This window comes from Leptodactylus fuscus, chromosome 3 (genome assembly GCF_031893055.1).
Source record: "Leptodactylus fuscus isolate aLepFus1 chromosome 3, aLepFus1.hap2, whole genome shotgun sequence".
Taxonomy (NCBI): Eukaryota; Metazoa; Chordata; class Amphibia; order Anura; family Leptodactylidae; genus Leptodactylus; species Leptodactylus fuscus.
The window spans coordinates 163,615,575-163,736,449 of NC_134267.1; the positions used below are offsets into that span (position 1 = coordinate 163,615,575).

Sequence of the window (120,875 nt, forward strand, 5' to 3'; positions counted from 1 at the left end):
ATTTTGGCTGCACAGTGAACACCGTAAAAACAAAGCCTGTAAAAATGTCGCAGAAATGCATTTTTTCTTCAAATCCACCCCATTCTGATTTTTTTTCCAGCTTCCCAGTACATTCTACAGAATAATTAATGGAGGTATCATGAAGAAAAAATTGTCCCACAAAGATTAAGACCTCATATGGCTCTGGGAGCGGAGAAATAAAAAAGTTATTGGGTTTAAAGGAGGGGAGTCAAAAACGAAAATCGAAATATGCCATCGGTGGGAAGGGGTTAAAGACCAGTTAATTAGAAAGCCAGTTGACTTACAAGGCTGTATCCTAGCTGCAAGAAACGTGGGAAAACCTATAGCTTTATACACATGATTTGGCTCTGTGATAACCCATGAACCCACACATCCCCAAGAAAAGCAAAATTAGCAACGTGGAAGAGCGACTTGTATGTTGTTTTCACACTGTGCAGTCTGCAGTGTAAATGTGAACACTTATTGAATGTAGGAGATACATATGATCAGTATAACTGTAGAGTGCCATGGGAATGTGTCAAACAGCAGCACAATGGATGGGGTATTCCTGCCCCTGTGTGTAGTTTAGGATTTTTAATTAGTCAATCAATCCTCCCCTATAAGAGGTCCAGAAAATATCCCCCCACCACGTGTTTTTTTTTCTGTCCTGTATGTGGGACAATTGGAGGAGGCTTTGTAGCCTCCTGTATGGTTTGTAGGAAGGTGTCTTAGGGTGCATTCACACGGAGTAAAATGGAGTGTAATTTGGAGTGTAATTTTTACACTTGTAAAAAATGTACACGTGTATTTTGGAGCGTTTTTTTTTACATGTGGCGTTTACGGAACGTTTTTTGGAGCGTTTACGCGTGTAGAAAAACGCGCTCCGTAAACGCTCCAAAAAAACGCTCCGTAAACGCCACGTGTAAAAAACCACTCCAAAATACGCGCGTAAATTTTTTACACGTGTAAAAATTACACTCCAAATTACACTCCATTTTACTCCGTGTGAATGCACCCTTAGAGCTTTCTTATTCTCCTTTTATTTTTCTTTCTGAGAGAAAGATCTGGGTTTATATTCCAGTCTTTTGTTTTTCCTGTTACTGACATTTTCTCAACTGTGTTGCAGCTTGTTCATTGCCAGCAGTAAATTAAGCTGAGTCCTCTCCAACTTTTCCTGTGTCCAGTGCAGAAACTAAAGCACTATTTCTATTTCTATGTGCACTCTGTCTACTGCCTGTTGTTTGTCAGCGCCCGTGCACACTCACCTGTGCTGCTCAGTTGTGGAAGTCATTTCACCACCATTATGGTAAGATCCAACCAAACTTTTTATGTCTTGCAGTTTTTTAAGGTGCATTTAGTTCCTAAGTGGAGACCATATGCTGTGGACCTAAGTATAGTGGTTCCCATATACCTGTGTATTATCATTGCTTGATAAGTGCATATTTGTTCACTGCTCAATTGATGGTGTATTCTCTAAGTTATATTTAATGGTGCCTATCTTCCAGCCTGCTGTTGCATCCTCTGTTGCTCTCACTCGGCTGACGGGCTGGGCTTCTCCGCTGCCTTAAATCGCAGCTAATGTGAACAACAACCTATTAATGCAGTGAATGTAAGGCTCACTGGATTCTCCGCGGCTGGCATATATCCAGGTGAGGTAAGCTGACTGTGCGCCAAGTCTATTCTTGATAGTGAGCAAGTTTCATTAAAAAGGCAAGTTGGTTTTTTTTGTGGTTCAGTCTGTGGGAGGCAGATTTTTATTTCTAAATGCTCCAGGTCAAGAGTTCAAGTCTGTTTGCACTCTACCAGTGTTGGCTGCCACGTATGCTGTCTACCTGACTTTGGCTACCTGCCACTTGGGGTGGCTACCTGCCTGTTACTTGATTGTCAGCTACTGCCTGCTGCCACCTATGGTAGCAGTATATTATCTTGCCTTTTACCGGAGATGTCTGATTGTGCTTCTATTTGGGGGAAAATCCCAGTAGGAAGTCCATCTCTGACATGGACTCTTGGCGTGTAGGGCCGCTGAGGAAACATGAGTCCAAGATGTTGTCCTGGGTAAAGGACTATGTGGAGGAGTCAATGCGAGTAATTAAAGAATCTGTTTCTCAACTCTCCAAAAGACCGCGGTTAGAACTGTTTTCCCGCCCTTTGCCTCTGGAGGAGGAGTTCAGGTGCCGGATGAGAATTCTTCGGATGAAGAATCTAGGACATAGGGGGACCTAATTTCTCCCAGGATAAGATGTTCAAACTCCTCAAGCTAGTCCGTGCTTTGGACCGCGATCATGAACCGGGAGGTTCTGTACCTCTTCAAAGAGGCCCAGGTTTTTCCATGTAGACCCTGCCTTAGCAAGATCTATGAAGGCTGAGTGGAGTCGCCCTGAGAAGTCCTTTATCAGATCAAAGAGTCAGGACCTATTTCCTGTAATGAGCTTCAACTTGGTTTGAGGACACCCGCCAGAGTGGATATGGCCTTCGTCAAGTTATCAAAGCGCACTGTGGTACCCTCGGAGGATGGGTAAAATTTTCAAAACACCATGGACAGGCGTACAGAGGGCACATTACATCATCTGTATATGCCATGGCCAGTGGCGTAACTAGGAATGGCAGGGCCCTGTGGCGAACTTTTGACATACCCTCCACCCCTCCCCCTGGACCGAAGACCTTGACCGACCCCCCCCCCCCTCCTACGCATTTCTGTGTGCTCTATTATGCCCCATAGTGGCCCCTGCACACAGTATTATGCCCCATAGTGGCCCCTGCACGCAGTATTATGTCCTTTAGTGGCCCCTGCACGCAGTATTATGTCCTCTAGTGGCCCCTGCACACAGTATTATGTCCCTCAGTGGCCCCTCCACACAGTATTATGTCCCACTGTGGACACCCATAAACAATTATTATACTCTGGGGTCTTTTCAAGGAGGTTACTGTTTTTACTTGAAGAGACACCGTAATGTATTGAGACTTATTTTTCAGACTATAATCAACGGACAGAAAAGTATACAAAGTAAGCCATGCCAGAGCCCTCCATCTGCCTGGATATGGAGAGGCACATTTTTGTATACAGGAAACTGAAAATTAAAAAAAAAAAAAAAAAAAAAGTATACACTTTGTGACTTAAACAATCTGAAAGTTCGTTCCGCTGCAGGCATTTACCTGTAGGGAGCTACATGTGAGTCGCTGCTGATTTTCATCTGACTTGGTTATAGAGTTACATACTTTATAAGGTAGCAAAGACATGCAGGTCTCTCCAAGTTCAATCTATAACCCTACAGTGTTAACGCCAAATACACCATATTAGGGGAAAAAAAGTCCTTGGCAACTCCAAATTGGCAATTATAATCCTTGGATGAATCTCTCCATCTCCCAAAATCTAGTTCTTATAATTTATAGTTATGTTAATTTCATCCCTGTATTGTTTTTATTAGGTAACCAGCTAACCCTTTAAATGCCGTTGCTACCTTTTGAGATAGGGTATTCCATAGTTTCATTACTTTAACTGTAAAGAACACCTTCTTCTTATACGGACAAGAATGTCCGTGCTCCATTTTACACTATTGGGACAGAATACAATATGTGCCATTTCTTTGTACTGACCTTCTATATACTTATACATGTAAATCTCATCACCTCTAAAGTGCTTTTTCTCCCAAACTGAACAACCCAATTTATGCAGTAATTCTTGTGCTCCCCTGCAACCTTTCTTCTACCAATGTCAGACAGTCTGTGTGTACATAAGTCTGCTTCCTGTCTGAGGAATGTCTTGGTTTCTGTCTGTATTCTTCTGAGTTGCTCTCCTGCTGTCTGTATGCCAGAGCAATGCTCTAGTCTCTGCCTGGATTTCTGTTTGTCCTGATCTCCCACTTAGACATGTATCTTTCTGTCTGTATATTGCTTTAGTTTCCGGTTTCTGTGTTGTATACCCGAAGTTCCACTGTTCCTGCTTTTTTATTTTTTTTTGGTATCGTACCCTGAGTATTGTTCTGGCTTCTGGGCTGTACCTGAATCAAGACTTCTGTTACCAGTTACCATACGTTCTATGTCTGTATGTGTTTGGCTATGATTTTAGCCTTTATTCACATTGTAAGTTTATGCTGCAACAAAGTCTGTGACTTGCCTGGACCACTTCAGAAGATTGTGGCCCAGTGATTTCCCTGCAGCAAGGTCCAGAAACTCTTATGGGGATGAAAGGTGATTACCAAAGAGCCTGCTTAGACAATGCTCTTAGATTTGATGAAGCAGTCCATTATGCTATATCCCATAGATGTCAAACTTAAAGGGATTCTACCATTAAAAATCTTTTTTCTGTGGCTAACACGTCGGAATAGCCTTTAGAAAGGCTATTCGTCTCTTACCTTTAGATGGGATCTCCGCTGCACCGTTCCTTAGGAATACCGGTTTTTACCGGTATGTAAATTAGTTCTCTCACAGCGATGGGGGCGGGCGCCACACTGAAAATGCGATGATGGTGTCCCCACCACTGCCCGAGAACAGGATCCTGCGCCGCCTCTATCTTCTGCTGGATCTTCCCCTTCTTTCTTCGGCGGCTTCACCTCTGTCGGCTCTGACACTAGTAGAGCCAACTGCGCATGCGCGGCCATAGTTCCGAGGCCGCAATTGCGCGCATGTGCAGTCAGCTCTACTAGTGTCTCAGTGGCAGAGTCAACTGCGCAGGTGTCAGAAGAAAGACGAAGAAAGAAGGCGGAGGATCCAGCAGAAGATAGAGGTGGCGCAGGATCCTGTTCTCGGGCAGTGGTGGGGACACCCTCATCGCATTTTCAGCACTGGGGCCCGCCCCCATCGCTGCCAGAGAACTAATTTACATACCTGTAAAAACCGGTATTCCTAAGGAACGGTGCGGCGGAGATCCCATCTAAAGGTAAGAGACGAATAGCCTTTTTAAAGGCTATTCTGACGTGTTAGCCACAGAAAAAAGATTTTTAATGGTAGAATCCCTTTAATAGATAACAGATGCAGGGTATCACTTTTTTAAACATTGACATACTCTTATCTTTTTTCCCTATCAGTATATCTTTGGAGTACTTAGAAGAAACCCTCACAAACATGGGGAGAACATACAAACTCCTTGCAGATGTTGCCCTTGAACTCAGGACTCCAGCGCTGCAGGGATATTCACTGAGCCACCGTGCTGCCATAACATTCTCTTATCTTGTGGCAATACACTTGTTAAAGTAGAATCTAAAAAGATGAGATATAACAGCCTTTCAATAACCAAGCTCAGTTCTCGAAATACTCATAGATGAATGCCTTTATTAATATTTAATGAGCTCCAATGCAACTGTAGTTCTTGTGTTAAGTTAATAATATGGGGTGTAGTAAAATAAAAATAAAAAAGTATAACATCTCAGCCTTCCTTCTGCCCTCTACAGCTATAGTCATAGTCATCTTTTAAATGGCTGCTATCAACAATTATCAATGCTATCAATTACTGAATCTAACTTTGTATCTTTTTCACTGTTATATTAGGTCTGGGTCACATTATCCTGGCGCCGCCTTGTGTGTGGCTACCTGATATAGTGCTCCAAGCTGGGAGCAACCTTTATCTTTCCTTTTTCACTCTTTTTCTCTGTATCTTCAAGAATCCTGTAACCAAGCAAACTAGCACTATGAATTAGCAACTATAAATCGAATGGAAGATCCTGTGGAGTATTTTATTCCTTTTGTTTCAATTGTTAAGCATGGACAATGACTCAAGACCTGGAGTTTTTCCTGTGCACATGTGCCTGTTACTATCCCCCCAGGAGCTAAGGACAGCATGGACACCATGTGGCATGGAGGAGAAACCTACATGGAAGTGTGGACTTCTTCTTTCAAGGAGATGATTTTTGGAGTCTATTGCTGATGTGTGAAGATGCCTACAGCTGGCTGGTATTTCTTTCTTTTACTGTGGACACGTGAGACTCTGTTACAACCTGGGAACCTACCATCACCCACCTACCCATGTGTTTATGGAAGTTTGGCAAGAGAGCAGCACCCTGTCTACCTGGATGGCTTCAGACCTCTCTGGGCAGTAGAACACAGTGGTAAGAAGAAAGGAAGAGGAGGGCTTGTGATGAAGGATATTTGGGGCATTTTTTTGTGGTTAATGGACAATAGCGCTGATGCAAGATACCGAACTATCAGCTGTGAGCATGAGATCTCACCACCTACCAAAGGAACTGCCACATGTTATCATGATAGCTGTATATGTCCCCCACCTCTGCAAAAAAAAACAAACCAAAAAACGTTTTTTGCCTGTTATATCTACATGCTGTGACCCCCCTCCTCATGCCCTCCAACCACGGTCGGGCTGTATTATTAACATCACTTCACACAGAGAACTAAATGATCCTGCAGTGTGTCTGTTTCTTTCCTTTTTAGTTGCTATGATTCCTAGGATTTCTCTATCTGCCATGAGCTTGTATGTGTTTTTCTCTCTTGTTATATACTACTGTACCATCTATGAAACTGTATCACTGAAATTTCCCCATTGTGGAACTATTAAAGGATTATCTTATCTTATCTGCGTTCGATATTCCATTCAGGGAGTCCGCATGGGGACCCCCTGAACAGAATACCAAACGCTTTGAGAAGCAATGAGCTTGTGAAAGCACACGGACCACAAACTATAATGGGGTCGGTGTGGTTTCCGCACGAGTTATGCAGAGGAAAGTAGTTCATGAAGAACTTTTCTCCCTGCATGTTCCGTGCGGACACTGTGCGTAAAACACACAGATCTCATTATAATCTATGTGGTCTGTGTGCATTCATAAGCACACCACTTGTCAATGCGTTTGGTATTCCGTTCGAGGAGTCCCCATGCGGACTCCCCAAATAGAATACTGAACGCAGGTGTGAACCAGGCCTTAGCTCTTTGTAAGTCTAGAATGCTTTATCTGAACCCTCAGCCTCCAATGTGTAAATGCTTATTGTTTTCTCACATGATTTTCAGGGTTTCCTTCTATTCCTGTACATTTTGTTACTAGAGGGCATAAATGTACTCCATGATTCATAGAATATATCTTATTCCCCCCAATTTACAAGAGTGAGTTCTTCCCTAAGGCTGAATTCACATGAGGGTAATTGGTCTGGATTTTGACGTGAAATCCGCGTCAAAATCCGGCTCAAAAAACCACCTCCCATTGAATTCAATGGGTTCCTTTTTCCGTGAGTGGTTTGTTCCCGCTAGCAGAAAAAAAGAAGTGACATGTCCTTTTTTCAGGCGGATTCCATGGCTGATTCAGCCGTGGATGTCCACGGCGCGACACTCCCTCCCGTATAGGCCCATTCATTTGAAGGTGAATTTTAGTGAAGGGTTTTTTTTTTTTTTCCCCTCTTCCAGTATGAATGTGCCCGGAGTACAAAGCAAGGTCCATAAAAATATAGCCTGACAAAGTTGATTGAATATGGAAAGATGTAGAAGAGAAACTTCATAGACTATAATAGAAGCCACAAGTGGAATTTCCCCATTGGCTAGACTCATATAATAAAGTAATAGCTAAATAGAAAGTAATGAAAATTCATATACAATTACAAGCCGGGAACTTCTGCTTCAATGTTTTAGTTTTTAATTGGAAAACACCATTAATTTTCATTTGGCTCCTACAAGACATTTGGAGCTAAAGTCATACTTACCTTGTAGAGAAGTGCTATACATGTTTCTACTGAATTTACAAATCTTCTTACAATTATTTGCTCAGCTTTCTCCTATCTGCGTAGGCAGGTGCCATGATTCTCAGACATAGAAGTATTTCAACCATATTGTCAGTTCCTCTGATGCCATGTTATTATGTAGAACATTCCCTCGAGCATTCAATAAATTTAGCAGCATTCACATGCATTAACAGAAATGCATGAAACCTCATTATTGTCAGACTGTTCACTATCAATATCTATTGAAAGGCATTTTTGTCATCATTACATGTAAATAACAAGCTTCTGTACAATAAGCCCCATTTGTCTTGAATCAACCTTTCCAAGCGTTATGTTGTTACCCATCCATTGTCACAGTCATACCAATTACCAAAGAAAACCTACTGCTGCTATGTTCTCTCTCTACTAATGGGCACCACCGTGTGTAGTGACAAGGACATGTCTGAGCTCAGACAACAAGGGTCAGGATGCCATGAAAATGTCATATTTTATCCCCCATTTGTCTTCACTGTTCTCAGACTCAGGACTGACATTGACCTGCTTTATTGTTTTGTTTTCTCTCTCATCAAGTAACGACATGGAACCCAAGGAAAAATTGAAGGGGTGTAGGCTGTATCCGTTCTATTGATATGATATAGGATCTAATCTTTTATACCGCTGGCAAGCAATAGCGTACAAAGTCAGCTCCAAAATATATTGGTCTATTACATATATGGATTCTCTCTACCCTGTTACCATGTCTACCCATGTACCAATGGTAGGTGTATCAGAGATTATTGGTAAATCCATTCAATATATATTGAAGAAACAAGTCTAAGGCCTCGTTCACATGTGCGTTTGGATTCCGTCCGGTTGTAGCCCGCATGAGGACACCCCCCTCCCGGTCAAAAATCCAAACGCAACTGCAAGCGGTGTGCCAGTAAAAGCAAACAGACCCCATAGACTATAATGGGGTCCGTGTGCTTGCCGCCAGATCTCCGCAGGGATCATGCGGACAGGAAAATAGTTCACAATCTACTTCCCTGTCCACATGATTCATGCGGGCAGCCTGCGGCAAGCACACAGACCCCATTATAGTCTATGGGATCTGTGTGCTTTTACTGCACAGCACTTGCAGTTGCGTTCGGTATTCCGTTCGGGGGGTGGGGGGGGTGGGGGTGTTCCACATGCGGACTCCCTGAACGCAGATGTGAACAAATGGTAACTCTGGCATGATTAAGCTATATTCACATCCTTATCAGAGGCCCCATTACATATTCCATTTATACAAAAAAAAAAAAATTATATATATAATTTATTGCACTATTTTCCCAGTACACTGCCAGACACCATTGCAAAAACAGACAAATTATTATAGTCAACTAGCATTTTCCCGCGACTTCGTCTGTGGGTCTTTGTTGGGGACTATGCGGCTGCGCCCACAGACCCCCTCTCCCACACTGACCCTTCCCGTGTGGCACAGCATGAACTCCTCCTCTACGGCACCATAGAACACTCCCCGGGCCACCCAAAGCCATCCCGCGCGCCCCTCTCCTCCTGTGTAGGCCTCCCCAAATCCCTCCCCCACTTCCCCAGGCACCTCCCTGGCCCCCCAAATCCCTCTCACCAAAGCCATCTCGCGTACCCCTCTCCTGAACCTTAAGAGAAGATTTCATTTATTTTGTACTCTGTTGTGTGTCTGATTGTATGTAAAGAATTAGCACGTATTGTTGCGAACGTGCAGCGGAGCTGTGTTAAGTATCAGTGCATGGTAATGCATTACTAATACTACTAATAATAGAGAAGCTGCAAGAAACTTAACATAACTGAAAGGTAATACTTTTGTGTGCTAATAGCACTATTTAATAATGTATAGGTGTTCTAAGTCAAATCTATATCTTTAGTAGCCTCCTATACAGTGTATTCCCTGAGGACATAAAAATGTATTTACATCACAGTAATATATGTAATGTTAAGAGGAACATTAGAAAGCCAGTACTTGCAGACTTGCTGGTTGTTACAAATGGGTCGTAATGACCTAGAAGGACCAAATGTGTACGGAGCCCTTTCTAAAATCAATGTCTATGAATATTCACCTTCTGTGGTCAAAGCTTCGCTCCTTTATCAGCTGGTAGTGCAGGGACATTTCTTCTAGGCTTCTATTCCCATCCACAGCAACACCTGCATTACATTTGATCTCACTACGCTCATATAGGAGTCTCAGGGGACTGTGCTTTCCTCACAAAGGAGAAGTGAGAACTTGTAGACTGTCCACAGCATGTTTATTTGAAGTATGTATACTGACAAACACATGGAGACCGGAGATGTCAGTAAACCAAAGCTTCATTACAAAATCATGTGCTGCAAAAGACAAACAATACATTTTTGTACTGAACCGACTTTGGATGTTTCTTTCACAGCTATTTTTATATATCGTGATCTTCATTCTGAACACACGAGCAGAAGAACAAACCAATTAGTAGAAATTAAAGTTAACCATCCTCATTATCATAAGAAGCCACCAAGTGCAAGTGATGCTTGTTAAAAGTCTGTAATGTGACAAGATTGTGAGCCCAAGTTTATGGATTCCATGCCAAAATAGTGGAGGGAATTTACTACGGGACTCAGAAAACTGCACAGAACTGGGGCATCTTTAGCACGAGTCCAAGTTGCACCACTTTGCTCCTTTTCTACCTCAACCCATTAAATTTAGTAATGTATAACACATACCAGAAAACTGGTGAGAGCTATAACTGAAATCTAGCCGTCACAGATTGAAGTCTGACACAGGTACACCGGAATTATCAAGAGACTATAGATAATGCTCCAGCGGGGGAATCGGTTCAGACTGGTGTCAGCAATGTCAGACTTAATAAATTCCCCTGGATTTCAGAGGGGGGGGGGGGGGGGAAATCCATAAAAGAGAAAAAAAATGTTTCTTTTTTTAAATCTTGGATTTTGTGCAGTTTTTACAGGTACTTTTATTGCTGTAGGAAAGCTTCTGGGAAAAAAAACCATACCCATGCGTCCCAAAGCAGGCCACATTTTGAAAAGTAACAGTAAATTAAAAAAAAAAAAGTTACTTAAAAGGGATTCTATCACTGGGAAAACTCATTTTTAACTAAGCATATATTTGCATAGCCTTTAGATAGGCTGTTCCAGACATACCTTTTATTTGTCATTCCTCTCAGCAATTTTCGAATTAGCCCACTTTATATGATATGCTAATTAGCCATTCCGGAGCACTGGAAGTTCAGTGAGCACTTTGTGTTGTATGTACACAGGGGAGGTGAGAGCAGGGAGGCTGATGAGTCATCAGCAGCAGCAGCCACCTCCCTGCTCTCACCTCCCCCTGTGTACACATAGCAGACAAAAATGGCTGAGAGGATTAACAAATAAAAGGTAGACCAGATCCGCGCCTCTATTATCTTGCGGAAGTCCTCCTCTGCCTTCTAGACTGGCGCTACAGATGTGGCGATAAGCAATGGGTCTATCTAGAGGCGAAACTCACCTCCTCCCTCCCCTGGATCCCCTCCCATTTTCGCCCCATCTCCATTCGCTCTTCCCAGTTAGCTTCCAACTTCCGATCAGTGTGGGATAATCTTTGCAGGTTGGCCGCTCTGGCCAGGGTCCCTTGATCCCACTGTTCAACAACTCCATGTTCCCACCGGGTGTCTCCGCCCCCACTTTCTGGGATGGGTCATGACTGATGATATCCGACTGGGTTCCATCTCTGGCTCCTCCCCCTTGCCCAATTGCAGTTAGCGAGCCCGGATTCTACCCTCTCTTGGCTTGAATATCACCAGCTTTCTGATTTCTGGTGCAGTTGCTCAGTGCAATTTCTCCTTTCCTCTCCACCTATGACCCCCCCCCTCTTGTATGACATCTTGCTGAATGCCTCTGTTCCAGGCCCGCCCCCCTACATTAGGTCTTGGGAGTCCAATTTGGGAGTTGGCCTGTCTGCCACTGATTGGGACCGCTGCTTCCTCCTCTCGCACAAGCTGCCTTTACCCTGTAGCACCCAGCAGAAGAATTTCAAATTACTGACCAGATGGTATCGTTGCCCTACCCTCCTCCCTAAATTTCACCCCACGGTTTCTGACCGTTGTTGGTGTTCTGGTACTGCAGAGGGCTCCCTTCTGCACATTTGGTGGGATTGTGGGGAGATCCAGCCCTTCTGGACTTCTGTGTTCTCACTGTATGAGAAAGTGTCTGGCCATCCCCTGACCCCTACCCCGCAGATTGCTCTTCTCTCCCTCATCCCTGGTAAACTCTCAGGCGTTAAGGGCAATCTCGTGTGCCACTTCCTCACAGCCGCCAGAACGGTTATCCCTCTCCACTGGCGCAGCTCCACCCCTCCTTCCCTGGTGGAATGGCTGCAAGAGTTCCTGCTTATATGTAGGATGGAGTATCTTGTGGCAATGAACCTGCCTGATTCATCTAAGTTCGAAACCCTCTGGCAACCGTGGGTGGTGTTTCAAGAGTCATCGGAATTCTCAGCCCTGTTTTCCCGATTCCTTTGGTGTGCCTTCTTCTAGCTCCCCAGTGTCTGTCACTTTGTTGCTGTGCCTCGCAGAAGTTTCTCCCCCCTACCCCTCATACCAGTCTGTTGCCTTGTTCCCCCCCCCCCCCTTACTGTTCCTTGTTTGTGGTTCTTGTCTTGGCTACCCCCCTCCTGTTCTCTCTTTTCAAGTTTTTGTGGTCTCTATAGAGACTTTGATTCACCTGATGGGGTCTCCCCCCCTTAGCATTTGCTTTGTGCTGTGGCCACCTTGTTTTCACTTGGGATATGTTGTGCCTCCTTCATCTGTTTGATTTTTCTTTGTGTTTGTTACTTTTGTGTTTGCAAAATTCTTAATAAAAATGTATTACACCTAATTGGTGCAGGTCCTAACTGTGGGGGTTATCTGTGAAGTACCACAATAGCTTCAGCAGGTGTAAGGTCTTTCTGCTGTACTTTTTCATGACGTTAGGCTTAGTACACACAGCAGGAAAAACTCCCAGTCTATACCTTAATACTGTTATAGGGTTCCATCCACCAGACTGAGACCAAGTGCGAATCCCATCCCCACAGTGCAGTGGAAACGCTGCGATTTCCAAAACCGTTGCAATACAGGTCTTACCAGCAGATTTCAATCACTGCAATGCAAAATCGAAAGCTGCAGGGGGAAGGGGGGATGGAACGGATTCCTGCAGGTTTGCAACAGCAAAAAACATGACTTTCCCTGATGTACTACTTAAATTCTACCAATAATTGTTTCCTTATAACCTTATCAGACCAAAAGTCTTTAATTATAAAGCATTTAATTACTCAGGGACAGAAAGGACATCTATGACGTGAATAAAAAGTAAGGGTGCATTCACACTGAGTAAACGCTAGCTTATTCTGAACGCAAAACACGTTCAGAATAAGCGGCGTCTAAAGCAGCTCCATTCATTTCTATGGGAGCGGGGATACGAGCGCTCCCCATAGAAATGAATGGGCTGCTTCTTTCACTCCGTGCACTCCCATTGAAGTGAATGGGGAGTGCCGGCGTATACGGCAAGCTCTGCTCATGCCGAAGCGTACACGCCGGCACTCCCCATTCACTTCAATGGGACTGCACGGAGTGAAAGAAGCAGCCCATTCATTTCTATGGGGAGCGCTCGTATCCCCGCTCCCATAGAAATGAATGGAGCTGCTTTAGACGCCGCTTATTCTGAACGTGTTTTACGTTCAGAATAAGCTAGCGTTTACTCAGTGTGAATGCACCCTAAAACTTCTTTTCGGTATGTATTAAGAGACAATTTGCAGCATTCGGCAGTGAAGGACACATCATTCAGCTTTTCATAAAATGTTATCCCTTTTGTGCACAGTTGTGATAAATATGTAACCCCAGACCTCATATAAACATTTTATTAAAAGAAAGCCAAACTTCAATTGCATTTGATGTCATTTGCTGAGTTTCATTACTACATGCAGACAAGGGATACAGGGTACAGCTTTTGTGAGACAGTATAACAATGGACTGCACATAAAGTAAAAACGTCTAAACATGTCACACTATACAAGACCTTTATTTTTATTATTATATTCAGGATTCCAGTCCTCTTAGCTCAAGTGGTTGAAAAAAACACAACTCTTATATACCCTGAAATTCAACATTTAGCTATTACCCACAAGCATAATCAATCTCAGGAAGAAAAATACCTATTGATTTTAGAATTATCCAATATTGAGGTGATAAAAGTGGAGTGACACTTGCCTCTGGCGTATTAGGGTGGCTATTCACATTAGATTTTGGAAGACCATCTGATCAGTGATAGAATTGTTCCACCTGCCTGATCGAGGGGGGAGTTTAGTAAAGAAAAATAATAAAGCGCAGTGAGTTTGCCCAAGTTGGATGCCAAACGCTAGTATTTTCAGCCAACAGCTGTTTACCAACTGTGAATAAGGCCTTATTCGCAAGACACAAGGATTTGAAGCATCTATTCTTCCTTGTTTGAGGCCAATTGTCATCCGTTTAAAAAAAAAAAAAAAATTAATTGCTTTCTTTTTAATCCAACCCATTGATCCGTTTTAACAGATATAACAAAGATGTCAATCCATTTTACATCCATTAATAATGGATCCAGCTATTTCTATTGGGTCCATGTGTCTGTAAAAAGCATAAAAAAATTTAGCATGTCCAGTTTTTAACTGACGGATTTCTCTGTCTGCCAAAAAAAACAGGCATGTGACAATGTGCATTTACTCTCATTGTTTTTAAAATGGCTGTGTGATTTCCGTTAAAAACAAACAAATCAAAGTCGTCACAAGGCTATGAACTGTCAGTTTTTAACATCCATTTTCCACGTATTATTTTGCATTAGTTTTCTGCCTTTCTCTTTTTAACATTTGCTTTGCATCATTTTGTCATGTTTCTAACTGACCAACTTCATTGGACCCAACCCACTTTACTCACCCATCCTTAGTAGGAATATAATAGATGCAAAAACAAACCTATTCACTCGTATTGGACTATTCGATTTTTTTAAAGATGTTTGAAAAAAAACAAAAAAAAAACGACTTCTTACAATATACGTTAAGAAAACATCCACTACACATCAATTTTTCACATTCATGGGCCATTTAACATTTTCAGAATCCATATGGCTATTCCCTGGCCAAAACTGGCCATTTCGGATAACAAAAATCTAATGTGCATGGCCAACTTTAGGCTGTGCTCACATCATCACCTTTTGGAGCTTCTGTCACAGTTTTTTATCAGATTTGATGGAACAGTGGTGCATGACGTGGTCTACATTTACGATCACATCATGTTAACAATTTTTGCTGTGGCCAGCTCCAAATGAAACTGTAGAGGAAACTTGAGGGGGAAAAAGTGGCACTGAGGGAATCCCAAAATATCAATTTCATTACAAAAAAAAACAAAAAGTGTGCAACAGGTTAAAAAAAAAACAAAAAAAAAAAACACAAACTGATGATCCCACATATGTTCTACTAAGTATCATAAAAAACATGAAAAAAGTAATTAGAGATACTTAAAATATAAAAGAATAAAAACTGTAAGAAAAACTGAGGACAAGATGATCAATAACAGGAGTCCATTAACATACAGGCATCTGTTGGTGATATCTGGCATGGGTGGAAAGGCTCATATGTAAGCGGCAATTCAGGAGCGTCAAAGGTCACTCAGGTCTGTTCTGTCAGTAGCATATTCAAGAGGTTGTATACATCACATTATAGCATTCAGATAAAATATATAAAGACCTACCATAAAATCTTGCTCACGTTTACCTACCATACAGTAGCCATTGATCAGAGCTTCTAAAAAAAAAACAGGTTATTCACATGCTGCAAGAGTTACAGATGTGTGAGAATTTATCAGCAGTGTCACTGCATCCTAAGATGGGTGCGGCGCTATATACTAATGGATCAAAAGGAAAATCAACTTATTCAATACATTGTTAGAGGCAGTTAAATGTGCACCCGCTCATTCACAACATGGAGGTGCAGTGTAGTATTGTCTATTAACAAGTTACTTTCTTGGTTGTTAGTCCCAATCTACCAAATGAGAATTATTTTCTTACAAGTCTGTGACCAAGCAAACAAAATGTTAGGAATTTAGAAAGCTTGTCATGTACTAAGTATGTTTATTAATGTAGCATTAATGAAGTCAGCATGCCGCACTTGTCTAGGAACTGTGGCACTATTTAGGGAAACTCATTAGCACTTCTGCTGGAAATCTGACAGATTAAAATGGAGAAAATACCATGTTGGATGGGAATGCTTCCCTTCCCCCAAGTAGTCAGAGACTAGAAATCCAACATGCTGTGCACAGTAATGATGCTGACATTGCTTGCATTCTCCATCACTAATACACAATATAGCCAATGTTTGCAAACCTAGTAATAACCAGACCTCTCAACTAAAACAGAACATCTTTGTACATTCATTGAGAGACAGCTTATATAAGCTTTACATGAAAATTGAAGCACACGTGCAAATGGTGATGGTTCTTCTCCAAAATGGGTCAATGAATGTAATAAGTGCCTACTATCTCTAGGAACACATTGCTATAAAAATGCAGAATACGGGTAATAAGTCCATTCCTCAGAACGAGAAAACATCGCCATTGATATAATAAGATCACTTAAGAAAGGCATGCAGCACGTAGGCCACAAAACATACATCAGTAGTGATTTTGGCACCAATATAGATTTACAATAAACTCACTTTCCTTATAGCGTTCCCTTTATGAACCCCTCACATGAAATAAAAGAAAATTCATTTAGTTGTAAATGGAAAGACAACTGCAAGCCCTGCTTTTCCGGGTCAGCAGTTTATACAGAGTTGTAACATACAAGTATTACATACAATGGCCACACAATACCTGCACAGATAAACATTACTTGTGCCACTCGTGTATATCTACAAATTAAAAAGCCCAAGATATCATACAACAATAAGGACTTATACTTATATTTTCCCAATTTGATGCCTGATATATGTGTACCCCATTTATTAGACTAGGAACAGAAATAGACTTATATCACCGAAGGGCATGTCATTGCTGACCTGAAAGGTTTGGTATCTATCCATATCTGTCAGGGTCCGAGCCTCAATCTCATTTAAGAGAGTTCATTTTCACTCCAGCAAAGACGCTGTAATGCTAGTACATTCAGGTATTGATAAATTTGCCACTTAGAGAAAACCATGTCATGGGCTGAACTATTCAATAGGTCTAAACAAGAACAAAAGTCTATAACAACATGTAAGGGGGAGAAAAAAAAAAATATGGCAAAAATGTACACATTGAGTGTGGGACAGCTGGAACGTTTTAGCTCCGTATGTTAAATGCATGGCTTTATAGTAACAGATATAGAGTCCTTGGTATACAGTAGTGCCTGGCCGTATGTCAGGCTGGGTGCCAGTATAGTAATGGTCTTTGTGCAATAGAACAAGGCCCAAGAACTGCAGGGGCAGCGGCGACATACAGAATTGTAGTGTCCATCATACACATTCTTCTGCAGACATTAAAAGTGGGTTGATGTATTCAAAACCTTCAAACTCTGACTGGTCAATCTTTCTCACCACATCCCTGCAAGAAAAAAAGAGAGAATCTCAGTAATGAGCTGTAAAAGCGGAGTGTAAAATACACTACAGTCACACCAAGCAGGGGGGCTGTTACCGAGATCAAATCGGAAAGAGATGCAAGCTTTCATTAATGGTAGCAATTACTGGTGGAAAGGGTGTTCCCAGGATCGAGACAAATCTGGACACTATGTATAGCTATAAAGAGAGTACACACGGACCGGATCCCATACGGAGAATAAAGTCTTGTCGCCACTAAACAGGAGATATAAAAGGAACCCGCATGTGGATATACAAGATTGTGCAAACTACACACGCTCTACCAGCCTATTTGAAGTTGGCTTTTTCTATAGTGTACTAAAAGGCATGCAGGAGAGTCCAAAAATAAAGTGGAAAAAGTTTTGTTCCCACAATAAAGAATCATTATGTGTATGAATGCGTCACCGTAACATTCCCTGAAAAGCGTGTCAGGGTAAAAGGTTAAAGAGCCATTGTAAAATATAGGGAACGCAGATGAAAACGTGTTGAGGTCTGCAAGAGAACTGCAATCTGGGAGAAACGGCATTTTCCTGTAGTCAGTCTCCAAAAATGTTAAGGTCAGAGTAGCCGAGTCCTCAGTCTAAGACTTTATTCACAAGACGTGGCGTGTAAGTCCGTTGAAGGGACTTAACTCACATGACAGTAAATGATGGCTTTTTTTTTTTTTTTTGAACGACTGTCACCCAGCTGTTTCAAAATCCATGAATGTCTATGGGTGGCTTCATGTCCATCAAAACAGACCAAGGACAGCAAGTCAGTTTGACAGCTGTGAAAAACAGTCTGTCAAAAAACATGACATGTGAATAGTCCCATAGACATTCATGGTTTTTGAAATGACTGTCACACAGCCATCTTTCACTGTCGTGTCAATAAGGTAAAACAAAGGACTATCTGATCACTTTATATATAGTGACTACTAGTTTTAATGATTCTCACATTTTTTGATAACTTAAAACATAAAATTGTTATTTTGTAGCCATTTGGGATCTTTCTGGGAAGTGTAGACAAACTAAACTAATACATCTTGGGGCAAAATTAAGATTCTGCACAATTGCAAAGCTGAAGCCAATATATTTAATATATTAAGCTTGTTTATGAGAGTGTATGTGTGTATTTATATGCTGCATGTTATTCTTCTCATAAATATATAAACATCCATATCTATTTTATTAGTAACTCTCCATACGCAACGCCTAATAGGTTCACTTGTCTGATAAGCCAGGTTTTCATATCAGCCGGTTTCTTGTACTCCATTTTTCATTAAACTGCTTCCTCCTGCCTCCCACCACCTTCCCTGAAGGAGAATATTATATTGCTGAACAGCTGAGTTCACAGGTAAAATATTGTTTTCTTGCGCTACCTGTGTATATGGGGAAAAAAGGATTTTGAAGGTTGAATGTGATGCAGAGGTTCAACCAGTAGGGTTCCTTACAAAATCTTTGAAGAAGTAAACCCCCTGTGACTCAGGCCATTGAGATCTTATTCCTAGTATCCCACTGAGCGATTCTGAATAAACCATTGTTGCCTAAAAGGAATATCAGAATCCAATTTTATGACATGTTCCTCATATTGGTTAAGAAGTAATGGTACATTACCATAATAAAGTGCCTATACTAGCATTACTCTAAAACGGTATAAGGCACAGAAGTACTTGGTAGGGTTAAGCAGCATCTGCAGTACTGTTCATGATCCGCCTACTTCGATTATTCACCTATCTGAATAGCTAGCATGCAGTGCAATAATGGTCTAGCCAGGTGGGTTTCCATAATGGCTATTGCCAGAGGTCCACATTACCTTCTTCTTTAACCAACCATAGTATTTTAATTTTATAGGGTTCTCTGACCACAGACATTTAACGCATATTAACTTAACATGCTATAAAAGACTGACCCTACAACTGCATCCATTAACATGACCCTCAAGAAATACCAATTATCAGGCGTCCTATAAAGCTCCTGCCTTTAATCATTGAGAAACTGAAAAAGCCCTGCATGTAAGGAGCCAGAACATTGCTTCATGGGACCCCCCCACCACCACCACTCAGTTTCCCAACTTAGACAGCAGGAGAGCCATTACATTTTCTTGCTACTATATCCAGAAGGGGATAACTCTTCTTTCTTGTTTTGTGCCCTGGCAAAAATTACTTCATTGATCCCAAGAATTATTAAAGTATACATACTCATCATCAGGAGTGAGCTGAACCGGTTCGTTTGTGAACTGGACATCAAAATTATCCAAACCAAATTCTCCACAAATATTAGGCTTAAAGGGAGGTACCACTTGTTTCTGCTCCATCTAAAATAAGAATAAAACAAGTGTTATGCTAAACATGTATGATTATTGTAAGATACTGCATTTATGGCCATACAGGAAGAAAATATAGTTAGAGGAGTTGTACCACGTTATGAGGTTATTCCTTTTTGAAGCGATGAGGAATAACTTCATAATCTGTGGGAATCCGCGCACTGGGAGCCCCACGATCCAGAGAACAGGGCTCTGATCCTTAGGTGGGGTCATACCTTTGAGACCCTTAGTATATCCACCTTCTTCATAGAGCTCTCTCTCACCTGGAGAAACCCGGGAACACTGTGAGAATAATGTTCTTTGATTTCTCCAGTGCGTTCAACACCATTCAGCCAGGGCTACTGAGGGAGAAGCTGAACCTTGGTGGTGCGGACCATCACCTGTCCAACTGGATCCTAGACTACCTGACAAACCGCCCTCAGTATGTGAGAGCCCAGGACTGTGTGTCTGACACTGTGATCTGTAGTACGGGGGCACCACAAGGTACAGTGCTTGCCCCATTCCTCTTCACACTGTACACTGCTGACTTCAGGCACAACTCATCCAGCTGTTACTTACAGAAGTACTCCGATGACTCTGCTATAGTCGGCCTTATCACTGATGGCGATGATAGGGAATACAGAGACTTAAACCGGGATTTTGTTGAATGGTGCCAGCAGAACCAGCTCAGGATTAATGCTGGGAAGACCAAGGAGATGGTGGTGGACTTTAGTAAACGGAGAGGTGCTCCGACCCCGGTGGAGATCCAAGGAACATGTATTGAGATAGTCAGGACCTATAAGTACCTGGGCGTGCTCCTCAATAATAAACTAGACTGGGCTGATCACCTGGAGGCGCTGCACAGAAAGGGCCACAGCAGACTCTACCTGCTCAGGAGGCTGAGGGCCTTCGGAGTCCAGGGGACACTTCTTAGGGCCTTCTTCAACTCTGTGGTTGCCTCAGCCATCTTTTTCGGTGTGGCCTGCTGGGGAAGCAGTATATCAACCAGGGACAGAAATAGACTTGACAGGCTGATCAGGAGGGCCAGCTCTGTCCTGGGGAGCCCCTTGGACCCAGTACAGGTGGTGGGTGACAGAAGGATACTGTCTGTGGTGACCTCCATGCGGGGGAACAAATCCCACCCCATGTATGGTACCCTGATGGGACTTGGCAGCACTGTAAGCGACCGTCTGCTTCACCCCAAGTGTGAGAAGGAGCGCTATCGCAGGTCCTTCCTTCCAACCGCGACCAGGCTGTATAATCTACATCAGACCAAACGAAGAGCTCTCCGCACAGAGAACTAATGATTATGAGGATGATCATGAGGTCTTCCTCTTTCTCTTCTGTTTTTCCTTAGCTGCCATGGACTCCTAGTATATCTTCTCTTCTCAGCTTATCTGTGTCTACGTCTGTAACATATTACTCTGTATTATCCTGTATCTGTATTACTATGCTGCTGTAACACGCTGAAATTTCCCCAAGGTGGGACTATTAAAGGATTATCTTATCTTATCTTATTCAGCATAATCCCTTTCTAAGGGTTGTGCAAGACTAGAAAACATAGTTTCTTCTTCTCCAGAAGTGACCTCATGTCCATTGGTCACATGGCAAACCTAAAATTTAGTGCTGTTGAAATGAATGGAACCGAGCTGCAGCAAGCCAATGGACGTCACAACAATCTCACTTCCTGAGAAAAAGAAAGCAGCCATTTTTGAAGCCCTGCACAACCCCTTAAGACATAATGCTTGCACAGGGGAGGGCCACAGAAGTATAAAATTAGACATTTTAGGCTTTCATATTTGTGACAACTTGTAATTTATGTACGATCAGTATGCCAACCTTTTCAGACACACTACTAACATTACTACAGAAAGGTAAAAAGTACAGGTTTACTACAAAAGAGGAGAGTAATGCAGATAAGGCTGATTTCACACAAACAATATCTTTTGATGGCTATAAAATAAGCATTGTACGTCTTACTATTTTTCTATTTTTGATCCATGTGCCACCAGTTGGCTTCTTTTGCGGGTGCCAAAAAAATAAAAATAAAAAAAAGTATACTGTCTTCTTTACGTTTCAGCAACACATCAGTATGAATCTGCGAAATACGAATAAAGGAAGAACAGCAAACGGATGATGTCCGTGTACAGTCTGATTTTCTTCATGGCCCCAAAGGCTTGGATAGCCAAGATGAGTAAAAAAAAACAAAAAACAAAAAAAAAAAAACAAAGCATGCAACGATTTTTATTCTTTCCATGTGCTGTCCCTGTTTCCCCATCCCCTCAAAGGCACAGCAATTGGACCCAAAAATTGTTCATGTGAAAGGGTCCTATAAAATGACAAAAATATATTTACCAGATCCCAGTCAACATTGCGAAAAAATTGATGTCCCTGGATATCAGCGAATCCTGTCTGTGGATGGCAGCCAAGGCGGTCCTTTGGTTCCTGAAGTGCATAACAAAAAGAATTGCAAATTAGCATGCTTACCAAAACTAGTTTCTGAGCAAGGATAGTATAGGAAAAAAATAAAATAAAATAATAATAATAAGCTTTGAATGGGAAGATCACAACTATGTGCAAAATGTGTACACAAGCTCAAGAAAAATTTCTAATAAATCTGCACTAAGGAAAACGCTAGTTTTCAGTAGAAAAGCCATCAGAATCTTGTACAGACAGTGCCGAAGTGCCCAGTTAGTAGATGACACCAAACAATAGTCGTCTCCAACCTTGTACAACTCTCATCTGCACACTGAAGATATACTAGGATTTGTAGTTACACAATAGCTGGAGCCACTGACCTAGAAGATGGTCGCTGGTCCACACTGTGAACTATGGAGCATTAGGCAAGAATAGTATTTTTATTTTTTTAACCATGTGTTATGGAATAAGTAAAAACATTTTCCAAGCTTTTGATAGAAAAAAATAATACGTTTATGAGCTAATCAGAGTTTTAGAAGACAAATTTACAAGGAAATACCCACAAAGTTACTACAAAGACACAAATGTTCTTAGGAAGGTAGGCTCACCTTATTCAAAAAGCTTTTTAAAACACTTGCTGCCTTCACAGACAAAGATCTGGGAATACGAATCTGTTTTTCAAGAATAACTGGGGAAAAAAATAAAAACGTTAATCATGCCAAGAAGCTAAAAATAAGTAACATTTCCTCCTAATAGAAATAAACATTTCACTAATAAAATACAGAATGTTTGCTGACTAAGGGCTCGTTCACATCTGCGCCCGGTCTCCGTTCTGCAGGTTTCTGTTTTCTGCACAAAACAGAGGCAGGAGGCGGAAACCTGCAGGACTCTTTCATACCCATTCATTTGAATGGGTTTGAAAGATGTTCGGCCGTGAGCGTTTTATGCTCTCCACCGCGAAACCGTTTTTTTAAAACCGGACACAAAGTGCAGTACTCTATGTCCGATTTTAAAAATAAAGGTTTTGCATAAAACGCTCACCACCGCTCACGGCTGGACCGATCTGACAGGTTTCCGTCTTCTGCATGTAGAAGACGGAAACCACAGAACGGATTGCCGAACGCTAGTGTGAACCTAGCATTAGTTACACACAAAAATCATAACTGTGACATAAGTTAAAAATGGTCTTATACCAAGAGAAAATTGTGGCCACTATCAGACCAATATTGAGAGACAAAATGTATTGTTTGTATAATAAAAAGTTGTACAATTTTTCAATCTACTTTCTATATCAATTCCTCAGTTTTCTAGATCTCTCCTTGCTGTCAGACTGTTTACCTCTAGTGGATAAAACTCTGACCATGGTCATGTGATTTACGGTCCATGGTCATGTGATGAGCACACAGGTGCCGCTCGTTATAGTGACAGCACAGTAATCAGACATCTGCCTAGTAACGAGCTGTGCACCTGTGTGCTCATCACATGATCATGGTCTGATTTTTATCCACTAGAAATAACAGAATCAATGACAGCAAACAGAGATCTAGAAAATTGTGAGGTATTGATATACTAAATATACTGGGGAAAAAATTGTACAACTTTTTATTATATAAACAATAACATTTGTCTCTCAATATCAGACTGAAAATGGAGAGTCCCTTTAAGCTATATATTCTCTTCCACTTCCAGCCTCTATAAGGCAATTTAACTGTATTTTCCCATTTTGTCACTAGGACATGCTATCACTTTTTGACTTATAGGATTAGTGGAGGCCCCAGAAGATAGACCCCAAGAACAAAACAGAGCAAGCTCTGGCGTAGCAGCCATTTTGATAGAATCTCCTAAGTTGTATCTGCACGCCAGCGCTCCCGCTAATGCAGGGAACTGAACTCTGCAGCATTTACTTGAATGTGGTCAAGGCACCTTGGTGCAAGAAGAAATAATGAGGGGGTGCAACAATACACCAGTGCTGCATCCCCTTTATTATCATGGTCAGTAAATTTACAGCACACAACACTATATTATTCATTACCCAACATGACAAAGCAGTACAAGGCTTGTACCTTGGAAAAGGAAATCCTCTGTGTTTTGGTCTGGATTGTCTGAACTCCCGACAATATCAAACGGTGACCGACCAGCCATCATTTCAAACATCAAGACTCCTAGTGCCCACCAGTCCACGCTGAAACCTTTAACATACATCAAGTAGAAGGAGGAGGAAAGCGAACAAAACTAATAGTATTAGTTACCAATCTTCTACTAGTAGTAATAAACCACATACTATATTATGCTAATATTGTTGTTTTTGAAAAACTCCTCATGGTCTCGTTTCAGTAATTCTGTATTATCTACCATATTTGACTGATTTATCCATGTGTATGTTCACTAGTTATTTAATAATCCCATGTACAGTGCCCTAGAAGTTTGTGGTCCTATATATATAGAATAGTATGCATTCCAATGATCCTTTGAGTCCCTAAAATATAGGATATGAACCATATGATTCAATAGGTCTTGCCAATTCAACAGTTTGTTATAACAAACTCTGATTTATCTAAATTATAAAAAATTACAACTAGCATGAAGACAATGAATCAAACTACTCGGCTCCATCTGCTCTATACCATCCTGCAGATCACACATCATGTTCCCCTCAATGGAATTTTTTCATCAAAGACCACCTTTTAATATGGAAATCACCAAGGCAAGCAGCTGATCTTATTATACGTCCACATTCTCTCAAATGTTCTAAAAATCATTCATAGAAAGAACTACATTCATGTAACAAAAAAAAAAAAAAAAAAAAAAAAAAAACCTATAACACAGACTTAACCTATGTAAGTCTGGCTTCACAACTAATGTTGACTTTTGTCATAGGTATGTGTCATATATGGACATTTACATCAGTGGAGTACCCCAAGGTATCTATTCAACAGAGGATAGTGACTGATTCCGTACAGAGACATCCATCACGCATAGGATATTATGGCCTCTATTAAACAGACACCTTATCGTACCCAGAAGGATTGCGTAATGTAGTCTACCATACTATACGATCTTTTTTTTTTTTTCGGTGTCTCAAGGTATACCAATCACACAGAAGCCAAATGGACGCTCTTAATTTCTGTTTAACCAATGAAGCTTGTACATCAGAAGCTTTCCCAATGTACATGCTAAACATAAGAAAAATACTGGATGTGAACACAGCCACAGTCACACTGTAGTCATCATCAGCAGAAATACACGTGTATGTATGTATATTTAGATGGTTCTTTACCATAATCCTCTCCACGCAGGATCTCAGGGGCAATGTAATTTGGAGTACCACAGAATGTGCTCGTAGTGTCTCCTGGCCGTAAGCCTTCCTTTAAAACATAATAGACAAAAATCAGCAAACATGCACAATACATCCAGGAACTTAATTTAACATCATAAAACATGTAAAAAAATAAAATTTGCACAGAGAAAGAAAAAAAATGTACATTGTGTCCATAAGGGGTTAAAAATGCTAATTTCAAAGAGGGAATGGCCCTGTACAAGTAAATCATATTTAAAAAAATTCTACCTATCTTTATGTATGTGTGTATGTTCTTTGATGACAGTGGCTGAAATAAGACGGTCTGCTCTGCTATTTCATGTAGCAAAAAAGACGCAATAGAAGCGAAAAAGTGGATTATTCAATGGATGGGTATCTAAGGGTACAGTTCTTTTTTATGGACATCTATGGGGTGAAGAATTTATATTATATCTTCTTTCCTGACAGACACAATGTCAAAGTAGCCTTAGCTAGAACACACACACACACGTGGAAATGAACTGAAGGTGTAATAATGTGGGAAAGGAGCTGAAGACAATTTATCATGTGCCTAAGTAAGTAATTAATAATATACACACACTATGGCACAAGATTTCCCAGTGGTGCCATGCTGTGTAGTTCTATCTACCTGAACCACTCAGTGAAACAGAAGGCAGCGCCGTTCAATCATCAGGCCACATAAAAACAACTAAAAGCAAAGAAATGCAGCCAACAATGGTGGGATTAATGCAGTCTCAGCACTGAGACAATACAACCAGTAGACTAAAGCAGACAGCATCCATGTGGTAAAGCACCTTCAGCAGGGAGAGGGTGAGAACCAGAACAATAGTAGAAAATATCAGGAGAACAATAAGGGAGAGGTCAGGCAAAAATACAGCAACAAAAGTATGTCTTTATATGTAGGTGTGTGTATATAGGGAACATATAGGTGAAATGGCATCATAGCACAGCTTCAGGAGTAAAGTGGTTGGGTTCTCTCAATGATAAAGTTTCAAATTTATTTTTTTTTCAAAGAAAAATAATTGCAGCAGAACCAGCAAATCTGGGGATTATCCCACAAATTGCATGGCAGAAACCCCTCTCCAGGCAAAAGGGCTTGCAATAGAAAAAACTGTCTGGTCTGTCAGCAACTTGTATGAATGGAAAATGTCCTTATATTGGAAAAAGCAGTACACTACTGTACTGCTTTTTCCAATAAAAGGACATTTTCCATCCATATAACTTGCTGACAGACCGGATTGTTTTTTATATATGTACATACATACACCGTATATACTCGAGTATAAGCCGACCCGAATATAGGCCGAGACCCCTAATTTTACTACAAAAAAATGTGAAAACTTATTGACTCGAGTATAAGCCTAGGGGGGAAATTCAGCAGCTACTGGACAATTTCAAAAATTAAAATGGTTGGAGTTTTTGGGTGCAGTAGATGCTGGGTGCTGGAGAAGGGGAGTTTTGGTTGTCTGTCTGCCTTCCTTGAGCTTGAGGACTGAGTTTTTTTTCCCCCACTTGGAAATCAGCCTGGCTGAATATAGGGTATCTACAGTGCTCCTATTAACCCCTGCAGATACCCTATATTCAGTAGACCGGGCACTTTCAGACACAGGGATACCTAATGTGTATGTATTTAAAGCGGGTTTTTTTACGATTTTATAGGAGATTCTATACATTATTATTGCAGCTGGTCATAGGCCCCCCTCCCCCCTCCAAAAAAATATATTTATTTTTTTTGCTTGACTCGAGTATAAGCCGAGGGAGGATTTTTCAGCACAAAACCTGTGCTGAAAAACTCGGCTTATACTCGAGCATATACGTTATATATACACATCTGAGATGAGAACTGAAAGCCTATTACTAGACTATGACAGTTCCTGTTGCACTTCATAACTATTCTGTGCCCACTGTCCATCCTTATATTGAAGAGTGATTTTGTGCTGTCTCCCACAGGACTCTTACATAAAAAAAAAAAAAAAAAAAAAAAAAAAAAAAAAAAGAGATGGGACGTAGAAGAGATGACTTGGCAGCAAGATAGCATATCAATATATGCCTATAGACAGAAACAATAATGTATATATCCAACTCACTCTTATTTGTATTGATCCAGAAAGCGGAATGTAAGAGCAGCACTGGAGTAACACATTGTTACATTAACCAATTATGTTACGCTAGGGAAAAATATTCTTGGTTGATGAAATGCTATCAGTTCTGCTTCTGGATCAATAATCTTTTAACTTACTGAAGTGTGCAAAATAGACAATGGAGCTACACAAACTGTTATAATACAGGGATGTCATCCTACCACTAACAATTATACAGGAAATGTATAAAAAAAAAAAAAAAAGCACTGGCAGAGGCCAAGATGTGGATTATGTAGACAACAAAAACATTGAAATATCTTTAAGACTGCAGTAGCTAAGACACTATGCTACACACTTGGTCAGAATGTCCTCTGATGTTTCCTTGCAGGGTGTCTGTAAACTACAGGCCTATAGGACAAGTGACGTCCACGGAAACTTCTGCCATGACACTCTGGGCACACGGTTTTTGTGTTGATGGTAATGCCAGAAGACGTTTGGAACTGTGTAGTTATTAAAGAGAACCTACCAGGTTCTTTGAGACACTAAACCACCCACAGGTTCTTATAGACCAGGGCTTTATTGTCCTACATTGCCCTAGTTTAAAGCCATCTGTGCCCACATATTTAAAAAAAAAAAACTAAACAAAAAAACACCACCACCAAACCTTTGTACTTACTCAGTGGACTCATCTTCTCTAATGCTCTTGGTGCTTGCACAGTTCTACAGTGAAGGCAGGAAGATACACCCCAACTTCCCTGACATGCGCCTAGGGTCTGGCACACGTATTGAAGTCAAAGTCTATACCTCTGGTTTCAGTGAAGAACAGCGCCAGCGTGGACAGTACAGTGGCAGGGTGAGTAAAAAGCTTTTTATTTTTAGTGTGGGTACATATGGCTTTATAGCAAAGTGATTTGGAGTTCCTTAAGGACCTCTGGGTGGTTTAGTGTCCCAAATTGCATTGACAGGTTCCCTATAGGTTGGCAGAGCTTCAGAATCTGGTACATTAGGAAAAAGACAATTGCAACAGCATGACAAAGGACTGGAACAACCAAAAACAAATAAACAAGTTTCTGCTCACACTGTGGGTGTCCCCACTATCCAGGCAGTTATAGTTGCTGAGAATCAGAAAGCATATCAGCACCTCCATGTCAAGCAGAATTTATCCCGTTCACCCTCATTCCCATCAGCTTGAGCAATTTAAAGCTATTTGTCATGTATATTTATTGTTCAGTGGCGTAATAGTACGGCATTACAGAGTAGCTGTGCCTGCTAAGTCACTGCCGCATGACAGCTGTATTAGAAAAGCGGGACCTGGCCTCATTGTCGGAGTCAGAAAGAACTGAAATTTTGGCAGATTAACTCTTTAGATGCCGTGAAAAATACTGACCAAAGTGGCTAGAGATTGTCTCCATCCCTTACCCTCCTTTTCTTTTCTGTAACATAAGCAGAGGTTTTTCCTTGCGCTTTATGTTGCCCTACAATTTTTATGCTACATAGTATCAGGTCAGCGATACGCATCTGTATTATACACTAGGGCTGGGCAATTATTTGAAAAAATATCTAAAGTCAGTAGTTCTGAACTTGCCGACATTGATTATTTCAGTTATCTTGCATCAATTCTACCCTGCATCCAGTACTATTAACTAAATTCAGTGGCCTAGCGTAGCATATAAATAGAAAAAATGGTATGTAAAAGGAGGAGTGTCCTACAATAATTATTCATTAATTGTAACGGAGATAACATGTTCAATTAATTAATTAATTAAACTGTCTAGCTCTAATTACACACACATACAATAGATTACATATAGTACCATGACAGTAGCATTTAGAAGGAAGATGATATATTACTATGTTGTACACCGAATCATTAGTACCGTGCCGTGTGCGTTTACACTGTAATCCTAATACTACATTACAACAAAAACAGGGGGTCAGAGTACACCTAGTGTATACAATATGCTGCTAGAGGGTTCTTATTCTGTTAATGGATGTAGGACTGATACCGTATACTGTATAGTATGAGAACAGCAGTCTATAGATCGCATACATTACATCAGCCAAATACAGTACAGATACACACAATCTATAAAACATGTGAACATAGAATAAGATGCAGGGTTTGGGATTCTTTTTTTTTTTTGCAACAGCCAGTGCTATCCATGCCAGCACATCTTTACGACACACAAGGCAATCTCTATGTAGCATAAACTGATATTACTTTTCTCAGCATGGGACATGTTCAAATCCTTTTAGGACCATCTGGTAAGAAGACTTGGGTGATCATACAATGTGTGCTGCATCAAAGCAAAAGGGTTTAATTTCTGTTATAACAACCACCTCAAACCAGGCATTCCCCCCATTCTTCCCAAACGACGACAACCCATTCATTACGTAGAACACATGATAGCGGATAAAGTGCTTTGTTTGCTTGGAGTGATTGTAGTCACAGAAAGACTTCGCTTCAGTGGACAAATACCATAAAGCATTTTCCTCACCTTGCACATGCCATAGTCAGTAAGTTTTATGTGCCCTTCAGAATCCAATAAGACGTTGTCCAGCTTTAAATCTCTATAAATAATTCCTCGCTCGTGGAGGTAGTTTAATGCCAGACTGATTTCTGCAGAGTAAAACCTAGAGGGAGGAAAGCACAAGTCTATTACCACCAGAACTGGCTGGAAGGGGATAATATATATTTATTATATATAATATATATAATAGCAATATCTGTAGAACTGGACTAATCCTATATGGATGACATGAATACGTTTGCTATCCAGGACCAGCTAGTAACATAATGGTAACTATGTGCAAAGATCAGTCACTGGACTCCGAGGCCTATAAAGTCTCTCAGTAAAAATTAAACTGTTCATTGGAAAGTGTGTATTCTCTTGTGAAAATATTTTATGTGCTGCAGTAGTGCAGGGACAGTCATTGGGATTCACTGGCTGCTATTTTTCAATATTAAAGTGCATCTACTGTTAAATTTGATAAATTATTTTTCATTACTGCAGCCCCATTCCCGTGAAGCGCCCCCACACAGGAGGCTAGTCCAACTAGTGGGCTGAATTCAGATCCATTGGAAGTGTATGCCACAGTATACAGACAGACCCCTAGTGCTAACAATTGTTAGTTTACAGGTTCATATGTGCAGGAGAATCTGGAACCTATACAAAGAAAAGGAGCAGCCAAGTTTTATCACATTAGGAAAATGTTCCTTTTTTAACGGTTAAAAAAAATAAAGCGATTAAGCAAAGCTCAACAAATGCTATGTATTTTTATTTGCTTTGCCACCATTTCCTTTTTTAACACAAACATGTATAACTGCATAAGCACTTGGCATTCACGTTTTCTACATATACCATACACACACTGCGACAGCCTGGTCAGTAATTGTAACTCAGGAACTACAATGAGAAGAAATGAGACAGACACTGTACACAGCTGTGCCTGTGCTTGCAACAAGAAAATGCTTCAAGGTTGCCATTGTTATCAACATTTCTTATTACAGAGTTTGCTTTATATATTTTTTGTGACTATCCTTGAGAAAGAAAAAAAACTTGGGTTAAGTGATTTTTTTCCATTTTACTGCAGCTGACTTGTAGATTGGGACAGGGTCAGCAGAGGCTGGAGGATTTAATGACAGCTCTATTATACTGCTACAGGCTTAGATAAAACAGAAAAACAACACTACACAACATAGATAAGGCTCTGTATACAGCTCTCCTGCCACTACCAGGTCTCTGGGGGATGGGGCTGTACTCTCATCACTTCCACAGAAACTCTAATAGTCTATGACATTTCCCTTGTCAATTATCTCCTATTCATTGCAGCTGCCATAAAGCATATAGACCCTGCCGTCTTGTCTATATAGACAATACAGGAAGGAAGTCTCTAATATGGCCAAAGTTTTAAATAAAAGAATCGCTATAACAATTTAAATAGCAAATGTTTTTTCTCTTCTAAGGGTTAAGGCCTTATGCACACTATCAAGTGCAATGTCAGTGTGTTAGCCATGCTTTGCAAGGCTAGCACTCTGGTCTATTCATTTCTATGGCCCCACACACATGGCCATGTATTTTCACGGTCCATGAGCCCATGGCAAACATTCAGAACAGGTCCCTATTATTGTACATTTTGCAGGCCATGTTCACTGACTGCAGTGAATCGGGTCGTGGAGCCACAGGTAGCACACAGATGTCATACATGGGCTGTCTGTGCAGTTTAATCATGGCTTGGCTACATGCAAACGGCCATGTGCGTGTAGCCTTAGGCTCAGTTCTCATCTGCTTTGGAGTGTAGGTTTGGAGCCTTCGTTGCAAATTCTGTCAAACAGTCCATCAGGCACCACTGGTATTAGTCATGCCAAGAAACTGGCACTTCAGCTACTTTCAATGATCTACTCTTATGGCTGAGCAGAACATTGGGAATATCCAATGCAAATGTGAACTCAGCCTAACCTTTAAATCCATTAAACTAAAATTAAATGTAAGATTCCCATTTTATTTGTACGACAGCAGACATGGCTACAACTACAATGATTTGGAGTACAGCGATTGTGAACGTGAGTTATAATACTATTGAGTTAACTTCGTAAGTTCTCCTTTTTTCTGTGTTTAGTTTGGTAAAGCAATATAAACAAACCTCGCATGTTCTTCAGGAAGTTTCCTTTGACGCTGCATGTGAAACATCAAATCTCCTCCATTTACATATTCAATAACGAAAAACAGTCTGAAACAAAAAGCAAAACATGCACAATTCATAAATACAGTAAATATAGAAACAAATGTCATCACCAATTATTATTTCACCTAGTTATTATGTACACAGAGGGATTATCAATTGGTCTAAAGAAATTGGTATGGTGTGCACCAGGCAAAGCTGCAGTGACCAGGGAACCCCCTTCTATGGCAGTATGAAATGTGGACAAGTTGGCCACTTTCAGACCGATATTGAAAAACAAATGGTATTGTTCATATAATAAAAAGTTGTAACATTTTTCAATATACTTTCTGAATCAATTCCTCACAGTTTTGTAGATCTCTGCTTGCTGTTATTGTTTACCACTGGTGGATGAAATTCTGACCATGGTCATGTGATGTACAGTCCATGGTCATGTGATGAGCACATGGGTGCACAGCTCGTTATAGTCACAGCACAGTAATCAGACATCTGCCTGGTAATCGTGCTCATCACATGACCATGGACCGTAAATCACATGACCATGGTCAGAGTTTTATCCACTAGAAGTAACAGAATGAATGACAACAGGCAGAGATCTAGAAAACTGTGAGGAATTGATACAGAAAGTGTATTGGAAAATTGTATATCTTTTTACTATACAAACAATAACATTTAACCTATTTAACTCGTTTTACTAGATAAAAATGCCCTGTAGGTATTCAAAATTAATTCCATTAATATGATAATATTATAAGCATCTGTATGATATAAAATCTGCAAAGATTCAGTCCTCTATGTAGGTGATCCAACCGCATACAGCAATTCTATGCACAGGTTTCATGTAGATCTGTTTGAAAAATAGAAATATTTAAAGTTTATCTGTCATTTCATTTGAATTGACAGGATAAGCTGGCGCGTGTGTGTGTGTTCACATGATGAGTAACACCATTTCTGGTCATTATATGACTTGTACTGTATTTGGAAGTTTCCAGCAGCCCCCCCCCTCTTCTGGAGGATGAAGACTAACTGTGATACACTGTACACAGCGAGTAGAGGAGAAACCTGCTCTGTAACAGACTCGCTCACTCAACCCCCAGAACATGACGAACTTGGACTACAAAGTTGAACGGCACAGAGAGCACATACACGATATCCGTGTGCCACCTGTGCCTTCACTGACACATTAATTGACTTCAGTGAGCCCAAACTGATACTGAATGTTTGCTTTATCTTTATTGGATCTGAAAACTGTCTTGGACCACAGATTTCAAGCTGGGCCTTACAAATAGATTGCTATTCTTCCCTTTATCATACTTCTCATAGCACATATCAATTTGTGTATTAATTATATTTTGGGAGAAGTGGCCAAGGTTTTCCTCTACGTGGCAGAGGATTGTAAATTTATTCTGTTGGTTATCACAGTTAAAAGGGTTTTCCAGATTCACAATACTGATGGTTGATCAGCTGACCGAAGCAGATATGGCACTGCACCCTCTTTATTGTTTACAAGGGTCCATTTACCCCAATGTCGTTTCATAGTAGCAGTGGTGCAGAGGATTGTACATTTTTCAGTAAAGAGCAGTCTCCAACGCTCACCAATCTGATGGCTTACTCTAGTGGTACAGTAGACCAACAGTATTCTGCAGCCATGAAAACCCTTTTAACTGTTGCCAAACATGAAGATGTCCTGCTGTCTTAGGGCTAAATTTTTTTTTCTCTTTTTTTTTTTCTAATTATTTCCCTGTAGATAACCTTGCACAAATTGCATACCTCTGAAATAAAATGCATCAATGTCTGCATAAGACAACATATAATAATGACCAATTTTCCCTTCCTCAAAAGGGTAAGCATCTTCTGTAGAGATGGAGGAAGACGGGCAGGATTGTGGAGTTGGTAGGCCAAACCACAGACTCGGACTCCTTTTCTTTTTTTTTTTCCAGAGCCCGACTCCAACCCCTGGCCAGGGTCAGACAGAAGCAACTAAACTCAATTTATAAAATAAATCTACTGATTGAATTGCTAAGACAATAAATATACAACAAACTATACATCTAATTACATAATATTATTGTATAATCTAATTAAAAAATAATTAACCATTTAATTTTGAAGCCAGAGTCAGTAACTTTTTTTTCCCCCCCAACTTGGAATCCGTAGCCTTGGAGATAAGACAAGGAAAATAAAAGTTTTCACATTCTTACATAAGCTTTTTGACCAGAATCTTTAGTTTGCTCATATTAGTAGTGTGTGTGTGTGATGCTATTGTGTTGTGGCTCAAATTAGCTTTTTGGTCTTAAAAACCCATAGTCTACAAAACCAGCATTTTTCGTATTCTAGAACGGGAGGATAACAAATAACATAAATGGCAAAAAACTATTTACAGGGCCCCACATAGCGTAAATGCCACGGAAAAAAGTGCAGTGTTTTCCAGTCCCTGCGAATCCCATCCACATTTTCTGTGAAACGTGTTTGCAGGAAAAGTCGCAATGTATTGCAGCTGCGTTTTTTCCCCCACATATAAACTATAAACTAATCCACTAACAATTCAGCAAATGTTTGTTGCGGAGCTCACAGTCAAAAAATGTGATCCCAGTGCAAGGCCATACATCAACACCACAAAAGAGACAGCCATCTAGATTTATTCAGTACATTATCTGCAGTATGAAATCTGGGGTTAGTGCAGGGTATTACGCATTACCTGCTTTCTGTTTGGAAACAGGAGTGAAGGCCGACAAGGAAAGGGTGGTTTGAGGCTTGTTCAAACACATGCTTCTCTGTTTGAACCCAGTCAATATCCTAGATACGTAAAAACAACAATGAAATAAAAAAATACTTGCACACAGACCAACATCCAAACAAAAATGAAGGGTTAACATCCGGATCCAAAAAGGAGTCAAATGTTTATCCAATTCGGTTCATTGTATTAATGTTTACTGTTCCTCATGGCTGGCTGGTTGGCACAGGTACCAGGAAAAAAGGGGCATGGGGGGGGCACTAAAGAGGTAGTATAGTTTTGACTGCAGAAAAGTGTTTGGAATAACAATAACCTGAAGGCGTCATCACACCATGAGGAAAGTGAACACATCCTCTATACACCACCTTCCATACCCTTAGTGTGCATCAAATGAGAGCGTGTATCACACATCTTCAAAGAGGTTACAGAACTTAACCTTTATTAAGAAAACGACAAGACATTGCCACTCGTTTAATGTATATTGTTGGCTGAAATTGCAAGTTAAATGGTATTGTGTGAACACGCAAATTTAGGCAGAATTCACACTGAAGGCTTATGCCCAGGATTTTAAGGAACGGAGGTGTATTCCATATTCCCAAAGATATGATACTCATTGCTGCTGTGGATTTCACGATCGTTTATGCCAGTAAATGAATGTAACTCTGGCAGTCCGGTAGCCCTGCCCACACTACGCCATCTTTAAGGAAAGTGGCGGGTCCTGTGTAAAAACACAACTTGTCACAATTTCTGTTGCAAGAGGAATTTAAAAAGTTGCAACCTTTTTATGCCACAAGGAGGCAGTATAAACGTAACACTCATGTAACCTAAAAAAAAGGCACATTTATCCTGTACATAGATAAAGCAGTAACATCTTTAGCAATAGCAGTCCAATATAAACAAGTAATAGATGATATGTAAGGCAGCACATAAAATATAGACTACTGAATTATGCTGGGTTCATAAAGTGAGGGATAAATTAAAGATAAAGCTACACCTTTGACACAAGTTGGCAGAACATGTCGGACAGCGGCCGTCAACATGGAGAAGGAAATAAGCTGCTGACAAATTGTTAAGGCAGCAGCTCATCTCCCACCGGAGCAAAGGGTCACGCATTTTGAAATCCAACATGGTTAATCGTTCTTTTGACTTCTGGTCTATTATTCGCAAGAGCTCTGGTCATAAGGAGTCAGCGCACTCACTATATTATGTAGGAACATGAGGAGTGATTAAAGGAGTTGTCCAGGACTCAGACATTTTGAAATGAGTATAGCAATTGATTAGACTTGCCAAGTGAATCTTTTTTTGCAATATGGGGACAGCACCATAATGGTCACATTAGCAGAGTACCCTGAGCACGTGTGCGAGTATGTACTGCACAGTTGACAATAGAGGATGACATAGTGCATTACATACTAGAGTCATCGCACAGTGCACAGCAGAGATGGGTAGGGACTGCAGAGAGAACACAGTCCTCAGTGTAGGAGAAGAAGCAAAGGACAGGCTGATGGAACTCTCTGGTATATGCAACGTCACAGGAAGAACCAAGGAAGATCATGTGACCCTCTGGGAACGACAATAATGGGACCATTATGGGACTGAAATCATACTGCAAAAATTCTTCACTTAGTAAGATATATCAATTGCTGTACTCATCTCAAAAAGTCTAGATCCTGGACAACCCCTTTAAGCAATTATAAATTTCAGTAAACTGGATAACTACTTCATATTCTCCATTGGGGTACCAGGTCTTTGTACACTTTGATGTGCATGAGTTTGAAGGTACCATCACTGCTCAGCTACTCATTGTCTTACAACATGCCCGATCCAGTGTTCTCAAAGGAGATAAGCCACCACTTAACCTGCTGAGGATTTGTGTACACTTGGTATAACAGAGCATCATGTGTATGGGGGAGTTAGGACAAATATGTGCTGGCCCAATGAGCATTTATAAGCACTCTTAATTGTACAACCAAGTTAAATGAAGAAATGCTGGCGATTAGATAAGGAAGAGTCAAACTATTGATCAGACAGTCAAACATATAGAAGGAGGATAAACTTTATATCATATCAATTTATTTAATAAGACATACCTCATCATCATTCACTAGTTCTTTTTTCACGACCTTCATTGCATAGATGCGCTCAGTCTTTTTTAACTGTACCAGCAGGACCTTTGCATAGCTTCCTCTTCCAATAACTCTGAGCAGATCAAAATCTTGCAGTCCTAAGCTGGAGGGGGGCTTGTCACTGTCCCTGCTGTTCCTTGCCTGTTTTAATAAAAAGTGGGGGGAGTTCAAAGGGATCTGATTAAAGCTGCCATTTCTTATCATAGCACCATTTTGTAGCTATTCATTCAGGATTGCTAGGAAAGAAGGGGATAGCCCAGGAATAGCAGCTTTCATGAAAGACTCCTGAGGACAAATGCAGCTAAGCATACAGAATGTATTATTGTAGGGATAGAAAGAGAAGGAAGCCAGAAAGAAGAAATATCACCAAAGTACGCTTGTTCAATCTGCTGCATTCACTTCATTACCATCAAAACCAGGCTTTCTTCACAGCATGAATGCATCCTAGAAAAGTGGGTTACGGCATCATTTCTTATTTCTAAAATGTATCTACAGCCCAACAGGAGTCTTACGAAAGCACCAGCAAAAAGAAGGTACATTTCTAAGACAATCTACTAGACTGCCTTCCTTCATTACAAAAACAGTCTCACCACACCTGAAAATTCAGGCCTGACTCCTTTTTCCATATAATCTATACAAGACAGATTTAGAAGATGAGATCTGACGTTCTTTTCTGAAAGGACCATACATTTTAAAGCTTCTATAGCGGATTCCTATATGCTTGCAATACATGGATAGTAAGGTTGTCATCTGTGAATTTCTTACACAAAGGTGTATTTACACAGCCTTGTACTCTATCTGTATTCGACTCTGTACACATCACAAGTTACGGCTACTTCAAAAGGTATAAATGAGGAGTATTTCCCAAAGCATTTATTATATGCCTCTGTGCAGGCATGTATAGCACTATCTAGCTATTGACTTCCATTGTAAAAAAAAAAAAAAACAACAACAACAAAAAAAAAAAAAAAACATTTTCAATTTTACATATTAACCATCTTCGCCACCAACCCACTGACTATTGCAATAATTATTTTTTTTTTAGATAAGTTATGTTTGATATCTCAGGTGTTTGATAACTTGATCGGATAACCCCTACCATTTTCCAAAAGTGGTATGAGTGGTGTTACAATGAAAAAATTAATTGCTACACTTTTGTAATAGTATGTTGGCAGAGTTGAAAATCCCAATTGAACAACTTTTTTGACACCAGAATTCTGGAGTCCACCATAATTGAATCACTGATCATCTTGGCCTGGACCTAAGCAGCATATACAGCACATTCAGGCCCAGATTACCTTACCAAAAATAAAAACAATGAAAATTGAAAAAGCTTACAGTAAAGATGATATCAAACTGAGCAATTCCGAAGGCATGACCGTACCCAGTTCCAAGAAATATATCCAATTTAAAGTACACTGGGTAATAAAAGCTGCAGATATATGACAGGTCACTGTTGTCCTATACAAGCAATGTATTTTCTTCTGGCAGTACAGCAGTGAACATACAATTACTGGCACAGAGCATGCTATTATGGCCTATTTCACTTGTTTTCATCTAGAGGGATGTCGTACTCCCACACAAATGACCAAGCAATGTCAGGTTACAAGTGTTATAGAATATCAAAACACAATAAGAAGTAGAAAGGCAACAAAAAGAAGGCTGTGCCACATAATAAGTTTTAAAAACAATTTACCTCTTTCTCTTCACCATCTTGGTCTATATTATTCTGACTTCTATGCCTGTAAGTAGATTCTGGGGGGGGGGAAAGTTACTTTTTTAGCGTTCATCATTCCAGTCTTATTCTTGAAAAGTATGGGAACTGTGTGCCAATATTAGAGTACTTAGTGACAGCAATATTTTCCTATGGGGCTTCAGTTAGATGGGCTATGTAAATATACCAAGGGAAATCTGTGACATCACATCTGGCCTGGCAGTCCCCAGTTAGCTAACATCTGTCATGCAGTAATTTCTGCAAATTCTTCATTTTATGCACCGCTCTATAGAGATGCATGTAAGCCATTATTGATGTGTTTTGGAATGAAGCACCTTAGTGTTCAATTTTTTTCAGGTCTGTAATTTTATGAGAACAGAGAAACATACATGCCAAGATATATCCCAGTATTGAAATGGCAGATGTGAGCATAATATATTCACCTACACCCGACTACGGAGCGTGAACTACTCACATTATAGTAACCATTCTACTTGCTGAAAATAACTGAACATTAAAAACATTGCCAAATCCATGGTAAACACAATCTAAAAGTGCCCATAAGCCTTCAACAGCTGTTGGATGAATGCACCTTTGGCCAACAGAATGTCCTCCCCAATACACATGTGTACTCTGTTTAGCAGAGCATACACGAGTTGTCAGTATGGAGATAGGGATAAGTCACATAAGAGAGAAGTCTCTCTGTGGCAACATGCTGGACCATTGTCTCTGCCAACATTGTGCAAGTCCCAGGTAACATGTGTAAGGGTTTTTTTTTTGTTTTTTTTTTACTGTATATAGCATAATGGTTTTATGTGGCTACGCACCTGGTTCAACTTGTGGATTCATGCTTGGTGTTTCCATTGGGATAATAGGTTCCTGAAATGATCATATAAACAATGCTGTATTACATATATGCACATCTATACTTTTTATTAAAAAAGAAAAATTACCAAAAGGTAGAAAGAAATTATAATTATATATTTAGTATTACTTTACAAGAAAACGCAATTACTTACTGCTATTGTGTGTCTTCCACATTCAATGCTGACAAGTTTGTGGCATTTCTTATGAACCAGCAGCTTACAGTTAATACATTTGTAACCTTGCCGTCCTAGCCCCCATATTCGGTCAGTACAGATGGCACAGTGTGCTCGCTGGGAAGAGATACACACAAATAAAACAGAACTCCATGACCCTAAATATACATAACACTTTTTAGTGTACTCATTTCTACACAGTCCACAAAAAAAAAAAAAAAAAAAATCCCCAACCATAAGCAGGCAATGGCGACGCAACACGACCTAACAATATTATCTTGCCTGTATACTGAAGTATAACCTGGGAATAAGGTCACCAACTTGACATCAAACAAACCACATATAGAGCCTCATGTCAAAGTGGTACAACGGCTGACCAATCACATTCAAGGTTTCATTTTCCAAGTTGTACTAAATATAAATGGTTGCTATGGACAACCCTGCCATCTCTGTCTGCATTACCATGAATAAAACTCACTAGAGCAGATTTACCAATACTGTCTGAGGTCACACATTTTGGAAAAGCTATATTTTTGCTGCAGATTTTGCTGTGTATTTTTTTTTTTTTTTTTTTTTTTTTTTTTGAGCGAAAACCAGGACTGTACTGTAAAAGAAATGGGAAATACAATGAAACCAAGTATACATCCACTCCTGGCTTCAGCTAAAAAAAAAAAAAATGCTGAGAAATCTTCAACAAAAACCGCAGTATTACAACTTGTGGCCTCAGCCAAAAAGTTAAAACAACATAAATCGATTATCCTAGTGTCTTGTGCTGGATGATAAATCTGATGCAGTATTAGACTGCCCAGTTTATCTTTACATCTCCTACTAGTTGGCGCAGTTTACACCAACCTGCTAAGCCATGACCCTTTCTTGCACAAAGCATGTTAGGATAGGTTCACATCAGCGTTGAGCATCCATTCTTCTGCTCCATTATAGGAGTAAAGCATTGTAAGCAATAGATCTTTAAAATGAAAGATGCCAATGCTGCCCAAAAGATCCTGTTCTCTATACTAAGGTCTGCTTGGCTTCAGTGTCAGTGATTGTTGTGTTACCAGATAAAAAAGATAAAAAATTCTACATGCAAGACTTTCCTCTGCCGTTTTTAATGGATTTCACAATGCAGGCCCCTAAAAGGCACCAGATTTCTCATAAATTTACTTAGTAAATGTCTCCCACTGCTTTCTAGAAAGAATAGTGTAATATGTCTGCTTATAAAACATATAGTGGAAACACAAAAAAACTATTAGACAAACTAGTATAATTATAACACAATACAGAACAAATCATATTGTAAACACAATAAATAAAATTCAATGTGACAGTCTGATTCATAAAAAAATGTTTCATGTATCGTTCTAACACTTGGAATCCTACATTTTAGTCTTTCTGGCACTCCTCCTCTGATCTCCAGGCTTTTCTTCATATCTGTTAAATGGCCACCGGATTCTCAGTATTTACATCGTGTAGTTGACAACAGGGGGTAGCGTTTGAGACCAAAGCACTGTGTGAATATAGCAGGCTGAGAAGCGGGTGGCCATTATATAGATATGATGACAGTACTGGGAATCAAAGGAACACCACTAAAAAAAAAAAAAAAAAAAAAAAAGATTAGAGCCAATATCAGTAAGCAGGTTAACTATACGTTCTGCATATATTGTGAATACGTTGATGTAAATTTGAGGGTCTCGTTATTACATTAATAACATTTAGAATACTTTAACTAACCCTGTTAAATCTTTTAGCTTGGAATGTATGTCCATTTGCACAATATAGTTTTCGCCACCGTCTTGCTCCACGCCGATAGATGGATTCTAGTAAAAGTGGACACCAAAATGCACATTAATTATACAAACTTAACTTTGCTTTTCACAGATCATGCAGGATGATCTGATATTATATTGTGTGGCTATAATATAACCTGAACACAACATGTGCACTACTGGCACATCTGAACATGCAAAGAATGACATTTCCATATATTTGGCTAAATTTTATCTTGGAAAGCCTCTACCATTTCCAAAAGATTATAAATATTAATAATTATCACTGAGTTCTCCAAGAAATATTACATTTCTGGCTGGGATTATGCAAAACCAAAACTATAGAATGACATCATATCATGAGAAGAGATGATTCACCACCTCACCTCAGTTTCACATGATCATCTCACAAGAACAAGATCAACCATGCCCCAACCCAAGCAGGTGACACTTTGAATACTATTTACATAGCTTCGGCCTCACAGCGCTCGGCTTTTACTGTAAGTCACAAAAAACAAACAGACAGCTGCACACATGCACAGACACCTCTCTATTCATTTGCCAGCTCCTCTACATCGGTATGAGCGGTGAGGAATGCCCCCTAATCCTGATAGTACTCATCCACAGACAAGTACTGGGTGAGGCGTTCCTTACCACTCAGCATCATGGCTAGGTGGTAAGGAACGCCCCCCCTCTCAGTACAGAGCAATAGACCCTACTGTGAGGAGGGGCGTTCCTGACAGACTGTCAGAAACGCCCTTCTGACACTGAAGAGCTACGGTATCAGCACTGATAGCTCTTCAGCGGGGGCACAAAACGGGAAAGCCGATTGCTTTCTTGTGGTGTATTACACCGCATGTGCCCGAAGACGTAAAAGGTCCTCTTTGAATAAAAAGGTTATTCTATAGCCATCTATACTGGGGGGAAAAATGGAGTCACTGCTATTCTTCCTATTTTATGTCAAGAATGCATAGAAAAAAATAAAAGTAAAACACACACAAAATCTACTTACTGTCTTCTCCGGCACAGGGCATTCCAGGCCTCTCAGGCACACAAGGGAAGACTGTAAAGAAACAAATAACTTTAAAAAGGATCCATCACTTCTCCTAACATACAGTACCCGGACAAAGCAAGTCCCCATAAAATAACATATCTGGTTTATGAAATTTATAAACAAACTGACAACTGGGTGTAGTCATTCACACTGTCAAAAGGGTGTGTGCTTATACAGTGCTGATCAGACCATGTCAGATTCTGTAAAAACACACACCAACTGGTAACACCCACCTGTCAATTTATTCATTAATCTTCAGCAGAAATAATTAAAGGGATTCAATCAATGGAAAAATGTTTTTTCACTAACAGCACGTCGGAATAGCCTTTAGAAAAGCTATTCTTCTCTTTTTTTTCTGTTCTGTGCTGCCATTTTTGACTTTTGTCTTCTTTCTTCAAATTAGTCTTCACAAAACACAGGGAACCTCCCCTGTGCTCAAAGCACAGGCTCGTCCGAAGATCCAGCGCCGCCTCTCTCTTCTTGTTGACACCTCTCCACAGCATCAGCGTGTCTTAAGGATCCAAATCCTGCGCATGCTCAGTCGGCGTTACCACTTCGCATTGGACAGAGCCAACTGCACATGTCTAGATCAGCCTTATTCATGTGGTCTCTTACAATGGTGGCACAGAGCAGAAAAATAAAGGTAGAAGACTAAAGAAGTCTAAAGACTACTCCAACGTGCTCTTAGTGGAATAAATTCTTTCCAACGATAGAATCCCTTTAAGGAAAAGCCCAACATATTATTCCATCCGGTTTACAAATTAGAAGCAGTGTTTTTATTTAATCTCTATTAACATTATGTTCACCTCTATGTCGTGTAGTTCATTCTTCTTACAGTGACATGCAAAAGTTTGGACATCCCTGGTCAAAATGACTGTTCTTCTGAGCAGTTAAGCAAGTTGAAGATAAAATGATCTTCAAAAGGCATAACAATAAAGATGACATTTTCACAATGTGTTTTTGGGAAAAAAAAATTCACATTAAATTTTCAAAATGAAAAGGGCCTTATGCAAAAGTTTGGGCACCTTGCATGGTTAGTACCTAGTAGCACCCCATTTGGCAAGTATCACAGCTTATAAACACCTTTTGTAGCCTGTCAAGAGTCTTCAAATTCTTGTTTGAGGGATTTTCATCAATTCTTCCTTGGAAAACTCTTCCAGTTCTGTGAGATTCCTGGGTCGTCTTGCATGCACTACTCGTTTGAGGATTAGCCACAGATTTTCAACAATGTTCAGATCACAGGAGGTAAAACCTTCCAGTTGCTTCTCTTTAGGCAGTCTTTTTTTTTTTTTTTTTTTCTTTTTTACAGATGGTGTTATGTTTCATTGAATCCATTCTGCCCTCTACCCTTGAAATGTTGTCTGTGCGACTGCCTGCAACACAACCCCAAAGCATGAAGATTCACCCCCAAGCTTAATGGTTGGAGAGATGTGCTTTTCCTGAAATTCTGTGCCCTTTTTTCTCCAGACATACCTTCGATCACTGTGGCCAAAGAGCTCTATTTTAACCTAATCGGTCCATAGGACTTGTATTCTGAAATGCAGATATTCTTTTGCAAATTTCTGACGTTGAATTTTTAGGTGAGGACGCAGATGATGTTTTCTTCTGATGATTCTTCCATGAAGGCCACATTTGTGCAGGTATCGCTGAACAGTAAAATATTGTACCACAACTCGAGAGTCTGCTAAATCTTCCTGAAGGTATTTTGCAGTCAAGTGGGGAATCTGATTTGCCACTCTGGCAATCCTATGAGCAGCTGACTCTGAAATTTTTCTTGGTCTTCCAGACCTTATCTTGACCTCCCCTGTTCCTGGTAACTGCCATTTCTTAATTACATTTGGAACTGAGGAAAGGGCAACTTGAAAACATTTTCCTATCTTCTTATAGCCTTCTCCTGCTTTGTGGGCCTCCACCATTTTCATTTTCAGAGCGCAAGACAGCTGCTTAGAAGAACCCATGGCTGCTGGGTTTTTTTGGCACAAGGTTAGGGAGTGTTTATAAAGCTGTAAAATTTGTATCACTTGACCTTTCCTAATGATGATAGTGAACAAGCCATAACCCTAACTAGCTAATTAAGGTTTGAGACCTCAGTCAACATTATCTGAGCACACAAATCTACAAAGGATCCCAAACTTTTGCAAGGTACTCCTTTCCCTTTTTCACTCTAAAATTACACTGAAACATAACTGCACTCAAACTGATATGGCTTAAAATTATAGACAAGTGTGTTTAATCTTTAACTTTATGCCTTGTAAAGATCATTTCATCTTCAATTTGCTTAACAGTTCACAATAACAGTCATTTTGACCAGGTGTGTCCAAACTTTTGCATGCTACTGTATGTGGCTATGACAGAAAAAAAACCCCAGAATCCTAGGGACCCCACGGAGTATAATGCAGTCCGTTGGGTGTCTTTTTTTTTTCCTGAAATCCCTGCATGAAAAAGTCCGGCTTGTAGGGCTTTTTCACTGGGGATTTCTGACAGATCTGTGCTGGATGGACACTCAGTACAGATGGGAGTTCAGCATTAATTTGCCACAATAAAGCGACTCTTTAATTAAACACACAATCCGACCACAAAAGGAGAATTGTTACTGTATTGACTAATGTGACTCCACATATTGGATTATTATTCTCACCGTGAATTAGCAGCTCAGAGTCTTTATTCAGTTCATACAACCGGAAAGCTTCTTCTAGCTCAAGCTGTGATGACACTGTGCATGGATCTCCTGATATTAAAAAAGGTAATAAGACAATAAGAAACAATATAATTGACACTTGATAGAAACTTCTATGAAATAAATACCAATACGTGATTTTTTTTTCCCCAGCCAAATTATGGATAAAAATATCTAGTTCACCAAGACAGGCACTTACTGACCAGAGTAGTTGCCCTGGTAATAGTCAGAAAGGTTTGCATTTCACTGAATAATTCTGGAGCCCATTTTGCTTGAGCATCCCATCATTCACACTTGTGCACATCTATAACAGGGGCAGTCGATAAATTGACAAGTGAGTATTACTATTCTTCTTGACAATAGTATCTGTATATGAGCACATCCTAACAGTTTTGATGGTACCGTATCAGACTGCGTAGAAACATGCCACATGGACAAGAGACACAACAGAGGGCTAGAACAATGTAACCAGTCCTAAGAACAGATGTTCAAACATAGCTATTCAATAAATAATAAAGCTCTGCGCCATTGTGTCAGAGTCCTACATTCAGCACATATACTGGGTAACACATCAATAGGATCCATTTACCTATATAGGGCATAAACAATATGCTTTAGTGCAACGGCAGCAAACCTTTTCACGACTACATAAGAACATGCCGCAGTCTTAAAAAATGTATAATGCAAGACAGATAAAACTATATATCTACAGGAAATAGGAAATCTTCCCAAAATATACCACAAATAAAAATAAAGACTGAAAAGTAGACTGCGCCTAAGCACGACACAAGAGCAAAACTCCATGTGCCGGAAAACACAATATCACCAAACACAAACATTCTGTAATCCACCATCTCCTCCATGGAGTTCTGTTCTTAGAAAGTTTTTATTTCCTGAACAGCCATGGCCTACCCAATTGTAGGTGTAAACAAAAAAATAAAAAAAAATGATACAATATTTTAACACCAATCCTGAATACATATGGAAAAAAAAAGTGAAAATCTGCTTCAGATCCTCAAAAGAGCAAATCTAGGCTTTAGGGTATTGAGTGTCTGGTAAGTGATTGACATGTGATAATATGTGTGCAGTTTTCCACACCATGATAAGAAGTCCTATTAACAAAGTTAGCATGTAATGTTAACCCTGCTAATGTGATGCCGCATCTAATAGCGTTCCAGGCATCACACATGAGTATAACACAACCCCCATGCTTCATCTTCTGCTAGAACGTAAGCAAATGTCATAGGTACAGCTTTATGTAGTGTTAAAAGGTGGTGGAAAATCTGACATCTGCTTGTAAACCCTTGATAGCAGGTACAGAGGCCAGGGGCAAGCGCGTGCGAGGCAGGTGAATGCAGTGCAAATGAACGTGACACTTTGTTTTCTCTCCATCTCAGAAACACAATTAGGAAAGAAGAAAAGATAACAGCCAAGTGACTATTCCAGTTTGGGGTTACAAATGGATGAGAAGGAAGTGAGATACATAAGAGCGCAGCAGAATGACTGCAACTTATAGGGGTTATCCTACTTTGAAAAATTGTCAGCAAATACATCCACAGCAGTGCTAAATCCTCATTACTCCCTTGTGCACCCTTTGTATGGCTTTATTTTACTTGCTGCCCTTGTATCAGACTTATTTACATGCAGTGAATCTGTGGAAAGACTACATTTCCCACGATTCATCTGCCTGCTCTCACTCTTTGTGTACTCCTCTCTTCTCCTGGAATTAAATCACAGGACACACAGTGCAAACTCCATATTTGGGTTATGTGTTGTGTCACAGTGTTTTTTTAGTCTGTGCAGTGTCACATGTCTGACCAGGTAATAATTCACTCCTACAGTAAAAGTGTCTGCAAGCAACAAGTAACTGCTCACAGGGAGGGGCAATGGGAATGTAAACTAAACATCATATCTGTGGTCAATGACCTGAAAATAAAGCAGATAAATTGTGCAGGACAGGATATGTCAGGAAGTGTCTGCTACTGATGCATCCAAGTTATCTGCACCATATTTTAAAAAATAAAAAAATAAATGAATTGCATAACACATTAAGATATATACTATTGCAAACATAAAACTGAAGATGAAAAAAAATATTTCAAAATAATGGTAATTACCATACTTTATTTTATATTAATTGGTTACAGTCAAGTAAATAAAATTGGGAAACTTAAATCTTGACAGTGACATCCACACCCTCAGCAAAGGCATTGTCTATATGGTTTTTCATTTTTTCCAGAATCATGACAGCTTTGACAGACACATCACACAAACGTTACCAATCTCAGTGGATTTATAATGCACCCGTCTGTATTGTCAGGAAAAAGGTGTGCGTGTGTGTGTGTGTATACTGTGCGTGTGGTATAAATACTATCTATCTATATCTCAGAATGGATTTAAAAATAAATAAAAAAAAAGGGCAACACAGTGGCTGGGTGAGTCCTGGGTTCGAATCCTGCCAAGGACAACATCTGCAAGGAGTTTGTATATTTTGTTTACCCATGTTTGTGTGGATTTCCTCCCATACTCCAAAGACATACTGATAGGGAAAAATGTACATTGTGAGCTCTATATGGGGCTCACAATCTACATGAAAATAAATTAAAAAAAAAAAACAAACAGTCCTCACCTCAGTGCTCACTGAGTCCTCACTGGTCTTTACAATGTGGTGGTGTTGTGACACACAGGAAACCAACCACTGGCTGAGGCTGGACACCATTGTGGCCAGTGCTCAGACGAGAAGGCATTTTCTACTGGTCAGATACCAGTAGGGAATAAACAAACCTCAGTCGCGAGAAAGTCCCAATATTGCAATATATATATACGGTATTTTTTTATAGACAATGTAAAAACAAAAAACAAAATCTGTAGGTGTCCCCCAGGACTCCGTCCTAGGACCCCTCCTGTTCTCCATCTACACCCTTGGCCTGGGCCAACTCATAGAATCTCATGGCTTTCAGTACCATTGCTATGCCGATGACACCCAAATCTACATCTCTGGACCAGACATTACCTCCCTGCTGGCCAGAGTTCCAGATTGTTTAGCGGCCGTAGCCTCCTTCCTCTCCTCCCGCTTTCTCAAACTCAACATGGAGAAAACAGAGTTTATCATCTTCAGCCCATCCTGTATGGCCCCTCCACCTGACCCATCTATCAAAGTTAATGGAACCACAATTACCCTTGTCCCACAGGCCCGATGCCTTGGGGTAACCCTGGACTCTGAACTATCCTTCAAGCCACATATTCAAGCCCTCAACACCTCCTGCCGCCTGCAGCTCAAGAACATCCACCGAATTCGCCCCTTCCTCACCCAGGAAACTACCAAGATGCTCGTCCAGGCCCTCATAATCTCCCGCCTAGACTACTGCAACACCCTTCTCCATGGACTCCCAGCTAACACCCTCGCCCCCCCTCCAGTCCACCTTAAACTGCGCTGCTCGCTTAATCCACCTCCCCCCCCCCCCCCGATCTTCATCGGCTGCTCCCCTCTGCCAGTCCCTCCACTGGCTACCTATAGCCCAGCGAATTGAGTTCAAGCTACTAACGTTAACATACAAAGCCATCCATAACCTGTCCCCTCCGTATATCTCTGAACTAATTTCACGCTACCTGCCCACACGTAACCTCAGATCCTCCAATGACCTCCTACTCCGCTCTGCTCTCATCCGCTCCTCACACAACCGTCTCCAAGACTTCTCTCGTGCATCCCCAATGCTCTGGAACTCCTTACCACGACACATAAGACTGACCCCCACAATCACAGGCTTCAAGAAGGCCCTGAAGACTCACCTATTCAGGAAGGCCTACAACCTCCAATAACACTATCACCGCACCGCCATCTGTACAGTCTCCCCCTCTCCTTCTGTCTCTACCCCCCTTCCCTCATAGATTGTAAGCCCTTGCGGGCAGGGCCCTCTACCCCACTATACCAGTCGGTCATTGTTAGTATTATATCTACCTGTATATTCTGTGTATTGTGTGTAACCCCCAAATGTAAAGCACCATGGAATTAATGGTGCTATATAAATAAATAATAATAATTTTAAAAACCAGATATATCACTTCATAAGAAGTCTTGTTCACACCTTTTCCATACCCCACCATTCACACTTGAACACATCTGTCAGCAGCTGTCACAAATTCCATAAAAAATAGTTGAAAAGACAGCTCAAGATGCAGTACTACTATGCCCACTAACATGTCAGGCACCAAGATGGAATCCAGGACAATCTCCAATGTTATCTGATCAGGCGCCGCTATGTAGTTCAACTGACAGATCAGGGACCACCATCATATTTGATGTTCTGCCGTTATAAAAAAAATAAATAAACTGCGCAGATGTGAATACAGACTAGGGGTCCCTTCATTTGGTGTTAATCTTAATTAATAATTCTGAAGTGATGGAAGTCTGCATGCACAGCCTCCCTGGCTCTGCTCTACACCTGTTGTAGGTCCATAGAGTAGAGCAGAGTCAGACATGTTACAGAGTCCAAAAGTCTGCAGGGAATTAAACTTCCAGCCTGCCCAGCTATGCTCAGGAAACATAATCGAGCCTCCATTGGACCAGTAATTAAGATTATCCAGTGAAGGGAACGCACTTGTAAGCTTTACTTCACCCTGCATTTAACCCCTTTAACCCCAGCCAAAGCATCAAACAAGCACAATTTTCAATAGTATTCACAACCGCTTTTCTAAATCATAGAATGAAACCTGAGGCGCGTGATAGCAACATATATTTAACAAACATGATGGAATTGCTCAAAGCTATTGATATATAATCAGTTACAAAGGGAGACAGATGAGAAGATGGAAAAAGCAGCTCCATGGCTAATGTCACGCAGCTAAGACAAACTGCTGTGCGATGCATGTGAAGTTACCAGGGAGCATTGCATTGTAAAGATTCTACACATGTACTCATCTCATGTATATGCACATCATAAATTGTGCACTGCTGGCAGGGCTCAGCACACAGCTGCAGGCAGGGAGTTATGGGGCTTCAAATTAGGATTTATATAAATCAAACCAGGGCCATAGGCAAATTACTAGCCAAAACTGCTACACTGTTACTAGATAAAGCTACATCCATTAGCAGCGTAGAAGAAATGGATGATATGAAAATACTGAAATATTCCCACATTCTCACTATTACTGAATATAACCCAGAGACAGGGAGATGCTCAACAAGAGCAACCAAGTCTGGAAGAACTGAGATGATTTATGAGCGCCCTACACGAATGATAATAATAAACATAAAATATATTAAAAGAAATCAAAAGAGTAGCACAAGGGAACCTTCATCAGGGATATACAATTCCTCTTTGCTTCCAAGTCACTCACATCATCTGTAAAATTATTATAGGCTTCCACATTCAATTGTGTGAAGTATACAGTATATTGTACATTTATTTATAGCGCCTTTAAATCACATCTCACGGCAAATACATATATATATCTAAGCAGGGGCATATGGAAAGGTGAGAGGCAACTGGTCACTTGCCTGGGTTCAGTTATGTAGGAATGAAAAGTGGCACAAGCTGAATGTATCTGGACATCATGCCTTCCCTCTTCTGCCACCGTTATTCTAAGTTACAAAACTAGGAGCTTCTTAATAGATTATGTAAATTAATCCAGGACACTGAAGATGAAGGGAAGTGTGTGCAGTGGGTTTAACTATACACTATGAAGGTGTAATGTCCTGTCTTACAGATAGTAGAAACCACCAAGTCATGTGTATGTAGCCTTAGGATAGGTCGTCATCAATGTCAAATCGGCAGGGGGTATGACACCTGGGACCTCCACCAATTAGCTGTTCTCAGCAGCCACTATACAGAGAACAGAGCCGGAAGCAGATAGCTGTTCTGCATATAGTGGCTTTGCTTAGTTACTGCAGCATGCTTAGTGAAATTATATTGATGAGCTAAGTATGTGTGACCAATATCATTTTCCTGGAAAATCCCTTTATCCAAATTTTAGCTGTGACTGTATGAAAGCATCCTTTAGGGTTGTTTGCAGGTATTACCTTCTTCGTCGATCCACTTCATTGTGAAGAGCTGCTCATTGTCAAAGGCGCACATATCCTTCACTTCACTACAAAGTCCATCAAAGGTGATGCTGGGGTCAAAGTGGGTAATCATGATGTCTCTACAAAAAGAAAACCTAATGTTAGTAAATAGCAAAAAAATCAGAGTGTAAAACTTCAAAATCATAAAAGAAGTGTAATCTTGTAGTATCCTGCTGTATATTTCCACGTAATGGACACCTTCTCCATCACTGACACCAGCGCATTCACTGAGGTTTATTCTTCTAGAGAAAAGCTTCTTCATGTTGCTGCACTCCAGAGGAGAGATGTTAGGGCTAGTTCACACAGAGCAAAATGGCGTGGATTTCGACGCAGAATCCACCTCAAAACAATAGAGTCCTATGTAAACTGCTAGCGGTTTTTATTTACGCTAGCGGGAAAAAAAGCAACATGACCTTTCTTCAGGCAGATTCCGCATGAAAAAAACAACAAGTCAATGGGAGGCGGAAAAAACGTTTTTTTTTTTTGTTTTTTTTTCAAGGTCCATACACTATGCTGGAGGAACCAACCCTAAACTAAAAACGCCTCAAAAAACGCTTCATGTCAAAAAAACGCTTCAAAAACCATTTCCTAATTCCTGAAGTGGATTTTTTTCCTGACCAAATTCCTCGAAACCTAACTACGTGTGAACTAGCCCTTAGAGAGATCATCTGGTAATTTATGTTCTATGGTGGCTGTCAGAGACCCTTGAGGTTGTACTTCACCCTAAGAATAGTGGGACAGAGGATTTCTAGAGGCTACTAACCCCCTAACCCACCACCAATGTCATTCTGGTATACCTTAACCCGCATATGGAGTGGTGGTCCATGACTATATATTAAAATTAAAAAAAACTGACACACAAAACTAGTTTTGCCGAGTGAAAGGTAATTTTTGATCAAGAAGATGTATTTTTTGCCAAGGGACAAAAACTGCACCAAGCCCATTACATCTGAATATACCACAAAACTTTCATAGATTGGAAGGGGATTATGACTACACAGATGGACAAAGGAGTATGCAGAAAATATGGAGCACGCTTTATTCCTGTCCACTTGGCAGCTCAGTCTTGTCTATGGAAAACATGGATTGTAAACTTGTTTTGATTGAAAATAGTTTTATTCACAATCAGTCGTCAACAAAAGTATTTACAGGAGTACTGCGACGCAGCGCACGAGATACACCAGTTACAATACTCACGATAAATAAATTCTCCCATACCTCATGGAGCAGGGCAAGGCAGGGCGCAAGGAAGAAATCTCCCCCAACACCCCACACTAGTATTTCCACACTTCCCAACATATATGCATACTACAATCCTAGCATTCCGACATGTGGGGGGAGGGTAAAGTCACAGGCCCGAAGTTTTATTGAAGTACAACACACACACAGGAGGGAAGCATGCTAATGACATTTCTAAACTAAACATGGTCTCTAGCAAAACACCCGGGCCAGCGTAGGGGAGGGGCTTTTGTAATAGAAATACTAATTCGGCAATAAACCCCGCATCATGTCAGTAGGCTTATTAACGGAGTCATGAATGATGTTAAGGGGGCTGCCCCTAGAGTGCAGCATACATAGGCACTGTTCTCCTAATTACATCCTGGAGAATAGATTTGCATATTTTTTACCCAGAATCCCTAGCAGAGCAGGAATGACTTGTAAGTCTCCGTACGGCTATGTAGGCACACATTCTCCCTAAGGGCTCGTTCACATCTGCGTTCTCCTCTCCGTACTTAGGTTTCCGTTTCCTGCCTAAAACAGAGGCAGGATACGGAAACCTGCAGGAGTCTCTCTCACCCATTCATTTGAATGGGTGAGAGAGATGTCCGGCCGTGCGCGGCGGTGAGCGTTTTAGGTTCTCCGCCGCAAAACCGGGTTTTATAATCCGGACACAGAGTCGGACATGCAGTACTCTGTGTCCGGATAAAAAAATCCGGTTTCGCGGCGGAGAGCCTAAAACGCTCACCGCCGCGCACGGCCGGACCCGGTCTATGGTTTCCGTCTTCTGGCATGCAGAAGACGGAAACCATAGAACGGAGACTGTGAACGCAGGTGTGAACCCAGCGTAAGGTGTATGATTATCCCCTGACCCTGGTCTATAGTCTCTCACTCTGCCAAATCAGTAATCCCTGCGCTATGCTGACGAGGTTCAAAAGACCAAAACAGCGCTGCCCATAGCTGGGAAACTGTTCCTTTTGGAATAGAAATACTAGTTTGGCAATAAACCCTGCATCATGTCAGTAGGCTTATTAACTGAGTCTTACATGATGTTAAGGGGGATGCCCCTAGAGAGCAGCATATAGAGGCACTGTTCTCCTAATAACATCCTGGAGAATAGATTTGCATATTTTTTACCTAGAGTCTTTGAGCTATGTTCACACATAGCGGTACAGCATAAAAGCATTAAATGATGAGATTTATGAAAGAATACACCACATACATAAGGTGCACATCTGTCATATTGCACAGGGAGCTCAAGAAACAAATAAATGGTACGATTAACACAAGCCAAATATCTGCAACTATTGTCCTGCAAGTAAAAACATAAACCCAAGTGAAATGGAACCGGCTAACCAGATTCTTAGAATTTTGATCTCAATAAATACTATTGGATAATTTATATGAGGTTATAAAAAGGCTGCAATGTACACAGAGAACACCAGATGCTTGCCAAGATACTCCACACAATAGAAATGTAATAGATATTCATAGTAAGACCTGTATACATCAGAAACTTACCTGCTACACTGTAGGAGTTCTGCTAATCCCCTGATACACAGCAGTAAATGAAATACCGAGGAGGAGAATCAAGGATTACACTTATCTTAGATTTATTGTGAAGCAGATGAGAAAGTAGCACGACAAGTTTGTAATACAGCCAGCAAAAATACACTGTATGAGGACCCTCATGGTGGCTCTTCTGCCCAGGTTACAAGAGCTGTTTCCCTTTATTAACGTATTGTTTTTTTTTGTTGTTTTTTTTTTTATTAGAACTTCAAAAAGTGCAATGAATGCTGGACACGGTTGAGATTGAGCAGTTTGATGATACTAATACTGTAACTTTTTTCTGTAATTTAAAAGGGAAACGGAAATAGGGAGAAGATTTTAATCACATTAACTTACGCCTGTTTCCAGAAGCAGAAAAATCTTATACTCCCATCTCTAAGACATAGAATAAGGCCAGCTTCACAAGAAACTATACGACTTATCAGACTGGAAGGCAAAACCAGAATACCAGAAGGGCACTCTGTTAACATGGGGAGAACATAGAAATCCTGCCCTGGGCTCAGCTTGTGAGGCACCACTGGCAAACACTGAGCCACCGGGTGACACTTTTATTACATTATTACTTAAAATTATAAGTGTTTGAGTCTCAAAGAAAAATGGAAATAAACAATTCTAGGAACATAGCTTTAACCCTTAAGACAATATGGAAATTAGAGACAGTAATTACTGACCATCTAATTACCCGAGGGAGCTGGGAACGCATATGGTACATCTCCACAACCTCCATACTCCCCCAAGCAGGCCATTACATCCGCACACTACACCATTCATTAACTCCGTCTCCTCCAGCCATCAGATTACCACGGCTTACAAGAGCATGTAATAAATAATAACAAGGAAAGTTCCAACCTGTTCATGTGCTAACTCCAGACATGCCTGCTTTCTAAATACATCTATTCCCCATGGTATAACAACTATGGAGAATATTTATTACAGCAGGGTTATGTCCCTCCTCTGTCCTCCACTGTGGTTTCTACTAGAAATTTAGGAATAAAATGACAGCTGAGTGCTATGAGAATAGTAACACCCAGTCTTCAATTTATTCAGAAAATATTCAGCAGTAATAACAGGGGAACAATACAACACATAGATATGATGCTGAAGAATTGGGGCAGGTCCTCTTTAAAGGGAGTCTATCCTCTCCGTCAGCCACTTTACACCACTGTACTGTGCAGGATTTCTGATCGGCTCTCCATGACATCAGACCAGTTTGAGGATCAGATTCTGCTATCCAGGGGGATGTACTAGAATCCAGGATAGGTGTGTCTATCGATAATGTGCATGACCCCGGCTACTGCAGTCAGCACCGCTCCATGTCCCCTGTAGATCTCATTTGCATAAATTATAAAACTGGTTTTAGACGCATCACTAGGGCTCAGGAACACTACAAAGGTAGGGCAAGAATTGTATTCACAGCCTCTACAGTAATATGGCAGTGGTTTAAAGTGGCTGGGGGAGGAGATGGACTCCCTTTAAAATTGCATTTTGCAAGATGAAGGTGCCCATCTCTTATTAGGGCCACCTACAATAGATCCAAATACATCACAACATTACAGCTCCACTCTGCTTGACATATACGGGAAATCACTGGTAAATACTGTACATTTATCCTTTAACATTATAAAACTAATAATCTGTAAATGAACTAGACAGAGGCACCTGTACGCTCTTGGTTAGTAGTGGTGCTCTATATGGTACACTGGACACAATCAGGAAATTTTAATTCCACTCCATAGATACATTGCTGAACATCAAAATTACATATACACCGCTCCACCCCATGCACTTATTAAGTCATAGATCTAACCGGGACATTGCCTTACATTTTTCTGGACTGCATTTAGTACTACAATTTCTCATTATGGTGGATGGATACATATGTAGTTATGTGAACACACTTTGTAGATGGTCATGTGAGAAGTTTTGTTATGAGGCTGTGGTAAGTGCTGCCTGGATTTCTGGGTATATTTTGGTACCTCCAAACAAAACATACAGGTCCTTACATACAACTTCATCACACTTCATAATTGAGTTGTATATTGTTTCATGGATACAAGACTCCGTACAGATGAAGCATTTCCAAGCACCTAAACCTCTCATTACTAATGGTGAATACCTGTCCATCAGCCAACACATACTTTATTTATTTTTTCCCAAGGAAGAGGATAAGCAGCTGTAGAAATTTCTTGCCTAAATTCCTTAGCCATATAACACAGCTTTTCAATATTATCATGCACATGGAAGCAAAGCTATAAACATCATCAATAAAAATCTTTATGAGGCAATCTGTCAAGTTATGTAAAGCCAAGTCGAAACATAGGAGCAGTGCATAGCCCTCATAAATTGGCACAGCGTGAACGATGGCATCATCAGGATCCACCACAATATCAGTTTTACATCCAGTGGCTGGCAAAGACAGTACAAGTTGAATGGCAAATTACATTGCAGGAGTCTTTAAAGTCTTAATTTTCACCCTTTTTTTCCACTTTGGTGTTAAAGGTCACTGGATAGTAGAACAGGGAGCTCCTCAGTTCCTTATATAAAATGTGGTGACAGATCTCTTCTGTTGAGTTGGTGACAATGCAAATCAGCTGGTTCCTGCAGACTCAACCTCTTTTGCTTTGAGCTTCACCTCTTACATAGATATTCTTTTGTTTCATTACAGCCAGGACAACTTGATGTCTGGGGGAACCATGATGGAAGGGAAGACCGCACATGGAGAATCACCTCCAAAAAAGCCAGCTCTGCACTTTCCAGGACCATTTTCAATAAGGTTAGGTACACACTTGACCCTGGTCTACTTCGGGGTTTTCCATCCTTTTATCCGCTTACAAAATGCGGAGATAAAAGTTCAGCGGGTAATCCTTTTTTGTTTAAGTGGAGTGGGTTTCCGTTCTGTAGGTCTCCAAGCAGAACTGAAGAACGGAAACCTGAACGCAGCTGTGAACCTAGCATAAGAAGTACACCAGTAACATCTAGCATCGTGATGTTGAGCTTCAGTTCTTATTGCGTGGACAACTTTCCATTTCTGCTGTGTTAATGGAGTTTGACATAGACTTGAGCCTTAAATTCCTAAATTTTGCTTACTTTTCCACACCAGGATTCACTCACTGGTGAGCCCCAAAAACAGTAGTTAACCCACAGAGTAAATAAATTGCAGCAAACCAGAGTATCCGGTTTTAATCTCTGCCCCCCATTGTAAAATAGACGACAGATTGAAGGCTAAATTTGGCACCGATATTGAGGTGGAATCCATCTCAAAAACAGACCAAAATTCTGCTGTGTGAGCATTCTCCAAGATGTCATTCACACATCAGTATTTTAGTCAATATTTTGTATCCCTTCTTCCAAGTCTGCATGGGAAGAATATGCAAATCTGTCTTCCATGATGTAATTAGGAAGTCAGCTGCTGCCTCAGTGTTGCAAACCAATAGAGGGCGCTCACTGGAATGTGCCAGCCTGTCTTCCCTGATGTAGTTAGGAAGACAGAATTTCAGTGGCACCCTCTATTGGTTTGCAACACTGAAGCAGCAGCTGACTTCCTAATTACATCATGGAAGACAGATTTGCATATTCTTCCCATGGTCCCTTGTGAAGTGGAGTGCTAAAGGCTTAATAAGTCTCCACACACCTATATGGTGGTCTCCTCCCCAAGGAGTGACAATATCCCCTTATCCAAGTCTGCATTCATATTTGTACCAGTCTCCAGGAATTTTACGATTGCAGCATTCAGTTTTAAAACAAAGGACACCAGACGGACCTCATTAAAGTCAGTAGGGTCTGTATTTAACCGTTATTTTAGCATCCACCTGCCTGTTTTGGTCCACTAATGGACCAGAACCACAGTCAACTCTAGCATGAACCTAAAATAAGCCAAAACATGGAGCAAAACCGATATTACGTAAATATTTGTAACTATTGCCAAATTAATAATTAAATAGTGGTCAGAAAATGTGACCATTTAAATTCTCCAATAGGATGTGGGATATAGATAAGATATTCAGCCCTTTTCAAAAGTGGACTGGTAGATTCTCAATGGAAATCTCACTACAGGCATTGGACAGTACAGATGTAGCTGATAAATAGCTTTGCCAACAGCCAGCTAAGCCAACTCTCCTACTGCACATGCCAGACCCGGAAATAAGAGCCACTGAATTTATCTGACAGATACTTATCTTCTGGGTACACAAAATTGGGTATATAAAAAAAAAAAAAAAACACAAATAATGAACTATGTACCAATTTGCCCTGACAGCACATATCAGAGGACAGTAGGGCCGAGTCCCATACACACTCATATGGTCATTCAATTTATTAAATGTGCACAGCCAGCTTCATTGTGCTGCTTTGTCTATAGCTATTGCTTGGCTTTATTCTTGATTCTATGTGCTTTTATGACAGAATACACTAAGTTTAACCCATAGGTCAGTCAGCTGCAGATACTCAGCAATTCCTTTTACCTTACTGAATGGGTTAATGTATGTCCTGCACATCTTAGGGGTAAGGTGAAGACGATAACACTGCCATATGGCAATGTACATCCAATTACAGCAACTCACCAGGAAAGCAGCCTTGGTGCAGCGCCAGCACAGCATGCTTTGACAAGTCTGTTTATTCTCTCCCTACAGTTTCATTTATGCTGCTCTTTTCCCCCCCTTCCTTACAAACACCCGTCTATCCAAGTAAAAATAATTAGACATAACTTTGCATTTTAAAATAAATTAGAGAAGCCATCGATGATCTTTCTTGGCAGACGGATTTCCCATAACCACCAAGGACTCCTGTACATACATCTGTACCGAGACGGAAAGGTTATTTGTAGAGAAATCTTGTATACAGCACAGACAATACAACTGGAATATAAACTACTAAAGCCAACAACAAAACAATTATTTCATATACATACAAATTTACTTGAGCTCATCACTAATGCTGAATAGAAAAGCTCTGTCATTGGAACTAGAGATGAGCAAATTTTTAAAAAAATTTCATTCGGACGATTCACTGAATTTTCCATAATGATTCAACCCAAACTAATTTGCAGCAAATCACATTACCCTGTTCCCGACATCCACCCTAATAGTATGATGCTGCCAGGAAGGAATTCCGCAAACCATAGCGAAGCATGGTGTGCACACAGAAACTGTAAGTGTACCCTGCTTTGTGGTAGTCAGCCATATGCTGAGCTTCGATAACGGGTGTTAACTCCAGAGATACCATGGTCAAACATGACCGCGGCATCTCAGGGTTTTTTTTATATATATATATATATATATATATATATATATATATATATATATATATATATATATATATTGGGGTCCCGATCGGCCTCCCTGCGACCTTTTCAGTGGGTGCAGCTTCTGCTATTTGACAGCCCAGGGTCTGATCAGTGACCCCGGGTCTGCCCCATCGATGTCCCTCCGCATACCTGGTTGAACCTGCATTGAATGAAAACTGTCAGTCTATGCATCTGCACAAGTAGACAGCCTTCTATACACTGCAATACACGTGTATTGTAGCAGTGATCAAAATATTGCTGCTTTAATTCCCTATGGGGGCAGACCCCAGAGCATAATAATCAGAAGACCAGGGGAAGTGATTAAAAACACTTATACTCACCTCTTCTGGGTAGAATAATAATAATACATTTTATTTATATAGCGCTAACATATTCCACCGCGCTGTACAATTTGTATCTGGCAGTCTGCAGCAACCTCCTCACTCTTTTTTCCTTGCGACTGAGGTCCTGCTCCCCAGACGTCACTGCTGGGGTCTGTGATTGGGCCTCAGCAGTCACATGGGGCATGATGATGTCATTACGTTGGCACACTCCACGAAACCGCTGGGGCCCAATCACAGGTCGGTGGTGAGGCCTGAAGAGCAGGACCTGGCTGGAAGAGCTTCGGAGTGGATGCTGAGCCCAAGGCAGGTGGAGTATCAGTATTTTTTTTTTTTTTACTCACCTCCCCTGGCATCTAATGAAAAGGGGCCCGGTAATTGCCAGGCCCCTTTCCATTAGCAGTAAGTATAGCGGTTGTGGAACCAGGACCCCGGCCATTTCCAGCAGCGCCGCACCTCCCATGAGGCGACCTGAAGCGACCGCTTCAGGCGACGCTATGCCGGGCCCCCGGGGAAGACGGCATTTTTGCTGACCTAAGCCAGTCCAGGAAAAGCTGTCCTGGACTGGCTTAGCGTCACCGTCTCGGCAGCCTGGCACGGGAAGCGAGCGGTGGATTGGGGAGGCCCTGTGGATGCAGCACTGCTCCACCGGCCTCCCCTCACGCTCAGGCAGAGAGCAGGTCCTCTCCCTGCCTGCTCTCTGCCTACTAACGCCGCCCCGCCCCCCCTTCGCTCCACCCCGCCCCCTCCTCCCGGGGAGGGGGCGGCTTTCTGTCGTCCGCCTCAGGCGGCATAAAAGCTAGGTTCACCCCTGATTTCCAGCTTTATGTTAAGCATATTTTTAAAGGTGAGGTTATTAAAATTTATTATATTTTTTAAAAATTGTCAGTTCCAACTCTGGCCACTAAATCTCGGTTCACATCTATGTTTGGGGAGTCAGCTTGGGGGGACCCAAACGGAACGGAAACCTTTACGCATTAAAAAGCGATTACCTTCAGGAAATATGCCAAAAAAAACATGCCAAAATATGAATGTGTGCCAAATTCTGGCACACATGCCTTTTACTATGTGTCATGGTTTCCGTTTATGAAATTGGATTGCAGGAAATAAAGGTAAGAGGAAATAAAATCCTCCAGCATGAGGTCTGTATTACTAACCAGAAAGGCAAACATATCATTATGATTTCACAATACCCTGAGATCATGGACGAGCTCATTACATGAGTCACCTAGACTTGATCTGAACAGGATCACACTTCCAGGTGAAGAACACAATAAGACCAGTTTGGGAAGGGCTCCAACATTTAATACAACTCAACAACAAGATTATCCATTCAGATCATTAGGTAATGACATCTGCCAGATTGTACAAACACAACAATTCAGGAACAGCTAAGACTATATTAATGGGGTTTTCCAGAATCAAAGTACTGATGGCCTGCCTTTACAATAGGCCATCAGTATCAGATCATTAGGGTCCTAGTTTTTGCGGCAAAGTAGAATATAGAAGATTATTATTTTCCTAGTGGCATTTATTTTATTGCTTCCTCTTGTATTTACAGTATGAAAAGGAAAATCGCCGCGTTAGATCAAGAAGGTTCTATCTCCACTTTTTGCCAAAAACAAGTTAATAGCGGCACGCAGTTCTTTGTACATCAATCTTCATGCTGCTTGAGCAGTATAGCATTATCTGTGATATTCACTGAGAAAACGTGAATGCAAAATGGTTCCATCTCCAAATTTCTTATTTGTTCAGAGAAAAAGGTTTTATCTCCTTCCGCCAATAAAGCAGCTGTCTGAATCGGCATGGGCATGCGCCAAATCCACTTTGGCGGAAGGATTCTGTTGAAGAGGTCAATGTGGCGTTTCGCAGGCGTACACGTGATGCTGCGGAAATAATTGAGTATTTCGAAGAATTCTCTGATCTTAGTGGCACATCTGGATCTGAATATTGCCCATTAATAGATGAAGACACTGAGAGCTGTTCTTCATCAGAGGAATTTTCCTCCAATGTTACAGTTGTGATCCAACCACCGGGTAACTCTCATAAGCGATTGTAAGTACAGCAATGTTAGGTCTGGTTTACATCTGCATTTGGTATTCCGTTTGGGGAGTCAGCATGGGAACCCACCAAACAGAATGCCGAACGCATTGACAAGCGGTGAGCTTATGAAAGCACGTGAACCGCATAGATTATAATGAAGTCCGTGTGTTTTCCATGCAGTCTCCGCAGGAGTCATACTGAGAGGACAGTAGCTCATGAAGCACTTTTCTCTCCGCATGACTCCTGCGGACACAGAGTGGAAAACACACGGACCCCATTATAGTCTATGGGGTCTGTGTGCTTTCATTGTTCGCTGCTTGTCATTGCTCACCGCTTGAAACATTTCATGTAATTATATGATATATGCTGTTTTGCAGATTTATAGATTTCCCAAAAGTCATGAACGCAACTGTATTGCCAGATGCAAAAAAAAAAAATGGCATCAAATCGATGTTTAAGTGGATGCCAGCAGATGATGTTTATTACAAAACTGTATTGAAGATAAAATAATTTGTTATAGGATTTCCAGTTTCTTGTGCAATAGTAACCGAGCAGAAACTATGTATTATTACATATTAGATCAAGGTTGTCGAATCTGGAGTTTGACGGCACTAGTCAACCATCTAAGGTGTATGGTGGGATCCACATTCTTCCCTGATAGTAGATGCATCTCAACAAGCCTGATCCTTTTCTCTATTAGCTAATAAGTCGCCGCCAGAAGTGCCTGTGTCTCCGTTACAGAAATACAATTCTAAAAATGCTATGGCAGTCTTTGAAATCATTAAATAGAGGTAAGGAAACAGAAGATACAAATGGTGACAAAATAAAGAGAAAAATCACATTTTCCGAAGTAAATAAGTTTATTATTAGATTATAATTGCAGGATCTGCAAATTTTCAGTGTTATACAAGTTTCATCCCTGACTCATCGATGATCTCAATTTCACAGGCACCTGACTTCTACAGTCCTAGTCCTACTGGTGCGGAATTTAGTAACAGATCAATACAGATAAACACGAAAGCCATAAAATAGGCTCCCTCATTTCTCTCCTTCCAATGTGCTAGGAAGTCACAAATGCTTCTAACACTATAGTGCTAAAAAATGAGCGTGAAAAAAAAAAAAAAAAAAAAAAAGAAAAAAGAAAAAAAGCTTCTTTTTATGAAGTGGGTAAAAGCACCCTCTGAACCAAACTTCAATGTGACCATGTGGGTTTTGCAATGGGCAGTGAAATCTAATAGATGAACAAGAGGTGGCCATTCATACTGGTCATGCTTCTTCATGCTTTATGATACTGCAATTTTCTAAAGACATTTTGTAAAGTTCAGCGATCAATGCTGGAAGAAGCGAGGCCAATGCAAATGTAATGCAGACCATGTAATTCATCCCCAGATCCAGAGTCAGAGCCAGTTGTGGGTGGAGTGAAAATTGGGAAAAGGTTCGGAACTTCTAAATAATTCTACATATTTATTATTTTATTTTGATGTATAGCTAGTCGTATAACTTTCAAAGCAATTCTGTCACCAACTTTTTAATGAATTAGAAGAGTTTTACTTCTTGTCTGACCATGGTTGTCAGTCACGTAGAGACTGTTTTAAATATATCTGAAGAAGAAGCCAGAGGAAGCTTTGAAACGTCATATTCTGTCATCATTATGAGTTAGCCATTAAAAAAGGTATCACCTACTGAAGACTTTTACAAGTCTTTTTGTTTTTTTATGTTAGAGCTGTTGGTTTGGCCTACTGACCCCGCAATCCTGACCAGATCACCCCGTTTGGAATAGCCTTTTCTGAACGTATCTCCATTACAGACATCAGTATGGCATCCTGAGGAGAGGACCCCACTACATGACATCTATAAGCCCTGACAGGGCAAATAGACATGAGTTGTCATTATGAAGCAAAGTCCTTTCATGTACATCAAAAGCATGTTCTATGTGGAGGCCAATGCAATAAAAAGGTAAGGGTCTCCGCACCCTGTGGATGAGGGGTCTTTAAATGTCACCAACTTTGCTGTTGCTGTAAATGCTGCAGATCTTTCATCTGTAGTTTCAGAAAGGAAAAGCCATACCTCAGTCCTGAATGTGTGAATAGAGACTAAACATTATGAGACTTCCTGGGGAAAGACATTTTATTTGTTTTAATACCATACAATTCCACCTTGTAAAGTCATATGCTGAGGAATGTAGAGATTACAGGCGGACAAACACAACACCATCATGTTTCATGACGCAATTCACTCCTCCAGCGTTCTGGACTCCAGAAATATAACAAACAAGACTCCACAGAGTGAATATTTATAAAATGCTAGAAATACTACCAAAATCTGAAAAGGACTCCTCTGATGCATCACATCATTTAAAATGCAAGACTCTTAACTCTCAATGTATCTTTAATGGTTACCTTTCAGTATCCTAATAGGGAAAACCACTGATAGGCAACCTTCGCCACTGCAGCTGCTCTAAAACTACAACTCCCAGCATGCATACTTGCTCTGCTGTTCTTGACACTCCCATGGAAGTGAATGGAGCATTTTTTGAGTTGTAGTTTCACAGCAGTTGCAGTGCCGAGGGTTGTTGACCCCTGGGGGTCAGCTGTATGTTCCTGGGTATGCTATTCACATCACATTTTCCTTGCAATTTTCAAATACATTTCTACTTTTAAACAGATAAAAATGATTTGCTGCGTCTCCAACTCTTTCCACATTCTGCTGCGTTCTGGTGTCCATCGCAAACAGGAGATACTTGAAGATGGACATTGAGCAAATCACTGGCTGACTCTCAGCATTTGGCTACATGGGCACCTCCAGCCACTTCCTGTGTGTCAAGAGACAACAGGAAGTGGAGAGAAACAGGGATCTGGCAGCTTTGGAACCAGAGTACTGGGTTAAGGGAGAGTAAATCTTTTTAATGTTAGAGCCCCTAAAATTAACAATTTCATGTATATTTTCTTTTCCTTGAAAAAGCTATAGGCAGCATGGTGGCTCAGTGGGTAGCACCATGGCCTTGCAGCACTGGAGTCCTAGGTCTGAATCCAACTAAGCACAACATCTCTGCATGGGTTTCTTCCTACACTGCAAAGACAGATAGGGAATTTTGATTGTGAGCCCTATATAGGACAGAAACCAATAACGTCGGTAAGACAAAGTACAGAAACCCGTGGAACCCATAGACTAATATGGGGTCCTACGGGTTTGTGTCCGAAAAATACAAAATGGAGGATGGAATCCCCGAGCACAGATGTGAACCTAACCTAAAATGGCCAGATTACCCCTTAATTTAAGCAGTTGAATTAAGTGAATTTCTCTTTACAAGTATGGTCACTGTATCTTTATGAACAGACTGTTAGGTTTAACAATTCTATTGAGTGCTAACATTCCTTATTAATTAGCTGAATATAAGTCATGGCGGAGTCAGCTGAGCTTTACAGTTGCTTCATCTGCAAACACTCCACACAATAACTGGGGCCTTGAAACATGACACCTCCATTACAGCACAGAGAAGTGAAAAACTAAGCAACTCACCTCCTCCCAAGGGTATGACTATCCCGAAACTCACATTCTAGGGAGTCAGGAGCATGTAGCAAGTCTGTGGGAGACCACCATGTCACGTACCTGAGAGTGGAGTGGAAAGCAGAGCCACAGCTGTAGGCGTTCTACAGCAATGACAGAATACTGCAGACCACACTCCAAGAAATGTATTCTATTAAGGCTCATGTGTCAAGGTGTTACAAAACACTAGTTACTTTTACAGAAAACCATAATTTTCTCCACAATTGAACACCACAGATGAAATAACACAACAACACCTACAATATTTCCCAGCATAAATAACTGGATCTACGACACACCCAAAGCTAAACAACACACCTACGTCAGTACAAAGTATACCGGTCTAGTATGTAGAGAAATAAACTATCATCCTTATTTATGTCACATATCATATCAAGACGAAGAGGTTACACTCCACTGGCTGTTTTTCCTCTCTGCCCTACCACTCTGGAGCAATCACTGCTGTTAGTTGCAGCATCCAATATGCCAATTTGGCTCTATACTGTCAGGAGGGTGGTTTCAGACTTTATTGCAGCCCAGGACTACCTATCTGACAAAAGAAAAAAAAAAAAGAAAAAGAGCCAAATTTTGCATATAAGGTTCTAAAACTAGGCTAGAGAAAAAGATTCTGTGTTGGAATTTATGGAGCAGATCCTATTAAAGAATGCAAACAGATGATCTGGTAGAGGTGGAAAGGGGTTTCTTTTTAAAATAAGTCTATGAAAAAAAACAGTTACCCCAGAAACATGCACACATTTTTTAAACACAAAGTAAAGATAATTATTAAAAGAAAAAAAAAGCAGTACAGGGAACCCTCTGCACACAGACTGCTCAGAAAAGATGGTGCAAAATAACTATTTTATAATAAAAGCACATATGTATTAATGCTAGGTTCACACTGATGTTGGGGTGCCCGTTGTTCTGGTCCATTGGAAAACCAGAACAATGGATAAATGGACTATTAAAATACCAACGAAGCCTGTCGTGTGTCATGCTTGCTGCACTTTTCATCTGGAGATTTTACAGAGACACTCCGACTTAGTCTATGAACAAAGCCTTCACTAACAGAACAGGCTGGACATCTTTATAGGAGTATAACAATCAGAACAATGGTGCCCATCAGCACCAGTTATTTGAGGGCTCACAATTCATGGTCAAGCTCTGCTTTTTTGTTTGGGAAAGTAATGGATCCAACAGGGAAATCTAATGGATTCCTTTATAGTTAATGGGAACTGTTAATAACTGTCATGTAACAGATCAGCGTCCATTCTATTTTTCTGTTCCTATTATACTTATTCAAACATAGTATAAAGTGATTAAACCATACCATTGCATTAGAGTTGGTCCAGAATTGGTTAAAAATAAAAAAACAATAAGTACTTAACTCACTGACCCCTGCCTTTGTATGCTGTACAATTCCTCAATACTCTCCACTTCCTGCTCTCCATCTTGACACACCACATATGGCTGGAAATGACAATCTCTGGCTGAGGTGGGACATGACTGTGAACGCCTCTGGCCATTTCTTGTGTGTCAAGATGGAGACTAAAAAGTGAGGAGCTGTGGAGACGAGGACATGTTGGGGCATTGTGAAACCGCGTTATTCCCCTGAGAACCCCTTTAACATATGCTTTTCACTTCACACTAGTGGGCCTTTAAATAAAAAGTAGAGATTATAAAGCTGCTGGTACAGCCGGTGCGCACCACGGTTCACTGCAGATCAAGCAGTCATGCAAAACATAGGCAGCTTTTATTTACCTTAATGCTCCGTCTGTTTGTCTTCTTCAAAGGTAATGAAACCTACAGACTAAAAGTAACGAGTACACAAGCAACAAAGTGCACGTGAAAGTGAGGAACCCTGCTCAGCCGAGCTAGGAACTCCTAATAACACTAACATGGAAAGCTATAGACAGTGCATACCTGTCCAGGAACCAGAGCAACAACTTGCAGATGTATGCCAGTGTCTGGAATACCAGGGCGCCTAGTGTTTTGGTCTAAGTTGTGGAGCTTTTAGGGCAAACCACCAAACCCGACACCTTAAAATTTGTAAAAAAAAAAAAAAAACACAACAACCACCATGCATCTATCGTATATACTCGAGTATAAGTCGAATTTTTCAGCACAGTATTTGGAGGTCTATGACCAGCAGCAATATCAATGTATAGAATCTCCCATAAAATAGTGGGGAAAAAAAAAGCTTTAAGGAAAAATAAAAAAAATTAAAAGTTGTAAATCACTCCTTTAGCTAGAATAGACACAAAAGTAGAAAATTACTGTGAAACACATACACATTAGGTATCCCTGTGTCTGAAAATGCCCGGTCTACTGAATATAGGGTATCTGCAGTGCTCCTCTTCCGTCGGGAAGGGGTTAATAGGAGCACTGCAGATACCCTATACTTAGCCAGGCTGAATTCCAAGTGGGGAAAAAAAAAAAAACCTCAGTCCTCAAGCTCAGGGAAGGGGCAGACAGACAACCAAAAACACCCAAACACCCACCCCCCACCCACCCTCGACTTATACTCGAGTCAATAAGTTTTCCCAGTTTTTTGTGGTAAAATTAAGGGCCTCGGCTTATATTCCGGTCGGCTTTTACTCGAGTATATACGGTAATTATAGAATATTAATAATTGTATAATCTATTAATTTTTCCAAAACGGGTCCCAACTTCACAGTTCTGGTTAAGGAGGTGGTGTATATGTGAACACATCCTTGGCTGTGTTTTCTCTCTACTTAGGACATTTTAATTTTTGACTTTTCTTTGTTAAAAAATAAAAAAGGACAGTAAAAGGCATTTTAGAACATTAGAAAGAAAGGCATAATAAGCAGCAAATATGGCTATACTGTACTGACACCTGCAGTTCTTGTTTAGGACAGTCATATGATCTTTGATACAAAATTTTGTGACAGACAACATTCCAAAAATTCATAAGACTTACTGAAGAGGAACAAAAATGAAATCAAGCAAATACTAGAAGCTGAAAGTTCACATGACAGTCATCGAGTCATACTGGTGAAAACGGAGGAGCTGTTAGATAGTCCATGCTTTTCCATAGTTTAGAGCATATCAATGTACTGAGCTGCCATGATGATAACGTCTATGCTGTACTACACTACGGTACTCCCTGCATCTACAAATACTCATACAATAACCATAGAAATATGGCAATGTCCTACTAGGGCTGGACGATTAGGACCTAAATCAGAATTGTGATCAATTCAGCATTTTACCTCAATTACAATTAATTGTGCTTATTTAGGTCAAGAACCTTTTAAAGAAGAGTGTGTTGGGAAGATCTCATGAGGTGTATGCAGCATTTTTGTTCGGATCGAACACATGAACCGAAACTGCAGCCAATGATTGAACCTCAGTGATCACAAGGCCTCAGCGGTCCCTGCTGTCCTTCAGGAGACCCAAGAGATCATGTACCTCACCTCCTCTGGGTCTCTGCTAGTAATAGTTTGGGGTCTTAAGAGAGGATAGATGCGAGAATGCAGTGGGTAAAGTCAGGTGCTGCCTGGTATGCTGTGGATTCAGTAGGTGGCGCTGCCCCTGTGCCGGTTAGTATAAGGTATCACCTGTTGTACCCCAGGTCAAACCAAGAAAGTTAGGTTTAGTGTTGCATATAAGAGAGGCGTAGTTATCCTCTACTTGTACAAGGCAATACCCGAAAAAGGTGTGTTAGCAGTGATGGACTGACAGGTGGAGACTGCCAGACCACACAGCTAGCACTCTAAACTGAGGCAGTGCCACCTACCAGAGTAGAATATTAGCAGTTTTGTTTCAGATGTGTTTGGTCCGAACACAACCACATTGATTATCCGGATGGACATTTGGGTATTCTACAATTGTTTAGCCCTAACATCCACTGATTTTTCTCATGAAGTAGTGGAAATAAAGAGGAAGAGAAAATGACAATGACTTCGCTCACAGTACATGTAGCAATTGTTACATTGTAAGGGGACAATTGTTAACACAATCTTTTATCCCCATACAGTCCGCAATTTTTACCGAAACACCCCATGCTTATATAGGCGGATGAGCTGCTGGCAAAGATTTTTTTTTAAAGTCTGCATTTAGTTGTTTATTTGCTAAACACTAGGCAAATTTACATAGGGCAAAGGTTCGGAATCCAATATTTGCACCCATCACTTATTCAGCCAATCATCAGCCACGTATATGTAAAACAATATGACAATTCTGGGCTAGCAATCGCACCGTCACAACAGACAATAGGGCAACTGTCCGCGATGAAATGGGATCATGAGACAACCAAATAAAATCATTAATCACTATTATTAAAGAAGAAAACTTTTTTTTCTTTTGTTCTTATACAGCCATGCATAAAAATACTGCCACTTGATTCATAGAAGCGTTGTGCTCATTGTCATTTGGGTGAGTCGGGGGACCCAAATGACGGAAAGTCGGACCGTCAAAACAGCAGTCACACGGACACTGGCTGAACCCATAGACTATAATGGGTCTGATGGGTGTCCACCATTTTGAAACTAAAAGCAGCAAAGAGAAAAGTCTGAACACAGCCTGAGATGATTTCCTAGCCAGCCTCTTCCTCAGAATACAGTAATGGAGCATGCCAATTATTTTTTATATCGGATATGCTTTTATGTCTCTTTATAACAGTAGAGGTACATAGCCAGTAAACACCTCCTGGACCTCAATGGTGGCCATATTAAAGAAACCTGTCACATTAAAAATGCTATCAACTCTGCAGGCAGCATGTTATGAAGGAAGAGTCAATTAGATTGATGTAAAATTTATGGGGAAAAAATTAGTACAACCTCTCATTTATCCACTGAACTCTCTGCTCTATGTTGAGCTGTCGAGGACGTGGCCCTCCTGCCTTTAAGGTACATGGCTGTGTGGCTGTATGGCTTCCTCCTTGACTTATCAGCTTACACAGAGCAGAGAGTTGAGTGTATAAATGACAGGTTATATGGTATCTTTTTCCACAAAACCATAAATTAAATTTTCTCCAGATCTCACTCAATAACATGCAGTATTCAGACTGGACAGCATTTTTCACGTATCCTTAAACGCTGGATACAAAACAGAGCCGAAAGATGTAATGTGCACTTAAATGTGAACATTATAAATCCAAAAACAAATTTAGGCTTCTAATACTAGTCATACACTAGTCAAACGCCAGCTTACTCGATCCCTCCGCATACATGCAATTTTGGCTTAGGCAAGCGTCTAAGAGCTCTGAATGGGTAGAAAGAAGGAGAGAACAAAAAAAATTGGGCAGTAATAATCCAAAAGTTGGAAGGCCCCATACACATTAGATGTTTGCAGTTTATGGTTGACTGTCTTTTAGTTAATCTGCCCTGTTTAAGGTCAATCTGCCATTGACTCTTTGGGAACACTACACAACCCTAAGCATCATGAAAGGATCTGAGATACAGATAAAATGGAAAGTCTCACTGATAACATTTCTCCTGATGACTTGCAGGAGCTTGAAGAACCAGACCCACCAGTAACAGATACAGCTCTTTACAGTTCAAGGGGATGGCTAGAGGAAAGAAAGTCTGGCTACATTTTGAGAAACAAGTTCCAACACTTCTAAGATTATATGCTTTGGACTAAAATGATTACATTTGTGTCACAAAACCCCTAAAATAATTTTGCATTTGCCTGATCTACATCTAACACTGCCCACTTCTGCAATCCCTGTGCCACCAGCCGCTTTCTCCGGTATAGTACGGAGTATCATCCATAATAACTATGTGAGACAAGAGCAAAGCAGCTCAACTCTGCATAAATTCTATTTATTCATGTCCCGATAATGGAGGACACATCAGTGTGTACAGTCAGAAACTGACAACAAGGAGAGGTCTCTAAGGGTATATTCACACAATTGTGCCTCAAATGCTTCCAAATTACACAAAATGCCAATCATAGAAGCGACTGAGTTTTGCCACTATAGCTATTGAGGCAGGCTTTTTGCATAGATGGCGTTACAGTATGGTTTCTACATGGTATCAGTTCTTGGTTTTTCTCCATATTTTCCATACCTCAGAAAAGAGTACTGGGAAAGATTTATCAACACCAGGCTTTATTGTCCCATCAGTCATCACTGACAATCAACTTCCTCCAGGCAGTGCCCAGGAGGGGAAATGTAAGCCAACTCCCACTTAATTTATGCAAGATTTCTGACATAGATGTTGACAAATCTGGTGAGGCTGTCTGCCCCACAGTATGGGGAGGTGGAGAAGGGGGGGGCACAAAGCTAAAATTCTTTTGCATAAAATGGCAGTTTGTGCAAAAATACTGTGAATTTTTACGTCTCTTATGCCAGACAACTGGTACAAGGGATAATAAATATGCCCCACTGTTTATAATAAAGAATAGTAAAATAATCTGCAATGACATCCATAAGCATGTAAGGGCCCATACTGAAGTATGTTCTATATCCTGGTACAAAGGCCTTCTCTAAGGTAACATATGGTGGCCCACTGGGAACTTATGGAAGGGTCCCCCAACAGGGTGCACTTAGGCCAAGTTGCAAAGTTCAGCAGTGACTTGTACAGGCATGTGCCAAGAAATCTTCAATATCCCTGCAGGAAAAGGGAAGTATTACACAGATCCCATTGGAATGAATAATCTGGAAAATGTTTGGTTGTCCACAGTGACAGGCACAGTCATCCACTTTCTGCTGTAACAGGACACATTCCCCCACTACTATTACCCTAAAGTCAGCCACAGACAAAGCACACGCAGAAGACTGTCCATTGGAGATTTGCTAATTCATGGCAGTCATGTAGATGAGATTTAAAGGGGATTTCCTATGAATATAAACTATTATTACATTTGTAGATAATTAAGAGAAACATTTTTGAAAATTATTAAAAATTTAGCAGTTTTAATTTTTTTTCTCTAATCATCATCAGTCTGTTGTCTGGATAGGTTGCCAATGGACATGACCATATTAGCAAAAATGAGATAACTATATTAAATATGGTTATGTTCATAGGAGAACCCTTTAAAAAATGTCATCCTACAGTGCCGGTTTCCAAGCCACAATATGTCAAAGGCTAGAGCTACACAGTGACTTTGGCTGTGGCTCACAACACAGAAAGTCTCAGTCATGGAACCCTAGGGGGCCCCAATACAAACCCACTCACTTACATTAGTGAAGGAGTTGCAGGGAGATAACCTTTGGGCCAATTTTTGCTGCAAGAGAATACGTGGACAGCCTTTAAGGCCCCACATAGGGAAGCAAATAAAAAATATATTTTAAAAAAGCTACCCCCCCCAAAAAAAAACAAAAAAACAAAAACACAGCAGATAATCAACTTTTTTTTTTTTTTTACGCACTGTTTTTCAGTGCAATTTTGATTCCCCACCTCTCTGCATTTTTCAGGCAGAAACCAGACAGACCCCATTATAGTCAAACCGCTTTTTAAGCGGATTGGGTTTCTGTTTTTCAGGCCCCCAACCTAGCATTAAAGGGGTTTTTACAAAACGTACTTTAAGACACATTAAATTGGATGAAAGGAGGGGGTCTAATAGTTTGAACCCCTACTAAGTCCAACTGCATGGGTGCTAAATTTACATAGAAAAATGGAAGCAAACCAACAAAAGCCCATTGCAGGATAGTAGAACAGAAGTTTGGCTACCAATGTGTTTTACAGATCTTACAAGAGTTTGTGTAATCTGTTACACAAAACTCATTAGGCCTCGTTCGCATCTGCGTCGATAATTCATTCGGGGGAGTCCGCATGGGGACCCCCCGAACGCATTGGCAAGCGGTGTGCAGTGAAAGCACACAGACCCCACAGACTATAATGGGGTCTGTGTGCTTTCCGCGCATGGAACATGCGGACAGAAAATAGTTTGTGATCTACTTTCCTGTCCGCATGACTCGAGTGGAGACCATGCAGAAAGCACATGGACCCCATTATAGTCTATGGGGTCTGTGTGCTTTCACTGCACACCGCTTGACAATGCGTTTAGTAGTCCATTCGGGGAGGTCCCCATCTGGACTCCCCTGAACGGATTACCAACGCAGATGCGAATGAAGCCTTAGCTGTTACCTATTTGTAGACTGCTCTCAGGACACCAGCAGCTGGGAAACCTGAGATGTGGAATGTCGCCTTTTTTGACAATACACTTGCACTACAAGTTCTGACATTGTCAGACCATCCCATTGTTTGAGCCTGGATTTACCAGTGATCTTGTTCTAAACTTCCTTCCAACCTGCCAAATTATTGTATGGGGGAGGGGCATCCATACACTGCACACAGTCTAGTCTGGGCAGAGATTTAGCATCACATTTATGAAGAGAAGGTTTTCTACCCTACAGTCCAAATTTGGGTTAGATATCATTTGTATGCCCTCCTCAGATCAAAGTGTTCTCTGTGCAGACATCTTCCGAGAGCAAGCAAAATAGGGACAACCACTAAAGGGTTGATCTCTGCTATTTACAGCATACTTATTGATCCTACCCCATTGATACGGCATCTATATGTGAGTAAATGGGTTTTACCTGGATACAAAGCTTTCTGATGAGATGTGGAATTTAATATGGCCACAAGCTGCTAATACCTCGCAATGGGTTACGTATAAGGAGAACTAATACAAACTGCTAATGCTACACACCACACCAGCGACATGTACCCTGATTCACGTGAAGTCTGCTGGTGCTGAGGATTCAAAGGGGTCACACTTTACCACATCTTTTGGGACTGCTCCCTTATACAGTCATCTTGAAGACAGGTCCACAACTATATAGAATCAGTTACATGGGTGCAGGCCCCCTGGCCCCACAGTTCTGAATGTTCCCCATGTTAAATTGGGGCATTAGACCTCTAGGTAGATTTTCCATTTTCACACTGCAGAGCAAGGTTTGCCTTCTAGATGCTGGAGACAGCCGCCCCTGGTGTCACTCTCAGGATTTATGCACCAAAATTGAAGAAGTTCACAACATGGAGCATTTTTTGCACTCTTGAATGGTTATCTTGAGGGGTTTAGGGTACGTTGGATGATGTTGTATATTTACTGGATACAACAAGGGAACTATTAGCATCACCTACAGAAGCCCCTGAGTAACATTGGACTGCTGCTCTTTGCTACCTATCCTGCTTTCCCTCTTGTTCCTTGTCTGATTTGGAGAATCTTCCTAAAAATTGTATTGCTCATTTTCATTGTTCATTTTATTAGTTTACATTTTTGTACTTTTCAAAAATGAAAAAATATGAAGTGAATATTCGCTATGTATTTCGCCAGTAGCCAGTCTGTGAACTAGTTTCTTTGAAACCGGATTATTCTGTATGAGACTGTATACATCTTCTCTGACTCTTTCAATAAGAAGTTTCACTGATGCATTACTATTGGGAAATAAATGACTACATAGGTGATGGGAGTAACTGCGGCATCTATAGTAAGCATTTCTATACCCAGTATAGTAGACATAACATAAGGTCCAATGTAGCAGGTACTGGGGGCTTCTTATGCAGTGTATGGGCCTTTCTCTCTGCACTCCTACAGCCATGTCCATGGATAAGAATTCATAAAGTCCTTCTTAATACTTTACCACATATACAAAGTTTACCAGTAAATATGGCTGTAGAAAGTAAAAACCATTGCAGAGCTTTCCAAGTTATTTCATGTCCAGTTACTACAGTATTCCAGTGACTATTTCCATTGATACATCGCACTGCGACAGTCACATATTCACTGCAATTTCTAGAACCTGATAAGTGGAAATGAAGTAACAAACTACATGTCCCAGCCTGCACAAGAGCTGATAGACTGTTAGCAGTCCCCCAGGTCCCTGCCTTACCCCCTGGCACCAGCACAGCCTCCATTACCCCTGGGCATCATTGAATCTAGTTACAGTGGCTAGAAGAGTCCAATGCACCCAGTGCCAGCATACACTACAAAGCTGTGCCAGCAATCCCAACCAGTACCAGCATGTTGAATGCAACAAGTGGCCAAATGACACAATACTACAAGTGTAAATTCATCTCAGTCCTACAAGCTTGTTCAGCCTAGAAGAATAACATTATGATACAAGTGGTAGCACTGCCTACTACAGTAGGAGCCAGCTCTGCTTACTACAGTAGGTGCCAGCTCTGCTTACTACAGAAGGTGCCAGCTCTGCTTACTACAGAAGGTGCCAGCTCTGCCTACTACAGTAGGTGCCAGCACTGCTTACTACAGTAGGTAACAGCACTGCTTACTACAGTAGGTACCAGCTCTGCTTACTACAGTAGGTGCCAGCTCTGCTTACTACAGTAGGTGCCAGCACTGCTTACTACAGTAGGTAACAGCACTGCTTACTATAGTAGGTACCAGCTCTGCTTACTACAGTAGGTAACAGCACTGCCTACTACAGTAGGTGCCAGCTCTGCTTACTACAGTAGGTGCCAGCACTGCCTACTACAGTAGGTACCAGCTCTGCTTACTACAGTAGGTGCCAGCACTGCCTACTACAGTAGGTAACAGCACTGCCTACTACAGTAGGTAACAGCACTGCTTACTACGGTAGGTGCCAGCACTGCTTACTACGGTAGGTGCCAGCTCTGCCTACTACGGTAGGTACCAGCTCTGCTTACTACGGTAGGTACCAGCTCTGCTTACTACGGTAGGTACCAGCTCTGCCTACTACGGTAGGTGCCAGCTCTGCCTACTACGGTAGGTGCCAGCACTGCCTACTACGGTAGGTGCCAGCTCTGCTTACTACAGTAGGTGCCAGCACTGCTTACTACAGTAGGTGCCAGCACTGCTTACTACAGTAGGTGCCAGCTCTGCTTACTACAGTAGGTGCCAGCACTGCCTACTACAGTAGGTGCCAGCTCTGCTTACTACGGTAGGTGCCAGCTCTGCTTACTACAGTAGGTGCCAGCTCTGCTTACTACAGTAGGTGCCAGCTCTGCTTACTACAGTAGGTGCTAGCACTGCTTACTACAGTAGGTACCAGCTCTGCCTACTACAGTAGGTGCCAGCTCTGCTTACTACAGTAGGTGCCAGCTCTGCTTACTACAGTAGGTGCCAGCTCTGCTTACTACAGTAGGTGCCAGCTCTGCTTACTACAGTAGGTGCCAGCTCTGCTTACTACAGTAGGTGCTAGCACTGCTTACTACAGTAGGTGCCAGCTCTGCTTACTACAGTAGGTGCCAGCTCTGCTTACTACAGTAGGTGCCAGCTCTGCTTACTACAGTAGGTGCTAGCACTGCTTACTACAGTAGGTACCAGCTCTGCCTACTACAGTAGGTGCCAGCTCTGCTTACTACAGTAGGTGCCAGCTCTGCTTACTACAGTAGGTGCTAGCACTGCTTACTACAGTAGGTACCAGCTCTGCCTACTACAGTAGGTGCCAGCTCTGCTTACTACAGTAGGTGCCAGCTCTGCTTACTACAGTAGGTGCTAGCACTGCTTACTACAGTAGGTACCAGCTCTGCCTACTACAGTAGGTGCCAGCTCTGCTTACTACAGTAGGTGCCAGCTCTGCTTACTACAGTAGGTGCTAGCACTGCTTACTACAGTAGGTACCAGCTCTGCCTACTACAGTAGGTGCCAGCTCTGCTTACTACAGTAGGTGCCAGCTCTGCTTACTACAGTAGGTGCTAGCACTGCTTACTACAGTAGGTACCAGCTCTGCCTACTACAGTAGGTGCCAGCTCTGCTTACTACAGTAGGTGCCAGCTCTGCTTACTACAGTAGGTGCTAGCACTGCTTACTACAGTAGGTGCCAGCTCGCCCAGTGCGGAGCCATCACGGGGTATGGAGGAATCCCATTGCACCTCATGAGTCTGCCCCACTGCATTACTCACCCTTTGAAATACGCCTTGACCCGGACTTGGTGGGAGTTCTCAGCGGGCTGGGACATGGTGCTGTCCCTCTGTGTCGGCATGTCCTCCAGAAGTGAAACTCGGGTGGGTGCCCGTCACAGACTGCCCGGCACAGCGCAGTCCCTCAGGCCTCCCACCTTGCTTCTTTCCCTGTCCCGAATCCTAGCACAGCCTGGAAGACCGTACCAACTCACACACATCCGGGGGAGGAGACAGCCCTACCCTGTACACAGCCTCACTGCCGGGATAGGTAGAGGGAAGCAATCACACAGCGGCGCAATGCATCGCCCCTTCCTCACAACAACGTGCCCTCAGCCCACGGGGCAGCCCGCATTGCCTTGTGTACATCGATACTGGCGCTCAGGGCTCTCCGTGCGGTGAGCGGATGTTACGTACACCATGACTGCACCTGGGAGGATTTCATGGTTGAGCTACAGGTCACCGCCTGGACGCCGGCTCATGTGTATCCACAGCTCCAGGAGTGCTGACAAAAATCACTTTACAATAGTTACCGATCACGTGACGTTTTTATGCTGAATTTATTTCACTGCGGTTTTTGTGATAGCCATAAACCTGCTGAACCGAATGTTTACCGTTTGCCCTGTTCACACTGCTTCTTCTCTCAAGCTGGAGTTATTTTTTAATATTTTTTATTCAGCATATTTTTAGGCATTTTTGTTAATTTCATTAGAAATAGGAGCGTCGTTTTTTTTTCAGCCTCTAAATTTTTTCTAATTGCCCCCCACCGAAATAAATGGAAGAATTTTCTGGCATTTTTGTAGCTGTTTTTGAGACAGAAAAGCCCCAAATATAGCTACAAATGAAGCAGCATGAGACTGAGGTCACAATCGGTGTACGCGATGCGGGTTAGTGCGCTCCCTTTAGAGGAGGGATCCATTGTTTTGAAATTGAAAGCGGTGGCAAAAAAAGTAGTGTTTGCGGGACTTTATCCACCGCCAGTTTCAGATGCAGATAGCCTTTGCCTGACGGGCACTATCATACTGTCAGTTTTTAATATCTGTCATTGTGTCAATTATTTTTGATCATTCTTCTTGTCCATCTTGCATCAGTAAGGCTAGCGTCACACTCGCACCATTAAATGGCTCTGCCGAGAGACCTGAACGACAGAGAGCCCATATACTAAGGGCTAGTTCACACGGGGGGCGGATTTTGGCACCGTCAAACCGCAGGGAGCCACGTCACTCTCGGATCAAGACCCGCCTGCCACGACTGTTGCTGCTTCCCCCTCTGGAGTCGGCTCAAATGAATGGGCCGTCTCCAGAGGTTGCTTCCGCCAGGCAGACACTGCGGGTCAACGAGCCGCAGAATCCACCTGAAGAAAGGGCAGCTCGCTTCTTTTTTCCGCTAGCGGTCTCCATAGACTACCATTGTGAAGGGGCGGATTATGCTGTGGATTACATGCCATAATGCGCCCCCAGCAGACCCCATAGACCCCGTGCAGGACTTTTCATGATCGTGTGCATAGGGCTTTTGGAAAACACATTGCTACGTAAATTGCCCTAATGGAAATTCAGCTGCACCTCCAAGCTAAGAATACATTCAGACAACCGATGGTGAAAACGGCCATAAAAAATGTCCATTTTTCATGGATGATAGTCACTGTATTTACTGTATGAAGTACAGATTTACATGAAAGGAGAGCAGCAGTCCTATGGTATTTTACATAGGACTTCTGCCTCACCCTCTATGTAAAGCAGCTGACCGCCTACGTGCACTGATGTTACCTATAAAATGGGGCTACTTATAGATTTTCAGCTCCCAATTTGCCCCTGGCTGGAGATATAGTTCAATAGTAGCATTTGTGGAAGAGGCAGTAACTAGATTTTCTTTCAGGTTTTTTGATACTTAAAGGACTAGTAAACACAGAATGCAAACAAATAAAATAGAATAAATAATTCTCTACGTGACGCCTCACAACATCTGATTTTCCTTGCTTTTTTATTTCTCTTGTTATAGAGCAGTGATTTCCAAACTTTGTGAAGGCAAGACCCACTTTTGGATGAAAATTTTGCCGGGGACCCCTCTATCATGCTTAGTTGAATTTGAGAAATAAATATTCCTAACTGCGTTCTGTTTGTGTTGGTAGGTTCCTACTAGCGTTCAGCTTTCGGTTCTTTGGGTCCATTTGGTGGATTTTGGTAGGAAGGCCTGGAGTGAAGCCACACACACCACCCCTTTTTCTAATCTAATAATACTGTTCATTGTATTTTTCCATTCCCTGAGTGGCTGCAGATTTAACCAATGGAGTGCCAAAAGTTTCCTTGCCTTATACAAAATACGAGATGCTCCTATTGCTTCAGGAGATCATATCTACTTCATCCCCCAAAAGACCAAGAAGACGGGTCTTAGAGTTCACCTGTAAGGGGGCGTTCACACTACCGTCGGTGTCCGACAGGTAGTGTCTGCTCCTAATGTCCACTCAAAATCTGGCACGGACATTAGGAGCGGGCACTAGCTATGTCTGTGACACCTGTCATTTATTTAAATGGACATCGGATGCGTTCTTTTGCACTCCGTGCCCTTCCTTCCCTGTCCGCAAGTGAAGATGTCCGACTTTTCAAGCGGACAGAAAAACCCTACATGTCGGACATCTTTACATGCGGACAGTGAAGGAAGGGCACGGAGTGCAAAAGAACGCACCCGATGCCCATTTAAATAAATGACAGGTGTCATGGACACAGCTAGTGTCCGCTCCTAATGTCCATGACAGATTTTGAGTGAACACTAGTAGCGGACACTACCTGTCGGACACCGACGGTAGTGTGAACGCCCCCTAACTGTATGTTATAGGCACGCAGAATAAGTGGCAACAACTTGTTACCAAATGGTCCTATGACAGGACATTCTCATAACATATGTAGCAAATTTGCGCTATTATGCATTTAGAGGAGGCAGAATCAGGGCAGTCCCCTATGTGGTGGAGCAAAGCGGGGGTTCTATAAACTCATTGTAGTAGTTATAACTGTGCAAACCTTTGAGTTTTAAATAGAGAAAGACGAGGGGTCAGCTGTAACACCTCTCTCCATTGCTCCTCAGCTAGTGGCTCTACTTCCTTTGCCCACAGAATAGGATGTATCAGGGACCTTAGCAAGGTAAACCATTAATAATTGTTTATATAACAGAGATCTTAGACTCTTTGTTGTCTCTGTGGTCTCAAGAAAATCGAGAGCAAAGTAAGCATCTATTGACACATCAGAGGCCTCATATGTGCATGATATGCATGTCGTATTTGTAAGTATTGACAGAAAAATCTTTGGAGTTGTTCAAAGCTTTTAAACGTCTCCTCCTGCAGAAGTTGTGACACCAAAAGGACAAAGGTTTGTCATTTTTATTCATTTCTCCTTAGGCCCACTGGTAAATGCTCTGCAGTTCTCTGCTACCAATATGGCTGCTGATCTTTATCAACAGCCATATTGGCATTGTAGCACAGCATAATTACTTCTGATGGTTCATGACCCCTGGCAGCTTTCCCATGAACCCCCAGGGGCAGCCATGTTTTCTCACTCTCTAATGCTACTGCACTTCAATCAGGAAATTTCAGGAGGATGAGAGTGAGGACTGATGCTCAGTTCATATTTGCATCTGGTTGTCCGTTGTTTCTGGTCAGCCAGAGGACTAGTACAATGCACAAGCAGACTGATACAATTGCGGTTTATATCACGAGCAATGGACCATATTGACTGTATTAGTGTCTGTCGGGTGTCTGTCATTTTTAAAACTGAAACTGGTGGATGAAAAAGTCATCCGTGCAGGACGTTTTCATTCACCAATTTCAGACAGACATTGTGATGAAGTCTCCAATAGAGTCTTTGGTGAAAGTGTGAACCAGGGGTGGTTGCATGGAGTGCAAGGTACAGGGCCTGCGTCTGGAGATGGCCAGGGCCCGGTACCACTGTGACAGCAGTCAGGGAAAGCCTGGTTCCCCAACCGCTATACATATTGTAAATGAAAAGGGGCCCTGGCATGTCACCGGGCCCCTTTTCAATAGATACTAGCCTGGGGAGGTGAAATAAAATAATAAACACATATACTCACCTCTCTGGTGTCTTCCGTCATGTGACTGGGGCTTGTGATCAGATCCCGACTGACCTGCAAATTATCCCCTATTCTATGTCTAGGATATTACTTTAACCCTTTCCCAACATCCGCAGTAATAGTACGGTGGATGCCGGGTGTTTAAACATGGCGGCCGCCATAGCCGCCGAGTGTCTACTGTTTTATACAGTAGACACCCAGTGCTAACGCCCACTATCAGTACCTGCACTGATAGTGGGCATTAACCCCTACAGCGCCTCGGTCAAAGCTGACCGAGGCACCATTTTCCCGGGAATTGCCAACACCCAGAGCAAGCTCCGGGAACCGAATCCCGTTGCCATGAGAGCGGGGAGCCTTGTAAAGGCTCCCCAGCCTGTCATTCACTGGCTTCTATTGCAGGTTACTCTATGTAGCCTATAGTAGAAGCGCCGGCATTTTGCAATGCAATAGCATTGTAATGCATTGCATTATTGATCAGCTTGACATGGCTGTTCCTGGCTTGACATGAAAGCTGTGCTGTGATTGGTTGTTCAGCTTGTCTTCAATCAATAAATGATAAACCTCCTAAATAAGGCCTGGTTCACATCTGCGTTCGGTATACCGTTCGGGGAGTCTGCATGTCGAACCCCCGAAAGAATACTAAACACATTGACAAGCGGTGAGCTTATGGAAGCACACGAACATCATATAATGGGGTCCGTGTGTTTTCTGCGCAGTCTCCGCACAAATCATGCGGAGAGAAAAGTACTTCATGAACTACTTTCCTCTCCGCATGACTCGTGCGGACAGAGCGTGAAAAACAAGCTTCCATAAGTTTACCACTTGTCAATATGTTCGGTATTCCGTTTGGGGGTTCCCATGAGGACTTCCGGAACGGAATGCCGAATGCAGATGTGAACCAGGCCTAAGTGGCCAATTTATGTGTAGTAAGATCCGTCCACTTCCACTTTGGCTCCGCCCATTCCCATCAATGTCACTTTGTGCCCCACACAGTGTAATGCCTGTACAGTGGCTCCCTCTAGCTGCTCCCACAGTATATAGCCCCCCTCCAGTTGCCCCCACAGTATACAGTCCTCCTCCAGTTGCCCCCACAGGAGTCGAGATCCAGCTGGGTCGTAAACCACCTCCGGTATAACAGTGATATTTCAACCCTGCCCCAAGTGGTGTGTTCTAAAGAGAGGGGTGACCCTAGCCTCTTTGCTGCCTGAGTCAAACTATAGAAAGTCATCCTCCCCAAAAAATAAATAAATAAAATACCCACCGGCTATTTTTAGTTTTGTGATTGTGCCCTCCTAATTATGATATTGGCAGATCAACAAATGCCCTTATTTGGTCCCCACATAGTATAACACCCCCTTTATTTGGCCCCCACACAATATACAACCCCCTTTTTCTTGGCCCTCCACACAATACTTGGCCTTCTTTTTTTGGCCCACAACGTGACACATGACCCCTTTTTCTGGCCCCTCACTCGGTATATGAACCCCTATATCTGGCTCCCAACCACCAGAGTGTTCAGAGGATTTTATAAAAAGCAGCAGCACACAATAAAGAAAACACAGACACAATGAATAAATTAATCTAAGTTTTATTACTATAATAAATCTAAAATAATTATAAACCATCCAGTATAATTTAAAGGGGCTCTATCACTGGGAAAAGTCATTTTTATCTAAACACATCCTTGCGTAGGCTTTAGAAAGTCTATTCCACACCTACCTATAGTATGTAGATTGCCTCAGTGGTGTCTGAATAAGTCCGTTATTATTCATATGCTAATGAGCCTCCAGCCAGCTCAGGAAGTTCCCAGCAGCCTCCTCTCTCCCATTATCTTCTATGTGTGTGAAGCAAACAGGAAGCGAGTCATCAGCAGCCCCAGCAGCAGAAGCCTCCCATAGAAAACAGCAGAGAGAGGTGTGCACCATCTATCCTGCACTAGTCTAATTAGCATATGAATATAAACAGACTTATTCAGAAACCACTGAGGCAATCTACATACAAAAGGTAGGTGTGAAATAGACTTTCTAAAGGCTATGCAAAGGTGTGATTAGTTAAAAATGACTTTTCCTAGTGATAGAGCCCCTTTAAAGGATTTACTGCATAACATCGTGTGAACCCGAGTAAGGCGAAAAGAACCCCCATATAAGGGGGAAAAAATTCTTTCCTGACCGCAAGTCCTGACGACTGGCTACTCCCTGGTTCACTGCAGTGATGACACTGGATGGGGCCCTCTCACACTTATACACTTATACATTATGTATACGCAATAAGGATATAATATCTGACTTATTCTGTACTATATGTTATGGCTATCATTAAGTGTACCGATACCTATGCAGTATATAGAAGTCTATATTATACTAATCTTACACATTTTTTTGCATTTTTATACTATTTGTCCTTATTATACCTACGCTATTGCTGTGGTATATAATCATATCCTATTCTATATATAATCTTTATCATTCTATTTTTTTTAAAAAATTTATACTATTTTTCATTACTATTCCTATGCTAATCTTATTCATGTTATCTTATATAAAAATATATCTCATACTATTTTTTTCAGAACTACCGTTACACTAAACTATCATTCTATATATCATCTTATCGTACACTTATCCTTTTTTTGCTTTTTTATATTTTTTTATTTTTATACTACCGATATATTGTATTATTACACTTATTCTTATATTATATATCTTATCTAATATATAATGTCAGCGATTCTAATCTATTGTGGGGAATCGCTCAGGTAGATGCTTGTAGTAGTGCAGGAAACAGGGACACAGACCCTGGATTGCACACAAATTCAGGCTTTATTCACAGGTAACGCATACACTGCTTTTGCAAAGCCACAGGATAAACAAAACAAAAATCCTTCTCGGCTGAGAAAACTAACTTAAACGTAAGGAAACTTTCCCTGACTATACAAGAGACTGGCTACCAGTCTCCCACCTTGGCAACAACAATGGGTGGCACAGTACCTGCTTTGGAGGTCCGGTCTGAACAGTTCAACTCTGTCAGTGTGGTGCCACACTGCTAGTCTTCACACTCAGACTGTTATTAGGGACCTCCCTGGTGTGAATCTTTACCAAACACCCTTTAGCTGCCTGGCTGGGACATACCTGTCTTCCCAGACCACACCCTTCACTCTGTCACACTATATATTTTATATTTATTTATTTTCTTGTTCATACCTTTTTTTTTTTACTATTTTCTACTGTTATTAGTCTACCTATAATATAATATTATCTTATTTCTGTCTTAGCCTAAAATTTCTAGCTGATATAATTTTAAATAAAGAAGATAGGTCCAAACAGGTAGTTTGAAGGATCCGCAACTCATCCAAGTCTTTATTTCATAGCTTTTTTAAAATTGAGCCACAACAGGCAAAAAACACATAACAGCTTGACAAGAAGACACAGTGAAAAAGGTAGAAAAACGTGAATTAAAACTGCTTAACTGACACATTTTTGAACTATTTATTGTTCCTTACTCATAGTTCAATCCAGGAGGCTGGGTTGAACTATGAGTAAGGAACAATAAATAGTTCCGAAACACGTCAGTTAAGCAGTTTTAATTCACGTTTTTCTACCTTTTTCACTATGTCTTCTTGTCAAGCTGTTATGTGTTTTTTGCCTGTTGTGGCTCAATTTTAAAAAAGCTATGAAATAAAGACTTGGATTTTACACGTCCATGAGTTGCGGATCCTTCAAACTACCTGTTTGGACCTATCTTCTTTATTTAACTTGGAGCTCTGAGGAGTCAAGGAGGACAGGATCGTGCACCATAGGAGGTGAATCAGCTGTACAAGGGTGAGCTACTTCTTACTGACTTTTATATTGTTGGGACTGATATAATTTTATCACATACTTATCATATTTTACGTCTAGAGCGAGTACTATTCTAAATGGCAGTTTCGAATAGCACGCACCCATAGGAATGAATGGACGCAGCCGGCACGCATGGGGTTAAGCGGCAGGACGCCGGCCCCGTCTGGGTGCTGGCCGGCTCCATTCATTGCTATGGGTGCATGCTATTCGAAACTGCCATTTTGAATAGTACTCGCTCATCTCCAGATGTTACCAGTTCCCTCTCCAGCAGCTGCTGAAGCCACTGATTGATCTCAGCAGTCACGTGGGACGCAGGACTTACAGCATCCAGGTACCAGCACAAGGCTGAACAGACACAGGCAGTAGATAGCAGACCGCTGGGCATAGGGAGAATGGGTATTTTTATGTAACACCTCCTCTGGCCTCCATACAGATTGTCCCAATTTCTGGACAACCCCTTTAACTTGCATTTTGAAATAATATTCTGTATTATAGTTAGGTGTTTTTTTTTCAGATTTTTTTTTTACTACAACTTTATATTCAAAATTATTCTTATCTTGTCTAGTTTATATCATATGTTGTATCTGACTTTTTTACATTTATTAAAATTTTTTATTGTGACTATACTTACCTGTACTCACCTTATCTTACCTAAATTCTACGTATGAAGGAGATGATCCTGGCCCTGACTCTGCGGAGGATCCGTCTTACTGGGATACAGGACCAGGCGCAGCAAGATGTTTTCTGCTCCTCTTCTTCTGAGGCCTCTTCTTCTCTATCTTCAGTTGACTCTGAGGCCTCTTCTTCTGATGTCTCTTCTTCTGGAGCCTCTTCAGATGTTTCCATCGCTGTTCCTATAAATAAGTTGAAGTCACAAATTAATATATTATTTCAGATGAATGTAAGGATAAGATATGGATCTCTATGATATAATATGACTATGTGGAGACATCACTTACATCGTCCTCCTCGGGTATCCTGATGCCGTCGTCCAGATTCACATAGATCCGCTGCAATAGATCAGGTAATGGTTAGTTTTCTGTGTCACGTAATATTATTACCATATGTTATAAAGAGAAACAGGGCACTCACCAACCAAAAATAAAATATTCAAGCTTTAATTCATCATCGTAAAAAAAGGGCACTTTGACAGCTTACACAGTCGGAGATGGATAAATGGAATGCAGAGAGACTGAAGCAACGACCGTTTCGTGCTAGACGCACTTCATCAGGCTTATTACCATATGTAGTAATCTTGTGGATCTATAAGAAATGGTGAGAAGATCCTGCTCTATGGAGGATCTCTGGTGCTGTTGTAATGGAATGACATGTCAAGATCTGTATGTGATCACTCAGTACCATGTGGAATCACAGAATAAGAAGAATCTGCAGATTTATAGACTCTGAGATCTTCTGGGCTCTGGGTCACATGTATGTATTACAGTATATTCTTTACAAGGCTCTTACCCCGTCCTCAGAATCTTCATCGTCATCTTTATCCTTGCAGAAGTAAAAAGATAAAATGTCTTATTAAATATAGAATTCTGGATCCAACCGAGTACAACATGTGCATAGAGTTTGTCTGTTCTCCTGGGCTTTACATGAGTTTCCTCTACACACCATAATATATTGATATTCCAATAAAACTGACCCTATTGTATATGTGTGTGATATAGGAACATTATATAGTGAGCCTCATTGTGGGCAGTGACTGATGTGTGTGATAACAATCTCTATAGAACACTACAATACAGCACAATAAATAACACAATTGTATGATATTGTCTTCTCTTATGTGGGGAGGGGGCAGTGAAGCGGATTTTCTGTAATATCAGATATAGACATGTATGTGACAAATATGAATATTATATCATATTATTATTATCCTATGTTATAATGATTTGCAGTGGCGGATCCAGGGTTTGCGGGGCCCTGGGCAATTGACTTTGGCGGGGCCCTACTTACTGGGGGTCTCGCACTTCTAACCTGTACTTCCCAACTGTTGAAGACTAGAAAGAGGGAATAAAACGTGCGGCGCGCGCAGCGCGCCGCAGCAAATTAGGCCCCGCCCACTTTTATGTTGACTCCACCCATTCTCATTCAATTTTCATGTGATTCCACACAGTATAATCCTCCTACAGTCACCCGTAAATTATATCTCCCCCCCATTTTCATATACACCCTTCATCTACCCCTAGTTTCATGTCCCCCCCCTCTATCTCTGTCCCCAGTTTCATGCCATTCTCCCCCTTTATCTGCCCACAGTTTCATTTCCCCCCCCCGTCTCTGCCCCAGTGTCATGCCGTTCTCCCCCCTTCATCTGCCCTAGTGTCATGCCGTTCTCCCCCTCCATCTGCCCCAGTGTCATGCTGTTCTCCCCCCCCTTCATCTGCCCCAGTGTCATGCTGTTCTCCCCCCCTCCATCTGCCCCAGTGTCATGCTGTTCTCCCCCCCTCCATCTGCCCCAGTGTCATGCCGTTCTCCCCCCTCCATCTGCCCCAGTGTCATGCCGTTCTCCCCCCTCCATCTGCCCAAGTGTCATGCCGTTCTCCCCCCTCCATCTGCCCCAGTGTCATGCTGTTCTCTCCCCCTCTATCTGCCCCAGTGTCATGCCATTCTCCCCCCTCCATCTGCCCCAGTGTCATGCCATTCTCCCCCCTCCATCAGCCCCAGTGTCATGCTGTTCTTCCCCCCTTCATCTGCCCCAGTGCCATGCCATTCTCCCCCCTCCATCTTCCCTAGTGTCATTCTGTTCTTCCCCCCTTCATCTGCCCCAGTGTCATGCCATTCTCCCCCTCCATCTGCCCCAGTGTCATGCTGTTCTCTCCCCCTCTATCTGCCCCAGTGTCATGCCATTCTCCCCCCTCCATCTGCCCCAGTGTCATGCTGTTCTTCCCCCCTTCATCTGCCCCAGTGTCATGCCGTTCTCACTCACACACACTCACACACACACTCACCATTCCTCGTTCCCTCGCAGCTCTCTCCCTCAGACACATATTGTAGCTGCGATGTGATGACGTCATCACATCGCGGCTACAAATGCCGGAGGCCGGAGCTCAGCGTTAAAGCCGGAGCTGAGCTGTGACAGCTCCGGCTTTAAACGCTTATGTATTTCATCTCATCGGCGTCCTACCGCCGATGAGATGAAATACATAGGCGTTTAAAGCAGGAGCTGTGAGCTCAGCTCCTGCTTTAACGCTGAGCTCTGTTGGAGTCGGGACATGCCGACCGGGACCATTTTGTTAGGTCCCGGCCGCGCCGCGGGGCCCCGGGCGGTTGCCCGGCTCGCCCGGCCCTGGATCCGCCCCTGATGATTTGCTGATATCACTTATGTAGCTCTCGGTGATCTGGATTCTGATCAGTATTGCCTAGAAAAATATAGAAATGAAATTAACATGAAACACTGGTGAGGTCATTTACTTCCAATTTGAACAGAGTCTTAACCCATCACTTCCCTTTGCTGTTCACATTGGAAGTAAATGACATCGCAGTATGTTAAAGAGTAGGATTGTATAATGTGATGTATAAAGTGTTGCTTTACATAGTTTTTTTCTCTCTTCTTCTCAGATTGTCTATGTGTGATGATAATGTGGTCTTGTGTCTCTAGTGTAGTGTCGTGTCTGCTGGTGTCACTTAAATATTCCTCGCCGCTCCTCAGGATGTGCACCGCGATGAAAACTTGGTAATGCTGCAAGAAAACTTCTTATATTTAGTTGTCCTGAGTTACATTTCCAAAAATGGCCACAATTACATAAAGATCTGGTCATCAAAACCTAATAATATTATACAGTATAATGTTTTATGGTTATTAAAGGATAAACTAAGAATTAACCCCTAAACTAAACCGCCTCGCCCTGCCTATCTTCTAATTTACTTCAATTTTTTTTTTTAAATGTATAATTACCTATATTCCTGGAGCAGTCACATGAACGCTCCAGGGACACTTTCTGATAATCCGGTGACGTTCCTTTTCATTGCTTCCAAAACGTAACGCCACCATTACTCTCCTTTCCACCACCCCCATTCCCATCAATACTTACCAAGCCTACCTGTACCTGGGAATGGCTCCTCCCCTCTTGCTCTCTGCTAGAAGTGGGTGGAATAGGTTAGCTAGAGAGACGGGGAGGGGCTAGTAATGGGCGGGATCTCTAGGTTAGGGAGGCAGGAAGGGGCTAGTAATAGTCAGGATCGCTAGGCTATGGAGACAGGGAGCGGGAGTGTAAGTGAGTGAGAGAGTTGGGGGAGGGGCTGAGTGAGAGGGAACTAGTGTAGAAGCTACACAGGAAGTTGCACAGTATGAAGTTAACACCAGGTAAACAAACGCAGAGGATGGCAGCAGCTGCCAGAGACACCCAGAAATCACTCCAAACACTGCTAAAAGTATATGGGTGTACTTATTAACCTATTACTAGCACTAACAGACCTTTCTAAAAAAAAATAAAAAAACAATTCTGCCCAGAAAACCCCTTTAAATGTACTCAAAGACCACCTCTTAGAGAAGACCATCGCCTTACTCAAACCAGACTTCTTGAGGCCATCTTCTAATGTAGAAGACCACTTTTCAGTGCACTTTGTGTTGTTGTCTGAAAGAGGTTTTCTTGTATTTCTCAATTCTGTGTAGTGTAGACATGTTATATGTGTTCAATATTACAATATAGACAAAGTAACAACTACAGATAAAAGACCCCAACACTGACATTGAAGGTGAAACCGGCCAGCAGTGTCATTGCCATCATGGTTGGGACATCATACATCTCCTCATCCTCTGGAAGGCGCTCCATGTCTCCTTGGCTTGGCTGGCTCCTGAACAGAATGATATTTTATAAGGATATATAAGGGATGGAAGATGTGATACAGGATATGTTGTGTTCATGTAGTGTCATATATATACAATTCTGCTGTACTTGGAAGCTGTGAATGGAAATACATGAAATCCTATTCACTAACATGTAATATCAATCTACTGTCATAAATATCTGTACCTGCCAAACCATCTGAACAGAAAAATGTGCATTAGATTAACTAGGATAAACACTCCTGTCACTGTCCCTTATACAGTACACCTGGACTCTCCTATACAGTCTCCTTGGATGCCATTGGACTCATAACATACCTTATAATTACATTTTATAAGATTAATATGCAAACCTTTCACCTGAGACATTTGTCATCAGTGAGTGGTAACACAACATTTATGAGCTGAATATTTCAATATAGACAGGGTTACAATATGGATACCAGTCCATAAGGACCTGTAGGTGGTTTATTGTCTAAAATACACCTGACAGGTTTCTTTTATACAGAGACTGCAGCAGCTATAGGGTCTAAAGTCTGTCACCAGGGTGAAACATATTAATCCAGATAGTGTTACATCCAGGTGAGTCTGACCTATTTAAATTTCTACCTCCATTGATGAGATATTAATATTTTTTACAATATGTATATGAGCAGTCTGGAGCACTGAGGGCGGCTCTGTTGCTCCAAATTGCTAGGCCCCATACTGCTCTAATACACCAGTGTGAATGTGAGAAAACAAGGCCGGGTGAGATTTCAGCATCACTATCCCTGTCACTCATAGAGAGGTGGGGGTGTATTAGAGCAATGTGGGGGGCAGCAGTTTGGAACAACAGAGCCGCCCTCGGTGCTCCAGTTTGGTCAATTGCATATTATAAAATAAATTAATATCTTAGCAATGGAGGCAGAAATTTCCATGGCAAAATATTACATTCAGGTGAGCCGGATCTATCTAGCTGTGTTGCTGGTTTAATATGATACACCCTGGTGACAGACTCCCTATAACAGCAGGAAGACAGTGTCATTTTTTGCCCCCCCTTCCCCCCCATGGACCTCAAAGTGGTTCTATTATGTGACTTGCTCCACCACAATAAGCCAACCTGCAGCTGCGCTAGGAAATAAAGATGTTATTTCTCTGCTAATGCAGTGATACAAAAAATAACTATTCTATTTAAAAAAACAGTTTTTATTGCACAAAAGTAAAAAACAGAAAAGCTATAGGTCTGTGGTATCGCTGTAATCATACCGAACCATAGAATAAAGGTGACAGGTTATTTATAACATATGGTGAATGGAGTAGCGCAACCCCACCCCCACCCAAAAAAGTGGTGAGACCCCCCAGTGGTGAGATCCCCCAGTGATCAGATACTTGTAACCCCCCCTGTGGATAGGGAATAATTGGTAATTGTGGGAAAACCTCTTTAAGATCCAGTTCACATTATAATTTGCCAATAACCATAGATGTGCCAGGTAGTGCCCAGTACATGCCCATCACATACCAGTCACATGATCTCTTCACTGTAACCAATTAATATCCCAGACACATAGAAAATTGGAGCAAAAAACAGAATGTGAACACGGATGTGTAAAATATGTCGGCTATTTTAGCCTAACTGTAACAAATGTGCTGGAAACATCACTGAGCAGCTACTAATATGCAGTAATAAGCCCGGCATTGTGGTTGTCCCCGCTGAGCAGTGCTGCCCCCTTGTGGGATACAGACAGCTTCCCTTTTGTTCAGTTACAAAATGCCCCTTATGGAGGAGTATATACCCAGATCTGTCCATCAGCACCCTCTATTGAATAACCCTGTGCATGGTGCTGTATATGTGCTAGTTATCTATAGTGTGATGGACGGGTCTAAAGAGCCCAAACTGTACACAGGTCACCTCTGCTTATATACACTGTGTGCTATGGATGTATTACCCTGTGTGTAGTGTATATATTGTGTGGATTAGGACTTACCAATAGGTGATGAAGATGGTGCGGTATAACCTGCAAGGAAAATAACAGAAAAACACAAAACCACTCACAGACACACACAGAACAACAGACAGCAACAATACAAGAACAATAAAGTGCCTATGCGGCTCCAAAATCAAATACAACCAAATCGCTCCACGTAGTACAAGAGACGCTCCGATCCTGCTACAACACTGACTGGCAGCTGAGCAGCAGGTGAGCCAAGAATTCAAATCATAACAAGTCATAACAGTCTGTGCAGGTGCTGGAGCTGATCAGCCACATGCCAGTGACATGAGCAATGTATCCAGGTGGTTTGCGAGTATTCTAATGGCAAGTATAGATATAGAATTTATATATATGTACATATATATATATATATATATATATATATATATATATATATATATATAATCATTAATAAATGTCTTTATTTTTCCTGACATTATATTTTTTCTTTGTATATTTACGCTGGGTTCACACCAGCACCTGATCTCCATTCTCAGGTTTGCAGAAACCTGACAGACCGTGTCGGCCATAAGCGCCGGTGTTTTGTGCTCTCCGCAGCGAAACCGTTTTGGTTTTTTTTATAACCGGACACAAAGTCCTGCATGAAAAATGATGGGAACAGGGGGAGGGGAAAAAAAAAATGTCCACTACAAGACAGATGTACAACTGAAGAAAAGAATAAAAAAAACTCACGCTATCATAGAAGAAGGTGCATGGATGAAGAGTTTCCTCGGCTTGAAAACATGTCAATACAAAGCTTCTTATGGAGTAAAAATTCAGCAATCCATTTCTTCTTATTAATAAAACGTAACTTTTAATGAAAATATAAAAATTAAAACATGGAAAAAAGCTTCAAGACGAGCATAACCTCACAATGTGAACGACATCAAAACAAACTGGCTGTCGCATTTTGTAAGATACATACTCCCTTAGTCGTAGCCTGCATATCCGACTTTGTGTCCGATTGAAAAAACGGTTTTGCAGCGGAGAGCGCAAAACACTCACCGGCGCTCACGGCCGGACACTTTCAAAACGACTGCAGGTTTCCGTTTCCTGTCCAATTTCGGGCAGGAAACGGAACCATGCAAAACGGAGACTGGGGCGCAGAAGTGAACAAGCCCTTATATATATTTTTCTAATATTTAAAAACTTTCTTTGATTTTTATTTCGCCTCTTCAGGGAACTCTAGTGGTAGCTGGTAGTGTTGCAGGGCATTAATTCGGCTGAAGACAACTTTCTTCATTTTAGGGGAAAACTCCATCTTGACTCCAATCTGTCAATCAGAATAAATCCTCAACATCAAAAATGTACTGTGTCCTGTTGTGGCAGGCAGGGTCGGACTAGGGTGTCTAGGGCCCTCCAGTGGAATTGTTTTTAGGGGCCCACCGCCAGGACTCCTGTAGATGAGCTGTACCGAGACAGGGTGGCTAAAGGTAATATATCAGGAGCCATGCTGCTCACCTGCCATATGATGTGTACCACTGCAACTGCACTGCTTCCTAAGGAAGCCTTATAGTAGGTGAAACGTGTTGATGCGTTACTTGGGTACCCTATTGTGGCTACTGCAGACCGCATACTCAACAAGTCTACAGGTATCTGACTTGTGTTTTGCATTTTGGGATTGTGCAACTGGGGATATATGTTTGTATATTAGGAGTACTATTCTTTATACCCAGTGGCGTAACTAGGAATGGCAGGGCCCCGTGGCGATCTTTTGACATGGGCCCCCCCCCCAACCGACACCGACGCTGAAGGCCTCGACCGACCTCCTCCTCCGCACTCTATTATGTCCCTTAGTAAGCCCTGCACACAGTATTATGTCCATTAGTGGCCCCTGCACACAGTATTATCCCCCATAGTGGCCCCTGCACACAGTATTATCCCCCATAGTGGCCCCTGCACACAGTATTATATCCAGGATCAACAAGTAAATAGGGCCCGTAACGGCCAATTTAAAAAAAAACAAAAAAACGCAGCGGTAGCGGCTGTCACCGGGCCCCCTAATGGCCCGGGCCCTGTGGCAGCCGCCTCCGCTGCCTCTATGGTAGTTACGCCCCTGTTTATACCCTATAGCAGCACTGTTTGTATTTTAGGATTGCTATTTTTGCAGTTCAGTACCTTTTGTCTGCTATTCTGGCATTTCTATATTGTTCTTCTTAGATGGGATGCCTATTTATTACTTTTAGCATCTTGATGCATGATCTATGTCCTGTCTTAGATGTGTCTTACCAGCTCCTACACTATATACTATATAATTACTTTTTGGTAGCTGATATATTTATTCATTTGGATACAGGCAGTTGGTGTTATAGTAATCCTCTATACATATCCCCAATTTATATTGATGTATGGTACAACACTATATGTATGGATAAATGTTTGGATATAGATACATAATTGTGAAAGACTTTGGAACTTATCGTTATACCCATACATGTGTGTATTTTTTGCTGGTCTGCTGTTATCTCGTTTTGTTTGTGTTTTCACTGGCTTATTACATATGCCCTGCTGAAATTATTTTAAGATTATTTATTATACAATTAGTATTTTTTATACACGTGCTTATGTATCTTTTCTGATATTTGCTGTTATGTGGCCATCATTTGTTTTTCTGGTGTTTGTAGTTTAGATGGCCCACTGTATATTCTGAGGAGCCTTTGTTTTAGACTTGGATACACTTAGGAGCATTATACTGTGCGTGGGGGTGCTAAGGAGCATTATACGGTGGGGCGGAGCGCTAAGGAGCATTTTACTGTCCATGAGGCAGTAAGGATCATTATATCATGTGTGGGGGAATAAGGAGCATTATACCATGGGTTAGGGTACCAGGAAGCATTATACGGTGTATTGGGGCACTAAGGAGCATTTTACTGTGTGTGGGGGCACTAGGGAGTATTATACAGTCATGAGGGCACTAAGGAGCATTATACGATGGGTAGAGTCACTAAGAAGTATTATATGATAGGTGGGGGCACTAAGGAGCATTTTACTGTGCATGGCGGCATTAAGGAGCATTATATGGTGCATGAGGGTACTAAGGAGCATTATACGGTGACTGGGGGCAATAAAGAGCATTATACGGTGGCTGGGGGCAATAAGGAGCATTATACGGTGGGTTGGGGCACTAAGGACTATTATACAGTGAGTGAGGGCACTAAGGAGCATTATATGGTGGGTGGGGGCACTAAGGGGCATTATACGGTGGATGGGGGCACTAAGGAGCATTTTACTGTGCGTGTTGGCATTAAGGAGCTTTATATGGTGCGTGGAGGTACTAAGGAGCATTATACTGTCCATGGAGGCACTGAGGAGTATTATATGATGGATGTGGGCATTAAGAAGCATTATACTGTGGGTGGCAGTATGTTCCTTAGTACCGTCCCAATTATAATTCCCCATTAGTGCCCCAACACGATTAACATTAACAGCATTCACGAGAAACCTTAATTTCCCACATGCTGTCCTCAAGCACTGATCCCTTGCACTAGTGGCAGCAGGGATTGGCAATCGGCCCTGCTGTGTGGGCGACGTGTGAAGGCAGAAGGGATGATTACCAATCCCTACTGCCACTATTGCAAGGGATCAGGGCTTGGGAACATTAGGCGAGAAATGGAGTTTTCTCCCAACTTCCGAGTTAAGGAAAGAGCCAGGAGGCATGGAACAGCTGGTGACCGTGGTTAGGGTTCGGACTACGGTCTGCCTGTTGAGTATCCCTGGTCTAGTACTTTGTTGGGCCACCTTTAACCTGAATACAAGATGAGACATGGTTGGGCATGAAGGTATACAATTTCCATATAGTAATGTTAGAAATAGACCTGGGACTTCTACAGTTGCTACTGTGAGGTTATCAGTCTTTTCTTAACACTTTCTGTTTGCATGTGTGTTCCCATTTAAGAACTGCTCGTTTGTCTTCCCAAGTCTTTATTAGTCCACTTCCATATTTCCCTCACTGCTGGCTATTCATTTTCCTGGTGGTTAGCTGTTTGCACTCGTTCCTGTTTACCATTTGTATCTGACCCCTGGCCTCGTTCCCTGACTACATTCCTGCCTTCTGAATCTGGTACCACGTTCCTCTCTGTTACGACTCCTGCTTGCCTCCTAGACTTCTCTCCTCTGAACTGACTTTGTACCACACCACTGCCAACCGGACTGTTGACTATTCTCTTACCTGACCCTTTTGTACTCTGCTGACCTCTTGTTACCGACCAGACCAACGGCCATGATATACTTTGCCACAAGCCTTGTGGCTGAAGCTGCTCACCTGCTACTATGGGCGCTTTCAGACCACCGGCCAGGTCCAACATAATTCTGCTGAGTTATTCTGCTCTTCTAGGTCTGCTGTTACTTATGGTGCACCTGGCTTGATGTTCTCTCTTCAATAGCTGCCAACTCTGGTTGAAGGAATTTGCCAAGTCCAACCCACCCTTAGGGGCTCTGGTGAAGACGTCTGGAGTTTGGACTTCTGTTGTGAGGTGCTGGGTGTGTTGACCATAGTTTCTAGTACAACCTAGTTTTCTGGAATTAACCTTGTATGTATTAGTTTTGAACTGTATTTTCTCATAATAGGCAACCCTCTAGCACCTGTGATAAACTGATAATTATTCCCTAAACTATACTACCTCCTCCCACCTAACTTCTAATTTACTTCAATTTAAAAAAAAATCTATAATTACCCATATCCCTCGAGCCGTTATGTGGCCATTCCAGGGACACTTTCTGATAATCCAGTGACGTTCTGTTTCACCACTTCTGAAATGGAACAATACCATAACTCCCCCCCCCCTCCCCTATCCCCATCATTACTTACCAAGCCTTCCTATGTCCAGGAAACGGCTCCTCCCCCTCTTCCTTTTTTTTTTTTTTTTTTTTTTTTTATGTACATAGAGCTCACAATGTACATTTTTTTCCCTATCAGTATGTCTTTTTTGGAATATGGGAGGGAAATCCATGCAAACACGGGGAGAACATACAAACTCCTTGCATACGGTTTTTTGCCCTTGGTGGGATTATGAACACCAGGACCCCAGCGCTGCAAGGCTGCAGTGCTAACCACTGAGCCACCGTGTGGCCCCGTTCCCCCTCTTCCTGTCTATGGTATATGAGTGTATTTATTAAAAATAATAGTTTAAAAAAATAGTATGTCAATAACACATCCTTATTAAAGGTTGTAGCCCCACCCCGATGACGCAATAGAAAATAAAAATTACCGTAACGGAGGAAAAACTATATTATAAAGTTTTTTAGTGGCACTTTGTGCTAGTAAATAAAAAAAAGTGAAAACAGACACGTTTTTCCGCTTATTTTGTTTATATTTTCCGAGATAAAAAAAATTAAAATACGTGCAAAAATAAAATCAAAAGGATAAACCTTTATGTGTCACCGAAAAAAGAGGCAGGAATTAGTTGAATAACCCAAATGATAAAAATGTTATAGCCCTGAAAACATTTTTCATACAAAAAAACCCAGAAAATGTGTCCACAAATTTGCCCAGTACTGAAGTGGTTAAAAAAGACTTGGAAAATTAATGAATAATTCTAGAGTTTGTTGTGTTATGAAAAGTGCTACTGACTCCCCCCCAAAAAAATTAAAGAAATAAAAGTGCCTTGTGCATTTTATATTTCCCCACTAGCTTCTGCCCGCGACTTCATCTGCGGGTTGTTGGAGTGGATGATCCGCCTATATTCAGCAAATTGCTGCCGTCGATGGTTTGCCTGCTCCAGCGTTTTGGTAGCTCTTAAGCTGTCCTGCTGCTGAACTTGTTCCTTGCAACATGCCTGTGATTGTTCGGGCATCTCAGCAGCTCACTGGGATGCCATATAATGAGCGTGTTGTTGGTGTTGACAATCCGCCTGCTCCAGCGTTTCGACAGCTGTCAAGCTGGCCTGTCACTGAACACAATCCTTGCGCTGTGCCCGAGATTTTTCCGGCATCTCAGCAGCTCGCTGAGAAGCCATATAATGAGCGTGTTGTTGTCGTTGATGATCCGCATGCTCCAGTGTTTCAGCAGCTCTCAAGTTGGCCTCGCACTGAAGCTATTCTTCACACCGTGCCTGTAATTGTTACGGCATCTCAGCAGCTTGCTGGGACGCCATATAATGAGCGTGTTGTTGGCATCGGTGATCTCCCTCAGCTCCGCTTGAGAAGAAGGCTGTGACTTATGCCTACCTTCATAGTTCTTGTTGTTTGCAACAAATTAGATTCTCTTTTTCCAGGCATTTTTAAAATTGACAAACTGCCAATTTGGATTAGAGGTGTTTGTCCAAGTCAGTTTCAGATAAGATCAGATAATATGCAAATGTTTGTAGACAATCCATTGAAGGTTAGCGTGTGTTTACACATAGAGATAACAGCCCTGGGACCTGGGATAAGGCTGCTGCAGGAGCAATGTAATATAATAAATTCATAACAGTCGTGAAGCCATGTCATTTACCGGGATAAAAAGCCTATGTTTTAATCAAGGTTACAAACTATCTATGTGCCGAATTTCATTCAAATCCGTTCAGCCGTTTTTGTGTGATTGAGGAACAAACATCCAAACACACAAACATCCAAACATTTATAATATTAGTAGGATTAGTAGGATAATATTAGTAGGATAGGATCTGATTTGCATCTAAACAGCAAAAAATACTGTTTTTTTTCTAACTGTATGTTTGAATCCATAGTTTCTATGGAAAAAATGTAATTTCAAGGAATTTTACTTGAAATAAATTTTTATGTAAGAATGATCTGTTAATGTGTAAAATTATTACTCATTATGTCACCTCATTTTAAATATGTTAGTATTTACCAGCCATATTTACTGTATGACATAAATTCTTATCTCAGTTCTCCTTATTCCTTAAATGAATGTAGAAGAATGTGCATAGGCATCTTCTGTAAGGGGTGAGGGAAGTGGTGGGGGTGTGATGTACAGTTTGTGAGAAGACATTTTGCTGTCTAGAAGACATACCATAAGAGTGTGACTGTAATTCATGCATTTAATTAACTCTGATTCCAGCACTATTATTAACTTATCTATTCATGTGAGGATATTTTTGTAGCACACACTGGTACAGTGAAGATTCACTCAGGGCCCTCCTCTCCTTTAGGGCTACGGACATAGGTTACAACACCCCTGGATCGTCGTTCAAGGCAGTAGGGCTTCAGGCCGATCATACAGCTCATGTTCTGTGCACTATCTTTGAATTCTTCTTACACAAGCGTACTGCACCGTGAAATTTTGCTACGTTATTTTTGAGCCAAAGTCACAAGTGGATCGAGCACAAGAGATATGTATATGTCTTTCCTTTATATTTTCGATTCTTTTTGTTGCTACCCCTGTGTTTGGTATGTCTATAATAAGCCTTTCTAAAGGCTATAGAATGATGTGATTATTTAACATGGTACTATGAACCTAGCATCAGTCATCAGGTTTTTGTACATTCGCATAAACATTAATTGACATTATCAACAAAGGTTAGCACAAATTATTAACTCTTATGTCTACCCACTTACATAAAATGATTATGATGTACGCACATGATCCTTAGTATTCCAGTCTGGCAGATTGTGCTTGCGTCTGCTTGTCACGCTCACACATGTGTCACTAAAAAATCAAAGATAGTTGGCATGAATGGTGGTCTAGACTGACCTTTTCGGTTGTCTAAAAGGTTTTGTGCACATTTACAGTAATTATTTATTCTTGAATTGTGTGTTTTTGGGCTAAAAATATTTTTGTATTTGGGTTTAAAGAGGACCTTTCACCACTTTTGGGCACAGGCAGTGTTATATACTGCTGGAAAGCTGACAGTGCGCTGAATTCAGCGCACTGTCGGCTTTCCCGATCCGTGCCCGGTGTAAAGAGCTTACGGTGCCGGTACCGTAGCTCTTCTATGGTCAGAAGGGCGTTTCTGACCATTAGCCAGAGACGTCCTTCTGCCTCGCGGCGCCTATCGCGCTGTACTGTGGAGCGGGGAGGAACGCCCCCTCCCTCTGCTCACACAGCTCGTCCATAGACGAGCATTATTAGGAGCGGGAGGGGGCGTTCCTCCCGGCTCCACAGCACAGCGCGATTAACACGTAGGAATAGCCTTAAGAAAGGCTGTTCTTCTCCTACCTTAGATGTCTTCTCCATGCCATGGTTCGGTAGATATTCCTGGTATTCTTCGATATGCAAATGAGTTTTCTCACAGCAATGGGGGCATGCCCTGTGCTGCTCAAAAACTGTCCAATGCTGCCTCATCTTCTTCTGGCACGCCTCTCTGTCACGTCCCCTGCAATGTCTTCTTCCGGCTATTTTGTCTTCTGCATCTAAATACAGTGCATGCAGTGCAGTACGATCATGTAAGTGGCCTCAAGAAAATGGCAGCAGACATGCGCAGTTGTCTCTGCCCGATGTCAGAGCCGATTGCGCATGCCTGGGATTTAGATTTAGAAGAAGACATTGCAGAGAACGCGGCGGAGAGGCATGCCAAAAGGAGGAGGCGGCGCTAAAGAGTTTTCAAGCAGCACAGGAGACGCCCCCAGTGCTGTTTGAGCACAGGGGAACACCCCCAGTACTACAAAAAAAGGCTATTCTTAAGGCTATTCCTATGTATTAGTATTAAAATAAAGGATTCTAATGATAGAATCCCTTTAATTCCTCCATCTGCATGTCTTTTCTAGGCTATTAATCTGTTGTTCTGTGCTTCCAACAATTACACTTTTTTCGTTTAGTTGGCTCCACTGGAAATCGCTTGAATTAAGTTCCTAGACTAACTGTTCTATTACTACATACAAATGTTTAATAAGTATCTATGGAAAAAGAATAATAAAATTTTAAAAATGCTGGGCATTGATCTGTAGGGAGCTACCTTCTAAAAAGTGGCGCTAGAGCAAGTTTCCCCTTTCTACCAAGGTGGACGTATTTGCATGTAATTTTCACAGCATTCTTAACAGGGCATGCATGGTTTAATAAGTGTCTCTGCACCTTAAGGTGATGTCTCCTTAATGAGACATAGTATCCCATCTGACCTATGTATCTATGGACAATTCTTCAAATTTTGAAGTTATCCTTTAATAGTTAAGGCACTTGGCAACTGTAGAATTACAAGTTCACCTTTCAGAGTCCTCTAGACATTTCATATGACAGGCCACTTTGTCATTGATGCGTCTTTGATACACTTGCCAACAAGGAATTGACTATCTTGTACAGTCAGTGAGCTGTCCTGTTGCAGCCATCCTTGAGCTAATTATAGAAAACGGATATATTCAGCAATTTTACACCTGACTCTCGGCATTGCTGGACGTATTTGATTAATTACAGTACAAGCCACACAGCGAGAAGGAGTCATTAGTTAAATAATCTAGCCTTCACTGCATTAGCCCAGATATGCTAGTGTGACCCTGGGAAATAATGCTGTTATCACGGCATCTACCTCTGCTATTACAAGCACCACCAAATAATCCACTGTGTTACTAAGATTTTTCTGAGCAAAACTTACAGAATGTAATTGAAAAAAAAAAACTAATGAAACCAATACTCAGGATGGAGGAGATGAAAAAGAGAGAATCTGTCGAAATTGTTACGGATACATATGAAGCGCAACACAGGAAAAACCAATATCATAGATATGTCTTAGAGTGTGACCTTGTTTCGGGCAAGGACCCCTATTACTGTCTCCATTTCTTTCTCTTTGCTTTGCATTTTCTAAATGTGTTGTAAATCCTATTATGTGCTGTATTATATGCACGTGCTATACAAATAAAATATGATAAAAAATAATAGTATAACGGCAATTTTGTACAGCTTAGTAGGCAGTGATATTAGCAGAGGTTAGTTGATAATAACGCCTCAAAGCCATGATGTATTTTCTGGTTGTTTCTGCAGGCAGAAGATAACATAATGAAATGACGCTCTGTATGCTCTTGTTGTTTACTATCAAGGGAGTTTTCATATGACTATCCACCAGTGTAAAAACTGGGATTGATGTCGTTCTTGACTTCTACTAACTGAGGTCCTCTAGTTGGTTAATAAGGTGAATAAGCAGTTATGATAACAGCTTGCGCTACATCTCTTTTCCAAAAAAAGAAAAGGATCAATGAAAAAATGGACACAAACTGAACCAATTGGGACACTATTGACTACAAAAGAGTCTGTCAAGTGAAATCACCGTATGAAAAAGTAACGCTAACTTCCATGCAGGCTTGTCACCTGGCCCTTACAAAGCATGGCAAGAGTTGGGCCGTACATTTCCCTTTGGAAGGCCGACGGTCCTCTCACAGAGACCTTAAACCAACAAAACTTTATTAAAGGATCAAAGAAAGAGTATAAGACATCAAAAAATAGGTGGCCTCGCAGGGCCCCAAATAGCCGAGGTCCGCCCAATACAACACAGATTGGAAAATGATACAAAAGCCAGACCCCAGGAGAGACTGGTGTCAAATGTCCGTAAAGAATGGGTCTGGGCTAAAGTCCAACTGGCTACACAGAGAGGAAAACAAACAAGAGAAAGTAGCAAGTAATGGACAAAACCATCCCAGGCAATACCCAAATTCTAAATAAAGATCATATAAGAATTTGTCGTGAAAAAGGAAACAAATTATAACAAAACATTTAAAAATAGTACACAATGAACCATAAACAACCAGCGCGCCCCCTTTTCCCCCACAGGCCCACACCGGGGAACTCCACAACAACATGTGCATACAATAAAGGATATTACTCCGGCATGCCAAAATTTATAAAATGTAAATTTTACTATGGCTAAGGTATTGTTCATTAACGCCCAAAACGCATAAGCTTGCTTTTTTTGTCTGTTACATGCTTGGTTCCATGCCTATGTAATGTTTTTAATCGAATTTAGTAAAAGTTAAATTTTATACATTTTGGCATGCCGGAGTAATATCCTTTATTGTATGAACTTTGCTTTCACCCCATGCGATAGTCTGAATATGATAGAATATGATAGAACGTACCTAGGGACTCCTCACACTTGGGGCAAAAGTCCCAAAAATCAGCACAGAGATCTACTTATTGCCCCCCACTGGAGCACTTCAGCTCACATACTTCCTGTCCTCGCTGCCTTCCTCAGGGGTTAACACAAGCTGCTCTCTCCATTTGAGAAGTCGTGTTCTGGAACCAACCTAGTTTGCTACTCCCTATTGGACTTCTATTTGCAGCTGGTTTCCCCTCTTCTGGCAAAACACCAGCTTTCTTGTCCATTAGGGAAGATGACTTCTTGTCTTGTCTGACTCGCAATGATCCAGAATTTTGTAGTTTGCCCATAAGAGCTCCATTGCGAGCAAGTACCAAGAGGCAGGATACAAAGTGTTAACCAGATGTGTCTTCTAAACTCCACTAAATTTTTCCATCTGCTTCTCTGAGATGTTGGTGCTGTGGCACAGAGGAGGGAAACTCTTACACATTTTCTGGGAATGTGTTGGTTTGAGGGACATTTGGGATATTGTCCACCAAGTGATTTCTAAGGTATTCCAGACCAGCCTTCCTCGGACACTGGCCTTCTAACTCCTTTGTGCCTACTGCAATCATCCCTCAAACAACTAGTCATCGTGGCCAGAGCTTACATTCCCGCTCTTTGGAAGTCCAACCCCTCCTTTGCTCCTACACCGGACTGCAAAATGGAAGATATCTAAAACATAGAGGACCTCACTGAAACTGAACTGAAATACCTGAATGAAAGATGTAGTTCCATCAATACAGCTTGCAATAAGTAAATCAAATATACATTATAGAGTAATTTTGTAAAATGTAAAAAATGTTTTCAAACAGACTGGTGTTCAAAATATACAGGTCTATGCATAATATACATGCCTAGTAGAATACAGTACAGCTTCTGCTGTATCCTCAGTAAAAGAAGCAGGTATACATGAGGTTGGACTGAAGATTTCTGTCTGCTTCTCAGAAAGAAAGCCCAACATTTATGCAGGACAAAGTTATCCTAAAATGCATATTCTGAAATGCAGTTTACGTATTACCACTTACATTGATGGAAAATGCAGCAGGCACTAGGAGAAGGAAGTTGAAAGGCAAAATCCTGGGGGTAGCAGCTGCTGGTGACACATAACAGGACTCAGGCTACTACTAGATGGGGGCATTAAAGGGGTTGTCCCATCACAAGGATCCTATCTATACTGCTAGTTTATGTTGATTTAAGACTTTTCCTAAATGCATTGCTTTATCAAAACTGCTTTGTTTGGCCACTATCTTAATTTATTCACTTCATTGTTTACACTACGTTTCTATGGCGCTTGGGATTATCTGCTTATTTGTCAAGTGATGTAGCTGTCTGCTCTCAGGGGGAGGGAGGGGCTGGGAGCAGCTCTGAGCTGTTTGAGAAGCTCCACTACTTAAATGACACAGATAGGGGAGGTGATATTTCTGAGCTCTTATCAGTCGGTTTAATTGAATTTGGCTGATAAGGGCTGAGAAAGGGAGTCGGATACCTCTGTATGTAATGTAAACTGACTTAAATACAGCTCTGCTACATCAGCCTCACACTGTGGTAATTCATTTACAACCAATCCCGTGCAAGTGAAAGCCCACCCACCTATTTGAGAATACCCCTTTAAGATGGGCTACTGCTGGGTGGGGAAACTGACTGTACAGAGGCACAGTGGGAGATATTACACAAAAAGGGGCATTTGATTACTGAATATCAATATTCTTGGGGCCCTGGGGGTTTTCGGACAGAAAAACCCAACATGTAGGGTTTTTCTGACTGCTTGAAAAGTCGGACATCTTTACATGCGGACAGTGAAGGAAGGGCACGGAGTGCAAAAGAACGCACCCGATGCCCATTTAAATAAATGACAGATGTCACGGATGTGTCAGATTTTGAGCGGACATTAGGAGCAGACACTACCTGTCGGACACTGACGGTAGTGTGAACGCCCCCTATGAGATATGTTCACAACGAACCGAATAGCTACCATACAAGACAATAACCAAGAATGAGGAAAATAGGTGGTGGTGGCAGCTGGTATTTATACCCAGTGGAGGCCTCTGATTGGTGGAAATCTGGGAGTGCCCTTTTCTGATTGGTGGAGAGTCAAGCCAGCTGACAGATCACAATGGCTATTACTTCATCATGTTGGGTTCTATTTGTTTCTGGGCGCTGCCCATTTCTGATTGATGAAAATCCAATCTAGCTCAGAATGTTTTGTCAGTGGCTTTTCAGCTAACTGGTCCGTAACGCTGCCCTCTGGTGGAAATTCAAGCCAGAATAAGTCATCAATATCATTATCCTGAAAAACCCATTTAACCCCTTAGTGACCAGCCTATTTTGGACCTTAATGACCAAGCCATATTTTGGAAATTTGCCCTGTGTGACTTTATCAGTGAATAATTCTGTAACAGTATAGCGCATCCAAGCGATTCTGATATTGTTTTTTCGTGACATGTTGTACTTTACTGAGAAGGTAAAATTAGACTGATATAACTTGCGTAAATTTATTTAAAAACTCGCAAATGCTGTAAATTTTGAAAATTTTTCAATGTTTTCCATTTTTAGCTGCGATATCTCACATATACACAATAATACAGGGCAAAAAAGTTAGTAGTTATATACTTCCAAATGTTCCTTTTGTGTTTCAAGCATATTTGAAATAATTTTAGCATATTTGAGTAACTTAGACAATTTACAAGTTTATCAAGTTTATAAGCAAATTTTGGAAATTTTGAGTTTGTCATTTTTTCCTGTACCAAGCTCTGTTTGCAGACAGGAATTGGTGGAATAATGACAGAACCTCCCATTAAATGACCCAATTTGGAAAACTAGACCCCTTCAGGTATTCTTTGAGGGGTTTAGTGAGTATTTTGATCAAATAAATATTGTTTTGCAAGAATTATTACAAATGATGAAAAAAATGACATTTTCATTTTCTTTCAAATATATGTCATTTTAAAGCCAGTTTTTTTGCACACAACACATCAAAAAGAAGAAACACACCCCAAAATATATCACCCCACTTCTCCCGTGTTAAAATATGTCCATTTTGTGGCCTTAGTCCTATGTAAGCACATATAGTAGGGCCCAAGAGGTAGGGAGGGCCAATTGGATTTCAAAACACAAATTTTGCTTGCAGATATTTTAGGCCCATTGCACATTCAAACAAGATTTGAGTTACCAAAGCAATTGAAAACCCCCATAAATGACCCCATTTTATAAACTAGACCCCTTAGGGTATTCATTGAGGGGTATAGAGAGTACTTTGACCCCATAAGTTTTGAGAAAATGTGCATCAAACAAAAAAAAAAAATCATATTTTTTACACAAGTGTCATTTTATAGGCAGTTTTTTTTGCACATAACACATGAAAATGAAGAAAAACACCCCAAAATAGATGACCCCATTTCTCCTGTGTTCAAAAACGTACACTTTGTGGCCTTAATCCTATGTACGGATGCACGGTAGGGCCCAAAAAGAAGGGAGCACCAACTGGATTTCAAGACACAATTTTTGCTTCTAAATGTTTCAGGCCCATTGCTCATTTAAACAAGATTTGAGTTACCAAAATAATTGAAAACCCCCATAAATGACCCCATTTTATAAACTAGACCCCTTGAGGTATTCATTGAGGGGTATAGTGAGTATTTTGACCCCACAGTTTTTAAAAGAATTTGCGTCAAACAAAAAATTCTCATATTTTTTACACAAAAAGGTCATTTTAAAGGCAGTTTTTTTGCACAAAAGGCATGAAAATAAAGAAAAACACCCCAAAATAGATGGCTCCATTTCTCCCGTGTTCAAAAATGTACACTTTGTGGCCTTAATCCTATGTACGGACGCACGGTAGGGCCCAAAAAGATGGGAGCACCAACTGGATTTCAAGACACAAATTTTGCTTGCAGATATTTCAGGCCCATTGCACATTCAAACAAGATTTGAGTTACCAAAACAATTGAAAACCCCCATAAATGACCCCATTTTATAAACTAGACCCCTTAAGGTATTCATTGAGGGGTATAGTGAGCATTTTGACCCTATAGCCATTTCACAGATTTTACTAAACTTGGGATGTGTAGGTTAAAAATTACTAAAATGTCCCTTTATCCCCAAAGTTTTCATTTTCACAAGGGGTTAAAAGAGAAAAAGCCCCCACAGTTTGTTACACAATTTCTCCTGAACACGGCAATACCCTATATGTGGCCATAATCTGCTGTATGGGGACATGGTGGGGCTTAGAATGGGAAGAGCGCTATTTGGCTTTTGGAGGGCAGATGTTGCTGGACTAGTTTTCAGGTTCCATGTCGCATTAGCTGAACCCCTAAAGTACCAATACAATGGAAAGTCCTCAGATGTGACCCCATTTTAAAAACTAGACCCATCAAGGAATGTATCAAGGGGTATTATCATTTTGAGCCTAAAAATGCTTCCCAAAAATTAATGTACAAAATGAAAATTGAAATTTTGAAAGAAATCTGCCATCTCGGTGCCCAATACGTTGCACCCACTTTGTGTTGTCAGAGACCTACACTCCTAAAACTATTAAGGGGCCATCCCGAGGGGCAGAAAATTATATACGTGGGTGTAAACTGCTGCTTGGGCACACAGCAGGGCGCAGAAGGGAAGGAGCACTGCGCTTTTTAGCTATTGGGGTACAGAGTTAGAGGGACTTTCGGGGCGCCATGTTGTTTTTGCAGAGCCCTGGAGTTGACAGTAAACTGGAATTCGCCAAGAAGTGACCCCATTTTGTAGGGGAAATTTTAGGGTCTCGGCAAATATGACATGGTGTCCAAACACCAACAATCTAAATCTGCACTCCAAAAGCACATAGCGCTCCTTCACATCTGCGCCCTGCTGTGTACCCAAATGGCGGTGTATGCCCACATATATGACACTGGTGTACCCCGGATAACGGACTTAATGCCATATGTGGATAGAAAGGCTGTTTGGACACAGCCGGGCACAGAAGGGAAGGAGCGCTATTTTGGTTTTTGGAGCACAGTTTGGTTTTTGGACGTCACTTTTGCAAAGCCCCTGAATTACCAATAAAGTGGAATCCGCAGACATGTCACGCCATTTTGGACACTAGCCCACAGATGGGATTTATCAAGTGGTGTAGCGAGCATTTTTAACCCTTGAGTGTTGCATTTATTTGGTTTCCAGAAATGAAATTGCGGCTGATAATGAGAAGTTAAAAATGAAGTTTTCCAGAGATTCGCCATTTCAGTATCTGATATGTTGTGCCCGACTTATGTCAGCAGAGATACACACTCCAAACACTGGTAAGCGGGTATCCCGGGCACAACAGCTTTCAGAGCGTTCATCTCTGATACAAGGTGGGCACAATATATTATGCACTGAAATGACAGATTCCTGGAAAAATGGTCATTTTCACCTTTCACAATCATCTGCGTATTCATTTATGGATAATAAGTTATAGCAACATTTGGGGGTTAAAAATGCTGTCTGTACCCCTGGATAAATCCTTCAGGGGTGTAGTTTCCAAAATAAGGTCTCATATCAGGGGATTCCACTTTACTGGCGCTTCAGCTCTGCAAAAGTGTCATGGCATCCAAAAACCAAACCGTCTGTGCTCCAAAAACCCAATAACCCTTCTTCCCTTCTGTGTCCGGCTGTGCCCTAATATCAGTTTATACCCACATATGACATTACGTACGTTATCCCGGGTACACCAGTGTCATACATGTGTCATACATGGGGCATAATCTGCAGTTTGGGCGCACAGCAGGGCGCAGAATGGAAGGAGCGCGATGAGGCTTTTGGAGTACAGATTCAAATGTTTGGTATCTGGCTGCCATGTCATGTTTGTAGAGCCTGTAAGGTACCAGAAAATTGGATTCCCCAAAGGAGTGACCCCATTTTGAAAACTGCACCCCTCAAAAAATTTATCAGGGTGTGTAGTGAGTATTAGTATCCCAGACATGACTGCACAGCGGATGGCGAAGAGGGAATATATAAGCTGTGCGAAGAACATTGCAGACACCAAATTCCCTACTATGTCCCAGTAGCTTCTATGATTGGGGGAGTCACTCTGGGGGTCACTTCTGGTGTCTTTTCGCTCATAAGCTCTAAATCTGGGGTGTCCCCTGATATTCGCTCGCACAGATTATATATTCCCTACCTGCCGCAACCAGTTGTGTTCTAATGATTTGGCAATTTTGGGGTTGTTTGTCTTCACATTACTAGATGCTATATTTTCTTTATTTTTCTGGTTACATGGCCATATAAGGGCTTGTTGTTTGCGGGATGAGATGTATTTTGTAATGACACCATGTTTGGGTGCCTACAACTTATTGAATACATTTTATTAACTCTTTTTTGCTGGATTTTCTAAAGAAAAATCAATTCTGGCATTGCATTCTACCTTTTAAATTTTTCGCCATGCAGCGTACAGTATAAGTAACATGTGTCCTTTATTCTGCGGGTCGGTACGGTTACGTCGATACCTCATTTATGTTATTTTTTAATGCGATACTAATTCTGTAGAATAAAAACACATTTGGGGACATAAATCAATGTTTTTTGTATCACCATCTTCTGAGAGGCGTAACATTTTTATTTTTTGGTTGACAGTGTTGGTTGAGGGCTTATTTTTTGCGGGACAATGTGCGCTTTTTATTGGTACTATTATGCGGTGATTATGACTTTTTGATCACTTTTTATAGCATATTTTGTAAGATGAGATGGCGAAAAATCACTACTTCCGGCGGGTTTTTTCCGGTTTTTTTTTCCGACGTTCACCGTATACATTAAATATTGTTGCAGTTTTATTGTTCAGATTGTTACGGACGCGACGATACCAAATATGTATTGTTTTTATTAACTTTTAGGGTTTTTTTAATATAATTCATTTTCTATAGAAAAAAGGGAATTTTGGGGCTTTATAAGTTTATTAATTTTTATCAGACACTTTATTTATTTCTTTTTCACTTTTTTTCTCTTACTTTGTCATGTGTCCCTTTAGGACACTTGGATTAGTGATGCTTTGATAAAAGCATCACTAATTCTCTATTAGACGCTGCAGGACACAGCTGTCAGTGTCTTGCAGCGTCTGGAGGAAGTCAGACGCAGGGGCTGCCTGCGTCTGACTTCCTCTTCCCCGGGCAGGATCAACCAGGTATTGGGGGTCTCTTGGAGCTTGGGGTCACTGGCCAGACCCCAGGCTCCATGTTAGAGACATCGGCACCCCTCGATCTCGCCGCGGGGGGTGCCGATTCAGCCGGCACCGTCACGGAACCGCTTCAGTTCCGTGATCATGTTTGATCACGGAACTGAAGGGGTTAAAAACCCCCGATCGGAGACCCCTCCGATGGGGGGTTATGGAATGGGGTCTTAGCTGTTAGATACAGCTAAAATCCCATCCAATTATGTCGGCACTTACAGGGAATCCTTCCCTGACTGCCCGACGTAGTTTTCCTATAGGGCAGTCAGGAAGGACCTGCAAGTGCCGACGTAGATTCCCTATGGGCCGGTCGTTAAGGGGTTAAAAAATTTTGAAAGTTGCTTCATGTTCTTAAATTTGATACACAAATAAAGAATAAAAAAGAAGTCTGTGAAGATACACATAGTCTTTAAGTAAAACTGGACCATTAACCCCTTCTCAATATCTGCCATACACATCTTACGGCAGATGTTTGGTATTTAAGTATTGTGGATGCTCAGGAGCTGTATGACCACCATAGTCGTCGGGTCTCTTCTGTATATTACAGCAGAGACTCGGCTTTAATTCCCACGATCAGTGCCTACACTGATAGCAGCCATTAAGGCCCCTGGCTAGCTGAGACATCATTTTCTTGGGAGAAAATGGGTGCTGCCATTTTGCTGGGGATTGTCGGCAACCGGAGTGAGCCTATTGAAGGCTCCCAGGCTTGTCTGGCATTACCCTCTAATGCAGGCTGCTCTATGCAGCCTGTAATTTAAGTGTAGATATTTTGCAATGCATTACCAATGTAGCATTGTATCCTAGGAGGACTAATAAGTGCAATAAAAAAATAGTTATTTCCTTCACTGACACTCTCTCTCTCTCTATCTATATAGTCAAGGAAATAATTATTTGAAAAAAGGGTTTGAAAGATAGAATCCTTTTAATGATTTAGAGATGATCTGCAAAGAGGAGTGGAACAAAATTTCTCCTAACGTGCACAAACCTCATCATCAACTACAAAAAATGTCTGACTGCTGTACTTGCCAACAAGGTTTTGCCACCAAGTATTAAGTCTTGTTTTCCAGAGGGATCAAATACTTATTTCTATATGTAAAATTCAATACATTTATAAAATGTATACAATGTGATCTTCTGGATTTTATTTTTGATATTCTATCTCTCGCTGTTAAAACTAACCTACCCTTGCAATTATAGACTGTACATGTCTCTGTCAGTGGCCAAACTACAAAATCAGCAAAATATTATGTAAGCGGCCATTTTTCTTGTGGCCACGAGCATGCGCAGTCGGCTTTGCCTTAGACCCAAGGCCTACAAGTTAGAAGACACCGCTGGAGGAAGACGCGGTGAAGACCTAGTTCCAGAAGAAGAAGGAGGTGGCGCTGGAGAGTTCTCTTGCAGCATTGGGGATGCCCCCAGTGCTGTTTCAGCGCTGGGGCCCACCCCCAGTGCTGCGAAAGAACTCATTAACATACCGACAAAAATTGGGATTTTAGGCAAACGGTGGCGCGGAGAAGACAACGAAAGGTAGGAGACGAATAGCCTTTCTTAAGGCTATTCCGACGTGTTAGAAAAAAAAAGGGTTTGAAAGATAAGATCCCTTTAAGATTTTGAGGCTATCGCTTGGCAAGTCAGAGCTTCAGCTCCTTCCATAAGTTTCCTATGGGATTAAGGTCTGGAGACTGGCTAGGCCATTCCATGACCTTAATGTGCTTCTTTTTGAGCCACTCTTTTGTTGCCTTGGCTGTATGTTTTAGGTCATTGTTCAAGACCATTGTCCAAGACCAAGCCTCGACCCATTTTTAACCCCTTCCCGCCGATGGCATTTTTTGATTTTTGTTTTTCATTTTTGACTCCCCTCCTTCTAAACCCCATAACTTTTTTATTTCTCCGCTCCCAGAGCCATATGAGGTCTTAATTTTTGCGGGACAAATTTTTCTTACAGGCTTTAGTTTTACGGCGTTCACTGTGCAGCCAAAATGACATGTCCCCTATATTGTGTGTTTCGGTACGGTTCCAGGGATACCAAATTTATATGGTTTTATTTACATTTTGACCCCTTAAAAAAAATCTAAAACTGTGTTCAAAAATTTTTTTTTCTAAAAGTCGCCATATTCCGACGGCCGTAACTTTTTTATACGTAAGTGTACGAGGATGCATAGGGCATCTTTTTTTGCGGGGCCAGGTGTACTTTTTGGTTCTACCATTTTTGGGAAATGTTATTGCTTTGATCACTTTTTATTCAAATTTTTATCAGAATCAAAACAGTGAAAAAACGGCAGTTTGGCACTTTTGACTATTTTTCCTGCTATGGCGTTTACCGAACAGGAAAAATATTTGTATAGATTTGTAGAGCGGGCGATTTTGGATGCGGGGATACCTAACATGTATATGTTTCACAGTTTTTAACTACTTTTATATGTGTTCTAGGGAAAGGGGGGTGATTTGAACTTTTAATACTTTTTATATTTTTTTATATTTTTTTTTTTTACTTTTTTTAAAAAATTTTTTTTGCATTTATTAGACCCCCTAGGGGTGTTGAACCCCAGGGGGTCTGATCACTAATGCAAAATTCACTGAAGGGAGAGTGATCCCAAAAACAAGTACCAAAAATAAAAATAAAACTTCACCTTTATTTTTTTGCAGATAAAAAACAACAAAAAAGGTAAAAACACATCTCCGGCAAACCAGGCAATGGAAACGCCAGATTTTTACTGGGTGTGCACTAGCCTTTGTGCCACATCCCCTCGGAGGGTAGGAAAAGTATGGGCGAGTAAATGTAGTTTAAATTCACCTATTCAGCCCTTTTACTAAGAAATACTACCTCCCTACAATATACAAAGTATGTCCGGAGTATATTGGAACTGAATTCAAAATAGTATCAACCTCCAAAACCCAATATTATAGTGCAAATAGTGGGAGTATCCACTTCCTCCCTGAGGATACTGGCCTAACGCCACACCAACAGGAAGGGATAGCGGAAAAACTACACCACTGGGTATGGAGGATTCAGTCCATAGCTCCCAGACATACATATAACTACTGCAACTTTACCCTACGCGTTTCGTCTCATGCGATACTCCTCAGGGTATACCCCTGAGGAGTCTCGCATGAGACGAAACGCGTAGGGTAAAGTTGCAGTAGTTATATGTATGTCTGGGAGCTATGGACTGAATCCTCCATACCCAGTGGTGTAGTTTTTCCGCTATCCCTTCCTGTTGGTGTGGCGTTAGGCCAGTATCCTCAGGGAGGAAGTGGATACTCCCACTATTTGCACTATAATATTGGGTTTTGGAGGTTGATACTATTTTGAATTCAGTTCCAATATACTCCGGACATACTTTGTATATTGTAGGGAGGTAGTATTTCTTAGTAAAAGGGCTGAATAGGTGAATTTAAACTACATTTACTCGCCCATACTTTTCCTACCCTCCGAGGGGATGTGGCACAAAGGCTAGTGCACACCCAGTAAAAATCTGGCGTTTCCATTGCCTGGTTTGCCGGAGATGTGTTTTTACCTTTTTTGTTGTTTTTTATCTGCAAAAAAATAAAGGTGAAGTTTTATTTTTATTTTTGGTACTTGTTTTTGGGATCACTCTCCCTTCAGTGAATTTTGTATATAGAAAAGTACTAGACATTGAGAAGTCAGTGAATTTCTGATCACTAATGCAATGCATTACAATGTTAATGCATTGCAACGCATTGCAAAAAATCATCCTCTCTTTTGCAGGCTGCATAGACCAGCCTGCAAAAGAGAGAATTTGCAGACAAGCCTGGGAGCCTTGTACATGCTCCCGGCTGTCATGGCAACATGACGTCGGCCCTGGAGCATGCTCCAGGAGCCGGCGATCCCGGGCAAAATGGCGGCGCCCATGCGCCGCCGGGAAAATGGCGCCTCAGGCGCCTTTGACCGCGGCTCCGGAGGGGTTAATGCCTCCGATTGGTCCGGGGACCGATCGGAGGCATTAGAGCCGGTTGTCTACTGCTTAAAGCAGTAGACACCCGGCGGCTATGGCGGCCGCCCAGCTCCCGGGCGGTCGCCATAGTTACAGACCCGACATGCGCCGTACTATTACGGCGCATGTCGGGAAGGGGTTAATGTCCTAGCGGAGACAAGAAGGTTGTCACTTTGGTTTTTACGGTACATGGCTCCATCCATTCTTCCCTTGATACGGTAAAGTAGTCCTGTTCCCTTATCAGAGAAAGACATCTAAAACATAATGTTTCGACCTCCATGCTTGACAGTGGGAATGGTGTTCTTTGGGTCATAGGCAGTATTTCTCTTCCTCCAAACATGGTGAATTGAGTTAATGTCAAAGAGCTGGATCTTCCAGCAGGAAAAAAAAGCGTACTCACCTGTCGCCTTCTAGCTGCGAATCCTGCACCTCATTTGACTGCTGACACCAAATAGACAATAGGAATTCCAGAAATGAGGCGTTGCCATGACACCCTCCATCTTCTTCTCGTGACTGCGTCTTCTCCACATCTGTCGTTCGGCCATTTTTGGCCACATGCGCAGTCGGCACTTTCAGTTGAAGAGGCGGAGAAGAGGCGGTCGTGATAAGAAGATGGAGGGCGTCGCTGGAGAGCCTGCAGGTAGCACAGGGGATGCACCCAGTGCTGTTTGAGCGCAGGGGGACTGCCCCAGTTCTGTCTGGAGACTCATTTGCATACAGTGAAAACCATGAATATCACTGGAACAGCATCGCGGAGAAGACATCTAAAGGTAGGGGAAGAATAGCCTTTCTTAAAGCTATTCTGACGTGTTAGGCATGAAAAAAAGGATTCTAATGATATAATCCCTTTAAGGCTATTCCTATGGGATTCTTTTTTTTTTTTTTTTTTTAATTGTTTATTCAAAGGATTTTATCAATAAAGAAAAACAAGGACAATAAACCTGTATCACTCCAAGAATTATGCAAATAGGATAACAGTACAATGCACAAATAGAACAATATCAAGTATTAAAAGTCAAAAAGAAAATGATCCTCTCTTTCTGAGAGAAAACAGACAATGACAAGGAAGGACAAGACTAGACAGGAGAACAAGAGAGTGGCGAAGACAAGGGAAAAGCAGCAACAGGGGAAGGGAGGATCCAGAGGTTATCAGGTCAAAGAGGCTGGGTGACCAAGAACGTGTCCCACAGGTCCCAAATAGCACAAAATTTCACCTCCTCATTATTAAACACAGCTATCAAATACTCCAGTGACAGCGCATTCCTGATCCTAGCATACAACTCTTCCAGTGGCGGAGGGGCCGGCTGCTGCCATTGGTTGTCAATCAAGCACCTAGCAGAGGTGAGGAGAAGTAATAAGAGGAGTAGGGCATCCTTGCGCAATTTAATGGGGGTGAGATGAAGGAGATAGGTCCTGGGAGACACGGGAAGACTAAGCCCCAGTACCCGTTCCAAGAGGTCCCGAATCTGGCACCAATAAGGCTGGAGGGAAAGACAAGACCGAATCAGATGTATTATGAATTATGCTTACTTGTATAGCGCCATCATATTCCGCAGCGCTTTACAGACATTGACAGTCACTGTCCCATATAGGGCTCACAATCTACAGTCCCTATCAGTATGTCTTTGGCGTGTGGGAGGAAACCAGAGTACCCAGAGGAAACCCACGCAAACACGGGGAGAACATACAAACTCCTTGCAGATGTTGTCCTTGGCAGGATTCGAACCCAGGGCTCCAGCGCTGCAATGCTAACTAGAGATGAGCGAACAGTGTTCTATCGAACACATGTTCGATCGGATATCAGGGTGTTCGCCATGTTCGAATCGAATCGAACACCACGTGGTAAAGTGCGCCAAAATTCGATTCCCCTCCCACCTTCCCTGGCGCCTTTTTTGCACCAATAACAGCGCAGGGGAGGTGGGACAGGAACTACGACACTGGGGGCATTGAAAAAAATTGGAAAAAGTCATTGGCTGCCGAAATCAGGTGACCTCCATTTTAGACGAATAGTGGATTTCAAATCCGGGTCATATGAGAATGTGAACTTTGTGACTATGAGACAGGGATAGCTGTACAGGCAGGGATAGCTAGGGATAACCTTTATTTAGGGGGGAATGTTATTAAAAATAACTTTTTGGGGCTCTATCGGGTGTGTAATTGTGATTTTTGTGAGATAAACTTTTTCCCATAGGGATGCATTGGCCAGCGCTGATTGGCCGAATTCCGTACTCTGGCCAATCAGTGCTGGCCAATGCATTCTATTAGCTTGATGAAGCAGAGTGTGCACAAGGGTTCAAGCGCACCCTCGGCTCTGATGTAGCAGAGCCGAGGCTGCACAAGGGTTCAAGCGCACCCTCGGCTCTGATGTAGGAGAGCCGAGGGTGCACTTGAACCCTTGTGCACCCTCAGCTCTGCTACATCAGAGCCGAGGGTGCGCTTGAACCCTTGTGCACACTCTGCTTCATCAAGCTAATAGAATGCATTGGCCAGCGCTGATTGGCCAATGTATTCTATTAGCCTGATGAAGTAGAGCTGAATGTGTGTGCTAAGCACACACATTCAGCTCTACTTCATCGGGCTAATAGAATGCATTGGCCAGCGCTGATTGGCCAGAGTACGGAACTCGACCAATCAGCGCTGGCTCTGCTGGAGGAGGCGGAGTCTAAGATCGCTCCACACCAGTCTCCATTCAGGTCCGACCTTAGACTCCGCCTCCTCCGGCAGAGCCAGCGCTGATTGGCCGAAGGCTGGCCAATGCATTCCTATGCGAATGCAGAGACTTAGCAGTGCTGAGTCAGTTTTGCTCAACTACACATCTGATGCACACTCGGCACTGCTACATCAGATGTAGCAATCTGATGTAGCAGAGCCGAGGGTGCACTAGAACCCCTGTGCAAACTCAGTTCACGCTAATAGAATGCATTGGCCAGCGCTGATTGGCCAATGCATTCTATTAGCCCGATGAAGTAGAGCTGAATGTGTGTGCTAAGCACACACATTCAGCACTGCTTCATCAAGCCAATACAATGCATTAGCCAGTGCTGATTGGCCAGAGTACGGAATTCGGCCAATCAGCGCTGGCTCTGCTGGAGGAGGCGGAGTCTAAGGTCGCTCCACACCAGTCTCCATTCAGGTCCGACCTTAGACTCCGCCTCCTCCGGCAGAGCCAGCGCTGATTGGCCGAAGGCTGGCCAATGCATTCCTATGCGAATGCAGACTTAGCAGTGCTGAGTCAGTTTTGCTCAACTACACATCTGATGCACACTCGGCACTGCTACATCAGATGTAGCAATCTGATGTAGCAGAGCCGAGGGTGCACTAGAACCCCTGTGCAAACTCAGTTCACGCTAATAGAATGCATTGGCCAGCGCTGATTGGCCAATGCATTCTATTAGCCCGATGAAGTAGAGCTGAATGTGTGTGCTAAGCACACACATTCAGCACTGCTTCATCAAGCCAATACAATGCATTAGCCAGTGCTGATTGGCCAGAGTACGGAATTCGGCCAATCAGCGCTGGCTCTGCTGGAGGAGGCGGAGTCTAAGGTCGGACCTGAATGGAGACTGGTGTGGAGCGATCTTAGACTCCGCCTCCTCCAGCAGAGCCAGCGCTGATTGGTCGAGTTCCGTACTCTGGCCAATCAGCGCTGGCCAATGCATTCTATTAGCCCGATGAAGTAGAGCTGAATGTGTGTGCTTAGCACACACATTCAGCTCTACTTCATCAGGCTAATAGAATACATTGGCCAATCAGCGCTGGCCAATGCATTCTATTAGCTTGATGAAGCAGAGTGTGCACAAGGGTTCAAGCGCACCCTCGGCTCTGATGTAGCAGAGCTGAGGGTGCACAAGGGTTCAAGTGCACCCTCGGCTCTCCTACATCAGAGCCGAGGGTGCGCTTGAACCCTTGTGCACACTCTGCTTCATCAAGCTAATAGAATGCATTGGCCAGCACTGATTGGCCAGAGTACGGAATTCGGCCAATCAGCGCTGGCCAATGCATTCTATTAGCCCGATGAAGTAGAGCTGAATGTGTGTGCTAAGCACACACATTCAGCACTGCTTCATCACGCCAATACAATGCATTAGCCAGTGCTGATTGGCCAGAGTACGGAATTCGGCCAATCAGCGCTGGCTCTGCTGGAGGAGGCGGAGTCTAAGATCGCTCCACACCAGTCTCCATTCAGGTCCGACCTTAGACTCCGCCTCCTCCAGCAGAGCCAGCGCTGATTGGTCGAGTTCCGTACTCTGGCCAATCAGCGCTGGCCAATGCATTCTATTAGCCCGATGAAGTAGAGCTGAATGTGTGTGCTTAGCACACACATTCAGCTCTACTTCATCGGGCTAATAGAATGCATTGGCCAGCGCTGATTGGCCGAATTCCGTACTCTGGCCAATCAGCACTGGCTAATGCATTGTATTGGCTTGATGAAGCAGTGCTGAATGTGTGTGCTTAGCACACACATTCAGCTCTACTTCATCGGGCTAATAGAATGCATTGGCCAATCAGCGCTGGCCAATGCATTCTATTAGCGTGAACTGAGTTTGCACAGGGGTTCTAGTGCACCCTCGGCTCTGCTACATCAGATTGCTACATCTGATGTAGCAGTGCCGAGTGTGCATCAGATGTGTAGTTGAGCAAAACTGACTCAGCACTGCTAAGTCTGCATTCGCATAGGAATGCATTGGCCAGCCTTCGGCCAATCAGCGCTGGCTCTGCCGGAGGAGGCGGAGTCTAAGGTCGGACCTGAATGGAGACTGGTGTGGAGCGACCTTAGACTCCGCCTCCTCCAGCAGAGCCAGCGCTGATTGGCCGAATTCCGTACTCTGGCCAATCAGCACTGGCTAATGCATTGTATTGGCTTGATGAAGCAGTGCTGAATGTGTGTGCTTAGCACACACATTCAGCTCTACTTCATCGGGCTAATAGAATGCATTGGCCAGCGCTGATTGGCCGAATTCCGTACTCTGGCCAATCAGCACTGGCTAATGCATTGTATTGGCTTGATGAAGCAGTGCTGAATGTGTGTGCTTAGCACACACATTCAGCTCTACTTCATCGGGCTAATAGAATGCATTGGCCAATCAGCGCTGGCCAATGCATTCTATTAGCGTGAACTGAGTTTGCACAGGGGTTCTAGTGCACCCTCGGCTCTGCTACATCAGATTGCTACATCTGATGTAGCAGTGCCGAGTGTGCATCAGATGTGTAGTTGAGCAAAACTGACTCAGCACTGCTAAGTCTGCATTCGCATAGGAATGCATTGGCCAGCCTTCGGCCAATCAGCGCTGGCTCTGCCGGAGGAGGCGGAGTCTAAGGTCGGACCTGAATGGAGACTGGTGTGGAGCTATCTTAGACTCCGCCTCCTCCAGCAGAGCCAGCGCTGATTGGTCGAGTTCCGTACTCTGGCCAATCAGCACTGGCCAATGCATTTCTATGGGGAAAAGTTAGCTTGCGAAAATCGCAAACTGACAGGGATTTCCATGAAATAAAGTGACTTTTATGCCCCCAGACATGCTTCCCCTGCTGTCCCAGTGTCATTCCAGGGTGTTGGTATCATTTCCTGGGGTGTCATAGTGGACTTGGTGACCCTCCAGACACGAATTTGGGTTTCCCCCTTAACGAGTTTATGTTCCCCATAGACTATAATGGGGTTCGAAACCCATTCGAACACTCGAACAGTGAGCGGCTGTTCGAATCGAATTTCGAACCTCGAACATTTTAGTGTTCGCTCATCTCTAATGCTAACCACTGAGCCAGATGGAAGATATGTGCAGGACAGGTACCACAGTGCCAGCAACAATCTGGGACAAACCTGTCAAAGGAATGGAGAAGAGTCGGCGTATGATACCAGTGCATCAACATCTTAAAAAAATTCTCCTTGTGAACAACACAACCTGAAGTCTTAGGCACCCTATTCCAAATAAGGGAACAGTCAGAGTTTGAGACAAAACCTCAGGGATAGGCAAAACCTCAGGGGTGAGGTCCAAAAGGAGGCGATAGATATCTGAGATCAACCCCTGCGTAAAATATGGGATTCTAATGATAAAAATCCTTTTCAAGGGGTTGTATCGGCCAAATTTTGTAATGGCTACTTCACTGGTTCTCCCCATACAGTGGCTCCTTCACTGATCCCCCATACTGTATGGGGAACCAGTGATGGGGACATTATATTGTGTTGGGGAAGTGAACATTAAAGTGTGTAGGCCATTAGGCTGGAATATTAAAAGGGTTGTCAGGATAAGCTATAAATACCTGATCACTATGGGGGCTGATACACGGCCCCATCAGCTAAATGGAGCTGCTTCCAACGCCTGTCCTGTACACAATTCAGGGACAAAAGCAGAAAGCTCCATCTGCTGTATAGAAGTTGGCTGCCTTCACTGCAACTCAACTCCCACTGACTTCAATAAATGTTGAGAAGCAGTGAAGGTGACCAGCCCCTAAACAATGTCAGGTACAGGGTCTGGCTGGCGGAATCTGCCCCCAAATCCATGGCTAATTCCTACGTGTGAATGTACCCTAAACCATTATGGACAATCCTTTTAACTGCATTTTTACCACAAAGAGAACGCCTTGTGTGAATGAGCCATCTACACACACGCAATCGTACTGGTTTTACCGTCCACAAAAATGGATCTCTATTCTGCAAAAGATACATGTCCACAAAGCATCAGTATATCATACACAAACATGGATCTGCAAAAAGACTTGTATCTGTGAGTGTACAGTATGCTGCAAATACAGACAAGAATAGGATCTTCTCCATATTTTGTGGATCATTTTCTATGACTGAGACATTGATCAGTAAATACTATGGAAATGTGTATTTATTGCGGATCCATAATTATGGACAATATACTGAAAACAACATGGTGTGCATGGAGCCTTAGGTTGAGGCTTCACAGTGACTACGTCATGTCTTGTGGTACAATATTTCACACTTGTGCATTGTCATTTCATGAGATACTACAGAATAGTTTAGTTCACATCTCCATCAGAGTCTCCATTGCAATGTCCGCCTATAATCTGGCGGATGATAAAGCCTTGCACTGAGGATATTTTCCTCCATTGGTTTAGATTTAAAGTGACGGACTGCATTATAATCAATGGGGTCCTCCGGCCCTGTCGGACGGCCTTTACAG

At 41.9% G+C, this 120,875-nt stretch overlaps 1 protein-coding gene across 1 annotated transcript; it reads right to left on the bottom strand.

The window, feature by feature from the left end:
- Positions 1-13,426: 13,426 nt before the first annotated feature.
- Positions 13,427-77,467, bottom strand: PRKCI (protein kinase C iota). The gene is made up of 18 exons (XM_075268705.1): positions 76,989-77,467; positions 51,154-51,275; positions 45,096-45,185; positions 42,416-42,466; positions 41,369-41,454; positions 39,620-39,757; positions 39,428-39,479; positions 38,583-38,641; positions 36,851-37,027; positions 34,725-34,822; positions 31,988-32,074; positions 29,842-29,977; positions 25,224-25,311; positions 24,010-24,135; positions 22,555-22,634; positions 21,884-21,973; positions 19,425-19,540; positions 13,427-17,213 (listed from the first exon to the last, which is right to left on the bottom strand). The coding sequence occupies exons 1-18, from the start codon at positions 77,066-77,068 to the stop codon at positions 17,126-17,128; spliced, it is 1,764 nt and encodes a 587-aa protein (XP_075124806.1). The 5' UTR covers positions 77,069-77,467; the 3' UTR covers positions 13,427-17,125.
- Between the last annotated feature and the right edge of the window lie 43,408 nt (positions 77,468-120,875).

Coding starts and splice junctions, on each gene's coding strand:
- PRKCI (XM_075268705.1), bottom strand. CDS start 77,068: ATGCCGACACAGAGGGACAGCACCATGTCCCAGCCCGCTGAGAACTCC. Junction 51,276..76,988: donor GTCAAGGCGTATTTCAAAGG/GTGAGTAATGCA, acceptor TTCTTTTTGTAG/AGACATCATGATTACCCACT. Junction 39,758..41,368: donor AAGCTAAAAGATTTAACAGG/GTTAGTTAAAGT, acceptor ATCTCTTCCCAG/CGAGCACACTGTGCCATCTG.